This window comes from Arachis hypogaea, chromosome 8, assembly GCF_003086295.3.
Source record: "Arachis hypogaea cultivar Tifrunner chromosome 8, arahy.Tifrunner.gnm2.J5K5, whole genome shotgun sequence".
Lineage (NCBI taxonomy): Eukaryota > Viridiplantae > Streptophyta > Magnoliopsida > Fabales > Fabaceae > Arachis > Arachis hypogaea.
In genome coordinates this window covers 44,961,593-45,069,770 of record NC_092043.1, presented here as the reverse complement: position 1 = coordinate 45,069,770, position 108,178 = coordinate 44,961,593, and the positions used below count along the sequence as shown (strand labels likewise).

The following is a 108,178-nucleotide window of genomic DNA, read 5'->3' as shown; positions in this document are numbered from 1 at the left end:
GAGTCTATGATTAGTAGTGTTAGATTTAGTAATGTAATAAGATTATATTGAATGAATTTTATTTTGTCCTCCTTCGACATAAAAGAAAGAAAATGCTAGGTCCATTTAGTTGATGTTTATCACCATTCTATCCCTTCGACATGAACCACATCAACCAATTACGGTATCCTCCTTCTAATTACATACTCACACCCATATTTGCCTCTGAAAAAAAAATGTATATCCCATTGTAATAAAGAAATGCCAATCCAAGTTCTAAGACAAGGACAGTCATATCGCCAATGGATCCCCATTCCCCACTTGGGTAGATAAAATATTTAAAAATTTATATGATATCCATGATTTATATTAAAAGTAGGAGAATAAAATTATAGTCATTTTATTTCTAGAATAATCTTATCATTTTAGTATTTATATAGTTTAAATAAGTAAATTATTTTTCTAATGTCTATTCAACAGATGGATAAGTGAATAAAAATAAAAGATATAAAAAAAATTTTAATTGTTAAACTCTTAATATTTTGTTCTCAATACAAAATGATAATTTATTCAACTTGAAATAAGGGTTTGATTTAAAATTTTACTTGGACCAAAATAAATATTCATTTAAAAATTTAATTTATATTACAAAACAGAAGTATTAGTAAGAATAATTTTATATAACTAATTTAATTTATGGTAAAAACTCAGGTGCAGTCGACTTCACGTGAAGTTGATATCTGAGAGTCGTTAAATGATTTAACTGATTTGACTAAATTTTCATCTAACGACTCTGAGGTATCAACTTCATGTGAAATCGACTTCACGTTTTCACCTTAATTTATTTAGAGAGAGAGAAAGTAATATTTATTTAGTTTACTTTTTTAATTTATATCTCCAGAATGCAATTATAACTAAACATTTTATATGAATGGGAGAGAATCATAATTCAAAATATGTGTCAATAACATAAATTAATTTTTAAATAATATTTTTATTTTTAATTACGATAGTTGAATAAATATTAAGTATACAAGTTTATTTAATCATCTTATGTATATATAAAAAATCAATTTTAATTTGAATAAAATATATATCGAAATATAAAATAATATATATATATATATATATATATATATATATATAAATAGATAGTAACTAATTTAATAATTATTTTTTAATATATATATAGTATTTTTTTATTTATTCAAAAACTATTAAAATATAAAAATATTATATATACTAAAAGTTTATTAATATTTATGTATAAATATATATATTATTTTATTAATTTTTAATATTAATTTATATTTTAATAAATATTTTAAATTAATAATTAATTTGATAATTGATTTTAATATTGGATTGATTAAAATATTATTATATTACTACTGGTTGATTGGTCCATGCCATTGCCAGCTGGGATTTAGCAAGAATCCATTAATAGAAGCGGCATTATTAGCTGTAGCTGGGAATGTGTGTACTACACAAATTAGGGTTACCGTAGTCAATCCGTTTAGAATTTCGGCTTGCCATATCATAATTTTCCTTTAAAAAATGTTAGTTTTTATGTATATGTTTTTATATTTTTTTAAATATTAAAAGTAATTGGAAAAGTGTTAATGGTGATAAAAAATTGTTTTTATATTGTAGAAGAACATATAAAAAAGAAGTTTCTCTTCTCTCATATGCTCCTGTTGCAAAATTCAATTGCTTTAACACGTTCACCATTATACCCTTGAATGAGCCAAAAAATATGTTTTGTAATTGGGATTTGGGAATCTATGGTACTACTCTATCTATCTAATTCTTCATATGTGATACATCAATAAATGTGTTTTTTTTTTCTCTAAAATTAGGAGTGAGGTAGATTTTTTGGCGAAAAAAAAATTTATCTCATTTAAATTATAATTTATTAGTCACTAATAAATATATTTTATTAAGAATACTTATTAAAAATGAGATTAATTTAAATATGTCTTTAAAATATAGGTCAAGAAAACTAAAAAAATATTATTATTAATATTTTTAAATTATATTAAAATAGAAAATATAAAAGTTTTTTCATTTTTTAAAGGGCACATATTAATCAAAGCTAAATAATACCACAAATATAAATATTTAATAGAAATTATAAAATTTTAAGTTTTCAAAGAATTAACAGCATTAGAAGAGTCAAAATTTTCTGTTTTAAATCTTTCAACCGATGTTTTCAGGACAATAATATTTAAAGTCTTTAGCTAAATCCTTAATTTTTAATAGTAAGAAAATAAATATTTTCATTTGTAAAATTTGAATAATAATACTATTTTAAAGAATATATATATATATATATATATATATATATATATATATATATATATTTATAACATTTAGTATCTTCTTCATTTGGAAATTAAAAGAATGTTATAGATAAATACATCAGTAATGGGAAAACAATTAGTATTTGATTATATGGCATCAATATTTCAAGAGACGGTCATCAACGGTAATAATTTATGCTTAGCACAAGGATATTATTATTATTATTTTTAGTTTTTTACTAAGAATCTTGCTAAAAGAAACATTTATAGTTGGAAGAAGATTATTTTTTGTATTCTTAATTATTATTAATATATTAAAAACTCAAAACATTACCATTTCAGCATATCTATCTCCCTAAAAAATATTTTTACAACCCTTATGTTACCAAGTTTCTTAGGAATTAACCAATGTATTAAATATTAAAAATATCAAAGTTAAAATTTTCAATGTTTTTAATAAATGTCTTTAGAAAAGCATCTTAAAACACATAAAAATATAAAATTTTTTCACCCCTAAAAATATCAGTCTCCTACCATCTCTAATCACTAACACAATACTCAATTTCAATATCAGCCACTCCTCCAAAAAATAAACTGAGGCTTGAGAAGATTTGTTAACCAAATTCAATTTTATATTAGTGATTTAGGAGGTAGGAAGCGTACAGTAGAGACACGGAAAATGCAAGATGTAATAAATAAATAAACAACAAGTTAAAGAAATCCCACTTACAAAACGAGTAACCAAAAGTCAATTAATCATCATGCTTCCATATATCACAAAAAAAAAGCATGAGTTGCCAAAGTCCCACCAAACTGTCCCTATTTGATTATAAACGCGTTCAAGTCCACATCAAAACTCAAAATCAAAAGCTTAAAGACTCTCCCTCCCGCCGCCCTTTATTTTTCTACAACACAACTCAATTGGTCTTTTTGGAATAAAACAGAACCATTCAACAAACAAGAACCAAGTTTCTTTCAACAATGGCCAAGTCCAAGAACAAAGCCAAGAAGTTATCCTACATCTCCGTTCCATCTCAGATCATTAACTCCATTTCATCTTCTTCATTGCAATCTCTCCTTGAATCCCCCAAGAAATCTTCTTCAAGACCAACCTCCATGAACAAGTTCTTCAACTTCAACTTCACCAGCCCAAGACTCTTCTTCTCCACACTCTTCTTCATTGGCTTATTCGGCATGATCAAGTTCGGATTCGACGTTGACATCCCCTTTTCCCCTTACCCATGTTCCATTTCTCTCCCACAACAACACCAACACTCCCAATTGCAATCAAAATCAAAACTTGGAGCTCTTTCAAAGGTTGATGAATCAGTTCATAATGCTGAGAAAGAAGGGGTCTTTAATGCTGCTACTAATTCTTTGTCTCAGTCACATACTGTGGTTTCTAATGTGCAGTTACAAGCAAGAGGGTCTAATGTTGATGGTGAAGAGGTTGTTGAGAAGAGTGAGTTTTGGAAGCAACCAAATGGGTTAGGGTACAAGCCATGCTTGGAATTCAGTAGGGATTATAGAATGGCAAGTGAAGGTGTTGTGAAGGAGAGAAGGAAGTATCTAATGGTTGTGGTTTCTGGTGGGATGAATCAGCAGAGGAACCAGATTGTTGATGCTGTTGTCATTGCTAGAATCCTTGGTGCTTCTTTGGTTGTTCCTATTTTGCAGGTCAATGTCATTTGGGGTGATGAAAGGTAAAATAGAAAAATTCATTACTTCTGTTTACTCTTTGGTAGCAATTTTCTACAATTTGAATGAGTATTAAAAATGGTACTATGCATAGAAATAACAAGGTGTTAGATCTTTATATGAGTTAACTGGTTAGATTGAATATTGATAGCTAGCTTCATCTATTTGATCTGGTCCTAGTATTGAGCTTAATTTTGACTTTATTCGATTCGATTTGATTTGATTTACTTCTTATTTGCTAATGTTAGAAGAGAGTTTTCTTTAACTAATGGTGTTTCCTTGTTTGTGTGTTTATTTTGGTTGCAGTGAATTTGCTGATATATTTGACTTGGAGCACTTCAAGAGAGTTCTGGCCAATGATGTGCATGTGGTTTCGGCCTTGCCATCGACACACCTGATGACAAAGCCAGTGGAGGGGAGCCCTCCCCTTCATGTCACTCCTAGTTGGATTCGCGCACGCTATCTCAAAAGGGTAAGACTTGCAATGTTCTTCACATATACTTTTCTTTGAATAAATGCAACATGTTATGTGTTGATGGTTATCTTGACATGGATTGAATGATTGTTGTCTTGTGCAGCTCAACAGAGAAGGCGTGTTACTTCTTCGTGGCTTGGATTCAAGGCTGTCAAAGGATCTTCCTTCTGATCTTCAGAAGCTTCGATGCAAGGTATTGCAAAGTCTATTTGTTCATTGGAAAACAAAACAAATTGCAGATTCTAAATGTTCCTTCCACCTTTCCTTTCAGGTTGCTTTTAATGCATTAAGATTTGCAAAGCCAGTCTTGGAACTTGGTAACAAGATTGCAGAGAGAATGAAAAGCAAGGGACCGTACCTTGCGCTTCATCTTCGGATGGAAAAGGATGTTTGGGTGAGGACTGGTTGTCTACCTGGTCTGAGTCCTAAGTATGATGAGATTGTAAATAATGAGCGGATTCAACGGCCCAAGCTCTTGACAGCAAGATCAAATATGACTTATCATGAAAGGAAGCTAGCTGGCCTATGCCCTTTGAATGCTGTAGAGGTTACCAGGTACATACAATCCTTCTATTTACAGAATCTGTATGCTCTTCTAAGAATCACCATAACATGATTTTCTAATTCTTATAGGTTGCTTAAAGCTCTAGGTGCTCCGAAAAATGCTAGAATTTATTGGGCTGGAGGAGAACCATTGGGTGGAAAAGAAGCCTTGTATCCATTAATCAATGAATTTCAACATTTTTACAGCAAGGCAGATCTTGCCTTGCCGGGCGAACTAGAACCTTTCAAGAACAAAGCTTCTCTACTGGCTGCAATAGATTACATCGTCTGCGAGAAGAGCGACGTTTTCATGCCGTCTCATGGAGGAAACATGGGCCATGCAATTCAGGTATGATAACAAGTCCAAACACAGTTTGTATCACTTTGCAAATTCTAGGTTCTAAACTTTGTTGTTAAATGTTTTCAGGGTCACAGAGCCTATGCAGGGCACAAGAAATATATAACTCCAAACAAGAGACAAATGCTACCTTATTTTCTGAATTCTTCCCTTCCGGAGGCCGAGTTCAACAAGATTGTCAAGGGATTGCATCAGGACTCTTTAGGCCAGCCGGAACTCAGGACGAGCAAGGCCGGCCGGGATGTCACCAAGTATCCTGTCCCGGAGTGCATGTGCAATGGATCCCGGTCGCGCTCTCGTTCCTGAGTTCCATTTTTGATGAAGAAATATACTGATTTGTATCCGAGGCAATGTAGATTTCTGTTAGAGTGATAGGAGCAGACTAAGGTAAAAATGTAAAATAGTAGTATACATGACAACAGATTCATTCTTTGATTCTTCATACAGAGTTTGTATAGGATATATACACGGGACTCTTTGTTCTTTCTGATTCTTTTGTAATACTACAATTTTAAAGTCTTGTACACATAATTGATTTTGTATTATTTCTAGTTACTTGATCATCAAGTTATCTTTATGTTGCTACTAGTATTTTTACCCATAATACTATTACGGGAATATAAATCTTTTAAAATTACGTCGATCCTGGTATTATAGATTATGTCACAAAAAATTTATAACATTAAACTACTTTTATAAAGTAGTCGTAAGGGACAAAAGTCCCCGTCGGCCAAGAAGACCAGAGTCTTAAACAAAATTAAATAATAATTTTTTAGTTATTATTTTCAAATGAAAGAGTTTAATTTTTTTACTTAATTTTAACATTCCTCATATAAATTTAAAAGAATTTAACGTGTATATTTTTATATTTGATTAGATATTAAGTTTGTTGCACAAATAGAAATAATTAATTTTTATGCTTACTATTTAAAAATAATATTTTTTATATATATAAAAATATAATTAGATATTAACATAAGAAAAATTTATATTGATAGTTATAGAATTAACTCATTTTTTTAAAACAATTGAATCTTAATTTTAACTTTTAATCACAATATTAGTATTTTTTAAAATTATATATAATAAATATTTAAAAGAAAAGAAGTGAAAATATATATTAAAAAGATAAGCAGTAAAAATTTAAAATTAAATAAAAATATGTATATAATAATATTTTTATTTAAATTATATTATGTTGTTAATTTTATTTTTTGTAGAACATAAAGGTAGAGAAAAATAAAGAATGAGAGAAAAGAGTGAGAAAGATAAAGAAGAAGAATGAGAGAAGGAGTTTGTTAATTTTGGAAGTTAAGAAATTTTTTTATTTTAATTATAATGAAAATATCTGGTGGCACATTTTGATTTGTCAAATTACTAATATAAAATATGAATTATAAATTATATATAGAGTGAGAAGGATAAAGAGAAATAGAAAAAAAGAGAGAGGTAGATAAGAAAATATAAGAAGGATGGTTACTAATTTTAGAGGAAAATGTATTCTCTAAATTTTAATAAGAGAGTGTCATGTAACACATTTTAGTTATTAAATTAGTTAATAATATATAAATATAATATATAATATAACCATATTTCAATTTTAGTATTTTAATTTTAATTTTAATTTAATTTAAATACAATTAGAAAATGTTATGTTATATATTTTGATTGTCAAATTCGTAATTAGTCATTGATAATGATATATAAGAGAAATAGAGTAAGTGAAGAAATGAGAGAGATAGAGAAATGAAGAAAGAAGAGGGAAGAGTTCTTTAATTTTAGAGGAAAAGATTTGATTTCAATTGCAATAAGAAAATGACATGTAGTACATTTTGGCTTTAAAATTAAAGATATATAATAGATAAATTAATTCAGCAGATGCAAATTAGAAAAGTGGGATTATACATGCAAATTAAAAGAATTGGTCTACCACTTATAATCATGAACACATCTACCAAACATTTTGTGATACATTATGACTTGTGATAATTAACATAAATAATATGACACATCATTGTTTAACAGACAAAATGACTAGTTTAACTTATGATTGTATCTCTTTCTAGAGACTAATATGATTAACAAAATTTTTCATAAATTAATTTGAAGAATGAAATATATCTTAAAAACATATTTGAGTATTAATCTTATAAATTTGACAAATCTCATAAGTATATTTTTAACTGTCTTCATCTTTATCATAAGTTGAAAGCTAACATTTAGATTTTATTCAAATAAAAATAGTTATTTTCATGTGAAATTGCTAGTTAAGAATTGTTAGATAATCACATGTTTGATTAAATTATTATCCAATAGCTCTCAACTATCAACTTCACATGAAGACTAGTCTTTATCAAAAAATAATTTATTTAATTTTAAATTATTATAGACAAAAAAAATTTACATGTATATTTAATTATATATTATCATAAGAATAAAAATAATAAATAATCATGTAAAAAAAATTATACTATAATAAATCAAAACTAAAGTCAGCTACTAAATCCATACTTTTAGTCATGAGTTAATGAGATGTCAAAATTGTGTGGGGAAATGATTTGCAAAGGGTTTAAGTGTGCTTCCCCTAAAATTTATCAGAAACCCCTCCGTCTCTGTTAAATGCAAGCCGAAACCAGCACTGCAAACTGAATAGTGAAAACCAGTAAGCTTGGCCGGCAACCGAACCGAACCAGCAATGGTTTTCACTTCTTGTTCTCTCTCCGCTTCCAAGCTTCTTCTCCCACCCACTCCCAACAATCCCTTCCCCACTACTTCTACGTCTGTTTCTTCTTTGCCTTTCCCATCTGCTAGACTCAACCGCCAACGATTCTTGTTTTCTTCAGCGGCATCGGCGTCGGCGTCGAACGCCCCGAAGGAGGGAGGCAAGAAGAAGGAGGAGGAGGTGGAGGAGGTTGAAGTAGAGGAAGAACTGCCGTGGATTCAGGAGAAGGCGCTGGACCTGGTGGAGTTCACCGGGTCCGTTACGCAAGCCTTGCCTGGTCCTCGTGTGGGCCCCACATCACTGCCTTGGATCCTCGCCGTTCCCCTTGCCTACGCCGGCATCACTTTTGTCATTGCTTTTGTTAAGACCGTTAAGAGGTTCACTTCTCCCAAGGCCAAACGCCGCAGACTGGTTTGTCATTTGCTTTTCTCCTTTCATTTATTCTCTGCTCCAAACAAGTGGAATTCGCGTTGACCATTCACCATTCGTCAACGTGAATTCCTTGTTACTTATGGGTGAGTCCCCAATCTAGGATTGAATTGATGGTATATAACTGAGTGGAGTGAAATGGAGGCATAGGAGTAGAGTTATTATTCCACTTTATTGTTGTTTCTATTAACAAGACATGAAGGTTTGATAGAATTGAAACGAATATATTTGCTCGCTAACCATTTCATTTCTCTTAAGCTCTTTTTTACTTCATCTCTTTGCTTAGAAGTATCATTGTTTGTTGGCAATTTGATAATTATATATCTACTTCCGTTTCAGGTTGGGAAAAATGCAACACTATGCAAGTCACTTGATGAGTTATTTCAGAAAGGAAGAGATCAAGTCAACATTGTTGCACTCAAGGAACTTGAGAGTAAGGTGAGATACTTATAGGGAATCATCATGCTCAACACTGTTATAGTGGTACTTTCATATAATGAAATCTTTTTTTTTTTTTTTTGAGAGAGAGAGAGAGGGGGGGGGGGTTGGAAATAATTGGTTGACTTACTAAAATTTGGGATTGTGGCAAGCTATAACAAGGAGTAATTACTGCTTATTGAAATTTTGAATAATCATGTTATCTTTGGATTTGCTTCGCAGATGAAGTGTGGTTAACTTGACATGTTAAATTGTAAAGTTGACATATCACATACCCACAATGCTAGTCTATTCTACTATTTATTCTAGATTTGGTGTGTTTTTATGGCAGTGTCATGTCTTCATATGTGCCTAGAATATGTGCTACACTACAGTTGGTATCATTATTTTGCTTTACAAAATAATAAGAATGATGTGAAAGAAAATGTACCAAAACTTGTCATTTAGAAAAGACTATTATGGGGAAAAATATAGAATTTTATGATGCTTTGATGTATAACTTGTTAAGCAGAAAAAAGGTATTAGCAGAAACATTTTTTTATATGGTATAGAGTAAATGAGTTAACTGTTAGGTTGCAGTTTCTCTAACTAAAGGATATTAAATCTTTGTGAATCAAGGAATATTTGGAATTCTGTTTTCTTGATGGGAAACATTTTGAACCAATTTTTTGTTTACTGGTTTCCCATGATATATGTGCTAGTGTATATGTATCATTTAATTTAATGTAACAACTGTGAATTTGTATTCAGACAGGTTTTGATCTGGAAGAAATTTTGCGCAAGTATATCCGGTATGCTTTGAATGAAAAACCATTCAACCCTGACATGGTAGCTGATTTAATTCAGTTAAGGAGTGCTTCTATGTTAAATGATTCACAAGTTGCTGAGATTCTGAATGAAATTTCACGACGAATTGTGCGAGATAAAGGTAATACATTCTCAACATTTGACAATATTATTTTGAGTAGTCTTAGTGCTTGATAGCATGGATATACATGATTCCAAAATCCAATGGTATTGTGTTTTAGTATAGTGGATGAAAAATATCTTGAACCTATGAGTGTTTGACCTTTTAAAGTTTAAACTAGCAAAACCACTCACTGGTAGCATGATTCTAGGGGCTTAATTTGAAAGATTTTGAATGCTGGAAGTGCAAAAACATGAATTAGAATTCTTAATTACCTTCTGGCTTTTTGACATTTAGATGTTACTTGTAAGATGTTTAGGTAACTACTCATAAAATAATTTGGAGAAATTTTATTTGATATTGTGTGAATTTCCCTTTGATTTGTTTGCCGTAAGGTATGACTGGCCTTCTGCCCAAAGATAAATACTGGGCTCTCCACATCTATTTTGGGTTCTTGCCAAATTACTTGTTGAAACTGGTTCTGACCATTAGTTTATAAGTTTCATTAACTAGTTGACCACATAAGCCTTCTGTTGTTCCTTGCATTACTCTCGCTTATCTCATTATGGCTTAAGTCACCCAATTGAGTTCCAGATCTGCTTTGACACTGCTTTCACCTCCATCATTATTTAATCTCTTGCTTTCTGCCGCATGTTTATTCAGTCACTCTCCAACTCCCAAACTGCCATGGCATCCACTGCTTTATGCATTTCATTTCCCTCTTTATCTCTTGATGCATCTTTCTTTCTCCTTGCATAAACTCACGTAACCTTGGCTAATTTCTCACCAGCCCATTTTCCTATTATCCTCCTGCATAAACATTAACTTAATAAACATTATTGAATAAAATTATAATTTTTTTTGTTGCTGAAGATAATTTATATATCATAGATTTGAATATCTTTTAATAGGAATTACCTGACTGATTTTTGAGTAAAATATTATACACATCCCTAGATATATAAATAAGCTTTCCTCTTAGCCAGAAATTCCATCACTATTCTTAATATAATTAATTCAGTGAGCATTTGGCTGCACTTAATCTGGTTGATGGTTAATTGAAAACCAAAATGAATTTTTGCATGAGTCTACTGTATCTGGGGTTTGCAATGAGTTCAAGTGGCTTGTTAGTTGCTCAGGGCTTGCCTCATGACCGGTTATTCAATCAACTAGGATCATGATTAATGAGCTCAGGTCATTGAGCCTAGAGGTCTAAATTGGTGAAACTTAGTTGATTGAGCTCATGTAAATTGTAAGCTTGGAGTGAGCCAAGCTTGAATCATGAAAAAAGGATCACTTTCTATTGTGCCTAACTGAGGTAGGCCTAGCTCTAGTCCTGCTTAGTCAAACCTATCTGCAGTTTAATTTCACTTATATTAATTTTTATGGGTGTAATTTTCAACATATCACAATTTGGTTCTATGAAGTGATTCTTTAGTGCAACTATGTTTTGATAACTAGTTATAGACTTGTAGTGGCTTTTGTATTCCATTTCTTATCCTTTATTATAACCTTGCTATCTGGTTCTTCGAAGCATGAGCTGGACTTCAAATTTGAAAAAAATATTAATATGAAGTTACAATTCTATAATCCACATTTCTGTTTTTCAGTAAGTAGAATATTTGGGTTTTAAACATACCCTTGTTTTCTTCTGAAACAGGTTTGCCACTACTGTTAAATTTGTATTCAAATCTTACATGCTTTGAAATAATAGCAACCTTGAAAGTCAGAAAAAACAGATGCTTACATTGTTCTATGTTAGGACATAATTATATCTGTTCTCTACTTACATTACATTTGAATTATTTTTAGGTCCTGTTGTGATGGAGAAAGCAGGCTATACTGAAAGGGGTTTCAAGAGAAAATTAGCAGTACAAGCCCTCTTTGGAAAGGTCTTCTATCTATCTGAGGTAAGTCTGCACAGTCAATTTGATATAAATTTAGTTTGCTGTGCATAAAATTTGATTAGTGTTCAGTTCCAATGTTCCCTTGTACTATTGGGCACTGACCTTTACATTGGTTCCATGACCTTAAAGTTAAGGGTTGAGGTGGGGAAGAAGGAAAGAGAGGATAGACACTCAAAATGATGTTCTCATTTATATTGAATTATTGATGGTGATCTCTGATCAGATACAAAATAAAAAGCACTTACCCCCATATATACTAATACCAATACCAATACCAAAGTCCTACTTGTAACTGAATAAGGAAACCAAACATGAAGAAATGTAAACAATTCCTTCGATAATTTATATATTCAGTTATTTAGGTTAAGAACAAGAAAAAAGAGAGATCACAAATAAATAATGATGAACAATTACTTGTCCAACAATTATTAGGTCCCAATAATACTGAGGTTTACTTACAATTGTTCAGTAATATATATATATATATATATTAAATTTGGCTCTTTATACATTCCTCTATTTGATTATTCTGCTCATTAGTTTTTGTTGTAAACTTATAATACACGAGACATGCAGACTGTCATACAAGGAAGTGGTTTTGTGCAGTAGAGTAGCTTTAAAGTTGCCAGATATAGGCACCTAAAAGAGTCTAGGAGAAAAGAGTAGATATCATAGATGTCAGGATAGCCCAATAAGTAGAGGTTGATAAAGAAGAGGTTGTATCTTTCAAAGAGACTTCATTTTCAACCTGCTGGTGTTGGCTCATTATCTTCTATTTAGATTGGCCAAACTCTAGTCATAGAATTTTAGCAAGAATGAGTTTGCATTGTTAATGACTATTAGATGGATGAGTGGTCTCCTCATCCCCTTTGATTTATTCAACAAGAAATCCTTATTATTGACAACTTCTAGTGAAATTGAGTCAAAATTTTCTGGCTATGTAAATATTCTTGGGTATATATCGTCAAATTTCAACTTGAGGATAATGTAATTGTTTGTCTGAAGTTTTCTAATACTTTATTCCATAATATCTTAATATCTAATATTCATACTTGTAATTTTGTATGTTTTGTTGGGTTATGAGTTTATTGAATTAGTTTTGTTATTCGTTCCAGCTGCCGGAGTTCTGTTCAAGAGATAGCTCCTTAGTCGTCAAGGAAATCTTCGGAGTTACAGAGTATGTTTTACATGCTTAAATGTTACGGGTCGTTTGCGTCATAACTAGTAAAAACTTATTGAATTACAAAGTGCGAAGAGCCATTGTGTAACATATTACTTCTAACCTCGGTTGTAAATTGTGGTTGGACTGCATTGTGGAAAATTGGGCGAAAACATATGTGAAACAGCCACAGTCGCTGCTGCAATGTGATGCAGTTGGCATTGCATTGCGGTTGTAGACTGCAAATTAAAACCATGCTTATTACTTTTTATTTCTTTTTCTTTTTGTTTTTTATCTTAAATATTTCTTAGTGAACTTGGTATTTCTATCAGCATTTTGCATAAATTTATTTCAGCATTTTTCCATGCACACAGGCTCTGCAATAAAATTGAACTCGAAACACCTATTAAATATGATCTAATATTGTTCCTTGGTTTTCCTTTCTTTTCTCAGTGAAGATGCCGATAAACTCCGGATACATACCGTCTCTGATCATGGCAGTATGGATGCACTTGAGAAGATGATTGATTCTGGTGATGTTTCAGATTCAGAAGATTCCGGTGATGTCTAATTTGATGATTCCTCTTGATACAAATCATGTTAGTGTTCTGCGTTCCAAAAGGTTGAAGAATGACCTGGTTGATGCAAATTGTAAAATAGCATCCTCCACCATCCCAAAATGGAAGAGTTTTCATTTATTCTACTACGTTAGCACTTTCAAGATCCCGTGAATCACTCTGGCCTTCGTATTTTTTATATAACTTGTAGATCAGTTTTTAGCATCGATGTTTTTGTATGGAGAAACGGAATAAAATGAAATCGTTTGAACATGAACGTAGTATGATATGGTACTTTGTGTCAACATTAGATTGATCAAATTTCATGTCTCCACTTTCTGTTATATATTACAATAATTTATTTATTTATTTATTGTTAGTTTTTTTATATAAAAAAACAAAATATATGGCAACTATTTAATATTTATTACAAAATAAAAGGATTTAATATTACATGATAACTCGTTACGTATTGTTAAATGTTAACATTTTTGAAATAGAAGTTATTACATTATCGAATTTTATAATTGTATAAACAGTTAAAAAGTTTATTAAATTAGGAAAAAACGTATAAAATAAATTAATGATTTTGATCGATGATATTTTATATTATTAAACCGTCTGACAATGGGAGATGGAAGAACAAAGAGTCAAAGAGAATCCTAATGACAAAAGAGAGAGATAGAGAGATCTAAAATGCTCAAAGTCCCAGTGAAGATTACATTTCCAAATACACCAACACTACTCTGACCATATAAAGTACCTCGTACCAAATTACCAAAAGAAGTACCTTAGAGGCTTAGACAATAGAAAATAAAATATAAAACAAGACAACCCAAAATAAAAAAGAAATTAAAAGAAAATATCATGACAATAAGAGTAAATAAAAAAAAAAAAAAAGAGAGGGTAAAAGAACCAAAACAGTAAACCAAAATGTATAAGAATTAAGAACAGCACCGCACAAAAAACAGAAAAGTATAATAAAAAGACCTTAAGAGAAAATAAAAAAATAAGAAAAAAGACCTTCTAAAGTACTCTGGAATCTGGGGCCGCCGCAGCTTATGTTGCATTCGATTATTATGATGATGACTGTTTTGATCTTCGTCTGTCACTCTTATTGTCGCATAATGCCAATTCTAACCTTCCCCATTCTGACATGACTTCATTTTCCATATTTTCATGTGCTCTGATATACGTGTTGGGCCAACCGTGGAGAGGCGTCGACAACCGGGAAGATTTCGGAGAGGAATCAAGGGAGAGAACATAAAATGAGAAGACGCCACATCCAACTCAAAACCTTAAGGTGTCAAGTTAATGGGTCTCTCATCTTATAAACTCTTCACTCTTCCATGCTTTCTTTGATGTGGGACTAACTTCAACACTCCTTACACTGGCAATACTAACAATACGTTGCTTCCAGCAAATATTCATCAGAAACTGCTTCATTAGTACAAGTAATAGATGCCTTCAATTTACCATATGATTTGTTACATTCCATGGCATCTTTCTCTATCTGCCTCAATAATTCTTCCAATACAGGATCATCAATGGATTCTTCCTTCTGCGACGATTTCCCCCATATGGATTGAATCTGACATTTCAATAGAGCAATGGGAATTATCCTTTTATTGTGTGCTTTGGCGCCGTCTTCAATAATTCTCCAAGATTCTTGGAATGCTCTACCCATCACTGCTTTGAATGTCGGATCATATGCATGTTTTAAATCTAGCCTTCCCCAATAACGACGAGTTGGAGGTTCAAAAATATGGTACTCCTCTAAAACAATCATCATACCCATGTACAACGTGTCACAACCTTTCTCCATCATAAATTGTGCACGTGTCTGTAACACCTTACCTAAACCAGGCTGATAAACCTCATTCTCATCAACCGCATCGTCGTTCACCTCCTTGTCACCCTCTGACATAGGACATAGGAATCTGTGTTGGGGTTTGGTGTCATTGGTGATATTCAATTTTTATATTTATATGGACACTCCTAACTGAATCAACAGAAATTTTTGACCTAGAGTGTTCAGAATAAGACTGCAGTAAAACTCTCACATCTAAAGATAATTGTCCAAGAACAATTTGAGACACTGACACCTGTAGAAGGTCTTAGATAGAGAATAAATCATTCAATCATTAAAATGACTTAAAATCCTCAATCCAATCAATAATGTGCTTAGTAATTGTAACAAGAAATATCACGACATCTATGTCCGTATGTATTCCTCACACATAATAGAAAATTGACCATATAATTATATGGAAGGTTGTGCATATTCCTATGTGTATAATAAATATGATTGTGAATATGATAGTATAACAGGTTGGACGATGAAAGTTTGTACATAATCATCTGAATATAGTAGGTATGGATATTGTGGTGGATAAAAATATAGCGGTGTATATAATTGTTGTTGTGATGATGGGTACGTGTATGGTGGACATGGATATGGTGGGTATGCATATAGCTATGGATATAGTGGTTGTTATTGCCGAAGTAGTTATTCTTGTTGAGGTAGTTGCTCTTCTTCAGCATGCTTGGAGAGCTGCAGGAGATCACCAAATCTACCAATATACTAGTCCATGTACTGATCGGATGATTGATAGTTGTCGACATGTTAATCTATCAAGACGAACGCAGAACTGTTATTCCATTATGAGATCCATTTGCTATGTTCTACTCCCTAATTCTTGTTTTTTTGGACTCGCCAACACTATATTATGCGACACTTTAAATTTCATAGCTTATACTAGGGGAGTCCTTATAAAAGCCAAACTATCTTCTAACCTTGTCAATTGGATGCCACTCCACAGCACTCAAAGCATATTAGAGGCACAATTGTACTCTATAGATCTACACTATCATTGACAGCTAATATCCACTGCCAGAGGCCCTATTGACGGCATCTGTATCTAGGCCCACACAAAGAGCAATGCTAGAGGACTTTTTGTGTCCTTTCAATCATACCTTGATACTCGACATAATGATCGATACATATGTGCAAGTCATGCAGAACCCTAACTAAACTTATTAATCTGGAAAAACTTACAAAGCAATGAAAAATACTTCCAGTGTATAGCAATTCCATATTAGTCACATGTTGTACCAAATAGCAACATGATGTGCATTGTTGTCAAATTTGCGAGTTAACTCGTAAACTCGTACTAATTACGAGTTTAGCTAGTGGAATCGAGTTAACTCGGACACAAACTCATTTTTAAGTAAAATCGGGTAGACTTGGCTAGACTCAACTCGGTCAAACTCATGAATTTGAGAGCGAGTTAGCGAATTTGCATTAGGTGCCCGTTTTGGCCAAAAAAAAAGGAAAAAAAGAAAGAAAAAATGCTACCCACTTATCCTAAATCCTTAATTGGCTCTGTGACTCTCTCTTACCTCACTCTCCGATGTTCTCTCTCTCCCTCACTCATTATTCTAACTTCACTCGTTTGTCATTCATCGCCGTTCTCCGCTAGTTGGCTCTGCTGTTCCTTTGTCTGTTCAGCTTCGCGCACAGTCCTGTGTCTCACTCTCTGCTCTGCTTCTCGCCTTCTCCTTATCTCACTCTTTGTTCTCTTTTATGCATGTTGAGCCTCTACCGTCGCGCATAGTTGCCTACGTTGTCGAGCCTCTGCTGCCTCTGTTGATCTGCTCTGCTTTGCTATCATTGTTTACCGTTTCTCTACCTCCACTGCTGCACGACTTTGCCGCTTCTCTTCCTGCATGACCGCGCCGCTTCACTGCCTTATTCAAGTATTTTTTTTAGAAAGATTTCATAGTTATTACTTGAGTTTGTTACTGACTTCCTGAATTTTCTAGTTGTTACTTATTACTAATTTTAATTTTTTAGTTGTTTTGGTCTCTGGGATTGTATAAATTATGAATGTTTAAATTATGATCATTATTAATTCATTCTTTTAAATATCTAAATTCTGATCATGGAAAGCAATTGCAGTTACAAATTTAATAAACTACAATGTTATCGTGTGTCTGTGTTAGTATATGATATGGTTTAATGTTCATAGTTGATTATTTGATTTAGGAAAAGAATTTTTATTTAGGGACAAACTTACTAATTTGATTATTTATTATTGTTAATTTAGGAATAAAATGTTTAAAAATGTTGGTTTAGGAACAAGATGGTGAAGATGAGGATATTGATGCTATGGAAGATAAAGATATTGAAGGATTTCGGTTTGACTTTTAGTTTATTAGGCTATTTACTTGTTATTTTGTTGATTTTTTTTTTAGTTGTGTTATTTGAAGCTTTGATTGTGTGTGAGTTTTATGTTAAACTAGATGCATACTGGTGAAGAAGTTGAATGTGTGTTCTAAAGTACTTGTTATAATTGTGGTATTATTTTAATTTATTATATGTTTTGAAGTTGAACTTATTAATTTCAGTCAGTCAAATGTTGGCGCTGCTTTAAGGTGTAGAATTATGTCAGTTTGATTTCGCTTCCTCTATGGTCGTTCATCCTAGGAGCACTACCAAATTGATTCATGCACTCATTCTCTAATCCACTTATATTGTGATTTTAATGGTTAATTTTGATATACAAATAGTATTTTTTATTTAAAATTATAAAGGAAAAACAACCATTTGTACCCATGAACTTTACGAACGCCGACAAAAATACCCATTAAAGAAGGAAACTAACGTTGTATCTATCAAAGATGGATTTCGTACTGACAAAAATACCCAAATCCTAAATTTATGTTGACTTTTTAATAAAATTCCAGAATTACCCCAGCATTATCTTCAACTCAGTCCCAAATGGTTATTTTCCAATCTTATATTAGTTTTTGCTTAAAAAAATTAAGAGTAATTATCCAACTCAGTCCTAAGGATATTAAAATTGGATATTTTAGTTGCCAAGAAAAATTAATACACAGATCAATCCCAAAGTTTTACTCCGGCAAACAAATCAGTCCCAGTTTATTTTTCGGGAGAGTAATTACCCAGATTAGTCCCCAAAGATTTTAAAAATGGACATTTTAATCCACAAAAAAATTTAATGTACAAATCAATCCTCAACGTTTCTCTCCGTTAGACATAACAGTCCTCCGTCTAAAAATAAAATAAAATAAAATAAGTATTATTATTAATTGTATAATAATATTGTACTATAATTTTTTTGTAGTTTTTGGACAACAATAATAATAAATTTATTCATTAGATTCTTTTATATATATATATATATATATATATATATATATATATATATATATAGTCACTCAATAATAATAATAATAATAATAATAATAAAAATTATCAGGGATTATTTTATAAGTAATTCAAACTTAAAATTATTTGATATTTTTATATTTAATATAATAAAAAATGTCCTATTTTAAAAAATATGTTTGCATTAAAAAAATATGTATTTAATATAAATTTAAATTAAAATATTTTCTTTTAATACATATTTTTTAATACAAACATTTTTTTTATATAGGACATCTTTTGATTATATTAAATACAAAAATATCAAATAATTTTACCTTTGAATTTCTTGTAGAATAATCTCTAATAATTTTATTAATTATTATTATTATTATTGAGTGACTATATATATAAGAATTTAATGAATAAAATTATTATTATTTTTGTTTAAAAAAATACAAAAAATATAGTATAATATTATTGTACAATTAATAATAATAATAGTAATTATTTTATTTTATTTTATTTTTGGATGAATAACTATTATGTCTTACGCAAAAAAATATTAAAAATTGATTTGTACATTAATTTTTTTTAGAATTATAATATCCATTTTTAAAAACTTTAGAGATTAATCTGAATAATTATTCTACCAAAAAATAAAATAAAAATTAATTTGTCTGATAAAATAAAATTCTAAAAATTTTTAAAATTAAAATATTTAATTTTAAAATTTTTGAGGGCTAATTTAGATAATTACTCAAACATTAAATAACAACAATAAACCACAAATAAAATACTCACCTGTGTATTTAGTGGAGTGGTTGTGTGTAAATGTAATACACTAATTCCCCTCCCTGTTACTGTTTTGTGTCTGCTGTGGTAAGGTTGAGGAGTTGAGAGTGATTTGAAGAGAATCGGGGAGAATAGGAGATCAGAATCGGAAGAAGAAGAAATGAGGAAGATGGGTTCGGTAGGTTCACTCTCAACTAAAGAGAAAAGAAAGGGGGGGGGGGGGGGCTGCCACGTGTCGTCCATGCGCGACAAAACGGCGACGCCGTTTTCCTGCCGTCAGTAACCACTCCCTTAACGGCGTTAAACTCGTTCGCTGTCTCATCTTGGTGAGACTACAAATCCAATATTTAAAAAAAAAAAAGTTCGTTACTTTCCCAGTTAAGTCAACATTTTAAATAATTTGTTGGTGTGAATCCAATTTAGCTCCTTTGATTTGGCTCATTGCCTCAGATACATTCCAATACCAAATAATAATTAAGCAAACATTTGCAATTGCAAAACCCAATAACATTTTCTTCCTCAAACTCAGTACCAAACTACTGTGAATTTGTGATGGCAAATGATGATGTATTTCTGAGTTTTAGAGGAGGAACACGCTACCGATTCACGGATCATCTCTATCATGCTTTGCGGCGAAATGGAATCGACACGTTCAGAGATGACGAGAATCTGAGGGTAGGGGATGAACTGAGACCTGTTCTTATGAACGCAATCGAGAATTGCAAAATGGCAATAGTGGTGCTGTGTGAGAACTACGCATCTTCGACGTGGTGCCTTGATGAGTTGGTCAAGATCGTTGACTGTCACGAAAAGCAAGGGAAGCAGGTTCTGCCAATTATTTACAGAATGAAACCTTCAGATGTGTGGGAACAGAAGGGTTCCTATGAGACAGCCATGGCTAAACATGAGGATAGATATGGAAAAGACTCTGAGAAGGTCAAAGCATGGCGATTAGCTTTGTCCAAAGTAAACACGCTAAAGCTAATAAAATGGCTGCATTGCACGGAGAACACGTAAGTTGATTACATTCATTTCTTGCCTTCTTTTGTTTTCTTTTTCAGAACCACGCACTGTTGATATACTTGTTCTATCTAATTTTAATTTTTCAACAGAATCATATATGCTTCAAGTAAGTAGATTAGATTCTAGTTTAAATGTGTTGTCAATTCTTTTATACTAACATCTAACTTGAGGTTGTTGCATATAGATAATAATAGTATTTTTATTATTCAACTATTTTTTTCTGTACTTTAGTATATGATTGGATCAATTTAGTGTAAAATAGTTCTATAAAACAGTATATATATGAAAATTAACCATTTTTGTACTTTTAATTTTACTGTAGATGAATTTCTTACTCAGAACTTTTTCATTAGTTATAAAGATGTATGAGTTATCTTGTTATAAAAGTAGTTCTATAATTAAGAGTTGAAGACACATGTTAGAGTAGTTTAGTTGGATAACCGTTAACTTAATATAGTTAGAAAGTTGCTAGTGATGAGTTAGGAAGTAGTTAGAGTTAATCAGGGTTAAGAGTAATTTTCAGCTCATGTATAACTATTGTAATCTGTAATAAGTATCAGTTTGAGATTCTCCTTTATTCTTCAGCAAGTAATCTTCAATCACATGAGCTATTTTTCTGTCTCTCCTCTCATACAATCTCTGTCTGCATCTTCTTTGCAACCTCCTCAAAGCCCGAGGTTTTCACATGGTGCGGTGAGAGTGGAAATTGTATCAGTAATGAGAATCCTAGTGGGCTAAGTAGAAAGAATAGATTGTTGCTGAAGGTTCCCAGTTCAGCCCAACTATGGCGAATGAGGAACAATTGTAGGATCCAGGATCACATAGAGAACATCTTTACTCCAATTGACATCGAGAATCTTGCGAAACTTTTGAACCAGCTCTCGAATTTTCTGAACTTACAGAATAGGATGAATCAATCTTCTGCAGGCAATCTTAGTGTGAATTTAGACGCAAATAATCCCATTACCTGCATCCAGGTGAGAATCCTGGAGTTTCGATAGTAAATGTAACTTCAAACCCTTCCAATTATCATTGTTGGGCCAAAACAATGAGGCCCTTAGGTCAAAGAATAAACTGCAATACTTTGATGCAACCCTCCCTAAACATGAAGAAACTGATGTTAATTTTTTAATAGAAAAGTGTATGCTATATATAAAGTTGGTTCATATAACATTCGTAATTAAAGTATGAAAAACATAATGTTTGTGCAGGTATGAACCGGAGTTTATCAAGAATATTGTTAGAGACACTGCTGACAGATTACCGTTGCCTGAACCAATCCAGCATGTAGTTGGACTCGATACTTGCTGTGAACAAGTAAAATCAGTGCTAAATATTGAGTCTAATGAAAATATTTGCATGTTGGGAATTTATGGACCTGGTGGAATAGGCAAAACCACATTGGCCAGATGTCTATTCGACAAGATCAAGCGGCAGTTTGAAGCTTCATGTTTTCTTGGTAATGTCAGAGAAAAATCTGAAAGTCGCGGAAGCTTAGAAAGTCTGCAAAAGACAGTTTTATATGACATGGGTGAGGAGACAATAACTGACCTTGGCAGTGAATTTAAGGGAGGATATGAAATCAAACGGAGGCTTCGCCACAAAAGAGTACTTCTAGTTCTTGATGATGTTAATTCAATAACACAATTGGAATCACTGGCTGGAGGGCATGATTGGTTTGGTTCGGGGAGCAGAATCATTATAACAACAAGGGATACTGATGTGGTAGACAAGCATGTGATGGGTGATGTTGTTACCAAGAAATACAAGATGGAGGAGCTAAATGATGATGATTCCTTGGAACTCTTTTCTTGGCATGCTTTCAACAGGAAGGAGCCTGCAGAGAACTTTAAAAATGTTTCAAGAAATGCAATAAGATATGCAAAGGGCTTTCCGCTGGCTTTAGAAGTAATAGGCTCCCACTTAGGGGGTTTTACAAGTGTGGATAGCTGGGAAGAGGAACTGCACAAGTATAGAATTGATCCAAGTATTCAAGGAGTACTTGAAATAAGCTACAATAGCTTGTATGAACTTGATCAGAAAACTTTCTTGGACATTGCTTGTTTCTTCAAAGGAGAGAAATGGGATTATGTTAAAAGGGTATTGAAAGCTTGTGACTTCTATCCAATTGTTCGAGTGTTCATTAGTAAATGTTTAATTACTGTAAATCAGAGTGGTTGCTTGGATATGCATGATCTAGTACAAGACATGGGCAAAGAGATTGTAATGAATGAGTCGCCAACAAACCCGGGTGAACGCAGCAGATTATGGTCTCATAAAGACATTCTTCAAGTACTCAAAGATGACACAGTAAGAAGTTTCATCACTACTGTATTTTTTTAGAGAAATAAGTTTACTTTAAAAGACTTAATTTGTTATGCTTTAACAGTGGCAATCTAGTACTAAGTCTTGATCCTTTGCTTGTGTTTTATAGGGAAGTAGCTCAATTGAAGGAATAATGCTTCACCCTTCTACACTTGAAGAAGTAAATTATTGGATTAATACTGCCTTTGACAAGATGGAGAAACTCAGAATTCTAATTGTTCGGAATACAGTATTTTCAACAGCACCAAGTCATCTTCCAAATAGTTTACGACTACTAGAGTGGAAAGGGTATCCATCAGAGTCATTCCCACTAGATTTTCATCCCCACAGAATTGTTGATCTCAAGCTACCTCACAGTGCTCTTAAATTGGAAAGGCCATTTCAGGTGCACACTTCTCTCCTTCCCTATTTATTTCTGAATGAGTCATTTAAGGGTACACTAAGTAAATAAACTTTCACAATATCTTATATTAATTTTTAATGGCTTCAAATTGTATTTATAAAACTTAATAATACTATAATTGAACATGCTGATGAACAATTTATGCATCTCCGTTTTGCAGGTATTTGAGGATTTGACATTTATCAACCTCTCCCAATGTCAATCCGTTACACACATCCCGGATATGTCTGGAGCTAAAAGCCTGAGAGTCCTCACACTTGACAAATGCAATAAACTGGTAGGATTTGATGAATCCATTGGATTTATGCCAAACCTTGTATATTTGAGTGCTTCGCAATGCAGTAAGCTCAAACATTTTGTACCAGAAATGTATTTGCCGTCTCTTGAAGTGCTTTCATTTTACTTTTGTAAAAGTCTCCAAAGCTTTCCAGAAATCATGCAAGAGATGGACAAACCATTAAAGATTAACTTGGTAAATTCTGCAATCGAGGAGTTCCCAAATTCCATTGGTAATCTTACAGGGCTCGAGCATATAGACATCTCTAAATCCAAAAGACTCCGGTACCTACCAGGTAGCTTCTTGATGTTGCCCAAACTTTTCACATTGACAATAGATGGATGTTCTCTGCTTGGAAGATCATTTAAAAGGTTCAAAGGACACAGCAGTCCAAATATAAGGAGACTGAATTTCAGTGGTGCTAATCTTTCAGATGAAGATCTTCATCCAATTCTTCATGTTCATCAGAAGTTGGAAGGCATCAATGTATCAAATAATTGTTTTTCATCCCTCCCAAAATGCATTGAAGGATTTTTGCACTTGAAAATTCTTGACGTGAGTTATTGTAATAATCTTATGATAATTCCAGAACTTCCATCAAGCATTCAAAAAGTAGATGCAAGATATTGCCTATCCTTAACTCCAGGGTCCTCAACCATGCCATTGTCCAAGGTATCTTACATGCATATATGGAAGATTTGATGACTATAGGAGTCAATTGAATTCTTTTTTTTTTCCCTTTTAATAGCTGAAATTCATTTTACAATTAATTTTATCTGATTGGCAGATTTTACAAGAGACTAAAAGAATTGAAGTTGTGATGCCAAAAAAGGAGATTCCCAATTGGCTTGACTACAATTGCAGCAAAGATATTCCTCTGTTTTGGGCTCGGCGAAAGTTTCCTGTTGTTGCTTTAGCATTCATGTTTGGGAGAGCCACTGGCAATGATATTGATGAGACATTGATGAAGGCTCTAGACTTCTGGCCTCAAATTGCTTCATCCAAATCCTACACTGTTGGTCTCAACTTGTTTATAGAAGGCCAACAAATATTTCCGGAGAAGTCCAAATATTTCAATGTTGGGGAAGATCATGTGTTACTTTTCGATCTTCGAACCTTGTTCAGTGACAAAGAGTGGCATGATCTTGATGCATATATTGGAGATGATTGGAAAGCCATTCATGTTGTATGTGAATCAACCTTAACTCTGAATCATTGGGGAGTTTATGTTTACAAGGGAGAGACAAACATGGATGATATTTATTTCAAGCATCTTCCCAACCACAAATTGTCAAGCGACTTAGTTCTAGAAAGAAGTCCACAACAAACTCGGCAAAGAATTGGACAAGTGATAGATAATTTGAATCCAACAGAAACATTTGACAATGAGCATTTATCTCTTGTTGATCTAGAAGAAGATAGTATGAGTTTTACAAAGGCATTGGTGAGGTCGTACAAGATGGCTAAGGCTAACGAAGCTTCTTCGTCATCTAACTATGGGGCAAGTTTGAAGAAAGAATCAGAAGAATCTAATTGGGACGTGTTGCGGTTAATAGAGTTGATGAAGGAGAATGTGCCAAAAGATATTGCTGATTCAAACCCTGGTCAAATACAAGCTGTACAAGAATTCGCAGAAGAGTTTATTAAGGCACGTGCACAATTTATGATGGAGAAAGACTGCGACACGTTGAATATTGGTATGATGATTGCTTTAGAGGAATACCATATTTTTGGACCTCCAACTCGTCGTTATTGGGGAAGAATAGATTTAAAACATGCAGATGATCCAACATTCAAAGCAGTGATGAGGAGGGCATTCCAAGAATCATGGAGAATTGAAGAACGCGCCAAAGCACACAATAGAAGGATGATTCCCATTCTTCTATTGAAATGCGAGATTCCATCCATATGGGGGGAATCGTCGCAGAAGGAAGAATCCATTGATGATCCTGTATTGGAAGAATTATTGAGGCAGATAGAGAAAGATGCCATGGAATGTAACAAGTCATATGGTAAATTGAAGGCATCTATTACTTATACTAATGAACTACGAGCAGTTTCTGATGAATATTTGCTGGAAGCAACGTACATGAGAGCACATGAAAATATGGAAAATGAAGTCATGTCAGAATGGGGAAGGTTAGAATTGGCATTATGTGACATGTTCAGATCAAGAATGCGAAGATCATTGTTTGGTTGGAGAAAGCTCATGATTCCTGGAGCTAGTACTAAGAAGACCTCTTATGGGACAATTAGAGTGGCACACGAAGATCAAGACACTCATGATAATAATCGAATGCAGCATAATAAGCTGTGGCGTATCCAGATTCCAAGGTACTTTAGAAGGTCCTTTTTTTTATTTTTTTATTTTCTTTTACGGTTTCTTTATTCTGCTTTTTTGTTTTTTGTACGGGCTTTGTCTTTTACTTTTTGTTTTACTGTTTTGGTTCTTTTGGTTCTTTTACGGTCTTTTATGTTTATTTTTGTTTTTTTATTTACTTTTATTATCATGGTTTTTTTTATGCATTTTCATTTAATTTTGCTCTGTCTTGTTTTATATTTTATTTTCTATTGTCTAAGGTTCCTTTTTTTGGAAATTTGGTCTGTGGTACTTGGGATGGTCTAAGTAAGTTGGTGTATTTTTCATTTACCCTGCATTACATTTGTCTAACACAATACACTTAGACATCTTGGTGTTAATTTAACTTACAAATTATTGTATATATACACATATATGTTTTATCATCTGTATATTAATGTTTTTGTTTCTTATTGCGTTTGATTTAACTAAAATGACAAAATGCCATTTATAACAATGTTAATTAAAAGAAAAAGAGCTTTATGATCATTCTTCTATATCTATGAGTTATCTACACATAGAGATCAAATTGTAAGATTAAAACTGACTTTGTATAACTTCTTTTTAATCCCCTTTCAATTTAATGACAGAATAAGAGAAATTTGAGTATATATTGGTCAAATAGAGGAGTAATCAGTATAATTTTGATAAATTAAATCTCCGTTGTGAGTGTAATTTATCCTTAAAACATACAATGCACTATTTATATATGTACTTGTTCTATATATCTAATTTTAATTTTTCAACAGAATTATATATGTTCCAAGTAACTAGATTAGACTCCAGTTGAATGTATTGTCAATTCTTTTATACTAACATCTAATTAGAGGTTGCTGCATAGACTTTTTCATATATATACATGCACATTGCCTTAGTTGTATGTATAGTTGCAATCACGCACGCACATTGCCTCGATCGGATGTAGTTTCCAAATTTGCAATACCAATAATAATAATTAAGATTTACAATTGAACAATAATACTGGAGTTGTTCTTTTTCATCATGTGTCCCTTTAGGGTTTTATCTTAGGGTCATTCTTATTTTTCTATATATGTAAGATTTTATGTTGAGTTGATTAGAGATTTTTTTAATAATATTGTTTTTAGATTATTCTTAATTCCAAATTTTTGTTAATAATATACATTCAATCAACTAAAATATCATTAAAAAAAACGAATAATGCAAACTTTAAAAATTTGTATTTATATAGACATAGAAAAACATATCCAAATAAGATAGATGAAAGTATATATAAATATAAAGGGAGTCACTCATATAAAGATACTTAAAATATTTTTTTTAATAATTAAAATTTAACACATGTAATCGATTAAATTGTATTATTTTTGTTAAAATTAGACCGAACAAATAAGTTTGTCTAAAAAATTGGTGAACCAAACTTTAAATTAGTCTAAATTAATATTTTTTTATAAAAAATAACTATAATACTCCTATTATAAAAAATTATTAAAATACTTCTAATATATATATATATATATATATATATATATAAAACTAAAATTATTATAGTTATTTTCTATAAAAAAATATTAATTTAGATTGATTCACCGAATTTTTTGTTAAACCGATTTGTCTGGTATAATTTTAACAAAAATAACATAATTTAATTTATTATATATATTAAATTTTAATTATTAAAAAATATCTTTTTAACATTTTTAAAAAAATAATAATTTAAGCCTCTTTATCTGAAATGACTCCCATAAAAGAAACTCACAACACAAGAACAATAACAACACAAAACATACACACTTATTATATATAACCAGCGAATAAGACAACAGCTGATATAAGTACAGAAATAATGCTCCAAAACAGAAATACTCGTATTCAAATGCACCAAGCAAGTACCTGAAGCATATTATGTGAGCTTTGAAGCTTGCACATCATCTCGCTTCTGCACTGGGCTTAGTTCTCCACCCTTATTTTCCCGTAAGGTGTCTTCTCGAAGCGAGGTTCGGACTCTACCGATCCAAACGTATTTTCTCCTGATGCTCTCATAAATCCATATATCAACAATTCTAACGCTCCCCATTGTGACATCCCTTTTATTTCTGCATTTTCTTTTCCTCTGATAAGCATGAACTCCGGTACATATTCTTCAGAAATGAGAGCATAAGCATCGTCAGTTAAGATAATACATGCCTTCATCTTCCCATATGACGTATTGAAGCGCATAGCATCTTCCTCTATCTGGCTTAATAATTCTGCCAACACAGGATCATTATTTTCTTCTTCTGACGATTCCCCTTGCCCCGTGCATTTCAAGAGAACAGCGGTTGCCTTCTCTTTTGTTGTTGTACGGCCGGGATTCCAATCTCGCCATGCTAGTTGGGTTGTCTTCCTCACAATTGCTTTCGCGGTTATCTCTTCATACTTTATGTGCAGCCTTCCCCAATAACGACGGGACGGAGGTCTTCCAGACCGCGGTTGCTCTAAAACGATTGCCATATCAATATCCATCCTCTCTTGTCCCTTTTCCTTCAACAATTCCATGCGTGCCCTCATCAGTTCTTCGACAAATCGCCGTCCTTCTCGTATTTCATTAGAGTATGCATCAGCAATATGTGTAGGCACATCATCCTTTATCATGTCCATCACCCTCGAAACATTCCAATTAGATTCTTCATGTTCCTGCTTTAAGCTTGCACCATAGGCCGAAGATTCCGGCCTTGTTGCTTCAGCCTTACCAGTCCTCAACGATCTCAGCAATGCCGATGTAAAAGAGGGAACTTCTGTTAACTCCACAAGAGGCAAATAGTCACCAAGTAATTCTCTTGGATTCAAATTTTCTGCCACTTGTCTCATCATACTTTCCTGGGGTTCATGCGGACTTCTTTTTGGAACCAAGTCGGACAACGGAGATTTGGGATTGGGATTCTTGAATTGAATATCAGCCGAGTTTGTGTCTTGCTTATACACATACACACCCCAATGACTGAGAGTTAATGGTGATTCACATTGAACCTGAATGGCTTTCCAACCATCGTCTCCAACTCCAAGATACGCATCAAGATCATGCCACTCTTCGTCACTGAACAAAGCTCGTAGATCAAAAAGTAGCACATGATCTTCCCCAACACTGAAATATTTGGAATCCTTCGGAAATATTTGTTTGCCACCAATGAACAAGTGAAGGCGAACAATGAAGGACAAGGATGAACCAATTTGAGGGAAGAAACCCAGGATGTCAGTCCTTGTCTCAGCAACACTGTTGCTCACAGTGGATCTCCCAAACATGAATGCTAAAGCAACAACAGGGAACTTTCTGCGAGCCCAAAACAGAGGAATACCTTCACTGGAATCGCAGTCAAACAAATTGGGAATCTCCTTTTTTGGCATCACAATTTGAATTCTTTCGGTCTCTAGTAAGACCTGTAATATCAGAAGACAAATATAACCAATAATCAGTCTAAAAGGAACTGCACATTGAAAAATTCATCTGAATAGGTTATGGGGAGTGGAAAGATACCTTAGACCACAGTTCGGTTGAGGACTCTGAAGTTAAGGATAAGCAATATCTTGCATCTACTTTTTGAATGCTGGATGGCAGTTCTGGAATTGTCTTAAGATTCTTACAATAACTAACATCAAGACATTTTATGTGCACAGATCGTTCGATGCAATTTGGGAGGGATACAAAATCATTGTGTGATACATTGACGTCTTCCAGCTTTTGAAGAACCTGAATAGTTGGATGAAGATCTTCATCTGATAGATTGGCACCAGTGAAGTTCAGTCTCTTTATATTTGGGCAGTCATCTAATGTGGAATGGCTCTCTTTGAACCTCTTAAATGATCTTCTAAGATGATAACATCCCTCCATGGTTAATGTGAAAAGTTTCGGCAACTTGAAGAAGCTACTTGGTAGATCTTTGAGTCCTCTGCATATTGAAATGTCTATATGCTCAAGCCCTATAAGATTACCAATGGAATCTGGGAACTCTTTGATAGCAGTATTTGCCAAGTAAATCTTTAAGGGCTTATCCATCTTTTGCATGACATCTGGGAAGTTCTGAAGTTTCTTACAAAAGTAAAATGAAAGCACTTCAAGAGATGGCAAATACATTCTTGGCACAAAACTACGAAGCACCCTGCATTCTGAGGCACTTAAGTACACAAGATTTGGCAGAAACCCAACAGATTCATCGAACTTTACCAACTTATGGCATCTGTCTAGTATGAAGACTCTCAAGCTTTTTGCTCCAGACACATTGGGAATTTGTGTAATGGACTGACACTGGGAGAGATTGATAAATGTCAAATCCTCAAATATCTGCAATGAAAGATGAATAAATTGATCGTCAGCATGTTCAATAATGCTAAGTTTTATTCAATGCTTGCTTTAACAAAGAATTCAAAAAGACCCACTTTTATGTTATTAATTCCTTAACAAGTGCTTAGTGCGAAATTAGAGAGGTGTGTTGTGTGTACCTGAAATGACTTTTCCAATTTAAGAGCACTGTGAGGTAGCTTGAGGTCAACAATTCTGTTGGGATGAAAATCAAGTGGGGACGACTCTGATGGATATCCTTTCCACTCCAATAGTCGCAAACTCTTTGGAAGACAACTTGGCGCCGTTGAAAATATTGTATTCCGAACAATTAAAATTCTAAGGTTCTCCATCTTGTTAAAGGCAGTAGTAATCCAATGATCTACTTCTTCATGGGTAGCAGGGTGAAGCATTATTCCTTCAATTGAACTACTTCCCTATAAAACACATGCAGAGAATTAGCATCAATTACTTAAGTATTATAACATCTGTAGGTGTAAAAAATAGGGTAACTGACAGGGGGTTTATTGAATTTCTTACTGTGTCATCTTTGAGAACCTGAAGAATGTCTTTATGAGACCATAATCTGCTACGTTCACCAGGGTTTGTTGGCGAGTCGCTCGTTACAATCTCCTTGCCCATGTCTTGCACTAGATCATGCATTTCCAAGCAGCCATTTTGATTTACAGTGATGAGACATTTACTAATGAACACTCGAACAACTGGGTAGAAGTCGCAAGCTTTCAATACCCTTTTAACATACTCCCATTTCTCTCCTTTGAAGAAACAAGCAATGTCCAAGAAAGTTTTCTGGTCAAGTTCATACAAGCTATCGTAGCTTCTTTTAAGTACTCCTTGAATACTTGGATCAATTCTATACTGGTCCAGTTCCTCTTCCCAGCTATCCACACTTTCAAAACCCCCTAAATGGGAGCCTATTACTTCTAAAGCAAGTGGAAAGCCCTTTGCATAACTTATTGCATTTCTTGAAACATTTTCAAAGTTCTCTGCAGGCTCTTTGCTGTTGAAAGCATGCCAACAAAAGAGTTCCAAGGAATCATCATCATTTAGCTCCTCCATCTTGTATTTCTTGGTGACAACATCACCCATCACATGCTTGTCTACCATATCAGTATCCCTTGTTGTTATAATGATTCTGCTGCCTGAACCAAACCAATCATGCCCTCCAGCCAGTGATTCCAGTTGCGTTATTGAATTAACATCATCAAGAACTAGAAGTACTCTTCTGTGGCGAAGTCTTCGTTTGATTTCAGATCCTCCCTTAAATTCACTTCCAAACTCGGTTATTGTCTCCTCACCCATGTCATCTAAAAGTGTCTTTTGCAGACTTTCTAAACTTTCACGACTTTCAGATTTTTCTCTGACATTACCGAGAAAACATGAAGCTTCAAACTGCCGCTTGATCTTGTCGAACAGACATTTGGCCAATGTGGTTTTGCCTATTCCACCGGGTCCATAAATTCCCAACATGCAAACATTTTCATAAGACTCAATATCTAGTCGTGATTTTACTTCTTCACAGCGAGTATCCAGTCCAACTACATGATCAGTTGGTTCAGGCAACGGTAATCTGCCAGCGGTGTCTCTAACAATAACCTTGATAAACTCCGGTTCAGACCTGCACAAGCATGATGTTTTTTCATGCTTTAATTACTTATAGCAATGTTATTATTAAACCCGAGTTTATTCGATGGATTTACACGATCTAAACTAAATCATGTTTAAATTTTTTGATAAAAAAATAAATATATCCCTGATTTTTGTTTAAAAAAAAATCATAATCTAATAGGTTATATAAATTAGTCAGTTCAACCGGATCTGATAACAAATAGGTTTATTGTTATTATTATAAAAAAATCGATTTTATTCTAATTTGTTAAGAAACTCAAAAATAACTAATTCATTAATACATTCAATAATAATGGATACGTCCAAAAATATAAATTCTTATTCATCCTGAACTGCCATTTAAATTTAAATTGTATTGATGTATATTATTGTTAGTTTAACATTCCAACTATATACTAACGGTAATATATAAAACTTGAATCTGACCCAAATTAATGTCTAAATTTAATTTAGAATACTCAATTTATTCCATCTCCAATTATAAAACTCTTAATTCTTTTGTTAAACAAAATCTTACACAAGGGTAATTACAATTACAAGCCACCACCTGGATTGAGCGCGCAGTGTCTATGAGTCTTTAAGTGCTATAGGTATAGATATTATCAATATCTCAAAATGTATTAATTATTAAAAATAACATATTTGATATTTTTATCAAATGATCTTCCCTTTAAAAAAATATGACCGAACTCAATTATGAGTTTCGTTTTTAAAAAATGGAAAAATCTACTGGCAATAATTAGTTAATGAAAAAGTATAGGTATACAATAAAAATATTAAACAATGTGATCAATAAATATATCGGATATTCATTTCACTAGGTGTATAAATGATTATTTTAATATTAAAATTTAGATAATTAATTTAAAAGTGTAGTATATTTTTATTTTATTGGTAATTATTCATATTATTTAATATGGTCATTATTTACCTAACACTCTCCTTAATTAATATAATATTACTGATGAATTTTAAAGTACCAATAATAATAATCTGTTAAATTACACATGAAATTTTGTACTCTATTAATTATCCACAAAAATAATTCCCTTTAAAGTTTGTTTAGAACAGAAATTTAATCATAGTTGTGCTATTAAATATATATATATATATATATATATATATATATATATATATTACCTACTTTTATTAAAATATTATAATTTAATTAATAATTATCATTTCAATTATTTTATTTAATTATTACATAAAATAAATATATTTTTGTGGTGACTACATAAAATAAATATAACAAAAATTACCCTTAGAGTTAGTAATAACAACAATTTTTTGGTAGATTAGTAACAACAATTAACAAATATATAAGCAATCCACCAAAAAAAAGTAAGTACTAAGGAAAATCTTAAACATGATACTTTTAAACTCATTTGGTGTTAAAGTCAGTGATATATTGATATATAAAACTTTCGGTCTTGATAACAAATTTGTTTTTTATTTTTCTATATTTTCGAAAATAGCGACAAATATATTTGTCTATCTACTCTTTCTCTCTTACACACAAAATTCAATTGCAATCTTAAGGTCATTAGTGGTATTCAATCTCGTAGTGTATATAAACAACTACGGGTGTGGTATTTATTAAACTACTCTTCTATATTAGTCCATGACGATAATAAAGAAGTCTTATAGCCCACAAATTTAGCCCAACAAAATATATAAATTCAGTTTTAATTTTAGTCTTTATTATTTTATCTTATCTTATCTTTGTGTTATTTTCTCTTCTTATCTTATCTCTACTTTTATCTTTCATATTTGGGCAGTCATCTAATGTGGAATGGCTCTCTTTGAACCTCTTAAATGATCTTCTAAGATGATAACATCCCTCCATGGTTAATGTGAAAAGTTTCGGCAACTTGAAGAAGCTACTTGGTAGATCTTTGAGTCCTCTGCATATTGAAATGTCTATATGCTCAAGCCCTATAAGATTACCAATGGAATCTGGGAACTCTTTGATAGCAGTATTTGCCAAGTAAATCTTTAAGGGCTTATCCATCTTTTGCATGACATCTGGGAAGTTCTGAAGTTTCTTACAAAAGTAAAATGAAAGCACTTCAAGAGATGGCAAATACATTCTTGGCACAAAACTACGAAGCACCCTGCATTCTGAGGCACTTAAGTACACAAGATTTGGCAGAAACCCAACAGATTCATCGAACTTTACCAACTTATGGCATCTGTCTAGTATGAAGACTCTCAAGCTTTTTGCTCCAGACACATTGGGAATTTGTGTAATGGACTGACACTGGGAGAGATTGATAAATGTCAAATCCTCAAATATCTGCAATGAAAGATGGACAAATTGATCATCATCATGTTCAATGATACTAAGTTTTATTCAATGCTTGCTTTAACAAAGAATTCAGAAAAGACCCACGTTTATGTTACTAATTCCTTAACAAGTGCCTTAGTGTGCAAATTAGAGAGGTGTGTACCTGAAATGACTTTTCCAATTTAAGAACACTGTGAGGTAGCTTGAGGTCAACAATTCTGTTGGGATGAAAATCAAGTGGGAATGACTCTGATGGATATCCTTTCCACTCCAATAGTCGCAAACTATTTGGAAGACGACTTGGCGCAGTTGAAAATATTGTATTCCGAACAATTAGAATTCTAAGGTTCTCCATCTTGTCAAAAGCAGTAGTAATCCAATGATCTACTTGTTCATGGGTAGCGGGCTGAAGCATTATTCCTTCAATTGAACTACTTCCCTATAAAACACATGCAGAAAAAAATTAACAACAATTACTTAAGTATTTTAACATCTGTAGGTGTATAAAATCGGGTAACTGACAGGGGGTTCATTGAATTTCTTACTGTGTCATCTTGGAGAACCTGAAGAATGTCTTTATGAGACCATAATCTGCTACGGTCACCAGGGTTTGTTGGCGAGTCGCTCATTACAATCTCTTTACCCATGTCTTGCACTAGATCATGCATTTCCAAGCAGCCATTTTGATTTACAGTGATGAGACATTTACTGATGAACACTCGAACAACTGGATAGAAGTCACAAGCTTTCAATACCCTTTTAACATACTCCCATTTCTCTCCTTTGAAGAAACAAGCAATGTCCAAGAAAGTTTTCCGGTCAAGTTCATACAAGCTATTGTAGCTTCTTTCAAGTACTCCTTGAATACTTGGATCAATTCTATACTTGTCCAGTTCCTCTTCCCAGCTATCCACACTTTCAAAACCCCCTAAATGGGAGCCTATTACTTCTAAAGCAAGTGGAAAGCCCTTTGCATAACTTATTGCATTTCTTGAAACATTTTCAAAGTTCTCTGCAGGCTCCTTGCTGTTGAAAGCATGCCAACAAAAGAGTTCCAAGGAATCATCATCATTTAGCTCCTCCATCTTGTATTTCTTGGTGACAACATCACCCATCATATGCTTGTCTACCATGTCAGTATCCCTTGTTGTTATAATGATTCTGCTGCCTGAACCAAACCAATCATGCCCTCCAGCCAGTGATTCCAGTTGCGTTATTGAATTAACATCATCAAGAACTAGAAGTACTCTTTTGTGGCGAAGCCTTCGTTTGATTTCAGATCCTCCCTTAAATACACTTCCAAACTCAGTTATTGTCTCCTCACCCATGTCATCTAAAAGTGACTTTTGCAGACTTTCTAAACTTTCACGACTTTCAGATTTTTCTCTGACATTACCGAGAAAACATGATGCTTCGAACTGGCGCTTGATCTTGTCGAACAGATATTTGGCCAATGTGGTTTTGCCTATTCCACCGGGTCCATAAACTCCCAACATGCAAACATTTTCATTAGACTCAATATCTAGCCGTGATTTTACTTCTTCACAGCGAGTATCCAGTCCAACTACATAATCAGTTGGTTCAGGCAACGGTAATCTGCCAGCGGTGTCTCTAACAATAACCTTGATAAACTCCGGTTGATTCCTGCACAAACATGATGTTTTTCATTTCATACTTTGTTTACTTATAGCAATGTTGCACCATATATATATGATAGATTCTGCCCAATTTTCTCTCTTGACAAGGATCTATCATCTCTTTCTGACATGTTTTATGATTATTGGAGAAATTTGATTAAATCATCATAGTTAATATTAGAAATAATGTCTAATTTGATTCCTAAAATTTCCAACGGGCATCAGTTAAATTCCTAATTATTGTAAATGATCAAATTGATCCCTTAAATTGAAAAACATAAATTCACATTCATCCTGAACTGCCACCTATCTGTCTATTCTTAATATATAAGAATAGATGAATAAGTTTATCAACATTATTTTTAAGACATGTTACTCTTCCTACTAATGCGATGTCAACAACATTTGACAAAATTTTAGAATTAACTACTAAATTTTTACCAAATTAATTATTATTTCTAAATCAACAAAAAAAAATTAAAAAAGACATTGAATTCATGTTCCTATATTTATTATATCTAACCGTTATAACTTATAAACAAAATAATAAATTTATAATCCAATAATTAATTTATTAATTTTTATAAATATTATAATAATATTATTAATCGTAATAAATTCTACATTACAAATATTCGAATTTCATACTATTTAAACTATTTATATAAGTCTATTATCACTATTCCTTCAAATAACATGAAATTAAGCACAAGAAATTTATTTCCGAAGGACACATCTCAAATTTATTCAATGGAACATCATTCTTTGAACAATATCACCAAACAAATAGACAATTGGTTTATCAAAGTTCGCGTAGTTTGTCTATGGAAAACATTAACACTCACAAATGAAGAAGAACCTCTTTACTTAGAAATGATTATATTAGATGAAAACGTACAAAACAAATATATTTATTGTATTTTTAAATTGAATTTACGAAAAAATACTTTAATTATTTTTTTATACTTTTTATATTATTTTATAATACTTTATATATAATTGTATTTTAATATCGTTAAAATTATACTTCTTTCAATATGCTATTCATTGTTCCTTTTTCAACAAGTTAAAAAAATAAATGTAATCAATTTTTTTACTAACACAATACTTATTTTAGGTTCAGAATTCAATTAAAGGTTTCAATCAAAGTGCTACAATAACTTTTGTAATATTTGATGACGAAGCAAAAAATTATTGGACACAACTGCTTCAAATCTAATGACACTCCAAAAGAGTATGACATTGAAGCACCATCCCAATTGAAAAATTTGTGCAATCTCATACTTATATTTGAAGTCAAAGTAAATGATTTTAATGTCAATGAAAGTTTTTATTTTTTTAACGATACACGGTTGCCAAGACATTTGTTCCAACAAAAAATATTGAATCTACCTATTTAAGACATCATTTTTATTTCTAATTTAAATTATTTAAGACATCATTGATTATAGGAACCAATTTCTCCAATGTTAATATCATCATACGAAGATCTCATACCCATCAAAAGTTTAAAAAGAAAAAAAATCATACAAATTCAACACGCATCTAGAAGTTCATCAACTAAAAGTTTAAAATAAATGCCAAAATCAAACTATTAAATAAAAATGTCATTTTGTACAATTCCAACATCCAAATCTTTTGTATTACAAATTATTTTAAATAAAATGTCTTTTAAATTTAACTATACTTTGCACATATTTAATTTAATTCAAAAAGCATAACAATTTTTAATATTTATTATATACTATTATTAATTTATCGCCCCGCTCATCGCTGCGAGTCTCATTCTAGTTTAAATTTAAATTGTATTGATGTATATTATAAAAATATATCAATAGAGAATATATTTTAAAGTACAAAAAATATGTGTGTACTTTTTACTAACGAAGTGGTCGATTCTTCGTATCATAAAATTCAACGATAATAGAATTTGTGTCAAATTTTTCAACAATTTTCTTTTCAATATAATTAAAAGACAATTAGCAAGAAATTCATCTTTCATTTTATTTTTGAGTTATTTTTTACAATATTCATAATTGAAAAAGATCTTTTAGTTGTAGTAGTTGAAATAGAGAAAATTAATACCAAATGAATAAAAAAAGACGATCATAAAAAGAAAAAAAATTACTTTATGAGATTTGAAATTTTTTATTTAATTAAAAAATATTAGTAATAATATCTTTTTTAGATTTTTTTAATATTATTATTTATTTTTTAGATATTAAAAATTATTAATATTTAAATTGAACTGAATTTTTATTTATACTAGATTAAATACTAAATAAACTTTTTTAAAATTAAATTAAAAAATTTTAGAGATAAATTTTAGTATTTTACTCTAATTATTTATTTGGATAAAAAATTCAAAATAAATAAATCATTTGTTAAACATTTTAATAGTTTAAAAATAAGTACTATTTTGGTTCCTAAAAAATTAACTATCACTTTATATTGTATTTTTTTATATTATAATTAATAAATTGAAACTAATATGCACTAATTTAACTTATAGAGCAAATAAATTTCTGCACTTATTTTAAAGAAAAAATGAACGTAATGAACTTACATGTCGTCCGTGTAGTGCACCCATCCTAGCTTTTGTACTTTGGACAAAGCTAATCGCCATGTTTTGACCTTCTGAGGGTCTTCCCTGCTCTCATGTTTAGCCATGGCTGTCTCATAGCAACCCTTCTGATCCCACACATTTGAAGGATTCACTTTGTAAATAATTGGCAGAACCTGCTTCCCTTGCTTTTCATGGCAGTCAATGATCTTGACTAGCTCACGAAGGCACCATGTCGAAGATGCGTAGTCCTCACAAAGCACCACTACTGCCATTTTGCAATTTTCGATTGCCTTCATAAGAATAGGTTCCAGTTCATCCCCTACCCTCAGATTTTCATTATCTCTGAACGTCTGGATTCCATTTTGCCGCAAAGCACCATACAGATGATCCGTGAATCGGTAGCGGGTTTCTCCTCTAAAACTCAGAAATACGTCATGATTTGCCATCGCAAATTCGAAGTAGTTTGGTACTGAGTTTGAGGAAGAAAACGTTATTAGGTTTTGCAATTGCAAATGTTTGCTTAATTTAATTATTATTTGGTATTGGAAATTTGGAATATATCTGAGGCAATGCATCCACGGTTGCAACTATATATATACACATAAATTTAAATGAAAGAAACTTGGTGCCACATTACCACTGGGTCTTCAATGAGGCAATTAAATCAAAGAAGCTAGATTGTATTCACACCAACAAATTATTTAAAAAGTTGACATAATTAACTGGGAAACGAAAGTCACCGATTATTCATTATTATTCTTCTTCTCGTCCAAAATAAAAAACTTCAAATTTCAAAATGATCCCTTTGCCTATTTCGTAAGAACACTCTTTCCCCGAAAAAATGTATTTCTTAGTAATTGTTTCTATCACACTGCACTTACAGACAGCCATACTTATTGACTAGGTCAATAATTCACCAACAACCATCCATACTCGTCGAACAATATATAACCATTGTCTTTCAGAAAATGACAATGATGTCTTTTAAAATTATTTTTTAAAATAAAAATATTATTTATACGTTAAAATTAGTCATCATGATATATTATTTTATACTCATAATTGATTTTAGCACAATCATACGTGGAGATGCTTTTATAAAGACGTATAAAATATCTTTTTGTAAAGACGTTTACGTGCCATATTATTATTGAACTGATTATTTTTGAATTTCTTAACAAATTAAAATAAAATCGATTTTTTTATAACAATAACAATAAATCCAATTTTTTCTTAGGGATCTAATTGTATTTTTAAATTTTTAAGGATTCAAATTGTTACGGTAGGTAACCGGAGATTAATAATACAGATGGCGTTTGGCGGCCCAAGTGTATGATGGAGGAGAACTCCGGGTAGGTCCGCAACTCGGGAGGCTCCGTCCGACTTGTGCTCGCGCGTGAATGGGGGGTGGTACCTGCAAAGACACTCCGATGCCTAAGTTAGCAAGAGTGTAAGCAAGTCTTAGAGAGTATTGGACTTAGAGATACCTGAGGGGTGTCAGTGTATTTATAGTGGTGAGCCAATAACCACCGTTGGTGTAGTGCCGTATCTTTAGGGTAGTAACCGTCCCTATTATCTTGGGGAGGTTAAGATATGGCTTTATGAGGCGGTTAGAGAGATTTTAGGGGCGGTTACTCATTTGAATGAGTGTTTATCTGCCAGCTAATCTTTCATCCGACCTCTTCCGACCAAGTCGTGGTGGATACCGACTTCTTATGTGAAGGTCGGTACTTAGCTAGGCTCTAATCCTTTAGATTAGGCCTTTTAGTTGGACCTGGGCCTTTGTATTGGGCCAGGGTATGAACAGTGCCCCTACTTGAGCCCAAATTTTCTTTAAAGTTTGGGTTCAAGTATTCAACTCGGGTTCGTAGTCGATTTGTTTGAAAGAACACGGATCTTGGAAACCGACGTGATTTTCGCGACTTTTGGTTTCTGACAGTTACGTCAATTCAAGCGTCGTGTCCGTTGAGGGATCATTTAGGGATTGAGGGCTTTGGTAACGGTGCAGTCTCATTAATGACTGCTTCGCTTTTTACCAAAGCCCCTTAGCCTTTTTTATAGATACTTTCCCTCTTTTTCCATTTTCCGTTTCTGCAATCTTTCAAACTTTCTCTTCATCTTGTTCGTATTGCATCCTTGCGTTCGAAGACTTCTGCCCTTCACCAACCTCCCTTTTTGGATAAAGGTTAGTTTTGCTTTTTCCATGTCATGCTTTATGTTTGCATGTTTTGTTTTGCGAGTAGATAGGTTGGCCCGTAGTTTCTAGTTTCGAATCTCTCTTCTTTAGTGGCCGTGTTTTTTGATTTTCTTTTTCTTTTTCCTTTTTGTAGGTTTTCTGCCACTTTTCTTTATATAAAAAATGGCTTCTGTAGACGTTCTTTCTCAGTGGGTTGACGATACGGTCCTTGGGGAGGAACCGTTGGTCGACGCTGAGTTCATCACTCACCTTCGTACTCATCATAGGCTCTGTACTTCGGACGAGGACGAGTCCAAATATGAACTGATAATCCCGGGTCCTGAAGACCGGGTCTGTTTTGGGAGAGTTAATGAGGCGGCCCCTCATTTTTTCTTCATGTATGAATGTATGATCACCCGTTTGGGTGTTTTTCTTCCTTTCTCAGATTTCGAGATATCCGTTTTGCACCACTGTAAGGTTGCCCCTACTCAACTCCACCCCAATTCCTGGGGTTTTTTGAAGATTTACCAGTTTATAAGCCACGCTCTGGACTTCCCGACTTCCTTGAGAATCTTCTTTTATCTTTTCCATATGACTAAGCCCTTTAGTGGGCTAAACAACAAACAACAATGGGTATCCTTCCGAGCCATTCAAGGTCGGAGGATTTTCACCCTTTTTGACGAATCTTTTCATGACTTCAAAAACTTCTTCTTCAAGGTTCAAGCTGTAGAGGGTCACCACCCCTTTTTTCTGGACGAGCATTCCTCCCCTCGCTTTCCCCTTTACTGGCTGCCGGCCACCCCTTGTGAAAAAATTGGTCTAGATGACCTAGACGAGGTGGAGGCGGCCATTGTGGGGTTTTTCCGAGAAGCATGGGGGAGGATCCCATACTTAGATACGAGAAAAATCCTTCAGGGGACGTCGACTTTCGTTCAATCTTGCATAGGTAGCGCAAGCATTCCCTATTTCCGACTTGTATTTTACCGACTTGTTTCCTGCCGACTTGTATTTTACCGACTTGTGACTTGGTTGTTTCTTTTGTAGATATGGCAAAAAAGAATGCTCAAGAGTCCTACCAGAGGGTGCAGGAAGCCAAGGCAAAGTCCCGGGCTAGGTCTGGGGGTGGCAAAGCGGTCGTCTCTCCTCCTCCTCCTCCTCCTCCTTCTAGAAATGTTGGTACTCCCTCTCAACCTATTATCATCTCCTCCTCCTCAAGTTTGGCTCGACCACTCCCTTCTGCCCAACTACTTTCCGAGCCGGAGAAGAAGAAGCGCAAGACTTCGGAGTCTGGCCCTTCTTGGGAAGGTGGTGTTAAGGCGGATGCTCTTGCATTCGTCCGAAAGAACATCTATCCTCTTATAAGTATGGATGATGTTTCTGTTCGGAACCACCTTTCCGCTCTGGCTGAAGAAAGTTTTAGGGCGGCGGGAGTTTGTGGCAAACTTTTGGATATATTCGAGAAGACTCCCCTCAGCTCCTTGGGGACTTCCCCAAAGGTTGAGGAGCTGGAGGAGAGGCTTCTCATGTTTGAAAAACATGAGAGGGAGTTGAAGGCGGAGAGGGATAAGTTGAGGAAGGAGAGAGATGACCTCCGGGAGAAGGAGAGCCAGCTGCGAGCCCAATGTACTATGGAGGTAAATCTAAGGAAGGCAGCCCAGGAGAGTTACCAAAGCCTATTTAAAGATATGGTGGAGGTGAAGAAGGATTTGGTGAACTCTCGGAATGCTTACGCTGACTTGGAGGACTCTATCGCCGATGGCGCCGAGGAGTCTTGGAGAATTTTCCTAGAGCAGGTCAGGGTTATAGCCCCCGACTTGGATCTTTCTCCACTACATCCTGACAAAGTGGTGATTGATGGCGCCATTGTTGATCCTCCTGCTCCCGAGGTCCTTTCCGAGTCAGACCTAAAGACTCGGGGGCAGAGGATTATAGAGTCTCCTCCTCATCCTAAAGACGCTCCGAGTTCTTCAACCCTTGCTCCGACTTCCTCTTTGGCTCCTCCTCCCGGCCCTGGTGGTGTTCCTCCTGGTGGTGGTGATTCCTCTACTCCGTCCAAAAAATGACTTCTTTATTTTTGTGGCTATATGGGGGCCCGGCCTGTGGGTCCCCCTTTTTTAAACTTCTATTTATTCGTTGGTGGTTGTGAACAATTTGCTTCTTGGTCTTTTGAGGCCGTAAACAAAATGATCTGTTTGGTGCCCTTTTTGGATAAGGGTTTTCTAATCGAAGTAGGTGCCCTTTTTTGGATAAGGGTTTAAGTTACTTTGCGCGTGCACATGCTTTTTCTGTTTTGAATATGTTTGATCTTTTTTCGGAAAAACCTTTTGTTAGCTTGCATTGTTTTCTCGAGCCTTTTTCGTGCAAAGGCTTGTATGCAAGCTTTATACTTTTCAGGTTTTCATATCTCTTTTGTTATCCTTTATACTCAACTTTGCTTCAGTGAGTTTTTATGACTTAGGTTATTTTTGCGATGCGTTTTTCATCTACTCGAAGCTCGGTTTTCTTTTACTCGGAGCTTTTTCGAGTTTGTTTTACTCGGATTTCCTTTCGACTTAAGAGTCGGATAGTTTCCGAGTTTAATACGATCAACTTGTATAACCTCTTTACACCGACTTGTACCTCGTCGTTTTATCCTGACGACCATGTTAGGTCGATTCATGGGATTTTCACGCTTTGTCGAGCTTAAGTCGGCGCGTTTCGTAGAAAGACTTATAAGAAATAGAGAAGGATATTTAAGAGAAATATAGTGATAAAAAAGATCTTTATTAATCGGAAAGGTACCTTTTTGCTACTAAGGGTCTTGATAGCATATTTTCCCTTAGCCTCTACTATGATGCCTCGTTAAAAACCCCTCTCCAGAAAAAACCCTTTTTTGGGAAAAAATCATGAAGCTGGGAAAAGAGTACATCAGGGAGTAGAGTTCGCTTCTAACTGTAGTACCTTTTCATATTACAGGCATGCCACGACCTTGGTAACTCAGTGCCATCCAGGTCGGTTACTTTATAATAACCTTTCCCTAACACTTCCTTGATTTTGTATGGCCCTTTCCAATTTGCGGCGAGCTTTCCATCTCCTGACTTGTTGACTCCAATGTCGTTTCTGATTAGGACCAGGTCATCTACGGCAAATGTTCTTTGAATGACTTTCTTGTTGTATCTGGTAGTCATTCTTTGCTTTAATGCCGCTTCTCTTATCTGGGCGTTCTCTCGGACTTCGGGGAGCAAGTCGAGCTCCTCTTTGTGCCCCTGTACATTTCCGACCTCATCATGAAGAATTACCCTTGGGCTTTGCTCACTAATTTCTATAGGAATCATGGCTTCTACGCCGTATACTAGTCGGAAGGGTGTTTCTCCTGTGGCGGATTGGGGGGTTGTCCTATAAGCCCATAACACTTGAGGGAGCTCTTCAGCCCAAGCTCCCTTCGCTTCCTGTAATCTTTTCTTCAAACCTGCCAGTATGACCTTGTTAGCTGCCTCGGCTTGCCCATTGGCTTGTGGGTGCTCTACCGAGGTGAATTGATGTTTGATTTTCATACTGGCTACCAGGTTTCTGAAGGTGGCGTCGGTGAATTGGGTTCCATTATCTGTGGTGATGGAATAAGGTATCCCATACCTTGTGATGATGTTTTTGTAGAGGAACCTGCGACTTCTCTGAGCGGTGATACTGGCTAACGGTTTTGCTTCTATCCACTTTGTGAAGTAATCTATTCCCACGATTAAGTATTTAACTTGCCCTGGTGCTTGGGGAAAAGGACCTAACAGATCCATCCCCCATTTTGCGAAAGGCCAGGGGGAAGTTATACTAATGAGCTTTTCTGGTGGAGCCACGTGGAAATTTGCATGCATCTGACATGGCTGGCATTTTTTCACAAAGTCTGTGGCATCTTTCTGCAAGGTCGGCCAATAGAATCCTGCTCGGATTACTTTTCTGGCCAGCGACCTTGCTCCGAGATGGTTTCCGCAGATCCCACTATGTACTTCCTCCAAGACCTCGGCGGTTCTTGAGGTCGGTACGCACTTCAGCAATGGTGTTGATATCCCTCTTCTGTAAAGGACATTTCTCACCAAAGTATAATGTTGTGCTTCCCTTCGGATCTTTTTAGCTTCTTTCTCCTCTTTAGGGAGGATGTCGAATTTTAGGTATTCGACTAAGGGATTCATCCATCCGAGGTTTAGGCCGACTACCTCAAGTACCTCTCGTTCATCTTCTGCTTTTGATACCGAGGGCTCTTGGAGAGTTTCTTGAATCAGGCTTCTGTTGTTCCCCCCGGGTTTGGTACTTGCTAACTTGGATAGGGCGTCAGCTCTGCTATTTAGATCCCGAGTTATATGCTTGACCTCGGTTTCCGCAAAGTGCCCCAGGTGTTCCAAGGTTTTTTCCAAGTATTTCTTGATATTGGGGTCCTTTGCCTGATATTCCCCACTTATTTGGGAAGTCACCACTTGTGAGTCGCTGTAGATCGTCACCTTTGTGGCGTCAACTTCTTCTGCTAACTTTAATCCTGCAATCAAGGCTTCATATTCTGCCTGATTGTTTGAAGCCGGAAATTCAAATTTTAAGGAGACCTCTATCTGGGTTCCTTTTCCATCTACCAATATTATGCCTGCGCCGCTCCCTGTTTTGTTGGAGGATCCGTCTACATAGAGTTCCCATGTAGTCGGTTTTTCCTCTTGTTCACCTGCGCATTCTGCAATGAAGTCGGCGAGGCACTGGGCTTTAATTGCAGTCCGAGTTTCGTATCTCAAATCGAACTCGGAAAGCTCTATCGCCCATTGAACAATTCTCCCTGCAACATCCGTCTTTTGAAGGATTTGCTTCATGGGCTGGTTCGTACGAACTCTTATTGTGTGAGCCTGGAAGTAAGGTCGTAGCCTTCGTGAGGCTATCACTAAGGAGTAAGCAAACTTCTCTAGTTTGCGGTACCTTAGCTCAGGACCTTGTAGAACCTTACTGGTGAAATAGACCGGGTGTTGCCCGACCTCGTCTTCTCTGATCAGGGCTGATGAGACAGCCCTGTTTGCGACGGATAGGTATAGGACGAGGTCTTTTCCTGGTTCTGGTCGGGTTAAGATAGGAGGTTGGCTTAAGAATTTTTTGAACTCTTGGAACGCCTCCTCACATTCCGGAGTCCATTCAAACTGGCATCCCTTCCTTAATAGGGAGAATAATGGAAGGGATTTTAGTGCCGATCCTGCCAAAAATCTGGAGAGGGCTGCAAGTCGGCCATTGAGCTGTTGAACCTCTCTCAAACAAGTCGGGCTTTTTATTTCTAGGATAGCCCTGCATTTGTCGGGATTGGCCTCAATCCCTCTTTGTGTTAGCATGAACCCTAGAAATTTTCCTACCTCTACTGCGAAGGCGCATTTTGCGGGATTTAGTCTCATCCCATGCAACCTTATAGTGTCGAAGACTTGTGAGAGGTCGGTTAAGAGGTCGACTTCTTGCTTGGTTTTTACTAACATGTCGTCGACGTATACTTCCATTAGGCTCCCTAGATGGGGGGAAAACACTTTGTTCATCAGCCTTTGGTACGTGGCTCCTGCATTCTTCAGCCCGAATGGCATGACCACGTAGCAGTAATTGGCTTTTGGTGTGATGAACGATGTTTTTTCCTGGTCGGGTTCATGCATCGGGATTTGATTATACCCCGAGTAGGCATCCATGAACGATAGGTATTGGTACCCTGAGCTGGAGTCCACCAGGGTATCAATACTCGGTAGGGGATAAGGGTCCTTAGGACATGCCTTATTCAAGTCGGTATAGTCGACGCACATTCTCCATTTACCATTTTGTTTTTTGACTAGCACTACATTGGCTAGCCATGTTGGGTATTTGACCTCTCTGATAAAGCCGGCTTCCAGGAGCGCCTGTACTTGCTCTTCTACTATGGAGGCCCTTTCTGGGCCGAGCTTGCGTCTTCTTTGCTGTACAGGTCGGGATCCTGGGTAAACCGAGAGCCTGTGAGACATGAGCTCGGGATCAATCCCGGGCATGTCGGAAGCCTTCCAGGCGAAGAGGTCGGAATTAGCTCTTAGGAGTTCACCCAACCTTTGTTTCAGGGTTTCCCCTAGGTTGGCTCCTATGTAAGTGTTTTTTCCTTCCTCCTCTCCGACTTGTATCTCCTCGGTTTTTCCTCCCGGCTGGGGTCGTAGCTCTTCTCTGGTTCTCGCGCCGCCTAGCTCTATGGTGTGGACTTCTTTGCCCTTCCCTCTCAGATTTAGGCTTTCGTTATAGCACTTCCTTGCCAATTTTTGGTCTCCCCTTACCGTTGCTATTCCTCTTGGAGTCGGGAATTTCATGCAAAGGTAGGGAGTTAATACCACTGCTCCAAGACGATTAAGGGTAGTCCTACCAATTAGGGCATTGTAGGCTGACCCTTCATCGATGACTATGAAGTCTATGCTCAGAGTCCTTGATTTTTCCCCTCTTCCAAAGGTGGTGTGAAGGGGTAAAAATCCCAGTGGTTTTATTGGCGTATCCCCTAACCCATATAGGGTGTCGGGGTAAGCTTTCAATTCTTTTTCATCCAACCCTAGCTTGTCGAAGGCGGGCTTGAAGAGGATGTCCGCCGAGCTTCCTTGGTCTACTAGGGTTCTGTGGAGATGGGCGTTGGCTAGGATCATAGTTATCACCACGGGATCGTCATGCCCGGGGATTATCCCTTGCCCATCTTCCTTTGTGAATGATATAGTGGGGAGGTCGGGTGTCTCATCCCCGACCTGGTAGACTCTTTTGAGATGTCTTTTGCGAGAAGATTTGGTGACTCCTCCTCCCGCAAATCCTCCTGAGATCATGTGGATGTGTCTCTCAGGGGTCTGCGGTGGAGGATCTCTCCTGTCCATATCATCCCGCTTTCTTTTTCCATGGATGTCCGACCTCTCCATGAGATATCTGTCAAGCCGACCTTCTCTAGCCAGCTTTTCTATCACATTTTTGAGGTCGTAACAGTCGTTGGTAGAGTGACCATATATTTTATGGTACTCGCAGTACTCGCTGCGGCTTCCCCCTTTTTTATTCTTAATAGGTCTTGGGGGTGGCAGCCTTTCAGTGTTGCAAATCTCTCTGTATACATCCACTATAGAAGTCTTTAGAGGAGTATAAGAGTGATACTTTCTGGGCCTCTCGAGACCGGGTTCTTCCTTTTTCCTGACTTCCCTCTCTCTTTCCCTAGAGGAGGAAGTAGGTCCAGGTCGTGAACTCAAGTCTCTTAGTCTTGCATTCTCTTCCATATTGATGTACTTTTCGGCCCTTTCTTGTACATCACTTAGAGAAACGGGGTGTCTTTTAGATATGGACTGTGAGAAGGGACCTTCCCTAAGTCCATTGACTAACCCCATTATTACTGCCTCCGTCGGCAGATCTTGAATCTCTAAACATGCCTTATTGAACCTTTCCATATAGGCTCGTAAAGACTCTCCGACCTCCTGTTTTATTCCCAGGAGGCTCGGTGCATGTTTTACTTTATCTTTTTGGATTGAGAACCTCATCAGGAATTTCCTTGAGAGGTCTTCAAAACTAGTGATGGATCTTGGGGGGAGGCTATCGAACCACTTCATAGCTGCTTTCGATAAAGTGGTCGGGAAAGCCTTGCATCTCGTAGCGTCGGAGGCATCGGCTAGATACATCCGACTTTTAAAGTTGCTAAGATGATGCTTGGGATCCGTAGTTCCATCATAGAGGTCCATATCAGGGCTTTTGAAGTTCCTTGGAACTTTTGCCCTCATGATGTCCTCGCTGAAAGGATCTTCTCCGCCCGGGAGTTGATCTTCTCCTTCATCGCGGGAGTTCTTGAGGGAGGATTCTAGCTGTAAGAGTTTCCTTTCTAACTCTTTTCGCCGTTCCATCTCCTCTTTAAGGTACCTTTCGGTTTCCTTTTGCCTCTCCCGCTCTTGTTCCAATTGCTCCAAGCGGCTATGGACCAATCCTATTAGTTCAGTTACGTGAGGTGGTCCGCCCTTTTCTGATTCACGTCCATCTGAGGAATTTACCTTCGGATTCTTTATTCCGGAGGTACCCTCTCTGTGTTGGTCGTTATCTTGTTGTTGGGCTGTGTCTTCATTGTCATTATCCATGTTCAGATTCTCTTGTTCAGAATCTGTTTCCACATGGCCCTCTTCGTGGGATCTATCCGCCATCGTTGAATGATCTCTCGGGTCCCCGGCAACGGCGCCAATGTTACGGTAGGTAACCGGAGATTAATAATACAGATGGCGTTTGGCGGCCCAAGTGTATGATGGAGGAGAACTCCGGGTAGGTCCGCAACTCGGGAGGCTCCGTCCGACTTGTGCTCGCGCGTGAATGGGGGGTGGTACCTGCAAAGACATTCCGATGCCTAAGTTAGCAAGAGTGTAAGCAGGTCTTAGAGAGTATTGGACTTAGAGATAGCTGAGGGGTGTCAGTGTATTTATAGTGGTGAGCCAATAACCACCGTTGGTGTAGTGCCGTATCTTTAGGGTAGTAACCGTCCCTATTATCTTGGGGAGGTTAAGATATGGCTTTATGAGGCGGTTAGAGAGATTTTAGGGGCGGTTACTCATTTGAATGAGTGTTTATCTGCCAGCTAATCTTTCATCCGACCTCTTCCGACCAAGTCGTGGTGGATACCGACTTCTTATGTGAAGGTCGGTACTTAGCTAGGCTCTAATCCTTGGCCTTTTAGTTGGACCTTGGCCTTTGTATTAGGCCAGGGTATGAACACAAATGTTTGCAAAATAAAAGGTTCAGAGATATATTTGTCTTTTTATCAAAAAATTTAAAGATATTTTATTTAGATCGTGTAATTTGATCGGATCAAATCGGGTTTAATAATTATAACACAGACAATTGGGGTTATTATTGTTGATATAATAAACCGATTTTATTCTGATTTATTAAAAAATAAATTATTAATTGATTTAATAAAGATGTTCAATAATAATATGATACATATAAACATCTTAAAAAATATATTTTTAGTGTTTTTATTAAAATGATAGATGTAGAGAGAGCTCAAGAAGAAGACTGTGGTATAAAAGGAGTTGGTAGAAGAAAAAAGAAAACAAAAAGAAAGACATAGTAGAACAGTTATTTTTTTCTTTCCTTTTTTTTCTCAAAAGTTAAGAAACTTAAGAATGAAGACCACAAAAAATACGCATTTTATCGTTAATTTTTAGATTTGGGGCAGAAAACCTTAATTATATTCATATTTTTTCGACTAAAAATGTCTTGACAAAAATAAACTAATTCTCATTATTATCGTTGGATTTGTTTGTCTCTAGCTAAATTCGACAATAATTGACACCTTATTTTTTTCTTTTATGTGAAAAAAATTTCGACAAAAAATTTTTCTTTGATAACTTATTTATAAATTTACTTCATATATATTTGACATTCATAATCCTGTATGTATTATTAAATGAATCAGATAATAAATAATATTCTTTATTGAAACATTAAAATGTCAATACACAAAGTTATTAAATCAATAAAATATCAAGCACTATATATCTTAAAAATTTAATAAGGGGAAAAGTTTAGGGGGCTAGCAGTTTTATTGAATTTTGGCCAGCATGTAACCAGCAGAGGAAGGTGAGCCATTGGATGAAATCTCATACCAATCTCACACCATCAAATCATCATTGATGACTAGTTAATGACTAACAATCACAAAAATTGCTGGCCCCCTAGCATTGCTCTTAATAAGGGAGATGAAGGTCCACATAATCATCTTAGTAGTCCTTTGCTCCATTATTCTCCTCTTTGCATCTTTGCTACCGGTACAGACTTGCTGATAGTACACCGTCATGTCCTTCGTCATCTTAAGAATCTCCTATCTATTCTCAAGATTTTGATGGGAGCCGATGCAATAACTCGTTCGTTTATCTTTTTCTATCGTCAACTCACTTTCATCTAAGCAAACAAGTAAGACACGAATCTGCTCCTCAACTTCATGCAAGTGTCTACCTTGATCACGTATGATTTGTGTGAATTCCTTCACGTAATTCCATTGTGGTCTTTTGAGAAGGTGGAGGGGCACATGAAGCTACAAAACATGCCACCAATAAACCCAAACAACCAAGAGTTTTGCCAAAGAAAGATTATCATTTCTTGTATATGTGATTCTTGTAAGGTTTTCTAAAAGTCTCTAGTTAAACTGCATTGGGATCCACTTACATAGAACTACTGTTTGATTTGTTCAATAATCTGCTAGGATTGTTGGATCAAGTTTTAGCTGTTCAATAAGCTGTTGCCAAAGAAAGTGCTAGAATTGTTCAATAAGCTGGAGATTGAAAAATGTCTTTCAATCTTAGCTTGGATATGTTGACAGTGAAAAGGCGGGATGACAATGCTTTATTTGATGAAGACATCGCAAGTTGGTTGGAGGAAGAAATTGAAAGGAGGTGCAAAAGTCCAACTTGAACTTTTTCGCGAATTAGTGGCAATTCACTTCGAGATGTTTAGTTCTCTCATGGAAGATGAGGTTAGCGGTGATGTGGAGGGCACTTTGATTATCACAGTATAGTGCTGGTGGGCAGGTGGAGATGATATCGAGAGCTTGAAACAAGTTGAGTAGCCACAGTAATTCTTTGGTAGTTGTAGAGGGAGCTTGATACTCAACTTTGACTAAGGAACAAGATACTGTGTCATGTTTCTCTAGTGATTTGGCTGAGGCGAATGGAGTCATCCATTGGGGTAGATGATGCGTGAACATCTTTCTTATCTTTTCCTAGTAAATTTGCATTTGAATTGTTAAGTTTAATCAAGATTTAAATACTTTTTAGCCAATATAAGTGCTACTTTGAGTTGTGTGTAACTTTTGTTTATTTCAGGTAGCATTTGGATGGATTTGACAGAATTTTTGTAGAAGAATAGAAGAAAGTGAATGATGTTGTCAACCACAACTTCCTTGCACTTCAACAGAAATAACTTGAGTTACTGAGATCCAATTGACATGATTCCAGTGGCATTGGAAAGCTAATTTTTAGAGCTTTCCAACGATGTATAATAGTATGCACTTCTTCTCCAGCATGCTCGACCATACTGGTGCCTAACTTGGGATTCTCTAAGTTACGTGCTAGAAGAAGAACAAAGCTTCAACTACTTGCTGCCAGGGTGTCGCCTAACTTCAGAACTAACTTCAGAATTCTGAAGTTAGGCGCCAAGACAAAAGGGACGCCTCCAAAACATGTATTGCTTTACTTAACACGTCACACCTACAACCTCCACATAGGAAAAAGTGTGTCGAGTTAATCGGTTTAACCTGATCTGAAAACGTATATGTCATATATCTAATAATTTTGGGAATTCGAGACCTAATTAATTATTTTGAAAAAAAAATTCGTCGAATTGCCAAATCTTTAAAGACCTATTTGAGATATTATTCGTTATTTTATTATATTTTTATAATACTAACTAAAGGATATATTTTAGACCTACTAAAAACTCACATATATTTATTTTTATATAAATACTTAATTAGGTCTCTACTAGAAATTCACATGTATTTATTTTTTTATAAATACTTAATTAGATCTTTACTAAAAACTCACGTATAAAAATATATTTATTTTTATATAAAATTAATAATTAAAAATATTAAATAATAATTTAATTAAATATATTAAATTATTTAACCATTTTTAACTAATTATTTTCACATAAAAACAACTTCACAACAATTTCCACCTTAATCCTTATGTTTAAATAAACTGGTGTTTCCGTTTGGCTCCCCCAAGTGTGGTAGTAATAATTATGGTACTACATAGGTTTCAACTTTCAAGTCTTTAGGTCGTAGTTTTTTATGTTGTTTATAATAAGTCTTCACGAAATTTTCCATAAACCTACCTATTTGTCCTATTATTCCCCGAAGTAAAAACACGCGCTCCATCCAATGAACCTAATATATTTTAATTAAATAATATTTTCAAAAGACATAATTGTCATTTTATAAAGACAGTGGTTATATATATTATTGAAAAGGTTTTAAATATATCGATCCATCAATAATTTTTAATCATTAATTTTAATTATATATATCATATATATTTTTATAATTAAAATTAACACTTAAAAATTACTGAAAAATTTATCGACACCGTTAAAAAATTTTCCGTATTGTTTTGTTCCACTAGTAGGGATGGTGGTTGGTGGATTATTAAACTAGTCTATAGATTTAGCTCTCTGAAAGGTGTCATGTGATATACTACGAATTATTAATAAGAAAAGAAGAACAATGAATAACCGGTGACTTTCGTTTCCAAGTTAAGTGTTTTTAAATAAGGAAAAATCTAGGAGGTAGTAATTTTATTATGAGTAGTGTTAAAAAGTTAATGGCCTAAATGTACAATGTGTACAATTTTGGGTTCACCAAAGTTTGAACTCTTGATCTTCTGGATCTGAAATTCTAATACTATGTCCTGAAACCACTCATCCAAAAAGCATAATCTGATAGGACAATGTAACACTAATAATCATATCTCTAATACTTTCTAAACCTTCATTGTACACATTGTACGCTTAGGTTATTGGTTACTATACTTTCTCTTTTATTATATTTTGACCAGTATGTAACTAGTAGAAAAATGTGAGCTATTAGATGAAATTTTACATTAATTTTGCACCATCAAATTATCATTAATGACTAGTTGATGGCTAAGTTTCGTTCCAATACCAAGTAATATATAATTAAGCAAACATTTGCTTTGCCATTGCAAAACCTAATAACGTTAGCTTCCTCAAACTCAGTACCAAACTAGTGTGAAATTGTGATGGCGGCAAATGATGTATTCCTGAGTTTTAGAGGAGGGACGCGCTACCGATTCTCGGATCATCTGTATGGTGCTTTGCGCCAAAATAGAATCGAGACGTTCAGAGATAATGAAAATCTGAGGGTAGGGGATGAACTGGAACCTATTCTTATGAAGGAAATCGAAAATTGCGAAATGGCAGTAGTGGTGCTTTGTGAGAACTACGCATCTTCGACATGGTGTCTTCGTGAGCTAGTCAAGATCATTGACTGTCACGAAAAGCAAGGGAAGCAGGTTCTGCCAATTATTTACAGAGTGAATCCTTCAGATGTGTGGGATCAGAAGGGTTGCTATGAGACAGCCATGGCTAAACATGAGAACAGGGAAGACCCTCAGAAGGTCAAAGCATGGCGATTAGCTTTGTCCAAAGTGGAAAAGCTAGGATGGGTGCACTGCAAGGAGGACATGTAAGTTCATTACATTCATTTTTTCTTTAAAATAAGTGCAGAAATTTGTTTGCTCTGTAAGTTGAATTATTGCATATTAGATATTAGTTTTAACTTTCAATTTATTAATTATAATATAAAAAAATACAATATAAAGTGATCATTGATTTTTAAAAGATCAAAATAATACTTATTCTTAAACTATTAAAATGTTATTTGAAAATTTATCCCGTTAACAAAAATAAATTTTAAAAATACAAACAACAAATAAGTCTCAATTTAAAATATGACAAAAAAAATTTATATTTAACAAATGACTTATTAATTTTAATCCAAATTTTTGTGATAATATTTAAATAACTATTTAAAAAGTACAAATAAATAATTAAAGTAAAATTTGATCTCTAGAATTTTTTATTTTTTTAAAAAAATTAGTCATTTACCGTAAATTTTTTTTAATAAAATTTACTTAAAAAATATTTTATTCTTTTAAATACTTGCAAAAAAATTATATTAAAATTTAATATCTAATTTTTTAAAAAAAAATATATTTAATATTTAATTATTTTGTCACATTTTTTTATTTTTTGAACACTTATTTTTTATTCGTATTTTCTAGGATTATTTTTTATCTAACATATTAACTTTTTGAATACTGATAAAATTGTGAAAGAATAGGAAAAAGCAAAGAAATAATTTTTATTGATTATTGATTGATTGAATTGAACATGTGTTGTAAACTATGATGGTAAAACTAAATATATATAGAGCATTGTCCTATGAAAGATAAAAGTAGAGATAAGATAAGAAGAGAAAATAACACAAAGATAAGATAAGATAAAATAATAAAGACTAAAATTAAAACTGAATTTATATATTTTGTTGGGCTAAATTTGTGGGCTATAAGACTTCTTTATTATCGTCATGGACTAATATAGAAGAGTAGTTTAATAAATACCACACCCGTAGTTGTTTATATACACTACGAGATTGAATACCACTAATGACCTTAAGATTGCAATTGAATTTTGTGTGTAAGAGAGAAAGAGTAGATAGACAAATATATTTGTCGCTATTTTCGAAAATATAGAAAAATAAAAAACAAATTTGTTATCAAGACCGAAAGTTTTATATATCAATATATCACTGACTTTAACACCAAATGAGTTTAAAAGTATCATGTTTAAGATTTTCCTTAGTACTTACTTTTTTTTGGTGGATTGCTTATATATTTGTTAATTGTTGTTACTAATCTACCAAAAAATTGTTGTTATTACTAACTCTAAGGGTAATTTTTGTTATATTTATTTTATGTAGTCACCACAAAAATATATTTATTTTATGTAATAATTAAATAAAATAATTGAAATGATAATTATTAATTAAATTATAATATTTTAATAAAAGTAGGTAATATATATATATATATATATATATATATATATATATATATATTTAATAGCACAACTATGATTAAATTTCTGTTCTAAACAAACTTTAAAGGGAATTATTTTTGTGGATAATTAATAGAGTACAAAATTTCATGTGTAATTTAACAGATTATTATTATTGGTACTTTAAAATTCATCAGTAATATTATATTAATTAAGGAGAGTGTTAGGTAAATAATGACCATATTAAATAATATGAATAATTACCAATAAAATAAAAATATACTACACTTTTAAATTAATTATCTAAATTTTAATATTAAAATAATCATTTATACACCTAGTGAAATGAATATCCGATATATTTATTGATCACATTGTTTAATATTTTTATTGTATACCTATACTTTTTCATTAACTAATTATTGCCAGTAGATTTTTCCATTTTTTAAAAACGAAACTCATAATTGAGTTCGGTCATATTTTTTTAAAGGGAAGATCATTTGATAAAAATATCAAATATGTTATTTTTAATAATTAATACATTTTGAGATATTGATAATATCTATACCTATAGCACTTAAAGACTCATAGACACTGCGCGCTCAATCCAGGTGGTGGCTTGTAATTGTAATTACCCTTGTGTAAGATTTTGTTTAACAAAAGAATTAAGAGTTTTATAATTGGAGATGGAATAAATTGAGTATTCTAAATTAAATTTAGACATTAATTTGGGTCAGATTCAAGTTTTATATATTACCGTTAGTATATAGTTGGAATGTTAAACTAACAATAATATACATCAATACAATTTAAATTTAAATGGCAGTTCAGGATGAATAAGAATTTATATTTTTGGACGTATCCATTATTATTGAATGTATTAATGAATTAGTTATTTTTGAGTTTCTTAACAAATTAGAATAAAATCGATTTTTTTATAATAATAACAATAAACCTATTTGTTATCAGATCCGGTTGAACTGACTAATTTATATAACCTATTAGATTATGATTTTTTTTTAAACAAAAATCAGGGATATATTTATTTTTTTATCAAAAAATTTAAACATGATTTAGTTTAGATCGTGTAAATCCATCGAATAAACTCGGGTTTAATAATAACATTGCTATAAGTAATTAAAGCATGAAAAAACATCATGCTTGTGCAGGTCTGAACCGGAGTTTATCAAGGTTATTGTTAGAGACACCGCTGGCAGATTACCGTTGCCTGAACCAACTGATCATGTAGTTGGACTGGATACTCGCTGTGAAGAAGTAAAATCACGACTAGATATTGAGTCTTATGAAAATGTTTGCATGTTGGGAATTTATGGACCCGGTGGAATAGGCAAAACCACATTGGCCAAATGTCTGTTCGACAAGATCAAGCGGCAGTTTGAAGCTTCATGTTTTCTCGGTAATGTCAGAGAAAAATCTGAAAGTCGTGAAAGTTTAGAAAGTCTGCAAAAGACACTTTTAGATGACATGGGTGAGGAGACAATAACCGAGTTTGGAAGTGAATTTAAGGGAGGATCTGAAATCAAACGAAGACTTCGCCACAGAAGAGTACTTCTAGTTCTTGATGATGTTAATTCAATAACGCAACTGGAATCACTGGCTGGAGGGCATGATTGGTTTGGTTCAGGCAGCAGAATCATTATAACAACAAGGGATACTGATATGGTAGACAAGCATGTGATGGGTGATGTTGTCACCAAGAAATACAAGATGGAGGAGCTAAATGATGATGATTCCTTGGAACTCTTTTGTTGGCATGCTTTCAACAGCAAAGAGCCTGCAGAGAACTTTGAAAATGTTTCAAGAAATGCAATAAGTTATGCAAAGGGCTTTCCACTTGCTTTAGAAGTAATAGGCTCCCATTTAGGGGGTTTTGAAAGTGTGGATAGCTGGGAAGAGGAACTGGACCAGTATAGAATTGATCCAAGTATTCAAGGAGTACTTAAAAGAAGCTACGATAGCTTGTATGAACTTGACCAGAAAACTTTCTTGGACATTGCTTGTTTCTTCAAAGGAGAGAAATGGGAGTATGTTAAAAGGGTATTGAAAGCTTGCGACTTCTACCCAGTTGTTCGAGTGTTCATTAGTAAATGTCTCATCACTGTAAATCAAAATGGCTGCTTGGAAATGCATGATCTAGTGCAAGACATGGGCAAGGAGATTGTAACGAGCGACTCGCCAACAAACCCTGGTGAACGTAGCAGATTATGGTCTCATAAAGACATTCTTCAGGTTCTCAAAGATGACACAGTAAGAAATTCAATAAACCCCCTGTCAGTTACCCTATTTTTTACACCTACAGATGTTATAATACTTAAGTAATTGATGCTAATTCTCTGCATGTGTTTTATAGGGAAGTAGTTCAATTGAAGGAATAATGCTTCACCCTGCTACCCATGAAGAAGTAGATCATTGGATTACTACTGCCTTTAACAAGATGGAGAACCTTAGAATTTTAATTGTTCGGAATACAATATTTTCAACGGCGCCAAGTTGTCTTCCAAAGAGTTTGCGACTATTGGAGTGGAAAGGATATCCATCAGAGTCGTCCCCACTTGATTTTCATCCCAACAGAATTGTTGACCTCAAGCTACCTCACAGTGCTCTTAAATTGGAAAAGTCATTTCAGGTACACACAACACACCTCTCTAATTTCGCACTAAGCACTTGTTAAGGAATTAATAACATAAAAGTGGGTCTTTTTGAATTCTTTGTTAAAGCAAGCATTGAATAAAACTTAGCATTATTGAACATGCTGACGATCAATTTATTCATCTTTCATTGCAGATATTTGAGGATTTGACATTTATCAATCTCTCCCAGTGTCAGTCCATTACACAAATTCCCAATGTGTCTGGAGCAAAAAGCTTGAGAGTCTTCATACTAGACAGATGCCATAAGTTGGTAAAGTTCGATGAATCTGTTGGGTTTCTGCCAAATCTTGTGTACTTAAGTGCCTCAGAATGCAGGGTGCTTCGTAGTTTTGTGCCAAGAATGTATTTGCCATCTCTTGAAGTGCTTTCATTTTACTTTTGTAAGAAACTTCAGAACTTCCCAGATGTCATGCAAAAGATGGATAAGCCCTTAAAGATTTACTTGGCAAATACTGCTATCAAAGAGTTCCCAGATTCCATTGGTAATCTTATAGGGCTTGAGCATATAGACATTTCAATATGCAGAGGACTCAAAGATCTACCAAGTAGCTTCTTCAAGTTGCCGAAACTTTTCACATTAACCATGGAGGGATGTTATCATCTTAGAAGATCATTTAAGAGGTTCAAAGAGAGCCATTCCACATTAGATGACTGCCCAAATATAAAGAGACTGAACTTCACTGGTGCCAATCTATCAGATGAAGATCTTCATCCAACTATTCAGGTTCTTCAAAAGCTGGAAGACGTCAATGTATCACACAATGATTTTGTATCCCTCCCAAATTGCATCGAACGATCTGTGCACATAAAATGTCTTGATGTTAGTTATTGTAAGAATCTTAAGACAATTCCAGAACTGCCATCCAGCATTCAAAAAGTAGATGCAAGATATTGCTTATCCTTAACTTCAGAGTCCTCAACCGAACTGTGGTCTAAGGTATCTTTCCACTCCCCATAACCTATTCAGATGAATTTTTCAATGTGCAGTTCCTTTTAGACTGATTATTGGTTATATTTGTCTTCTGATATTACAGGTCTTACTAGAGACCGAAAGAATTCAAATTGTGATGCCAAAAAAGGAGATTCCCAATTTGTTTGACTGCGATTCCAGTGAAGGTATTCCTCTGTTTTGGGCTCGCAGAAAGTTCCCTGTTGTTGCTTTAGCATTCATGTTTGGGAGATCCACTGTGAGCAACAGTGTTGCTGAGACAAGGACTGACATCCTGGGTTTCTTCCCTCAAATTGGTTCATCCTTGTCCTTCATTGTTCGCCTTCACTTGTTCATTGGTGGCAAACAAATATTTCCGAAGGATTCCAAATATTTCAGTGTTGGGGAAGATCATGTGCTACTTTTTGATCTACGAGCTTTGTTCAGTGACGAAGAGTGGCATGATCTTGATGCGTATCTTGGAGTTGGAGACGATGGTTGGAAAGCCATTCAGGTTCAATGTGAATCACCATTAACTCTCAGTCATTGGGGTGTGTATGTGTATAAGCAAGACACAAACTCGGCTGATATTCAATTCAAGAATCCCAATCCCAAATCTCCGTTGTCCGACTTGGTTCCAAAAAGAAGTCCGCATGAACCCCAGGAAAGTATGATGAGACAAGTGGCAGAAAATTTGAATCCAAGAGAATTACTTGGTGACTATTTGCCTCTTGTGGAGTTAACAGAAGTTCCCTCTTTTACATCGGCATTGCTGAGATCGTTGAGGACTGGTAAGGCTGAAGCAACAAGGCCGGAATCTTCGGCCTATGGTGCAAGCTTAAAGCAGGAACATGAAGAATCTAATTGGAATGTTTCGAGGGTGATGGACATGATAAAGGATGATGTGCCTACACATATTGCTGATGCATACTCTAATGAAATACGAGAAGGACGGCGATTTGTCGAAGAACTGATGAGGGCACGCATGGAATTGTTGAAGGAAAAGGGACAAGAGAGGATGGATATTGATATGGCAATCGTTTTAGAGCAACCGCGGTCTGGAAGACCTCCGTCCCGTCGTTATTGGGGAAGGCTGCACATAAAGTATGAAGAGATAACCGCGAAAGCAATTGTGAGGAAGACAACCCAACTAGCATGGCGAGATTGGAATCCCGGCCGTACAACAACAAAAGAGAAGGCAACCGCTGTTCTCTTGAAATGCACGGGGCAAGGGGAATCGTCAGAAGAAGAAAATAATGATCCTGTGTTGGCAGAATTATTAAGCCAGATAGAGGAAGATGCTATGCGCTTCAATACGTCATATGGGAAGATGAAGGCATGTATTATCTTAACTGACGATGCTTATGCTCTCATTTCTGAAGAATATGTACCGGAGTTCATGCTTATCAGAGGAAAAGAAAATGCAGAAATAAAAGGGATGTCACAATGGGGAGCGTTAGAATTGTTGATATATGGATTTATGAGAGCATCAGGAGAAAATACGTTTGGATCGGTAGAGTCCGAACCTCGCTTCGAGAAGACACCTTACGGGAAAATAAGGGTGGAGAACTAAGCCCAGTGCAGAAGCGAGATGATGTGCAAGCTTCAAAGCTCACATAATATGCTTCAGGTACTTGCTTGGTGCATTTGAATACGAGTATTTCTGTTTTGGAGCATTATTTCTGTACTTATATCAGCTGTTGTCTTATTCGCTGGTTATATGTGTACGCATAAACTCAAATATTTTAGAGATATTTCGATAATCAACATGAAGACAATTCGGTTTAAATAAGTTGTGTCAGCCAACTATATTTCAACAAACTTGTCTCAAGCATAAATTATGTCAACCTGAAAGCAAAATTTTAAAAGTGATTTGTATTAAAACAAAGCATTAAAAAGTAATTTGTATCGAAATGTATCCCTAAAATAAAATCGAAATAATCTTCTAATCAAAACAACTCAAGTAAAACGAGCTGGTGATACACAAGGATAATAACCTTGTGAAAACTAAAAAAGAAAGGGAATAAACATATAATCCCTTCACCTAAGGTGTCAATTTATACTCAACAAAGCACAAAAATTACGAGCCGACCTTTTTAATAGTCATTCAGATAAATCGACGAGGTTCAAATTGGTGTCCAATAGTTATAATACGGTTTGATGATTTAATAACTCAAACTCATGAGTTGAACGAAATCGAGTAAAAAATAATCATATAATCTGATTCGTCCGAACACCAGGGAGGCCGAGCTTAAGCACTTCCAAACTGGCCGCCGGCAAAAGGGAAGAGCTTTACGTCGGCCGGAATCAAACACCGCGGCGGGAATACCTGCACAAGATACTCCGACGCTCAAGTCAGTAATAATCTCAGAAGAGAGAGAGAGAGTAAATGAGTTTAGAGTAAAGAGTAAGAGACTGAGAGTGATAGAACCTGAGCCTTAGTCGAGTGTGTTAGCTAGATTTTATAGGAATTAGTTTCTACCCGTTAGTGGGTGAGTCCTAGTTTATAGATCAGTTAAGATTTATTCTGTTTTGGTGCTGTGAATTATCTGATCACGTCTCTTATCTTCAGTTGAGTAATGCCGTTCGGTCCTGATCATGGGCCGGGATTTTCGGATGGTTGATACGGGACCGAGCTTTGTGATGCACGTGTCTTTTTGTTCGGATGAGTGATGCCGAGCTTATCTGTGCTCGTGCCGAGCTTATTGGGCGGTTGGTGCAATGTCAGCCTCAAAGTGCTTGCATGCCGAGTATGCCGGGTGACCGAGGATACAGGTAACGTATCATAGCCCCCAAGCTAGCCTTGGTGTGGACAGGACTAAGGCGAGCTTTCAGACCAAGGGGACTGGATCCTCGGTCGCCGCATATGGTCCTTGCAGCCCCCAAGCTCGTCTTAGTGGACTATGTTGGTTTTGAAACGTTTTTTGGAGGTATTAAATGCTTATTTCGGTTTTTCGCGCCCTCATGAATGATTGATTTGATTGTGCTGCGCGTTCCAAGGAACCCTTGACCGTCAGATTTGTGGAGTGTTGATCGTGGGTTTTTATGGCTTTGATTGAAGGGTAACGCTTCATTTCTAACTGCTACCTATTCTGTAATAAGCAAGGCTTTTTTCTCTGAGTCTTTTGTCTTGGAAACTTCTGCATTTGGGGAAATAATGAGCCAGAAAGGTGAGTGTTGATTTTAGTTTTTAAACTGTTCCTCCTATCTTTACTTTCAGTCTTCTTCTATTTTGTTCTATGGAGGAGGAAGATTCTGGTACGAGTAAGAGTGGTGTGTATGGCTGGGTTGATTCAAGGGTTAAGGAGCATGCGTCTCTATTTCGTGATAAGGAATCAGTTGACATATTAGGTTCCAATGTATGGGTTAGGAATGGTAGTGGTATAAGGATAGAGGTTCTTCCCTGTGAGGCCGGTGACCGGGTTTACCATCGTCGTGATGATTGGGCTTATTTTTATATGTACAGTTGTTTATTTACTGAGTTGGGGGTTAGGGTTCCGTCCACTGAGTTTGAGTGTGGCGTTCTTTACTGGTTAAACTGTGCTCCCAGTCAACTGCACCCGAATTCTTGGGGGTTCGTGAGAGCTTTTGAAGCGTTGATGGGTTTTCTTGAGCGACCACCTTCTCTTCGGTTGTTCTTTTCTTTATTTCAGGCGAAAGGGGTTGATCGGGGTGTTTGGGTTAACTTAAGTAGTTATCCACGTCGTGCGATTTTTGGCCTTTACAAATCTTCCTTTAAGGACTTTAAGACTATGTATGTTAAAGTGAGGAGCGTGCCTGAAGAGTTTCCCTTCTACTTGAGTGAATACCTTGTTGAGAGATTCCCTTTATTTTGGTGTTCTGAGCCCATGCAATCTCTAGATGTGGATGATAGGTCGAATGATGATCAGCTTGTTATGGAATTTTTGTTTGAAAAGTTGGGGCCTAAAGGATTGTTGTCTGTTTCTGAATTGTTGAAGTGGGATTTCGATAGAGAGGCAGTTCTGAGATATCTAGGTAATCTGGCTGTGTTTTGCTTAGTTTGTTGTTTTATCTTCATCTGTTCTTATTTTGTTGGCTTGTTGGTGCAGGTGAGAAGGTGCCTACGATTACTACTGCCGGTCTGAAGTCATTTTTCAGTCAGCGGAGGAAAGCTGAGAAGGAAAGTTCGGCTACCAATGCTGATAAAGGTCCTGTGACTCAGTCCGAGGCTGCCCTCAGGTCTAAACGAAAAAGGGGTTTTGCGAAGGAGAAGATTGTCGAGGCCTTCTTGAAGGAAGGGGATTCTTCTATGGAGCTTCAGCGAGTAGAGACTGCCTATGAGTCTCAGAAAAGATTGCATGGTTATTTGGAAAATGTTCATTGTCGTTCACTATGGGGAAAACTGTATCCCTTTTCTGTCATGGCTGATGAACTTTGCTGCTTTCCGGATGACATGAAGATGATCGAGGATGTCGGCCATGTGGGAGTGAGCCGCTTTATGCAGGTGAGGGTTGTGTTTGTCTTAATTTGCGTTTGTCTTCCTTGTGTTGACTGCACTTTGCTATTGTTGTAGGTGATTGGTGCACGTATGGTAGCTGTTGGCCGTGCTCAAGAGCTGGTTTTAGAGAGAGAGAACAAGTCTGCTGTGGATGTTGCCGAGTTGTCCTCGGCTTTGGAGAAGAAGGAGAAGACTATTAGGGAGTTGTCCTCGTCGTTGGAGTTGAAAGAGTCTGAGCTTGCTGAGAAAGAACGTCTTCATGTTTCCTGTGAGGAGGAGATGAAAACTGTTAAGGCTGACAATGATCGCTTGGGGTCTAGGGTGAAGGAGTTGCAGACTGAGGTTTATGAATCATATGCTCAAGGGTTCGAGTGCGCTGTGGCACAAGTCCGGGTGTTGTTTCCTGGGTCAGATGCGGACAAGCTTGATGCAACTAAGGTGGTTGTAAACGGGCGGCTTGTGGACGATGGCGCTGCTGATAGCGGGGAATCTAGCATTGGGGATAAGGCCGAATAGGCTTTAGCTTTTTATTTTGTACAAGGTGTAACAGCTTTTGGATTTGTGACTGTTTTTGTTTTGTTGAACAATTTTGAGAACTGATCTCGGTAGTTATATTTTGTGTTCCGAGTGTGTGGCTCGATTATAACTTATGTTATTTGAAAATGAAGTCTGGTACTTCGATAAGTTATACCAGTATGTTTTTATTTGAAAAATGATTGCGTATGTGCATGAAAGGTGGTGGCAGCCATCATTGATCAAATCATCAATGAGGGGAGTTGAGGTTCTAAGTAAGGGGCTTCTGTTTAAACGAGCCTTTGAGATTTCGATCGAATAACTTGGTTATTGTTTGTGCTTGTTTATATCTGCACGCGTTTCTCCGAGTATTACTTTCGGAACGTGCGGATTGTACTCCGAGTATGAGGCTCGGGTTAGTTTTAGATGACGGTAATGTACTTGTTCGCGTATTATGCGCGGCATTCGCATGTTGAGTTCCGAGTATGAAGCTCGGATTAGTATGTTTGTTACTCAAATTTTGAGTTGCTTTTGTGGTTGGGATTTTCCGAGAATTAAGCTCGGTTAGTGATGGTAAGGTTCCGAGGATTATGCTCGGATTCTTTGAAATGTACGTTTTAACTGTCAAAATGTGAACCGTTGTTCAATAGTTCGTACGAGTACAATGGTTTGCTGCGTCCGGCCTCGTTAAAACCCTTTCCGAGTAAAACCCATGTATTTTGGGAAAAAACCTTCGGAGGGAAAAAGAGTACCATTATTCGCAAATTATATGTTACATCATGACTGATATTTTCTTAAGGAGGAAATGTTCCATGTTCCTGGAAGTTGATCTCCTTGAAGAGTTTCGAGCTTGTAAGCCCCCTTTCCGAGGTTATAGAGTATTCGGAAAGGTCCTTCCCAGTTCGCCGCCAATTTGCCATGTCCTGGAGGTTTTCGGGCTTCTTCTGTGCGCCTAAGCACGAGATCTCCATTGTTGAAAGATCTGGGAACCACTTTTCTGTTGTGTCTTTGCTCTAGGTATTGTTTTCTGGCTCGCTGTTTTATGGCGGAGATGTCTCTTTCTTCTTCGATGAGGTCCAGTTCGGCTGTCCGAGCTTGTAGGTTGCCCGTTTGATCATAGAGCTCGGTCCTTAATGTTGGGACGCTGACCTCTACTGGGATAAGTGCTTCTGCGCCGTATACCAGTTTGAAGGGGGTCTCCCCCGTGGCAGATTGAATGCTAGTGTTGTAACTCCATAGAACTTCTGGAATGAGGTCTGCCCATTCTCCCTTAGCGTCACCGAGCTTTTTCTTTAATCCCTGCAAGATAATTCTGTTAGCTGATTCAACTTATCCGTTAGTTTGCGGGTGCTCTACTGAGCTGAAATGATGTTTGATGTTAACGTTTGTTAGAAAAGCGGCGAGCTTATGATCTGTAAATTGTCTCCCATTATCCGAGATTATCTCTCTTGGTATACCATATCTGCATATGATATTTTTCCATAAAAAAGATCGCACCTTTTCTGCCGTTATGTGTGCTAATGGTTGTGCCTCTATCCACTTAGAGAAATAATCTATTAAAACCAAGAGGAACTTTACCTGGCCTGGCGCTTTCGGGAAAGGTCCGAGGATATCTAATCCCCACCTATCGAAAGGCCAGCTTACCTCTATGGTGTGGAGCTCTTCGGCTGGGGTCTCGGAGAGGGTGGCATGCTTTTGACAATTATCACATGCCTTAACTTTGGAGATGCAGTCCCGTTTTATCGTCGGCCAATAATATCCTGTTCGCAGGATCTTTGCTGCTAATGCTCGGCCGCCAATATGGTTGCCGCAGACTCCTTCGTGTGTTTCGGCCATGACCTCCTCGGCCTCCTCGTTGCTGATGCATTTAAGTAGTGGTTGTGAATGCCCTCGTCTGTACAAAGTGTTTCCCAGCACTGTGTAATAGCTTGCTCTTCGTCAGAAGAGTGGCAAGTTCGGCTCGCCGTTTGGTATAGTGCCTGTGTTGATGTAATTGAAAAAAGGTGTTCGCCAATCTGGGACCTGTGTAATACTCAGAATTGTATCCTGCTCAAAACTTGGTTTGTCAAGCGTTAGCTGGGACAGTGCCGACGTGTTCCCGGTTTGCCAAGTTGTGGCTAGTTTAGATAACACGTCGGCCCTGGTATTGTGTTTTCGGTTTACATGAATAATATCAAATTCTTTAAATTTTGAAATTAGATCCTTTGTTATGAGCCAATATTTCTCTAACAAAGGATCTTTTACCTGAAATTCGCCCTTTATTTGATGTACCACTAATGAGGAGTCGCAGTAGGCTGTTATTCGAGGTATTTGCAGTTGTAGGGCGTGCTTTAGTCCAGCGAGTAGGGCCTCATATTCCGATTGATTGTTGCTTGCGTTGAAGCGGAACTGTAGTGACTGCTCGGCCACCACTTTGTCTCCCTCTTTGAGTAGTATCCCAGCCCCACTGCCTTCTTTGTTTGATGCTCCATCCACATGTATGGTCCATTTCACGTCTGTGTTGTATGTGTCATTTGTCATCTCTGATATAAAGTCGGCCAGAACCTGTGACTTCAGTGTTTTCCTTGATTCGTACCGAATATCGAACTCGGAGAGCTCGACCGACCATTTTATTAATCTGCCGGCGAGCTCGGGTCTGGTTAGTATCTGCCTTAATGGTTGGTCCGTTCGTACTATGATTGTGTGGCTCTGGAAATAGTGCCGCAGTCTTCTTGCTGTTGTGATTATGCCAGTGCCAATTGTTCTATCTTCGGGTACCTTGTTTCTGCTGGTTGCAGTACCCTACTGATGAAATATACTGGGTTCTGCTTTTTCCCTGTTTCTGTCACCAAAACCGAGCTTATAGCATGGTTAGATACTGATAAGTATAAATATAATGGGTTACCTGTCTCGGGTTTCTGGAGGATTGGTGGCGATGTCAAGTGTTGTTTAAGTTCGGTGAAGGCATTTTCACATTCGTCTGTCCAGTTGAACTTCTTGCCTTTAGAGAATGTCTGGAAAAAGTGATAAGATCGATTTGCCACTGCAGGTAGGAAACGTGACAGGGCAGCTATTCGTCCTGCAAGTTGCTGGACTTCTTTTACTGTTCTTGGGCTTGTCATGTTTAGCACGGCCTTACACTTTTCTGGGTTGGCCTCGATGCCTCGAGATGTTAACATGAATCCGAGGAACTTCCCTCCTTGGACTCCAAAAGCACATTTGTCTGGATTGAGTCTCATGTTATATGCTCGGAGTTGTTTGAAGATTTCTGATAAGTCATCACAATGTGACCCCTGCATGGGTGTTTTGGCTACCATGTCATCTACATAGACCTCCATATTGCGGCCTATCTGATGTTGGAATACCTTGTCCATTAACCTCTGATACGTCGCACCTGCATTCTTTAGGCCAAAGGGCATTACCTTGTAACAAAAATTTCCATGTTCTGTTATAAAAGCCGTTTTGCTTTGGTCTTCTGGATGCATCATAATCTGGTTATAGCCAGAGTATGCATCCATAAAACTCAAAGCTTTGAAACCAGAGGCGTTGTCAACTAATTTATCAATGCAAGGCAATGGGTACGCATCTTTAGGACAGGCTTTATTTAAATTTGTAAAGTCGACGCACATGCGCCATTTACCTGAACTCTTCCTTACCATTACCACGTTGGACAACCATGTGGTGAAGCGAATCTCTCTTATGAAACCTGCATTGAGGAGCTTTTGGGTTTCTTCAAGTGCTGCTTGTCTTTTCTCCTCTCCGAGGTTCCTTTTCTTCTGTGCGACTGGTCGGGCTGTTTTGTCAATTGCTAGCTTGTGGTAGATGACCTCTGGGTTTATTCCGGGCATGTCCTCTGGCGTCCATGCGAAAAGGTCGGCGTTTTGGCGAAGTGTGTGAATGAGTCTTGCTCGGTCTGCCCCTTTTAATGCTTCTCCAACATATGTGTATTGGTTGTCGTCTGCTGTTAGTGTTACTTGTTGAAGATTGTCCATTGGCCGAGGTCTTTCGCCGAGGTCTTCCCTGGGGTCGAGGTCGGCTAGTGTTGTTGTGTTGGCGGACGTTTGAATGGCCTGGACCTGGGGCCGAGCTTCCTGTTTTGTTTGTACTGGTTTTAGACCAGCATTATAGCATTGCCGAGCTTCTTGATGGTCGGCATACACCGTAGCGATCTTGTTTTCCTGCACTGGAAACTTGACACATAGATGTAATGTGGACACCACTGCCCTGAATGTGTTCAGCGCGGGTCTCCCAAGTATAATATTATAAGGGCTGTAACAGTTTACTATTAGGTATTGAATATCAATTGATTTTGCCATAGGGATCTCTCCCATTGTGGTCTTTAGCCATATGTGTCCCATGATGGGGACTCTCTCTCCGGAGAACCCAATTAGCTCTCCAGAGGAGGGTTGTATCAATTTTTCAGATAATTTCATTTTTGTAAAAGTAGAATAAAACAAAACATCAGCACTACTACCTGGGTCTAACAATGTTTTTCTTACCAACAGATCTCCAACCTGGATTGAAATTACCACGGGGTCGTCGAGGTTAGGGCTTGCTGATTTGAAGTCTGTTTGGTTGAATGATATTGTGACGTCTGGTCCTTTGTCCTTTTTTGGTTGTATGGTTCCTTCGATTGCCAGCATTGCTCTGTAGCTCCGCTTTCTGGCCGAGCTTGTTTCTCCTCCGCCTGCGAATCCTCCCGATATGTGGTTGATAACTCCTCTTGGCGGGTCAGGAGTGATCCTTTCTTTTTTGTCGTCAGCCGTTGCTTGCTTATGCTCTGTCCTGTCCGAGTTTCCTCCCTTGCCCCTCCGGGTCTCGATGTACTTGTCCAGGAGACCTTGGCGTGCTAGTCTTTCCAGGAGGTCTTTTGCGACGATGCAGTCATCTGTTGTATGACCGAACTTCCGGTGGAAGGCGCAATGTTTTGTCTTGTCCACGAATCGTTGATCCTGGTAGTTCCCCGCTCGGGCTGGTGGTTTAATGATTTTGGCGTTGAGGATTTCTCTGATGATGTTTTCTCTTCTGGTGTTGAATCTGGTGTAGGTGTTGTATTTTGATGCTGGTTTAGAGGGTTTCTTTGTGTCTCTATTGCCTGGAGATCTGAAGGTCCTTTCCTCATCTCTCCTGTGTGGTTGTTTGTCTGATTTCTGAGCTTCTCGAAGTTCTTCGATTTCCATTTGACCTGCCGCCCTTTCTCGGAACTCTTCTAGGGTTTTTGGCTTTGTTATGGCAATAGTCTCCCGAAATTTGCCGGGCCTGAGGCCGGCTTTGAGGGCGTGCAGGTGAACGGCTGGGTCCAAGTCTTGGATCTCCATGGTAGCGTCAGCGAATCTGGTCATGTAATCTTTAAGGCTCTCATGCTGGCCTTGTTTGATGGTGCCGAGATAGTCCGATCCATGTACATAGATTCTCGATGCGGCAAAGTAATCGATGAATGATCTGGCAAGGTCCTCGAAAGAGGAAATTGATCCCTCAGGGAGTTTGGAGAACCAGAGTAACGCCGCGCCGTCGAGGTAGGTTGGGAATGCTCGGCAAAGGACAGGCTCGTTCTTGGGGCCGTTGAAAAACATCATTGACTGGAACTTCTTTATGTGGGCTCGGGGGTCTCCGAATCCTTTGTACGGTTCCAGTGCAGTCGGAAGGGTAAAGTTCTTTGGCATCTGATAATTTGTGATCTCCTCGGAGAAGGGGTTGTCAAGGGTGAGCTTCTCCTTTGGCGGGGCGATGTTCAAGGGGTCTGTGGCATTATGAGCCGAGCCTTTGGAGTTCTCTCCATTGTTTTGCGTTGAGAGCTCGGCTATCCTTCGTACCTCCGCCTGAAGCTCAGCGATCTGAGCCAGGAGGTCATCCTGTGATAGTTGTGGATTTTCCTTGTCAGCCATGTCCGAGGATCGGGAATCCTGCAAAATAAAGTAGAAGACTAGACAAAGGAAAAAATGGGGTTAGATGTACTCGAGGCCCCACGGTGGGCGCCAAGTGATTCGTCCGAACACCAGGGAGGCCGAGCTTAAGCACTTCCAAACTGGCCGCCGGCAAAAGGGAAGAGCTTCACGTCGGCCGGAATCAAACACCGCGGCGGGAATACCTGCACAAGATACTCTGACGCTCAAGTCAGTAATAGTCTCAGAAGAGAGAGAGAGTAAATGAGTTTAGAGTAAAGAGTAAGAGACTGAGAGTGATAGAACCTGAGCCTTAGTCGAGTGTGTTAGCTAGATTTTATAGGAATTAGTTTCTACCCGTTAGTGGGTGAGTCCTAGTTTATAGATCAGTTAAGATTTATTCTGTTTTGGTGCTGTGAATTATCTGATCACGTCTCTTATCTTCAGTTGAGTAATGCCGTTCGGTCCTGATCATGGGCCGGGATTTTCGGATGGTTGATACGGGACCGAGCTTTGTGATGCACGTGTCTTTTTGTTCGGATGAGTGATGCCGAGCTTATCTGTGCTCGTGCCGAGCTTATTGGGCGGTTGGTGCAATGTCAGCCTCAAAGTGCTTGCATGCCGAGTATGCCGGGTGACCGAGGATACAAGTAACGTATCATAATCTAAACAATTTGTATTAAAAACAAGTTATATAAAATTCTATCACTCTAGAAACAACTCGAATCGAACGAGTTGGACAAATCATTGAAAGGCTTCATTCGATAATTCTATCCGCTTGATTACTCGAGTCTGACTTCATAAAGCTCGACTTCAAGTAGGGGCACAATTAATAAAGCAACGAAGTCTGATGGCTATAAAGATTATCTGATACTTTAAAATGACTCAAAAGTAAACAAGTTGTATTTAAAACAAGTTGTGAAGTACTAAAAACAGCTCGAATTTAAATGAGTTGTATGAAATCAAATAAAAAAAATAGCCACGTTTTAATTAAACGATTTGAAATGAAACAAATCGTAAAACCTTAAAATTATTCGTATCGAACGAGCTAGACGAGATTATACTCAGAAATAATTACAAGTTTTGAAATTAATGATTTGTATAAAAAAAATCGTACGAAAGCATAACTATAAGTTTCAAAAATGATTTATATTAAAACAAGTTATTAAGCTGTAAAACAACTCGAACTAAGCGCGTTGTATAAAATCCAATCAAAAAATTATCATGCCTCAAAATAAGTGATTTGTACAAAAAACAAAGTCGTACAACAAATTTACAATCTTCAAAACAACTCGATATAGAACGAGTTATACAAATTAGCTCTAGAAAAAAGACTTCGCCAAAAACAAGAAGTATAAAGAGAGCAAGCATAAAAATAACTTGTAATATCATATTACAAAACGACAAAGTAACAACTACACTACAACAAAATGATAGCACAAATGGTTATGAAGTAATGTTATGAAAACGTTACATCATTCAAATCATGTTAAGTCGATCGACCTCTTTGACTTCAGACCTTAAAACTACTAAACAACTTCTTCATAGCTCAACATTTTGACTTGGTCATCTAATTGCTCGAGCCCGACTTTATAAAGCCCGACCTCGAGTAAGGGGCACTTTTCATGCACTGGCCCACAATTTAGTCAGGCCCAAAATGAATAAAGCTCAACCTCCAGATATCGTTTTGATCTACCCCCTGCCCGACCTCATAGAGGTCGAACATAGCAACATAAGTTCGGTCACACTTATTTAAATAAGTAACTAGGGTTAACCACAAAAATACCTCTAAATTATTTAAACGTTGACAAAAATACACTCAAATTTTACTATCGACAAAAATGCCTTCAAATAATTTAGAAACACAACAATACCTAACAGTAAATATATATTTTCAAAAAATACCTTAAAGATTGAATTTTGATACAATTTTTTGCAGGAATAATTATAAAATAATATATTATTATACATGAAATTGGTGAGTTTTTCTTCAGTATATAGCTTTTTATAAAAAAATTTTCAACAACCAATAATACTTTTAAAAAATCACAAAACAATATATACTTAACAAAAAATTACCAAATTTTAAGAATAATAATATCTTATTTTTCTAATCATGTTTGTAAAAAATTGTATTAAAATTCAATCTCTAGTATATTTTTTGAGAAATACATATTTAATGTTAGTTTTTTTACAAGATTATCTAACATTAAATATGTATTACTCAAAAAATACATTAGAGATTGAATTTTGATACAATTTTTTTCAAGCATAATTAAAAAAATAAAATATTATTATCCTTAAATTTTGGTAATTTTTTGTTAAGTATATTTTTTTGTAATTTTTTTGTTAACAACTAATAATACTTTTAAAAAATCACAAAAAAATATATACTTAGAAAAAAATTACAAAATTTTAAGAATAATAATATCTCATTTTTTAAAATTATGCTTGTAAAAAAATTACATCAAAATTTAATCTGTAAGACATTTTTTGAAAATATATATTTGGGCAAATCACACGTATAAACCAAATGGAGCTCAAAATTACACAATTCTACAAAAAAGAATAACGTTACAAAGATCTACCAGAAGGACAATTTTATGTAATTCGAATCAGCCTTATTCGAATTACTCATTCCAACACTAACCAACTCGAATTACTAGAAATACACACAATCGAATTCGTTTATGTAATTCGAAGCAGTCGACTCAAGCTGTTTCGAATTACATAAATCTGACTAATTTGATTTGTGTGTATCTCTAGTAATTCGAATTGGTCTGATTCGAATTAGTGTTAGAATGGGTAGTTCGAATGAGGTTGATTCAAATTACATAAAATTGTCTTTCTGGTAGATCCTTGTAACGTTTTTTCTTTTGGTAGAATTGTATAATTTTGAGCTCCATTTGGTTTATATGTGTGATTTGTCCTATATATTTACTTTTGGGTATTGTTGTTATGTTTTTAAATTATTTAAAGGTATTTTTGTCGATAGTAAAATTCGGGTGCATTTTTGTCCGCGTTTGAATAATTTGGGGATGTTTTTGGTGGTTAACCCAAGTAACTAACTTCTAAGATATCTCCTATTAATCTAAAAGGAAGATCTAAACAACTCGCCTAACAAAAAGAAACGGTTATCCACCCTCAAATATGGGACTACTCTAAAAGGTGGTTATCTATTCTACTATATTCACAATTATATTCAAGTTTCAATCTACTAAAAATCTACTTAAAACCCTTGTTAACTTAAGTATCGAAATCTCTTACAAGTACCACCCCCATCTCCTTAATAGGAACTCGGACGACGACACCTCGGTACCAATACAAGTTGGACGCAGCCTCAAAAGAAGTCTGGATCTCACGTTTAGGCAAAACAATAACCCAGATAACTCAAAACGAGTCTTGTTATATATTATGTTTTTTTAATATATTATGTAATTATATATTCTATTTTTTATTAATATATATAATTTAAAATATTTAATTGAATATTATTTTTATAATTATTTAATTTTTTTATTTTATAGTTTTTTTTAATTAATTGTTTTTTAATTATATAAAAGTATTAAAATAAATATTAAAATTTTATTTTTAAGTTTTAAATTTAAAAATATAACTCTAGAATCAATTAATTTTAATTAATGAAACGCATAAAATTTTGTTAACTATACATATCATAAGGGTACTAATACTTTGTGATTTTATATCCTACCTTAGTAATCCACTTTGTGTCTTGCTGTCTTTTCTAATTCAAAATCAAATAAATAATTGTAAAATAACTTAAGAGTAAGATTCGTGTGCTCCATATGCAATCATCTTTACATGGCATATCAGCAGAGAATGACGGTCGTTGAGTGTGAGACCGACTCAACAGATACATTTTATTTTGTGAACTACTAGAAAATCCCTGCCCTGTTTTCTTCGTGTCTTTTCTCTTTGTTCTTTTTTCTTTCTTTTAGTTCCACGACATAAAAAAAAATCACGCAGTAAACACCAAAGAACAATCTCATCCACACAAAAAACACCAATTAAGTCTAAAAATGTACTCTCAACCAAACAAACAAATTTTGGAAGGAAAAAAAAAAAAGGCTAAAAGCAGTTCAGTTTCCGAAAGATTTGAGCAGAAATTCGAAAGCCTCTGGAACCTTGTTATATCTGTCCAATTCCATTTCCCATTCGTCTAAGCTACGGTCCTTCAATCTAGAGCCCAGTTTTTTTAAGGCCAAAGGAATACCCTTTGCAATACTTAGTGCTTGAGGAACAAGATTTGCAAAGTTTTGTGCCGGTTCGCCACCATCGAAGGCATACCAACAAAAGAGTTTGCGAGAGTCATCATCACTTAGCTCTGTCATTTGATATCTCTTAATTTTAACACGATGTCTATTCAACAAAGTTGCATCCCTTGTTGTTATAATAATTTTACTGCCAGGACCAAACCAATCACACCCCCCAGCCAGCGATTTCAACTGTTCTATTTTATCAACACCATCCAACACTAAAAGAACCTTTTTAACACTAAGTTTGCGTTTGATTTCTCTGCCTCCACCATCTGTATCGCCCCTCCTGCTCTCTCGCTTCTCGCCCATCTCAGATAACAACGTGGACTGGAGATCTTCCACTTTTGGCTTATCTCTGATGTTGGAAATAAAACTTGCAGCAATATATTGGTGGTTAATAATGTTGTTATAAATATACGCAGCAAATGTGGTTTTGCCTATGCCAGGAGGTCCACAAATTGCTAGCATTTGAACCGCATCATTGTTGCCTATATCTAGATGCGATTTCACCTCCTCAAAACGAGAATCTAATCCAATTACGTCTTTGATTTGTAAACGCAAAGGAGGCAATCTAACAGAGACGCCTTTAACAATCATACTGATAAGCTCAGTTTCATACCTGCAATTTCATAAATAATATATGAAAAATAATTACAAGTCCTAAATTATCCTCCTAATTTTTAAGTTAAAGAAGTTTTGAATTTTGTATTTTTTTAATTAATATATAAATTTAAACACTTTACTCTTTTACGTATTAAGAGAATAATTAGTTAGGCAAATGAATTAAGAATCACAATCATTTAGTACCAATAAATTATAGCTCAAATGATATAATTTTTTCATACTCATCAAAAAATTCATCGAATCTCTTTATTTTTGGTAAAAAAAATAATCACAATGATTTAGTATATAGTCTTTAACAAAAAGTTTTCACCAATCCAAAAACTTTGACTCACATTATAAACACAAATTTAACTGACGTTTTTTATTTACGAAAATTTATTTGATCCATTTAATTAACCAAAACAAACATTATTAATAGGATAATAAATTGACCAATAATACTACGAAAATAATAACCTAAAATCACTTTATTTAATTTAAGATTTATAATTTTATATATGAGAAAGTTTAGAGTACCAGCGCTTTTATTAAAAGCCGGCCAATATTTAATCAGCAAAAGAAAAGTGAATAATTTTACATCATTAGATAAAATTTTACACTATTAAAAATACTAATAATAATTATTGATGACTACAAATTACAAAACTTAGATAAATATAAAAAGACTATGCTCTATTAGCTTATAATTTATAATTATTACATTAATATTACTCAACTATTTCATCAGTAATTAAAAAACATAAGAAAATTTTAGAGTAATTTGTATAGTGTCCCATACATTTTTGATAAATTAACAAGAAGCAAAGCCATTGGTAGTTGACTAGTTGGTTTCAGGTGAAAGGTAGAAGGAAATTAAACTTACTTTTTATCGCAATTTAATGCAATGAGGTCGCATACTCTAGACAAAGCAGACCGCCATGTTTTGATCTTGTCCGATTCTTCTCCCAATCGCAATCTCTCTTTATGTTGAGTAATGGCTTTGCCATATGCCCTATCTTCCTTCTGCCAACGTACATCTGCAGCTGTCACGCCGTCATAGAAAAGTCCCACAACCTGCATCGTTTTTTTCTCTAACACTCCATGATCTTGGCAACCTCATCGAGGCACCTTGTGGAAAATGGAAAGTCTTTACACAGCACTACCACTGATATTCTGGATCTTTCGATTTTCTCGATAAGATCCGGATTGGTTTCTTCCTCTTCCGTCGTCGATTCTTCCTTGTCGTCGTCTTTGAAGGTTTTGATATCTATGCCGTCCAAAGCTTTATAGAGATGATCAATGAACGCGCGGTGAACTCCGCGTCGAAAGCTCAGAAAAACATCATACGTGTAGTCAAAGGATGCTACACCATGATTTGCCATTACTATAATTTAGTATGTGTTTGAATTGGTATTTGTTAAACTGAAATTTGAATGAATTTGATTTTGTAGAATTGATTTTGAGTAGAAGTGAGTTATTACATCAAGGTTTTGGTTCAGAAAGTTTTCACATGTGAGGGGGAAATTTTCTTATACTGATGAAATCGCAGTCTAAGAAGATGGGGAAAAAGTGTTCCTCCAATCCGTCAAAGTTTTCAAAAAAGACTTTCATTTATTCCAAAGTCTTGTTTTTTTTTTTTTTTTAATAATTGGTTTCACGTTCACACTGCCGTAGACTAAAGTTTAATAATCCGCCATAGTTTGGAAAATCACAATTGGCTTGTTTAAAATTATTATTTTTCAAAAGGATTCTTTAATATATTATTAGGTTAAGTATGTTGAATTCTTTGACATTTTTTAATTTTCTTTTCGTATGAATATTTATTTAACTCGAGTAAATCACCAAAAGTGTTTTGCAATTATCAACACACTAGTAGAAGTATCTTCTAAATTTATAATGATAAAAATACTTTTAGAATATTTTAAAATATAACAATAACACTAAAAAAATTACTTATTTTAAATGACAAACAATCGTTATATTTAATAAGTTATTTGTGTATTTAATATAAAATTTTGTAGAAATATTTGAATAACTTTTTACAAAATATACACAAAAGTTGAAGCCAAAATTTAATCTTTAAATTTTTATTTTTAAAAAAATCTTTAGTTATTTACATAAAAATGCAAAACATTAATACAAAAACATCTTATTAATTTTTTTTTATAAAATTATATCAAATGAGATAACATAAAATGAAAAAACATCATATTCAACTCAAAACTTTAAAACATTAAGTTAATAGGTCTCTAATCTTATAAAATTTTCACTCTTTCTTATTTTTTTTATATGGGACTAACTTCATACACTCTTCACACTTGCAACATTAACAAATATTACATTGGTATCCAAAAGATTCAGACGCGGACAAAAATATATCTAAAAAAACGTATTCAATAAAACAACTCTCGAATAATTTGCAAATATGACAAAAGTAACCAATAAATATTATATTTATTTTTTTATAAGTAACAAAAAAAAAACTTATGTATTTAGCAAATGGTTTATTAATTTGAACCGAATTTTATAGCAGTATTTGTGTGAACTTGGTTGTAGAAGTACTGCAAAATCATAAACTGAGCTCAGCAATGCTCAGTTTCCTTAGATAGAGAAAAAGAGTAGTACAGAGAGAAGAGGGTGAAATGTGTCTGATACATTGAGAATATATGGTATTTATAGAGTCATACCGGTGAGATAGTGAAGAATTCTCTTGACAGCTAGCCAATGTTGTTGTTGTGGTTGGTGCATGAATTGGCTTACTCTATTCACAGAGAAAGCAATTTCTGGGTGAGTAAGGGTGGCATACTGTAATCCACCAACTAAGGACCTATAGAAGGTGGCATCTTCAAAGAATTCTGAACATTGTTGTGTCAATTTTGTAGTGTGTAACATAGGAGTAGGGATAGAATTTGAATTATGCATGGTAGCACATTGTAATAGATCCACTAACATACTTGGATTGTGAGATATGTAAATCACCAGAAGGAAGAAAATTGAACTCTAAACCAAGGAGATAATGTAATACTCCAAGATCTTTTAATGAAAACAAAGAGTTCAGTTGAGAAATTAAAAATTCAATATGATCATTGTTGTTTCCAGTAATAACAATATCATCCACATAAGCAAGAATATATATAGTAGATGATTTATCAGTTTTAACAAATAATGATAGATAAGATTTGGTGTTGTGAAAGCCAAATATAGTAGATGATTCATCATGTTTTATAAAAGGAAAAGTCTAGAGAGCTAGCAACTTTTGTGTTTTCTGGCCAACACTTAACCATCAAAAGAAAAGTGAGTGATTTCTTACCATTGGATATAATCTCACACCATTAAAAATACTATTGATGGTCAATTGATGGTTACAAAATACCAAAATTGCTGGCCCCCTAGCATTGCTCTAATTTCATCAAACAGAAGAATAAGGAAAGATATGCTCATCAAAAATAACATTGCATGCAATAAAAATCTTACCATCAGAATTTAAACATTTGAAACCTTTAGATTGTAAGCATAAATTGTGGAGCATAACCCAAGAGCACTTATCAGATTTAAGTTCCAATTTAGATTTGTTGTAGGGTCTTAAGTGAGGAAAACAACTACAACCAAAGACTTTTAACATCAAGTAATCAGGTTTGATATTGTGAAGAAGCTCATAAGGTGATTTCATCTTTAAATTAACAAAAACTAATTGCAAGGAAGCATTATATGTAGTTAATGAATCAGAAAAGGGAAGGGAATGCATTTTTCCTAAATAGCAAGGCTCACAAAATAAGGGAACAAAATCAGCTTTATTTAAGCAGGGCAAATTACATTGTTTGATTACATCTTGAACAATCTGAATTCATGGATGTCCTAAACGCCTATGCCAAATTTCAAGACCAGCTTTACTTGTAGCAAGAAAAACATTAGCACTTCTTCTGTCACCTGAGATTTTATAAGGTAATGGAATGCATGAAACTCAAAAAATAAATTATTGTCAAGGCAGAATTTAGACACACTCAAAAGATTCTTTGCAATATCAAGAACATGAAGAAGATTTTTAAGAATGAAATTAGTATTAGTGATAGGATTATGCAGATAAGAATAACCATGTTTGAGAATGGGAATATCTGACCCATTAGCAACATAGAGCTGATCAAGAGCAGTGTAATCAAGTTATTGCCAAAGAGAGCTATGATCTTCAAGGTTCTGGCCTTTGATGACAAAGAGAGCATGTTATTGCCAAGTTATAAAGTTCTTGTCATCAAGTTGGTTGTAGAAGTGCTGCAGAATCATGAACTGAGCTCAGCAATACTCAGTTTCCTTTATGCTAAGAAAGACAGAGAAAAAGAGTAGTACAGAAAGAAGAGAGTGAAATGTGTTTTATCTGAGTATTGAAATTGTGATTATTCTGTACATCTCATACATTGGGAATATATGATATTTATAGAGTTATACTAGTGAGAATAAGCAAGCTACACTATTAATACACCTTAACCTTTTCTCCTTACAGATATTCTTCAATAATTTGAATAAATATTTAGAAGATTTACAAAAAAATTTAGAACAAAACTTGATCTTTAAATTTTTTTTTTCTTCAAAAAAATTTTATCATTCACAATAATTTTTTTAAAATAAATTACTTTACATAAAATTGTCAACTTTTAAGGATGAAAAATCCTTATTTTTCTAATGATATTTACAAAAAGTTGTATTAAAATATGATTTGTAAAGTATTTTTTCTAAAATATATATTTAATATTTAGTTGTTTTGTCACATTTTTAAGTATTTTAAAATATTATTTTTCGTTAATATCTTTTAAAGTTATTTTTGTTAGTATTGTGAAATTTCAGATACCATTTTAATAATTTATTCTTAATTTACTGAAATTAGTTTTAAAAAATTTGTTTTGATGACAATTAGCTATGGGTTTGGCTCTTTACTTGAAATGTTAGTTGTTTGGTTTTTAGCTATCTAAATCTTTCATATAAAATAACCCAGGGGTTCATTATCTTTTGAGCTCATTCTCTCCCGACTGATTTTTTTTTTTTTTTTTCTCATAGTGGTCTTTAACAACCAATTCACAAATGAAGTTACTTTCTTTGTAAGAGTATACTACACATGAGTTCTAAACCTTTCTCAAATTATCTCAATCTGGAGGTAACTCTTTCTTTCTCATTTTAGATAAATAAACGTCACTCTCTTTCTATGTGATCTCGGCCTCTCTCTTTTTCATTTAGTTCATCTATAAATTCTTGTTCGCATTGATTGGTTATGTAGAGGGGTTTTAAGATAAGGTAAATTTTTTGGTGTAGAAGGAGTTGTCTTTCTATATGTATAGAAATGTGTTGTATTCTATAACTGTATGACATGTGTTTTATTAAGGGGATAGAATCTATCTTTACTAAGTCTATATGCAGACATGTTATAGTATATTCACGTGATAAGGCTGATAACATATATATTATTAGTAGTAATTATGTTAGCGGCTTACAATTATTTTATTGGACAAATAAATGAGTTTACGTTAAAGATTGTTAATATTTTTTTGACGGTTTATTCTTTTGATATTGATTTATGAGATTTTTGCTTCTTTAAAATTTAATGAGTAGATTACTCATGAATTAAAGTTAAAACTTAAAAGACAAAAAAAATTATTTAAAAAGGCAAAAATTTCATAAATCAATATTAAAAAAATAAACAGTAAAAAAAATATTAACAGTTTTTAACATAAATTTATTTATTTTTCAATAAAATAATTATAAGCCCACAATTATGCTAACATAATTATTACTAATAGTATATATGTTATCAGCCTTATCACGTGAACATATTATAACATGCTTGTATATAGACTTAGCAAAGACAGATTCTGTCTCCTTAGTAAAACACGTTTCATACAATTATATAGAACATACGGTATTTTTACACATGTAGAAAGATAACCTCTTCTGTACCGAACAATTCACCGTTAAGATAAAATCTAGAGTTATTATACACACAAAAAAAAGTCAAAGAAGATAATAGAGTAAATTGTTGTTTATATATATTCACGAAAAAATGAAAATAATGTTGTATGTATGAAAAAATAGATTCCGATAAATAAAATTATTCAAATTAAAAAATTATCTAAACACAAACTATTCATTCCAACTCAACCTATTCCCAAATTTCCAACCACAATTCTAATTTTATCCCACCTCAATTCTCAACCACTCAGAATGTATTTGGTTTAGCGTTTGGATTAAGAAAAGTAAGTTTAAAAAATTTTAGAATGTATTTGGTTTGTATTTTTATTTTTTATTTTTATTTTTATTTTTAATATTTTTTATTTTTTGATTTTATGAACAAAAAAAATAAAAACAGAAGGTGAAAATAGAAAATAAAATTTTATTATTTTCACTATTTTTATTTGTTCTTTCACAAAATTTAAAAAATAAAAACACTAAAAATAAAAAATAAAAATACGCACCAAACACACCTATAATGCTTTAATTTTTGGTTTGATTACTTTTTTTTTCCTTTGAACATAGTCGTGATTTCACACTCTAAACCAGATTCACGCGAAATTACAAATTTTAGCTTATATGTTCACTTTTTATTGAAATTTTAGTTGAAAAAAATTTAATTATTTATTATCAATTTTACCCTTTGTTTTCTTTTTTCACGAGAGGCACAAAGAACAATTCACTTTAAGAATTATTAATTCCACTAGAAAAGGTAAATTAAATAAAAAAATTAACAATAAAATTAATAATAAATATTAAAAAAATACTATAAAAAAGAATATAAAAATATAAAATTAACATTCTTATATATATATTTAACATGAAATAATAAAATAATATAAAAAATATTTAAATTTATAACAATAACTTATTTTTAATCAAAATTTTAGTTTGTAAATTTTGATTCAAACTAATTTTTTGATAGTTCATAAATTTGTGGTCTTTAAACTTTTTTTTATTTTTACATGTTACTGTTCCAATACTAAATACGCAGTATAGGAACAAAGACTTTTAACTAAATGACATACGCGATTAATTTTTGTATGGGGTGAGTGAATTATACGTGATGCAATTAAAGAACAACTTCATGCAAATATATTTAAATTTATAATGATCATGTTTTGGAAATATACGCTTGAAAATTCATAATTTGTTGCGATAAAGATACTTTATCACATCTTATATGAATGTTTATTTTTTTTGGTGACTATATGAATGTTTATTTTCTATGAGATATAGGTTCTTAAAGATGATTATATTTAATATGAAATTGAAAAAGCTATTTCACGTATATAAATAGAGGCTTAAGCCTCTAACTATTACACACAGCAATAAAAACATTTTTCTTTCCTCTTTTATTATAATACTCTTTTTATACAATGCTAACATTTCTCTCTCCTTTAATATAAATACATAAATTATTCTTATTATAGTGAGATTATTATTGGCTAATATTAATACTTGTGTTTTCTACTTCCACTTTTATTTTATATATTTTCTTTATTTATTTTACAATACGTTATCAGTACGAAACTCTGATTAAATTTTTAGGAAGACTCAGGTAACAAATTTTTATTATGTCGAAACTCTCTTATCTTGAATTTAATGCTCTTGATATATCTGGAAACAATTATTTATCATGAATATTAGATGCTGAAATCCATCTTAATTCAATGAATCTTGGAGATACCATTAAAGCTGAAAATAATGCATTCCAGAAGGATAAAGTCAAAGTCATGATTTTCCTTCGTTGTCATCTTGATAAAGGATTGAAAAATGAATATCTCACATTAAAAGATCTTGCAGATCTTTGGAAAGACCTTGAAGAAAGGTATAATCATAAAAAACGGTGATATTTCCTCAAGCTCGATATGAATGGACGCACTTACGTCTGCAGGATTTTAAATCCATAAATGAATATAATTTTGCAATATTTCAAATCACCTCACAATGAAATTATGTGGGGAAAAGATATCTGATAATGATATGTTAGAGAAAACTTTTTTGACCTTCCATGCCTCGAATGTGCTCCTGCAGCAGTAGTATCGAGAAAAAGGATTTAAAAAATATTCTGAGTTAATTTCTTACCTTCTTGTTGTTGAACGCAACAATGAATTACTTTTAAAGAATCATGAAGCGCACTCAGCTGGCGCCGCCCCATTTCCTAAAGTAAATGACAAGGTTTTAGTAATAAGAAAAATTATGGAAGAAAAACAAATCATGTTCACAAGAGAGGATCTCACCAAAAGTGGGATAAAGAAAGAAATTATGTGCAAAATAAATCAATAGAGGATAAGTGTTTCCGTTGTGGTGGAAAGGGTCATTGGTCGCGTATCTGTCGTACACCAAGACACCTAGTCGATCTTTATCAAGCATTTTTAAAAAAAGACGACAAAGGAAAGGAGACAAATTTCGTTTCAAATGATGTTGTTAAAAATTCCACCACTCATTATGATGTATCTAACTTCTGTGAGGACTCTGAAGGAAATATTGGTCATTTGATCAATGATGGAATAGTTTAATATGTGGGATTGTTAAGTATTTATGTAAAATAAATAATGTAAAGAACTTATTGTTAAGTTTCATTTAAGTTTCAAATGTGATGTATATAAATAATGAAATATTAATGTTTATGAATTTTGAAATTATTAAATGTGTCAAATTTTAAAATAAAATTTTAGTATATGACATTATTTTTATGTACAGTGTTTCTTAAAAAAATAATTCCAATCAAGTATTCAATTTAACTGACCATACTACTCATTTTATTATTATTATTTGTCTTTGAAGAAAATAATAAGAATATATAATGAAAATGTATGCCTTGGGGATAGCGCAAATTTGCACACCATTCTCAAAAGTGATATATATTTTACCCATATTGTGCCAAAAGAAGAATATGTTAATACTATTATTGACTCAGGCAATGTGATTGAAGGCTCTGGAAGAGCTATAATTTTGTTTCCCGGAGGAACAAAATTCTTAATAAATAATGCACTATTGTCTACTAAGTCTCTGAGGACCTTATTGAGTTTCAAAGATATTCGCCAAAATGGATATCATGTTGAGACAATGAATGAGAAAAATCATGAATATTTATGTATCACAACTCATGATTCAAATAAGAAAGTTATATTAGAAAAATTACCATCACTTTCATCTGGGTTATATTATACCAAGATTAGTGCAATTGAATCACATGCCATTGTAACCAGAAGTTTACTAGTCCAAATGAATTCATAACTTGGCACGACCGATTGGGTCATCCGAAAACAACCATGATACGGAGAATTATTAAATCTAGTGAATTTTGTTGTGCTGCATGTTCTCAAGGGAAGTTAATTTTAAGGCCATCACCAGTAAATATTGGATTTGAGTCTCCTGAATTCCTAGAAAGGATTCAAGGCAATATATGTGGACCTATTCATCCATCATGTAGATCTTTTAGATATTTTATGGTCCTAATAGACGCATCTTCGAGATGGTCACATGTGTGCTTATTGTCTTCTCGCAACCTGGCGTTTGCGAGATTACTGGCTCAAATTATTCGATTAAAAGCACAATTTTTAGAAAATTCAATCAAAGCAATTCGTCTTGATAATGCTGGTGAATTTACTTTCCAAGCTTTTGATGCTTATTGTATGGCTAATGGAATAAGTGTTGAACATTCAGTAGCTTATGTTTACACACAAAATGGGTTAGCAGAATCACTTATTAAGCGTCTCCAATTAATTGCTAGACCCTTACTTATGAGAACAAATCTCCCAACCTCGATTTGGGGGCATGCTATCTTATATGCCGCAACATTTATTCGTTTGAGGCCAACAAGTTACCATCAGTTCTCTCCTATGCAATTAGTTTTTGGCTAGCAGCCAAATGTTTCCCATTTAAGAATATTTGGGTGCGCGATATATGTTTCCATTGCACCACCTAATCGCACCAAAATGGAACTCCAAAGAAAATTTGGGATATATGTTGGATATGATTCTCCCTCTATAGTGAGGTATCTTGAGATACAAACTAGAGATGTATTTAAATCCTAATTTCAAATTATCATTTTGATGAATCAAAATTTTCAACATTAGGGAGGAGAATAAGCTTCCTGAAAGGAACTTAATTAGAATGCATCATCGTTGATGCATTTAGATCCTCGATGAGGGCAATGTGAACTAAAAGTTTAAAAGATTATACATTTGCAAAGAATAGCAAATGAATTGCCTGATGCACTTTTCGATACAAAGAGAATAACCAAGTCTTATATACCAGCGAAAAATGTCCCAATTCGAATTGATGTCCAAGTTGGACAAATTGACACCGAAGCAAATACACGCCAGAAGCGTGGCAGGCCTGTCGATTCCAAAGACAAAAATCCTCGAAAGAGAAAAGAGGTAAATACTATTCCTGTTGACAAAGACATAGTAAAAACACATGCAGCTGTCCAAAATTCTGATATAGTTTTAACGCCAGAAGATGTTCAGGTACCTGAAAATTGTAAAAATGACGAGATCTCGATAAATTATGTCTTTACAAAAGAGAAATGGGACCGAAATAAGATAATTGTCAATGAAATATTTACATATAATGTGGCATTAAATATCATGCATGAAAGTAAGGATCTTGAGCCAAAATCAATCGAAGAATGTCGACAAAAAAATGATTGGCCAAAATGGGAAGAAGCCATGAAGACTGAACTAGACTCACTTGCAAAACGTGAAGTCTTTGGACCTGTAGTTCGTACACTAGAAGATGTAAAACCTGTTGAATACCGATGGGTATTTGTGAGAAAATAAAATGAGAAAAATGAAGTTGTGCGCTACAAAGCCCGACTTGTGGCATAAGATTTTTCACAAAGGCCCGGTATAGATTACGAAGAAACGTATTCTCCTGTAGTGGATGCGATAACATTGCGTTATTTGGTCAGTTTATCTGCATATCATAAATTACACATGCATTTAATGGATGTGGTAACAGCCTATTTATACGGCTCATTAGATCGTGATATCTATATGAAAGTTCCTGAAGGACTGAAGATATCTAAACCATCCAATGAATATTCGCAGGGGTTATACTTAGTTAAATTGCAAAGATCTTTATATGGTCTAAAGAAATCTGGACGAATGTGGTATAATCGTCTTACTGAGTATTTGGCCAAAAACGGATTTAAGAATGATGATATACGCCCGTGTGTTTTCATAAAGAAAACTGCATTTGGATTCATTATAATTGCTGTGTACGTTGATGATTTAAATATCATTGAAACTCCTGAAGAGATTACGACAATTATAAAAACTCTAAAAGTAGAGTTTGAGATGAAAGATTTTGGAAAGACTAAATTTTGTCTCGACTTGCAGATCGAGCATATAAAAAATGGGATCTTTATTCATCAAACGACATACACAAAAAAATCTTGAAAAGATTTTATACGGATAAGTCACATCCCTTGAGTACCCCAATGATCGTAAGATCTTTGGATGTGGAAAAGGATCAATTCCATCCTAAAGAAGAAAATAAAGATATCATTGGTTCTGAAGTACCATATCTTAGTGCCATTGAAGCACTAATATATCTTGCTAATAATACACGACTCAATGTATCATTTGCTGTGAATTTACTAGCAAGATATAGTTACTCTCCAACCAGAAGACATTGGAATAGAGTCAAACAAATCTTTCGATATCTTCATAGAACGGTTGATATGAGATTGTTTTATCCCTATGGATCCAAGTCACAATTAGTTGGCTATGCAGATGCAAAGGATTTTGTACTCTTTTTTCTTCACTAAGGTTTTTTTCCATTGAATTTTTCTTGAGTAAGGTTTTAACGAGACATAATTTTAAATGGTCATCAAGGAGAGTGTTGTGATAAAGATACTTTATCACATCTTACATGGATGCCCATTTTTCATGAAATATAGCTTCAAGGATAACTACGTTTACTATGAAGTTGAAAAAACTACCTCATATACATATATAAATAGAGGCTTAAGCCTCTGACTATTACACACAACAATAAAAACATTCTTTGTCTTCTCTTTTTACTATAATACTCTTATATACTTCTCTCTCTTTTAATATAGATACATAAATTATTTCTATTATAATGAGATTATTATTGACTAATATTAATACTTGTATTTTCTACTCCCACTTTTATTTTATATATCTTCTTTATTTATTTTACACTATAATTAAGATTTTTAGAAACAACCAACGTATCAATGATTCTTGAATAGGATAAGTGAATATTCACCTCACTTAGGAATATTGTTTGTTTCTATTTTAGTTATATATTTAAAATATTTTTTATATCATTTTAAATAAATATCTTATTAGTATTTTGGAAACATATTTATTCTCTTTACATGTACATTAATTATGAAATATTTTGGCTCTTATATTTATTTTATTATAAATAATTTTTATAAAATTAGCTAAAATAATAAATATTTAATATTTTAACAAAAACAAACAATAAAAATAGTACTCTGTAGAGTACATAAAAAATATTTTAACTATGTTTAATTTTAAATAATTTAAATATATTAAATTATTTCACAAAGTATTTTACATATTTTTTTTATCTGAATTTGCTACTTTTTAATTGAATATTTTGAGTTATAACTCATTGATAAAATAAATTTGAAGTAATTGAATATTTTGAGTTATAAAATATTTGTTATGAGACCTACGTGCTAGCTAATTAAATCACCATCCTTTATTTTTTTTTTATCAAAAATAGAAAATTCAAATCTGCTATGAGACCTACGTGCTAGCCAACTGTGCCATTACCCTTTATTTTTTTTACTAAAAATAAAAGACTCAACCCCACAAATTATTACCATAAAAAGCTGCTGAATATTCAAACTATACTACAGAAAATTCTAAAAACCAATTTTGATGTGTTGTTTTATTGCATGATTCATCACCCTTTTTGTACTAATATTCCCTGCAATATTCTCTTTACATGTACATTAACTATGAAATATTTTGGCTCTTATATTTATTTTATAATAAATAATTTTTATAAAATTAATTTAAATAATAAATATTTAATATTTTAACAAAAACAAACAATAAAAATAGTACTCTGTAGAGTACATAAAAATATTTTAACTATGTTTAATTTTAAATAATTTAAATATATAAAAAAATCTACACGCTAACCAACTGCGCCACCACCCCTTATTAATTTCATAATAAATAATAATCATAAAATTAATTTAATTTATAAATATTTAAAATTTTAATAAAAATTAACAAAATAAATAATGCTCTATATAATACAGAACAAAATATTTTAATTAATATCAATTTCAAATTATTTAAATAAGTAACAAAAACTTTTAAAATATTTGACAAAATATTTTACATAAATGTCTTACTATTATTTTAAATACATATTTATTCTCCCATAATGTATATAAATAGTGAAACACTCTAACTTTTTATATTTGTTTTGTAATAAAAAAATAATTATAAAATTAATTAAAATAATAAATATTTAAAATTTTAATAAAAACTGACCATATAAATGGTACTCTTGAGAGTACACAAAAAAAATATTTATTAAATAAATTATCAGTTCAAGGCTTCAAACACAATCAAATAACAAAGAAATTCAAAATGCATGACTAATCCTTCTTCGTTCTTATCAAATATTCTGTTAACCAAAAACAGGTTTATATAGTCCTAACTAGTATAGTGTCCGTGCCATGAAAAGAAATGTTAAGAAAAATTAAATTTTGGTATAATTTTTGTGGAAGAGAATTAGCCTAACTATTAATTGAGTATCATTAGAAATAACTAAAAAATAAAATGTTTATTTGATTAATGTAAATATTAAAAAGTTTTATTATTAATAAAAATAAGAAGACACAAATTATTAGATATAATGGACGTAAAAAATCAGTATACCACCTATAGATTCTATATTTCTTGAAATAAATTAAATTTTATATTTTTCATTTTATTTTAACACATGCTTGTTTTTATTTTTTTGAATAGTTGAGAGTTAATAAGTAGTAAATAAATATTTATAACAATATATAAAAATAAATTTATTGTCCAATCTCCGCTTTCTCATCTTAATTCTATTAATAAATAATAATTAATATAACTATAATCTTAAAAATTAATCAAAATTGTAATTATCAATTAATTTTTTTCATTAATGATTTTGATTACCTCTTTATTTTACACATAGCTTACACTCATGTTCTTTTCTTCCTTATTCTAGAGAGTATTACACTATAATTTTTTTTAATCAACATTTATATTTTTTTCCTTTTTTTTCTACTTTTGGATCATATAAGTTTTAATTTATTATTTTTTGATCAAATATTTTTTTACCGTTAATTTTTATAAAAATTTTTATTTAATTATTTTATTTTTTATTTATTTTAAATTGTTGAATATATATAAGACTATCGTACAAAATCTTCTCAACATTGTAATGATATAGAAAAAAATTTTTGACTCTTGAGTCTTGATTATAAAAAAACATATGATTCATTCTTAAATGTAACCAAAATAAATATGAACTTATTCAATTTTTTAAAATTTATATTAACTATTAAAGTTATGATTTAATAGATACATTCCTATAAAAAATAAAAAATAACTCGATAGATATTTTTGTGTCTAAAAATGCATGACTCAATAACACCAAAATTTAATCTAAAAATCATAGATAATTAAAATAAGTAATAAAAACCATACATAAATTTTATTTTTTTTGTGATGTGATACAAAAAAATATATTATAATAAATCATACTGTTTTTATGCATAATGACATAAAAATCACATTATTATTCTCTGAATGCCTCTATTTTTTTAGCTTTTATGCTTATTTTTTGTGTTTTATTTTAATTTTATTAAACCAAAAATGTATTAATGTCGTTAACATTAATTTTTAACTTTATCATAAATAAAAAATATAACTTTGTATGCATTAGATAATAAAAGAAGTTAAATTTATTTCTTTATTACATTTATAGGAGTGTAAATGATTTAGTTAAGAGTTATGAAATTATTTATTTATTTATTTATTTATTTATTTTTAAAGTAGTATTTACTTTTGAGTATAATAATTATAACCTAATACATGATAGTTAGGGCTGCACATGAATCGGATAATATCCGCATATCCGCGGTAATTATCCACATTCGATCTGAATTTTGAGGATATTATCCGATCTGCACTATGGTAAAATCGGATTGCGGATTTGGCCGTAATATCCACGAAACCGATCTGCAGATCCACATATCCACACGTCTCATATAAATAGCATAAATTAAGAAAGTAAACCCTAATGTGATATGAATTTTTGTGAATTATTTTATGAATTTTATAATATCTTGTTTTTAATTTTTATGTTGTACTTCAACTTAGAATAATTAAACTTATATTTTGTGTTATTATTATTTTTTTTGTTACTCTAGAGAATTTTTATTGATAATATTTTAGGAGTAAATAGGCTGAACCAGATGAAAAATAGATTTTATTGACATTTTTTTTGTAAAAATAGCCAAATAGAATCTTAAAACAGTCTTTTTGAATTATGCTGATATATCCGATATCCGATCCGATCTGATCGAATCTGGCCTGAAAAAATGCGGATATTGTATCCGATCTGATCCGATGAGTGCAATACATATAAGATAGAATTATAGGTTATATCCGATCCAATCCGTGTGTAGCCCTAACGATAGTGATTAACCGCAATAGAAGAAGAGAAGGTGAAAGGAAAATAAGAAAAAGAAAGAAGGAATAGAAAACAAGCCAATATAATAATTTGTGATAAAAAAAAATGATAGATATGCGTATGGAAAATGATAAAAAAAATAATAAAAATTAAAATTAAAAGTTAAAAAAATAAATTTAAAATAATTTAAAATATTGAATATAAAATAGAATAAAAAAATTTTAGCAATTAAAATTATACAAAAAAATTTTAAATTTAAATTTTTATATCTATTTTAAATAAAATAAAATTAAAAAAAATAAATTTACAAATATTTATAAAATTTTATCTTAATTATTATATATAATAATAACGTATATATAAATAAATAAAACAAAATAATTATTCCTTTAAATACGCATGAAAAAAATTTGTCACTAAATTAATATGTTAATTTTTAACGAGAGTTGGTGCCAACAAAATGGTAAGGAATGCAAACGACTATGTATTTTACAAATCTCTGTTCAATTAGTCTTATGAAAGATCACGCGATCTTTATTTTTGTTTTCGAATTATTTTGTTAATCAAATTAGTTTTTAGAAAATAAATTGTTAGTCAAATTAATTTTTCCATCAATTGGATGATGACGTGTTACGTTAAGTACCACGTGGTATGATGACGTGACACGTCACGTGACAGGTCAGTAACACATGGCATGCCACGTTGACTTGACATATAAAAAAGGTTTTTATTAGTCAAAATAATCATTGAAAGTCCAAACGTAAGTCATTTTCATCATTCAAATTTAAAAAATTAGTCAAACTAGTATTTATATAATTTTTTTTATTTTTTCTTCATAAAATTATCTCTCTCTTTTAATTCTTCTCAAAATCACTCTTATTCTTTTCTATTCTAAAACCTTTTTTGTTACATTACTATATTTTACTAGAATATATATACTCAAAATTGAAATGTATGTATTTATTAACCTAAACAAAGTTATATGCTCAAAATCAAAATTTATGTATGTTAACCTAAACAAAGTTATACCACTATTTTTTTTTCTACTACATCTTTTTTTCCATTACGGTATTACTTATATATAGGAGGTAATGGTAGTGATACTAGAATCAAAATTCAAGAAGATCCATAAATTTTGCTTCAATTTCAAACTTTACAAAATATTGAAAATTTGTTGGTTAATTATTATTTATAAATGAATTGCTTCTTAAGCGTAATACGTGCAAATATCATAATAAATTTTTGTGTGTTTTATATGTTTGAGATAGATTATATAATTTTTCTTTTAATTTCACAAATCAATGAGATAAAATGAAATAGTAAATATTATACCTATGCATAACACAGGCTACTCCGCACTAGTACATTATATAAATAGATATGCTTCGTAAAATAAAATTCCTTTTGTTTTAAATGAAATATTTAAAAAATTATATTAGAATATTAAGATTTAAAAAGTGATTCCATAAACCATTTTTCAATTATTGAGTTTTACTATATAAATTAAATAATAATAAAAATTATAATTTTAAAAAATTTAAAAGATTTAAACTAATTACTATATTATTTAGTAAAATTTAAAATATTAAAATTTTAAATATATAATCAACAATAATTTGATAAACTCATTTAAATAAAAAAAATTCACATAAAAAATTATAATTTGAAAATGTAAAATTTTAAATTACAAATGACAAAATAATTTTATAAAATTTAATTATTTTTATTATTTTATGTAAAGAGAATTTTGTTTATTAAGGTTTAAAAAATAATATTAAAATTAGTAGTATAAAAAAATATTATAAATTTAATATTATAAAAAAACTATATAAGGACTAATTTGATTAATTTTTAAAATTTGATGGATGAAAATGACTTACAACTGGACTTCAAGGACTATTTTGACTAATAGAAAACTTTTTTATATGTCAAGTGACACGTGGCATGTCATGTGTCGCAGACCTGTCACGTGGCGTGCCACGTGGCACGTCATCATGCACGTAGCACTTAACGTGACACTTCATTATCCAATTGACGGAAGAACTAATTTGACTAACAGTTTATCTTTCAGGACTAATTTGATTAAAAAAATCATTCAATGACGAAAATGAAAATCGCGTGTTCTTTCAGGAACGAATTTGAATATTAACCCGTCTTTTGTAGACTGTAAACATACTTTTTATTTAAAAAAAATAATAAATAAGTTTCTGATCTTTTAACTCAAAAATAAATAAATTTTTTATTAAATTTAATTATAAATAGATTTTTAACTTTTATAAATAGAAAACATATAAATTCCTCTATAACATATTTAAACCGTCACGAGAGGAATTATGTATCTCCTATTTATAAAAGTCAAGGAATTGTATTTTAATTTGGTGAAAGATTTGTCTTCTATTATAAAAAAATAAAGAACTTATTTATCATTTTCTTTTATTTAAGATCAAGCAAACAAATTCCTAAAATTGGTCCGTGCGAATCTGTGATGCTGTGATAGAAGAGATGGGGTTATTTTTCAAGTCACTTTTTTGTTTTTGACAAATTGATAAATTTTTTACACGGTCCATGAGAAACACATTAAAGTATTTTGCCTAATTTAAAATGGACTTTTTGTCCCAAACTTTTCTTTCATTACTCATAGGTCAATTTAGATGGAGTTAAAATTGCCAACAAATTATGTGTATGTTTGGACGCCATTATTTTGTTAAAAAAAGATCTTTTTTCAATGAAAAAAGATCTTTTTTTATTTTTTAACGTGTTTGGCAAATTTCTAGTAGTAGAAGTAAAAGCACTAGTAAAATCAAAAAAAGATCTTTTTTGAGAAGCTGTAATTTACATCTTTTTTTAAAAGATCTTTTTTTTTTCCTTAAAAAAAAGATGTTTTTCATGTAATAAATAAACAAAAAAGTACTTTTATATTGTTATACCCAAACATAATTGATAGATAAAAAGACCTTTTTACATGAGATATCCAAACATAAAATTACTTTTACTTCTCTATAAGATCTTTTAAAAAAGATAACTCAAAAAAAGATCTTTTTTTAGAAGCTCATCCAAACAAGCCCTATATCTCAAATAGCATAATCTCTTCTTCTTCATTTAGATGTCTGGAAATTTGAATCTCACCGATTGCAATTGATACAAAAAATTTCAAGAATGCTGGTGTAACTCTATACAGGGTTTTGTCTGATCTCATGCTGGTGTTATCTCTCCACACCGGAGACCATGGAAATTATAACGTTATTTAAAAGGATTTGTAATAAGGTGGATACTATCATAAAAATTTTATAATTGTCTTCATATGAAAAGAATTTGTAATAAAGTAGATACTATCATGAAGATTTTATAATTGTCTTCATATGAAAATACTTCTTTTTTACCATTAGATCATAAATTGTATAATTTGATTTTGATGTATTACAAAAGTGTTATTTTTTTAAAATGTGACTAAATAAACAAAATACACTTTTAAGTTTTAACACAAGAATCTTCGTAAGAAGATGCTTTTAGTATTTTCATTTGAGTAGGTACCTTATAATAATCGGGTATAAATCGATAAATTGTTTCGCACACACTCCCCTCATGCAAATTTGCATGGGCCATTTGGAAACTTTTGATCAACACAACGCTTGCACAGGAAAAATCATTTAGGTGCTCATGAAATCCATTTGTCAAAATAACATTTCTGTTAAAAATTAATGTTTTAATGCCATTTTTGTTATATATATATATATATATATATATATATATTAGAGAGAGATGTCCAACCAACATTTATTTAAGAACAAAAGGAGCGTAGACTAACCAAATCTTGTCTGAATTTTTTACATTTAAAAGGCATACTATAACCATGAGACAGAACATGGCTGCTATAGTGGAGTAAGAGATATATATATTAGAATGATCATAGTGAAAGAACATGCATGATGGATAAGGACTTATGTTTTCACATGATGCTCTATGTAACCATACAGCAACATGGATTGAACTCAACCTAATTTTCATTCATCACATAATCCCATGCAACCTTATTGTGAGAAGCACTACAAAGGTGGCGCCTAATAAAAATACTCGAGTCTAAAAATGCATATCTGCTCTAGTCTCTAGCCTCTTCACTTCATGATATCACCTGCATGATGAAGAAAAATAACGGGTTAATCATTCAAACTTGAAGCATTATCACCAATTTTTTCATTAAGATTTATAACAATTGTTTATAAGTTAATTATTTGATTATCTAGATAATGTATCTGAATGCATGTGCAAGAAAGAGGGAATTTACATGGCTCGAAGTTTGCAGCGCACTTCTCTGGAAGCTGCAAAGCCATGTTCCGGTCTACACCAGATATCGGAGGGCCATTCACAAGAAAACACAAACACGGTTGACCTAATGCCATGACGGCATTACAGCAGTCATCGGAAGGTGGGATGGGGCTGAAAGGAGCAACTGCTGTCCTGCAAGGTAAGAGCTGCACTAGGGCAGAGAAGAAAGTGCTTGTGCAAGGTGTACTTTGGCCTTTTGCCCCCAAAATTGTGACGCAACACAAAACCAGAAAGAACCAGGGAACCTTTGATTCAAAAAGCTTCATCCTTTAATTGCTCTAGCCCTTTCTATCAGTAAGAGCTTCCTTCCTGCTATTACTAGCAAAGCAATCAATTAGACATTTTGAATTTATACATGATAAATAACTAAATGTCATGCATTATAGCTGTTCTAACTAAAGGTCATGCTTATTACAAGGTATAGTCCTAGACTCTTAGTAAGAGTCTAAGAGATTAACATCAAATGCTATTGGGGCATGGTTACCAACAGTTAAAGGGTTTAAATGATGTGAATAACAACATTTGTAATTACCTTATTAATTGACAAAACATTAGGAATTGCATAGCAAGATGTATGCAAGAATCATAAATAGTTCACTACATGGTTCTTAATGTTTTTTACATATTTTCTGAAAAGTTTTGTACACTATAATGTATGAAACTTACTACAATGAGATTGATCACTGCAAGCTAGCACGCTCTCCTGCTTGACAAAGTGGTGAGAATTGGTTTGCTTGTAGCGATTCCACAAGATGTCCCAATGTCTTCAGAACTGCATCTTATGCTATGTATAAATAATTACATGTGGCAGACAAATGTTACAAGTCAATATAACCCTCACCAAAGTAAATTTCATTAAGCTCTTGATTTTGGTAGAGTATAGAAGGTAGAAACAAAGAAAAGCTAGAGGCTAAAACAAATAAGCATCAACTCGCAGAAGTTGCGTAACCACTGCTGGAGGAAACGCAACGATTTGGAGGTCATTCCTTTGCGCTGCACCACCACAAGTTAAAGCATTGGCACATTTGTTTGCATTCCTAGAAATCAAGACGCAACAAACCTGCCAAGCACGCCTTAGAAGCCTATGAATTGCAAAAATCAGCCCCTGAGCATATGGACCCATTTGCCCGGTGACACTGGCGCAAGAAAAAAGCCTCCCAGAAATCCATCTCGTGCACAATATTACGGAAGCCATGCTTTCAGGTTAGCTCAGCCCACTCTTTGCCGCAAGCTCAACCGGAGCAATGTCTGCATGGGAAGTCCTCCCAACAAATCCCAGCACCCAATTTGCACCAACAATTCTGTTAAGAGGTACCATCACCAAACAAACAACCATCAACATTCAACTTTATTGCACCTAAAGGAGGAGAAAGCCAACGATCCACGAAGCCAGTGAGGAGTAACAAAGCAAAAACAATATGAATATCAAAGATAGACTTAATGTAATGAAGCAAAGATGGAGAGACTAGTGCCATGATCATTAAGATCTTGCTTATTCCTATTAAAGATTACATCTTTCTATCCTCACTCATCATTGAAGAGACTCCCCATAAGCTACATTTTTGCTCTTGTGCTATTCTGAATGCATCAATAATAGCATTTTTGACAATTACATCATGCACGCCAGCTATGCAGTCCCCTTCGGTTAACCACTGTATCCATATTTTGGAACAGTAAAAACAAGGGACAGAAAAGGCCATTGGTAATGTCAAGACACTTATCATAGAAAGATTTCAAATTATTTGCTCTCACAAGAGGCAATGACGATAAAACTAGAGCCTACAACAGTTTAAATTTTAAGGGTTCTTGCTATTAAGCGCCCTTAAGGCCCTTGTAAAAGTTTCAAAAAATAGTAAGATTTTAACATTTTGAAGACTTCAATGCATTCAGTGCACTGAAGATTTAAAAACATACTTTTTATTAAGCCTTAAAAAGTGCCCTTACTCATTAGCAAAACCCAAAGTCTAAATATTCAATCTAACAATTGATAAAAACTTGAGATAGATGCTCACTACTTGATTCAGGTAAAATTGGCTTTAATTCTTTAAGTTGAAATTTTACCAGCAGATTCAGCTGATTTTCAAAATACCCGCTTTCCTGTCTGAATAAGGAGGCATCGTAATGAAAGCTTCGCTTCAACCTTTTGTCCATTTCTTAACCAGATGTTCAAACCAGGAAACCTGCTTTCACTATGAATTGTTATGAAGTTAACGTCATAATGATATCCTGCAAGAACAGTTCCTTCTTGACCATAATTTTGAAGGTCCGTCCCTGCAAGAGTCTCAGGTTTCATTTTCCTCCGTCAAAATGTTCATGGAGGTTTAGCAGAACATTTGAACATATGCAAGAGAAACTCTTTTGTCAACTTTTGAAGTGCAGCAAACAATGAGATCGGATTCTATACTAGTCTACATCACAAAATGTTACCAATAATCTCCACAAGAACATGAACCTTCTCTGAAACAATGGAATCTGTTATTATCCCTAATGATTATCTCTCTCCCTGTAACTTTGGAAATGAGTTTTATGGCCTCATGACAATCACCACATACGCGTAGATTTTTAACAACACGAATGATGTCATTTGCCCCAGTATTGATCAGGGCAAATGCAATGGCTAATTTCTCACTATGACAGCCAAGGAAGTACTCCTTCTCCTCTTCCTCTATATCAAAGAGCACAAACTCAGTAGTCGGACTATAACCGACTTCTCTCAATTCCTTAAACAAACTTTCAAGTTTCTCATATATCTTCTGTGACATAGGATGGGAAGTATCTCCTACAAGGAATTCATGAACAACCCCATCCACTTCAACCCAACTACACCCAGGTAATTTTTGCATTCCTTTCTCGTTCAGCGTTAACCTAACTTTTTCTGCTTCATCCCATCTACGACTTGCTGAATATATATTTGATAAGAGAACATAATGTCCTGAATTCCATGGTTCTAACTCAATCAGCTGCTTTAACACGGGTTCTGCCAATTTAGTATCACGATGCAACCTGCATCCTCCCAATAATGCCCCCAAAACAATAGTATTCGGTTTCATTGGCATACTCTTGATCAAATTATGTGCTTCGACCAACAAGCCTGCACGGGATAGAAGATCCACCATGCATCCATAATGCTCGATAGTAGGACATAAAGAAAAGACATGACTCATGCTATCGAAATATCGTCGACCATCATTAACCAAACCAGCATGGACACATCCGCAAAGTAAGCCAACAAAAGTATTCCCATCTGGCTGAATTCCATACTTCTCCATTTGTCCAAATACCCCAAATGTGGCCCGAACATGTCCGTTCATAGCCAGTCCAGAAATTATGGCGTTGAACACCACATGATCCTTTCCCTTCATCATTCTGAAAATATCCACCGCTTGTGCAATGCTTCCACATTTAGCATAAAAGTCAATCAAGGCAGTGCCTAGTACAGGATTCGACAAAAACTCATCAGCATCCAACAATCCCTTAGCCCAATTCCCCAACTCCAGTGCTCCCAACCTCGCACATGCAGAAAGAACTCCCACCATGGCATAGCAATCAGGCCTCAGATTCTCCCTCTGCATCTCAAAGAACAAGTCAAGTGCTTCCTTAGGAAGCCCGTTGGATGCATAGCCCTGAATCATGGCACTCCAACAAACAATATCCCTCTCAACCATTCCATCAAAAACCTGCCGCGCCTTCTCCATGCTCCCGCACTTGGCATACATGTCAACCAAAGAAGTCAACACAAACACATTCCTATGGAAACCACTCTCAGTTATATACTTATCAATCCACTCTCCACTGGCCAAGTCCCCTAACTGAGAACAAGAATACAAAACCCGAACGAGAGTGAAATTATCCGGCTTGACGCCCACCTCTAACAACTCTCTAAACAAACCAACTGCTTCCTTGTGAAGGCCACACCCAATATACCCACAGATAATAGCGGTCCACGAAACAACATTCTTCTCAGGAATATCATCAAACACCTTCCGTGCATCCTTTAAGTACCCACATTTCGAATACAAACAAACAAGACTTGTCTTGACAAACACGTCACAATCGAATCCCATTTTCACAACAAGCGAATGGAGCTTGACGCCAAACGGAAAATCCGCCAGCCTGGCACACGCTTTGAGTACAAAAGTGAACGTGTAGTTGTCTGGCAAGAACCCGGCGCTGCGCATTGAGTTGTAAAACAGAACGGCGTCGTCGAAGGAGTCGTTGGAGACCGTTCCACGGATCATAGTGTTAAAGAGGTATATGTTAGGGTTCTTGGATTGGGAGAAGACGCGTTTGGCGTAGGGCGCGTTGCGAAAGAAAAATGAATACTGGAGGATGATGTTGAGAAGGTAGTTATCGTGGTCGATGTAGAGGCGGAGGAGGCGGCAGTGGGCGGTCCTGAGGTGGTTGAAGGAGTTGAGGCAATGGAGGAGGCAGTGCTTGAGCTCCATAGCCGCCATGGGAAGTCATCAACAGGAACCAATTTCAAGACAAGAGAGAGAAACAGGCCAATGATAGCATGTGCGGTGGTGCAAGTCAACGATGTCGAATGCAGGTTACGTCGTCGCCGTCTGGAGCAGCACAGTTTCCCGAAGCATCAACTCTGTACAGTGCCACACAACTTAAGCTCTGTACTGCAGTTACCAGTACCAAGTACCAACGGATTCAGAAAATAGTAGCAGTGAAGTAATACTCAACGTGACCCCGAAATTTGTTTCGAGCATCATATTGGCCATTAAAATTTTAATTGTTTCGAGTTGTATCCAAGGTTCTGAAACGTAATCGGTCATCAAATCATTCTCATCACTGATTTATTACAAATCATTCTAATTACTGATTTATTAATTCAACTGATTTAAATATGGTTTTCAACTAAAAAAATTATTTTATAATAAAACAATAAATAAAATATAAATAAATATATTAAAATATAATTATAATCTAATATAAATTTTAAAATATTATCTAAATTTAAAATATTATTAACTAAAATTTTATAATTTTATTAAAATACAAATTTAAAAGTTAAATAACAAAAAAAAATAAAAAATTAACAAAGTTTTAACATAATTTGAATGAAGATTAATAAACTTTATTAAAGATTAACAATGAGCAATAACAATGAACACAATTTCAGTATAATTTTTACAAAGATTAATAAACTTTTTCAAAAATTAGCGATGAGCATCATTTCAGCATAATTTTAATGAGAGAAAGTTTAAAGGATTAGCATTTTTATTAAAATTTGACTAATATTTAATTAACAAAAGAAAAATAAATTTCATATTATTGGATAAAATCTCACGCTAATAAAAATTCTAATAATGACTAATTGATGATCCTTAACACTCCTCTTTCAACAAAGATTAAAAATTCCTCCAAAAATTAACAATGAGCATACTTTTAGCATAACTTTAACAAATATTAATAAACTTTTTCAAAGATTAACAATGAGGAGTAGCAACAAACATAAGTTCAGCTAAATTATTTTCAAGCAACAAAACAGAGTGCAGCACAACAAAATCCAACACAACACAGTAGCAATGAACAGAGCTAACCAATAATCATTCAACAATTCAATCTGAACAACACTAGCAGCAGCAGAATCCTAAATCGACGAATAAAGAACTCAAACAAAAAAAAAACAAACCAATATAAGTAGCACTAGCAGAACTGTAAACCTTCGTTCTGACTTCTGAGCAGTCTGAGCATAGGGGCAGAAGCGCACCGAAGACGGAGGGCAGGCGACGAGCACGACGGTGGTGGATTGGAAGAAGCTGCGGCTGACAAACGAAAAGCAGACTCCAACGCACCGAGCTCGAGGAAGATGTTGCTATTGGTGGGTTGGAAACTTCAAGCACCACGACCAGACGAAGATGGTGGTGCTTGAGCGCGACGGAGCAGACGAAGACCAGGGACTGATGCCGAGCTCGAGGAAGGGGGTGCGATTGTTGAATGAAGAAGGGCGGATGACCAGACGAGGAAGGTGGTGCCTGAGCTCGACGGACGGTGGCAGTCCTTGCAGCGGTGGTGGAGAAGCTAGGGTTTCAGGAGGCAGCTCTCTGAAGTCTGAACTGAAGAGAAGGAGAAGAAAGGGTAGCTGGAAGCCACGCTGTACTTGCTTGTATTCTATGTATTTTCCGATGGGAAGATATAAATGGCAAAATTACAAATTCCCCTCTTTTCTCCTTATTTTTACATTTACTACCATTTTTTTTTAACCAAAAATAGGGTCCGCCACCTCTTAGATTAGTACAAGGAAACTATGTGGGTGTTTGGTCATTTGAGCCATAATTCATTGGATACTACCATTTTGCTTTTGCACTTTGAATTGCGTGCATTTTCATAGCACTTCTCTTTCCTGATGACTTTGTACTTACTGTATGCTTTAGGGTGACGAAAAGCTGAAATATAAAAGAAATTTTATGTATTGAAATAATTTAGTTGCATTGGAACCACAAATAGTTTTTCCTCGAGACAATGAAACCATAATCTGTACCAATCATAATTTATCCCAATTTAATTATGAAATTATTACAATTGTCGAACATGAAAAGCTGTCATTTTTGTCCCTTAAGATTGATCACTGCAAGCTCTTGTTCAACATACTCTCCTGCACAAAGTGGTGGATATTTGCTTGCCAATGGCGATTCCACAAAATGTCCCAATGGCTTCAGAACTGCATCAGAAGCTATGTGGGCAAACAACTACATGTACCAGAGAAAAATGTTACAAGTCAATATAACCTACATCAAATTCTTTTTTCAATGAGCTCTTACAATCAAAGATTTCATCTTTCTATCCTCACTCACCGTTGAAGAGACTCTCCATAAGCTACGTTTTTGCTCTTCTGCTGTTCTGATTGCTTCAACAGTTCTATTTGTGACTACTACCTCATGCATGCCAGCTATGCAGTCCCCTCCAGTTAACCACTCTATCTGAAATTTGATGTCACGTGGAAAAGGCCATTGATAATGTCAAGAGTCAATATCATTCATCATGGAGTGATGTAAAATTGTGTAAATGCTTGTGCTCACAAGAAGCAACAAGAATACAATTAGAGGCTAAAACAATATAAAATTTAAGGACTTTGCTAACAAGTTTCTTTAGCGCCCTTTTCAAGGTTACAAAAATTGATAAGATTTTATTGAAAATTAAACTTTTAGAAGCTTTCAATGTATCAAAAACAAAAAGGATATTAACCGTAACAAGGGGCCTTAGGGTCCTCAACTCCTCATTGGTAAGAACCAAAGTTTAGATACTCATTCTATGATGTGATAGAATATAGCTGTTAATTGAGTCAAGTAAATTAAATAGTTCAAGAATATGTAAGTTGGCTAAGTAAATGTTTCTTGTTGCAATATAAACTTTGAATTCTTTCCATTGAAATACCAGTAGATTCAGGTGATTTTAAAAATACCTGCTTTCCTGTCTGAATAAGGAGACATCCTAATGGAACCTTCACTTCAACCTTTTGTCCATTTTTTAACCAGATATTCAAACCAGGAAACCTACTTTTACCATGTATTGTTAGGAAGTTAAGGTCATAGTGATATCCTGCAAGAACCGTTCCTTCTTGACCATATTTTTGAAGATCACTCCCTGTGGGAGCTAACAAATGGGGTCCCTGGTACATGACAATACAAGAGATTTCAGTGAATAGAAATCACAGATAATTGTAAAAAACAAATTAGAAAAAGATGAAGTCATTGCTGAGTTTGAGAGTTCAAAAACTGCCAAGCAGGAATCATTCGATTATGAAACAATTCGAAAATATATCTATGCCCACAAGAAAACCATCCAGCTCATTCTGGAGGTTAAACAAAGGTCTATGTGCCTTTCTTTGCATTTTTCTTTCCCAGATCAAAGCATAAGTCTCAATCTTGTTGAATTACAAATGTCATTGTAGTGGGAAAGTACGACAACTTAATCTTTGGAAATAAGTACATCTTGCATCTTTTGTATGATAGATAACTACAGATAATAGTGGATAAATATCAAAGTATGCTTTGCTTGCAACTCTTACAGTAGAAGACTGCTAAAATAAGGGAGCATTTTGAAACTTGAGGATGTGTAATTGCAAGTGAAGTGTTGATTCGATAATCTTTATTCTTACTAGTTGGCATTCAACATTATTTCTTGTATGACAAATAATTCTTTTATCAACTCATTTTACTTAATTTTGCTTTTAATGCGTTGTCTAGTGTTGTTGTCAATTGTTCATCTAACAGGCCAAAAGAAAAAAGACCCACCAGGAAGCAATTTATTGGGAAGTGTGCAGAAAAGGGTTCGCTAATTGTCAAACATACTCACCAGCTTCATAAGAGAAGTGAATGCATCCTTCTGAAGACCAAACCCAATAGCTGCCATTTCAGCAACCACCTAAGATAGAAATATCAAAATTTAGATAGCTCACGTGAGAAATAGTATGAAAGAACACTTAAACAACTCACTTCAATTGCTGCTATCATTTTGTTTCCCCAGGAATCCATGGTTTCTTTCCATTCAGAGAAACCTTCAGGTATGACAGGCTCAGCATTGAGTTCCTGCAAAATTCATATAGCATTAGGAACAAAGAATAAAAGCTAACAACACATAGCTTTTATGGGAAAGAAATGACAGACATGAGACCTTAAAACGGGTATTTGATGGTCGAGGACCAATTCTCCAAAAGTATCTCCATTTGAGATCAGGCCCAACAGGAGCATGTGGCTGGTATTCTTTAGGCATTGCTTTCAGTTTTTCTTGCATTTCTTCATCGACCAAGCTTCTTGGAACCTCTACTTTTTCCGGTGTAACCCCAACCTAACAAATCCATTTGTAAAAAGTGTTCATGATTATCATGCATCCAGGGTATATTCTCTTTGCCATCAAAATTCAAAACTATCAGACGACAATAAGAAAAGAAAAGCAAACAAAATTGAGGCAGTGTATGAATCCTATTTTCTCCAACCTTAAGTCAACTATCAGAAAGTTAGCAGCACAATGCTTGCTACTACAACAATAAACTCATACTTGAAAAGTAACAAAAATATTAAATAGCATCAGTCATGTTAGCCAATTAGAAAGCTTCTAACATCATCCTCTAAAATTACAAATATTTATCATATCTTGTCTAGTTCAGAGGTTAGCATGCAGCATAGCTAAGCAAGGAATTTTTCAAAATTCTGAAGGATCACGCAAGGAATTTTCATTTTTGAGAAGTGCCAGACACTTTACAACTACAATTGCTCACACGCAATAACAAATTATCAAACATTCACATACAAAAGTATTGAAATCTCTGGAGGGTTTATTCCACAAAAGATGACGGTCAATGCATTTTAACAAACATCAAACATCTTTTAATATTTTGGTGGTCAGGGCAAATTTCTTTAACGAATTTAATTTCCATACATTAAGTAAAAGAGAGTTTTCCGCATACCAAATCACCATAAATTACCTATTTTCAAAACCACTAAAAAATTCATGAATCTGATTGCATGACCGTCTAAACCCTAAACTTTTTTCACTAATATCAAAGTGAAAATCTTTTGTGCCAAATTGATCATTTAACCTTAGAATTAAAAATTAAACTTAAAAAAAAAAGTTGCATGCTATGGCAGAGAGAAAAAATGTTGAAGAGAATAAAAGTTCTCTTTGATAGATAATTAAATACCTATTTATAAAAATATATCATTTTATTTTTATTAATATTTGAAGATAGATTATACACTAGTCTTCATTCTCTTCCCAAAAAAAATTCTTCATCGTAGGGAGCATTACCTGGTAATGCAAGTAGGGGCGCTCGTGACGCTGCTTGAAATCCTGAGGGCTCTGAAAGTATCTCTCCATCATGTCTATGAAGCGATCATTGTCTTCAATGGAACACCGTGGATCCTTCACAAGAAGCGCTCCCGTCTCCCTCAGGCTCCGGCTCACTTCGCCGCACAGGGCGGTGAGTTCGGGACTGAGTTGGGCGGGCGAGGCGGCGAGGTACGGAGAGAGATCTACGACAGGAAGGTCCATTGCTTTGCGTGTCGTGGGATTTGTGAATTAGTGAATTGTGAGTGTTGAAAAGGCGGGAGATTGAGTGGGGTTTTGGATCTCCGCTTGTTTTTCATTGTGCTTTACTTATAGGGGCGTGGCGGGTCTTGATGACTGTGCAATGGCCATACAATGTTCAACTCTTTTCTTATTATTTGGGCCCCACACTACCCAAAAAGTAAAAAACAAGGAAGCTACCCACTACCCACTTGCGTGTGTATATACAGTTCGTATGCGTAACTGCTTTTGTTTACATGCAAATACTGAACTTTTTAATTTTAATATGGAGGGAGAGTTAGTGTACAATAGAGTTATGAAGGTATATAGTGTTTTTTTAGGGTATGAGAATTGTGTAAGATAAATTGGACCGTTCGATTAGAGGTACTGACAATTTTGAATTTTATTTGTGTATTGGCAGAAAATTCTGAGTATAATTTGTGTAGTGATAGAGTGGCAAAAAATTCTGGGTTCGATTTATGTAAATTTTAGGTCCGATTTATGTACTGACAGAAAATCTTGGGTTTGATTTGTGTACTACCAAAAAATTCTGAGTCCGATTTCTTCCCACTAAAACAAAAAATTGAAAGTCGTCATAATCATGTATATCTCCCCAATACAGAACCATAAAATTGTATTTAATAAATAAGATATAAATAAAAATATTTTATTTAAAACTATTTAATTAATATATTTTATATTCATTAAAAATATAAAAATATTAATAAAAGATATAATTTATTTTTTATTTTTATTATTTTTATTATTTTTGAATAATTATATTTTTTATTATTATATTTTTTATTTTTTGAATAAAAAATTAATTACATTTTTATAATTTATTTTAATTTATTATTAAATAAAATATAAAATTATTAATTTTTTTGTTTCTATTCTTTATATTTTGTTCTCATGTCTTGTCTTATATTTTTTTTAAAATTAAATGCCGATTAATTTTTTAATTTTTTTAATAGACAATATAAAATATAATTTTTTATTTTATATATTTTTTAATTTTATCTATAAAATAATATATAATAAAAAATTATATTTTATATTCTCAAATAAGAAAAAAACAAGAGAGAATTCAATTTTATAAAGCTGCACTCTGGTTTGGAATTGGATGCTTTTAAAACGAACGACTGGAAACATATAATATATATTGAACTGGATTAATTTATTTACTCTTGGAAAAAAAAGTAACTTAGGTTAATAGAATAGATGAATAAATAAAAAGAACTCATTTCATATACACAAAACGCTATTTAAGTAAATAGAAGAAATGCATCAATAAAATAAGAGTGATTTTAAATTGGTCTCAGAATTAATTTGTATTAGATCAATTAGTTTCTAATCAAACAATTTGACAAATTGTTCCTATATTTTTATAATATTAGATAAATTAGTTTCTTTATCTTTTAACATTTTTTTACTATACTATTTTTAAACAGTTATATTATATATACAGTTTTTTTTATCATTTAAGTCTAATTAAGTTGGGCCAAATTTAACAAAAACTAACATCAGATTAAAGAACGTATAAACGCGCGTCTGTTCAAATGTTCAGTAGCACAAAGGTTAATATGAAAAATATTTCATCTCTCTCAATCAAAAGTCAAAACTGAAACAAACTTATTTAAACATAGCTCAAAATCTCTAAATAATCTCTTAAAATCTTTGCAAAAACTCGAAAAAATTTCAAAGCTACATTCGAAATCTTCACCAAGAAACACAGAAACATAATATAAAAGATTATTGAAGGTACTGTTTATTGATTGTCCATTTTTTTTCATTTTTCTCTTTTGCATTTCAATCTTGAAACACTAGATAGTCATATTTTCGTTTATTTAATAGATTCATTTTGTGTTTTTGCATTAAAGTAGATATTACTGTTCTCATATATTGTTTATTTGGTTGAAAACTGTGTTAAGTGAGTGTAAAAATATTATTGTAGTGTTTTTTTATATTTTAACCTATATTTACATGTGTTTGAGGAATTTAAATGTGTTTTTATGCATGTTTGAGTGTTTGTATGTAGTAATAGTAACAATTTTCGATGCATTTTGCCTGAATAGAAGTGCAATTTGTATTGTTGTCCACTTTTTGTTCTAACTAAGTAACAAAATATTGTTTTAGTATTTTTAGTGTCATTTTGTGCATGTTTAAGTGATTTGCATGTATTTTTTGTCTATGTTTGATGGATTTGTTCATGGAATTACTGCAACTATCCCATAAAATAATGTTGTTGTAGTGCTTCTGATATTATTTTGTGCATGTTTGATTTATTTACATGTCTTTTGAACTGAGATTGTGTGATGTAATAAATAAATACTTTCGGTGCATTTGATGTAATTTTCAGTGCATTTTATGTGAATTAAGGTGCACTTGATGTTGTTGTTACTCATTAACCTATTTTTTTATTCTTTATAGAAAAAATGACAGTCAAGAGAATTGCTGAGAAGAGCATCACAAAGAAAAAATGACCAAAATATCAAGTAAGCATATATGTTAGAACAATCCATTTCTATTTTATAAATATAGTTATGAAACATAATTTTCATTTATTTAAAAAAAACTCTGATTTGAGGTACTCCACAAAATTTATTTATGATTTGTTTAGCAAGATGAGCAATGACACAAAAAATATTGTCGAAAAATTATTGGAATTTGATGTTATGAGACAAATCTCAGCCTTGAATGTGTCGTGTAAGTTCCTTAAAAAATTGGCATATTCATTTCATTTGTACAAAAATATACTGGACACGCAGTATGGTGTATTATCATTACAATCACAATCTTCATCACCAACAATATTTAATCATAACTCATAAGTTCATAATCTATACCCAAACCAAATCAATCAAACACAAAAAATTACTTGAACCATAAAAACATTCATATTCATGCTTCCAATTTGAATGCAGCGAGAGTGGACGATGGTAATGAGACAGTAACCTTGAGTGTGAGAAGTGAAACCGTGAAGGCAATAAGAGTGGATGATGGCGATGAACAACGGTGAGCATGGAGGAGGAACGGAGAGGGAGAAGGAGAATCTGAGTTTTGAGAGGAGAGTGAGTGAGTGACAGACGGTAGAAAGGAGATGGTTAGGAATTTGGGTTTTAGAACTAATATATATATTAGGGATATTTTGGTCATTTTGTATATGAGGGTATTAGATGGGTCTCCACGGAGCAGGGACCTTGCTCCTTGCCCCCGCCCTATTTATTTCGCGGATTTTCGTCCCCACCCCCTGCGAATGAAAAAATGTCCCCAGCCCCGTCTCCTTGCGGATAAATTCTTGCAGATACCCGTCCCGCTAGGAAAAATTGCCATTACTAGTGTTGATGAGTCAGAAAATCAGTTCAAATTCAAGAGGATATTCATCTTTTTCATCCAAAAATGATTTTTGTTGCCAACAATAAACAAAATTTTTTCTGTTCATATGCCACTCATTCTTCGTGTAGACACAATACAAAAATGAAATTAGGCTGTTCATATGCTCATTTTCATCATCAAAAGCATCAAAGATTACAAATTAAAAAAAAAATTGCAATTGATGGCTGCCTCTTCACACTGATAAATCATATTCTTGGACCACTATAAATACAACATTAAACTAAAAAAAAGCTGGTTAAAAGAATAAAAAATAAGACAAAACATGAAATAATAACTTAATAAAAATCTTTTTTCTTTAATTTCAGTTCATTTATTTTAAATATATTATAATAAGTATTTTTTTTTATCTATTTTAGGGCCATGTAAGAAGAGCACAACTAATTTTAAACTAGATATTTAATGAGTTGATTAATTTTTCTTATCTA

The 108,178-nt window shown here is 33.8% G+C and overlaps 12 protein-coding genes across 14 annotated transcripts; 4 read left to right on the top strand and 8 right to left on the bottom strand.

Annotated features, from left to right (window-relative positions):
* Nucleotides 1-3,006: 3,006 nt before the first annotated feature.
* On the top strand, nucleotides 3,007-5,919 carry LOC112707729 (O-fucosyltransferase 20). Its single transcript, XM_025759640.3, has 6 exons — nucleotides 3,007-3,985; nucleotides 4,287-4,452; nucleotides 4,559-4,648; nucleotides 4,727-5,010; nucleotides 5,089-5,347; nucleotides 5,426-5,919. The coding sequence occupies exons 1-6, from the start codon at nucleotides 3,264-3,266 to the stop codon at nucleotides 5,660-5,662; spliced, it is 1,758 nt and encodes a 585-aa protein (XP_025615425.1). The 5' UTR covers nucleotides 3,007-3,263; the 3' UTR covers nucleotides 5,663-5,919.
* A 1,938-nt stretch (nucleotides 5,920-7,857) lies between these two features.
* LOC112707727 (uncharacterized) lies at nucleotides 7,858-13,844 on the top strand. Its single transcript, XM_025759638.3, has 6 exons — nucleotides 7,858-8,489; nucleotides 8,847-8,945; nucleotides 9,696-9,873; nucleotides 11,665-11,762; nucleotides 12,875-12,936; nucleotides 13,372-13,844. Exons 1-6 carry the CDS (start codon nucleotides 8,052-8,054, stop codon nucleotides 13,487-13,489), a joined length of 993 nt encoding a protein of 330 aa, XP_025615423.1. The 5' UTR covers nucleotides 7,858-8,051; the 3' UTR covers nucleotides 13,490-13,844.
* Nucleotides 13,845-19,470: 5,626 nt separating this feature from the next.
* On the top strand, nucleotides 19,471-26,222 carry LOC112705416 (TMV resistance protein N). 2 transcript variants are annotated; one of them, XM_072201746.1, is made up of 6 exons: nucleotides 19,490-20,456; nucleotides 21,678-22,776; nucleotides 22,901-23,176; nucleotides 23,355-23,766; nucleotides 23,905-24,143; nucleotides 24,259-26,222. In XM_072201746.1, exons 1-6 carry the CDS (start codon nucleotides 19,996-19,998, stop codon nucleotides 26,095-26,097), a joined length of 4,326 nt encoding a protein of 1,441 aa, XP_072057847.1. In that variant the 5' UTR covers nucleotides 19,490-19,995; the 3' UTR covers nucleotides 26,098-26,222. The 2 variants fall into 2 exon arrangements, with proteins under 2 accessions (XP_025612032.2, XP_072057847.1); XM_025756247.3 differs by having other exon boundaries at nucleotides 19,471-20,456; nucleotides 23,355-24,143.
* A 1,359-nt stretch (nucleotides 26,223-27,581) lies between these two features.
* LOC112707726 (TMV resistance protein N) lies at nucleotides 27,582-32,783 on the bottom strand. Its single transcript, XM_025759636.3, has 5 exons — nucleotides 32,755-32,783; nucleotides 30,665-31,763; nucleotides 30,286-30,561; nucleotides 29,324-30,127; nucleotides 27,582-29,226 (listed from the first exon to the last, which is right to left on the bottom strand). The coding sequence occupies exons 1-5, from the start codon at nucleotides 32,781-32,783 to the stop codon at nucleotides 27,760-27,762; spliced, it is 3,675 nt and encodes a 1,224-aa protein (XP_025615421.2). The 3' UTR covers nucleotides 27,582-27,759.
* Nucleotides 32,784-33,329: 546 nt separating this feature from the next.
* LOC114924082 (TMV resistance protein N-like) lies at nucleotides 33,330-38,842 on the bottom strand. Its single transcript, XM_029288603.2, has 4 exons — nucleotides 38,268-38,842; nucleotides 34,610-35,708; nucleotides 34,228-34,503; nucleotides 33,330-34,073 (listed from the first exon to the last, which is right to left on the bottom strand). Exons 1-4 carry the CDS (start codon nucleotides 38,840-38,842, stop codon nucleotides 33,489-33,491), a joined length of 2,535 nt encoding a protein of 844 aa, XP_029144436.2. The 3' UTR covers nucleotides 33,330-33,488.
* Nucleotides 38,843-52,649: 13,807 nt separating this feature from the next.
* LOC112707725 (TMV resistance protein N) lies at nucleotides 52,650-60,397 on the top strand. Of its 2 annotated transcripts, none has more exons than XM_025759635.3 (5): nucleotides 52,650-53,635; nucleotides 56,178-57,276; nucleotides 57,380-57,655; nucleotides 57,814-58,617; nucleotides 58,715-60,397. In XM_025759635.3, exons 1-5 carry the CDS (start codon nucleotides 53,190-53,192, stop codon nucleotides 60,179-60,181), a joined length of 4,092 nt encoding a protein of 1,363 aa, XP_025615420.1. In that variant the 5' UTR covers nucleotides 52,650-53,189; the 3' UTR covers nucleotides 60,182-60,397. The 2 variants fall into 2 exon arrangements, with proteins under 2 accessions (XP_025615420.1, XP_072057848.1); XM_072201747.1 differs by having other exon boundaries at nucleotides 53,129-53,635; nucleotides 56,152-57,276.
* Nucleotides 60,398-65,518: 5,121 nt separating this feature from the next.
* On the bottom strand, nucleotides 65,519-66,100 carry LOC140174748 (uncharacterized). Its single transcript, XM_072200258.1, has 2 exons — nucleotides 65,825-66,100; nucleotides 65,519-65,626 (listed from the first exon to the last, which is right to left on the bottom strand). Exons 1-2 carry the CDS (start codon nucleotides 66,098-66,100, stop codon nucleotides 65,519-65,521), a joined length of 384 nt encoding a protein of 127 aa, XP_072056359.1.
* Nucleotides 66,101-66,303: 203 nt separating this feature from the next.
* Nucleotides 66,304-69,444, bottom strand: LOC140174747 (uncharacterized). The gene is made up of 2 exons (XM_072200257.1): nucleotides 67,216-69,444; nucleotides 66,304-67,050 (listed from the first exon to the last, which is right to left on the bottom strand). The coding sequence occupies exons 1-2, from the start codon at nucleotides 69,442-69,444 to the stop codon at nucleotides 66,304-66,306; spliced, it is 2,976 nt and encodes a 991-aa protein (XP_072056358.1).
* Nucleotides 69,445-73,221: 3,777 nt separating this feature from the next.
* Nucleotides 73,222-75,939, bottom strand: LOC112707724 (TMV resistance protein N). The gene is made up of 2 exons (XM_025759633.3): nucleotides 75,205-75,939; nucleotides 73,222-74,337 (listed from the first exon to the last, which is right to left on the bottom strand). The coding sequence occupies exons 1-2, from the start codon at nucleotides 75,399-75,401 to the stop codon at nucleotides 73,542-73,544; spliced, it is 993 nt and encodes a 330-aa protein (XP_025615418.1). The 5' UTR covers nucleotides 75,402-75,939; the 3' UTR covers nucleotides 73,222-73,541.
* Nucleotides 75,940-94,129: 18,190 nt separating this feature from the next.
* Nucleotides 94,130-94,606, bottom strand: LOC112707723 (uncharacterized). Its single transcript, XM_025759632.2, has 2 exons — nucleotides 94,300-94,606; nucleotides 94,130-94,146 (listed from the first exon to the last, which is right to left on the bottom strand). The coding sequence occupies exons 1-2, from the start codon at nucleotides 94,604-94,606 to the stop codon at nucleotides 94,130-94,132; spliced, it is 324 nt and encodes a 107-aa protein (XP_025615417.1).
* Nucleotides 94,607-96,620: 2,014 nt separating this feature from the next.
* On the bottom strand, nucleotides 96,621-98,921 carry LOC112707721 (putative pentatricopeptide repeat-containing protein At3g08820). The gene has a single exon (XM_072201748.1). It carries the CDS (start codon nucleotides 98,792-98,794, stop codon nucleotides 96,764-96,766), a length of 2,031 nt encoding a protein of 676 aa, XP_072057849.1. The 5' UTR covers nucleotides 98,795-98,921; the 3' UTR covers nucleotides 96,621-96,763.
* A 1,825-nt stretch (nucleotides 98,922-100,746) lies between these two features.
* On the bottom strand, nucleotides 100,747-104,483 carry LOC112707722 (uncharacterized). Its single transcript, XM_025759631.3, has 7 exons — nucleotides 104,100-104,483; nucleotides 102,966-103,139; nucleotides 102,788-102,880; nucleotides 102,648-102,716; nucleotides 101,755-101,961; nucleotides 101,147-101,272; nucleotides 100,747-101,041 (listed from the first exon to the last, which is right to left on the bottom strand). The coding sequence occupies exons 1-7, from the start codon at nucleotides 104,340-104,342 to the stop codon at nucleotides 100,895-100,897; spliced, it is 1,059 nt and encodes a 352-aa protein (XP_025615416.1). The 5' UTR covers nucleotides 104,343-104,483; the 3' UTR covers nucleotides 100,747-100,894.
* Between the last annotated feature and the right edge of the window lie 3,695 nt (nucleotides 104,484-108,178).

Excerpts from the sequence above, each read along its gene's own strand:
- LOC112707722 (XM_025759631.3), bottom strand. The coding sequence starts at position 104,342 with ATGGACCTTCCTGTCGTAGATCTCTCTCCGTACCTCGCCGCCTCGCCC. Across the intron at positions 102,881-102,965 it reads CATCAAATACCCGTTTTAAG|GAACTCAATGCTGAGCCTGT; the intron begins GTCTCATGTCTG and ends TGAATTTTGCAG. Across the intron at positions 101,042-101,146 it reads TATGGAGAGTCTCTTCAACG|TTGTTTGCCCACATAGCTTC; the intron begins GTGAGTGAGGAT and ends TGGTACATGTAG.
- LOC140174747 (XM_072200257.1), bottom strand. The coding sequence starts at position 69,444 with ATGGCTGACAAGGAAAATCCACAACTATCACAGGATGACCTCCTGGCT. Across the intron at positions 67,051-67,215 it reads GGTTGTCCAACGTGGTAATG|ATTATGATGCATCCAGAAGA; the intron begins GTAAGGAAGAGT and ends GGCTATAACCAG.
- LOC114924082 (XM_029288603.2), bottom strand. The coding sequence starts at position 38,842 with ATGCATTGCCTCAGATATATTCCAAATTTCCAATACCAAATAATAATT. Across the intron at positions 35,709-38,267 it reads GTGCACTACACGGACGACAT|GAATCAACCGGAGTTTATCA; the intron begins GTAAGTTCATTA and ends ATGTTTGTGCAG. Across the intron at positions 34,504-34,609 it reads AGGTTCTCCAAGATGACACA|GGAAGTAGTTCAATTGAAGG; the intron begins GTAAGAAATTCA and ends TGTGTTTTATAG.
- LOC112707721 (XM_072201748.1), bottom strand. The coding sequence starts at position 98,794 with ATGGCGGCTATGGAGCTCAAGCACTGCCTCCTCCATTGCCTCAACTCC.
- LOC112707726 (XM_025759636.3), bottom strand. The coding sequence starts at position 32,783 with ATGTGTAATTTAACAGATTATTATTATTG. Across the intron at positions 31,764-32,754 it reads TTAACAGATTATTATTATTG|GTCTGAACCGGAGTTTATCA; the intron begins GTACTTTAAAAT and ends ATGCTTGTGCAG. Across the intron at positions 29,227-29,323 it reads CAACCGAACTGTGGTCTAAG|GTCTTACTAGAGACCGAAAG; the intron begins GTATCTTTCCAC and ends CTGATATTACAG.
- LOC112707724 (XM_025759633.3), bottom strand. The coding sequence starts at position 75,401 with ATGCAGGTTGTGGGACTTTTCTATGACGGCGTGACAGCTGCAGATGTA. Across the intron at positions 74,338-75,204 it reads GCATTAAATTGCGATAAAAA|GTATGAAACTGAGCTTATCA; the intron begins GTAAGTTTAATT and ends ATGAAATTGCAG.
- LOC112707727 (XM_025759638.3), top strand. The coding sequence starts at position 8,052 with ATGGTTTTCACTTCTTGTTCTCTCTCCGCTTCCAAGCTTCTTCTCCCA. Across the intron at positions 11,763-12,874 it reads AGGTCTTCTATCTATCTGAG|CTGCCGGAGTTCTGTTCAAG; the intron begins GTAAGTCTGCAC and ends TATTCGTTCCAG. Across the intron at positions 12,937-13,371 it reads GAAATCTTCGGAGTTACAGA|TGAAGATGCCGATAAACTCC; the intron begins GTATGTTTTACA and ends TTCTTTTCTCAG.
- LOC112707729 (XM_025759640.3), top strand. The coding sequence starts at position 3,264 with ATGGCCAAGTCCAAGAACAAAGCCAAGAAGTTATCCTACATCTCCGTT. Across the intron at positions 4,453-4,558 it reads GCGCACGCTATCTCAAAAGG|CTCAACAGAGAAGGCGTGTT; the intron begins GTAAGACTTGCA and ends TGTCTTGTGCAG. Across the intron at positions 5,348-5,425 it reads ACATGGGCCATGCAATTCAG|GGTCACAGAGCCTATGCAGG; the intron begins GTATGATAACAA and ends AAATGTTTTCAG.
- LOC112707723 (XM_025759632.2), bottom strand. The coding sequence starts at position 94,606 with ATGAAGCTTTTTGAATCAAAGGTTCCCTGGTTCTTTCTGGTTTTGTGT.
- LOC140174748 (XM_072200258.1), bottom strand. The coding sequence starts at position 66,100 with ATGACAAATGACACATACAACACAGACGTGAAATGGACCATACATGTG. Across the intron at positions 65,627-65,824 it reads AAATAAAGGGCGAATTTCAG|GATACAATTCTGAGTATTAC; the intron begins GTAAAAGATCCT and ends AGTTTTGAGCAG.
- LOC112705416 (XM_025756247.3), top strand. The coding sequence starts at position 19,996 with ATGGCAAATGATGATGTATTTCTGAGTTTTAGAGGAGGAACACGCTAC. Across the intron at positions 20,457-21,677 it reads CTGCATTGCACGGAGAACAC|GTATGAACCGGAGTTTATCA; the intron begins GTAAGTTGATTA and ends ATGTTTGTGCAG. Across the intron at positions 23,177-23,354 it reads AATTGGAAAGGCCATTTCAG|GTATTTGAGGATTTGACATT; the intron begins GTGCACACTTCT and ends TCCGTTTTGCAG.
- LOC112707725 (XM_025759635.3), top strand. The coding sequence starts at position 53,190 with ATGGCGGCAAATGATGTATTCCTGAGTTTTAGAGGAGGGACGCGCTAC. Across the intron at positions 57,277-57,379 it reads AGGTTCTCAAAGATGACACA|GGAAGTAGTTCAATTGAAGG; the intron begins GTAAGAAATTCA and ends TGTGTTTTATAG. Across the intron at positions 57,656-57,813 it reads AATTGGAAAAGTCATTTCAG|ATATTTGAGGATTTGACATT; the intron begins GTACACACAACA and ends CTTTCATTGCAG.